The sequence below is a fragment of the Mytilus trossulus genome, chromosome 6, assembly GCF_036588685.1.
Source record: "Mytilus trossulus isolate FHL-02 chromosome 6, PNRI_Mtr1.1.1.hap1, whole genome shotgun sequence".
Taxonomy (NCBI): domain Eukaryota; kingdom Metazoa; phylum Mollusca; class Bivalvia; order Mytilida; family Mytilidae; genus Mytilus; species Mytilus trossulus.
In genome coordinates, this window is record NC_086378.1 from 60863850 (window position 1) to 61008028 (window position 144179).

General features: G+C 31.9%; 5 protein-coding genes and 1 long non-coding RNA gene across 16 annotated transcripts; 3 read left to right on the forward strand and 3 right to left on the reverse strand.

Moving 5' to 3' along the window:
- The first annotated feature begins 10377 nt into the window (after nucleotides 1–10377).
- On the forward strand, nucleotides 10378–16455 carry LOC134722870 (thrombospondin-1-like). The gene is made up of 6 exons (XM_063586502.1): nucleotides 10378–10426; nucleotides 12225–12377; nucleotides 13245–13418; nucleotides 13912–14082; nucleotides 14682–14950; nucleotides 16378–16455. The coding sequence occupies exons 1-6, from the start codon at nucleotides 10378–10380 to the stop codon at nucleotides 16453–16455; spliced, it is 894 nt and encodes a 297-aa protein (XP_063442572.1).
- A 2643-nt stretch (nucleotides 16456–19098) lies between these two features.
- On the forward strand, nucleotides 19099–21570 carry LOC134723612 (uncharacterized). Its single transcript, XR_010108132.1, has 2 exons — nucleotides 19099–19563; nucleotides 20919–21570. It is a non-coding gene; the product is annotated as an uncharacterized LOC134723612 (long non-coding RNA).
- Nucleotides 21571–23965: 2395 nt separating this feature from the next.
- Nucleotides 23966–33427, reverse strand: LOC134722871 (uncharacterized; the record flags this gene model as incomplete). Its single annotated transcript, XM_063586503.1, has 8 exons — nucleotides 23966–25429; nucleotides 26518–26614; nucleotides 27370–27613; nucleotides 28276–28445; nucleotides 29522–29701; nucleotides 30790–30894; nucleotides 31578–31716; nucleotides 33278–33427. Coding segments are annotated over 8 exons (1785 nt in total), but the record flags the coding sequence as incomplete, so codon positions are not given.
- A 10561-nt stretch (nucleotides 33428–43988) lies between these two features.
- On the reverse strand, nucleotides 43989–87284 carry LOC134721626 (trafficking protein particle complex subunit 8-like). Of its 9 annotated transcripts, none has more exons than XM_063584736.1 (30): nucleotides 87020–87284; nucleotides 83406–83606; nucleotides 82922–83011; nucleotides 82215–82389; nucleotides 79950–80118; nucleotides 74903–74938; nucleotides 73619–73754; nucleotides 72479–72777; nucleotides 67380–67489; nucleotides 66354–66504; nucleotides 65580–65677; nucleotides 63872–63977; nucleotides 58311–58442; nucleotides 57573–57644; nucleotides 57008–57160; nucleotides 56564–56690; nucleotides 55979–56170; nucleotides 55002–55150; nucleotides 54108–54182; nucleotides 52844–53484; nucleotides 52083–52230; nucleotides 51665–51770; nucleotides 51437–51505; nucleotides 51044–51102; nucleotides 50030–50179; nucleotides 49476–49577; nucleotides 48591–48638; nucleotides 47066–47214; nucleotides 46516–46605; nucleotides 43989–46323 (listed from the first exon to the last, which is right to left on the reverse strand). In XM_063584736.1, exons 1-30 carry the CDS (start codon nucleotides 87174–87176, stop codon nucleotides 46056–46058), a joined length of 4458 nt encoding a protein of 1485 aa, XP_063440806.1. In that variant the 5' UTR covers nucleotides 87177–87284; the 3' UTR covers nucleotides 43989–46055. The 9 variants fall into 9 exon arrangements, with proteins under 9 accessions (XP_063440806.1, XP_063440805.1, XP_063440804.1 ...); XM_063584735.1 differs by having other exon boundaries at nucleotides 72479–72774; nucleotides 82179–82389; XM_063584734.1 differs by having other exon boundaries at nucleotides 82179–82389.
- A 6162-nt stretch (nucleotides 87285–93446) lies between these two features.
- Nucleotides 93447–132309, reverse strand: LOC134721627 (membrane-bound transcription factor site-1 protease-like). 3 transcript variants are annotated; one of them, XM_063584743.1, is made up of 28 exons: nucleotides 132147–132309; nucleotides 129086–129308; nucleotides 128311–128462; nucleotides 127193–127298; nucleotides 126549–126667; nucleotides 125986–126054; nucleotides 125438–125603; nucleotides 123971–124080; nucleotides 122662–122778; nucleotides 122173–122240; nucleotides 120948–121050; nucleotides 120601–120677; nucleotides 108312–108386; nucleotides 107904–108068; nucleotides 107196–107292; nucleotides 106684–106731; nucleotides 102521–102703; nucleotides 101986–102062; nucleotides 101514–101609; nucleotides 101098–101177; nucleotides 100261–100453; nucleotides 99427–99507; nucleotides 99108–99151; nucleotides 98640–98717; nucleotides 97916–98062; nucleotides 97444–97563; nucleotides 96851–96977; nucleotides 93447–96227 (listed from the first exon to the last, which is right to left on the reverse strand). In XM_063584743.1, exons 2-28 carry the CDS (start codon nucleotides 129246–129248, stop codon nucleotides 95900–95902), a joined length of 3189 nt encoding a protein of 1062 aa, XP_063440813.1. In that variant the 5' UTR covers nucleotides 129249–129308; nucleotides 132147–132309; the 3' UTR covers nucleotides 93447–95899. The 3 variants fall into 3 exon arrangements, with proteins under 3 accessions (XP_063440813.1, XP_063440814.1, XP_063440815.1); XM_063584744.1 differs by having other exon boundaries at nucleotides 132050–132290; XM_063584745.1 differs by having other exon boundaries at nucleotides 132240–132263.
- Nucleotides 132310–132380: 71 nt separating this feature from the next.
- LOC134721629 (uncharacterized) lies at nucleotides 132381–143655 on the forward strand. The gene is made up of 9 exons (XM_063584746.1): nucleotides 132381–132496; nucleotides 135271–137456; nucleotides 138987–139116; nucleotides 139517–139669; nucleotides 140011–140122; nucleotides 140888–141019; nucleotides 141671–141775; nucleotides 142248–142427; nucleotides 142926–143655. The coding sequence occupies exons 2-9, from the start codon at nucleotides 135292–135294 to the stop codon at nucleotides 143138–143140; spliced, it is 3192 nt and encodes a 1063-aa protein (XP_063440816.1). The 5' UTR covers nucleotides 132381–132496; nucleotides 135271–135291; the 3' UTR covers nucleotides 143141–143655.
- The last annotated feature ends 524 nt before the right edge of the window (nucleotides 143656–144179 follow it).

Consider the following 144179-nt stretch of genomic DNA (forward strand, 5'->3'; position numbering starts at 1 on the left):
TTTTTAGAAATTAATAAGCTTCTTCATATTGTTGTCTGCATACGCATGGAGACTTTCCGTTTTGAATTTTCCTTGGAGTTCAGTATTTTTGCTATGTATGTTTCTTTTAACTCAATGATACTTTATGAATTTTGGTCATTAAATATAAAAAGAAGATAATACTTTTATGAACTTAATATTACTTCAGATGTTTTGATACGGTCATTGAATGCATACTTCACATGAAACAGGAGACCATTAACCACCGCCGCAACAATAAAAGCTTGTTACTAATTTGATTTACTTTGCATTCAATTTCATTTTCATCACTTGCAATTGGTTATGTTCTTTATGTTTATGATTCTCATAGTAGCCTTTCATAGTTTTGAATTTTATACCAGAACACAACCAGTCTAGATCTTGATGAAATATGACAAGTATTCAGCCATATGTTAATTTGCATGTCGGAAGTCAACATCTCTTAGAAAGATGTATTTAGTAATATGCTGAAGCTCTTTTTTCCTTTATAGAGTTTTAACAACAAAACTACATCTATTAGTTGAAATAACTACTTGTATCACCACATAGATATAGGAAGATGTGGTATGAGCGCCAATGAGACAACTCTCCATCCAAATAACAATTTATAAAAGTAAACCATTATAGGTCAATATAAGGCCTTCAACACGGAGCCTTGGCTCACAACGAACAGCAAGATATGAAGGACCCCAAATTGCATACATTATTAGGCCGGTTGTTAAGACAGGCAATAGAAGAGTAGAGAACTCTTTAAACGTCAAATTTAGGATTTAGATTAACTTAGCCGTTTTTGGCACAACTTCTGGAATTTTGGATCCTCAATGCTCTTCAACTTTGTACTTGTTTTGGCTTTATAAATATTTTTGATATGAGCGTCACTGATGAGTCTTATGTAGACGAAACGTGCGTCTGGCGTACTAAATTGTTATCCTGGTACCTTTGATAAATAATTAGTCTACAATTAGAAATAAACACGCACAAAGAAGTCACAATAATTGTTTTCGCTATTTATAATGAAGTATTCAAAATAATAATCTTAATCAATTAAAATACATAGTACATGAAATAGAAAGGATTAAGAAATCAGCAAACATGGCTTTTATTTAGCTGTGTCATAGCGGACAAAGATATATCATATACGGTCATCATAATGTAAGTCTGGCATGTTCTGAAATAGTCATTATGGAAGAAATGAAAATTTAGGATACTGAGAAATGATTAATTTGAAAATTAAAAATTGAATAAATATGGTAAAAATTTTAAGTGTTTTTGCACAATTAAATGCTAAGGTTTTATAAATGATCGCCATTGATTGAATCGTTTAGTTTTTATTATATATTTTTGTACTTTCTGATTGTTCAATGGACGGTAAAACCCAAAAGCAATGTATTGATATCAAATTGTACTAGAAAATCTAAAATTGAAGATAGAAGTTCTTGCCTTAAATCAATATACATATAAATGTATAAACCGTTAAGACAAACTACTGCATTCCAAAGACATAGATGAAAGCTCGAGTTCAGACTTTACTATTTAAGTAAAAATTTGTGTCTAATTGAAAGATATTCACATTTTTTATGTAGTTTAATTTATAAATTTGTTGTTGCTGGGGAAAACTACTCTTAGTATAAAAGGTCTGTGTATTATATTGGATAGCATTATACCAATGTATTGTATAGTGGTATGAAAACTTCCTACTGATCGGGCATAGCGTGTGTAAGATAATCTGGTGTTTAAGTATTCAAAATATTATGAAAAAAAGGACTTATTAATGATTGCATCTTCTTTCGGATATTTTTCCCAGTTCAGTTTTTTCCTAGTTCAGTTTCAGTATACAATTTATTAATGCCAGTTAGTTCCCTGCTCTGTAGCAATCAGCGCTGCAAAGAGCTGGATATTCTCAAGTTAATTAATGAAATATTTGTTATTGTGTTTTGAAGAATTTTCCAAGAAGAACAAAACTTATCGCGGGACTCATTTTTGCTCGTTTACATATGCATATACATGATTTATGCAGCTTAATACACCAATCCTAACATCTGTTAATTACAAGAACGTGTACTTTACATCACATTCGAGCGTGATGGTGAATAATCAAAAAACATATTCACAATACATATTTTCCTTGGAATACATTGAACAGGCTATATACATGTATATTGTATAATTTGCCTTTAACAAAAAAATCTATTTTCATAACAAATTATAATTTTAAAAAGGCACTAGTAAAGAATTGAATCGCTAAAAGTTGCAAAATCATTTTGTTTTCGAGTTGTTGTTTAAGTAATAACATTTCTGAGACATTTAGTAAAAGGTATTCTAATGTTTCAATTTTCGATTAAAATGAGGTTGCATTTAGCCTTGAGAACCTCCAAAACACAAAGTACCTTAATATATCCTGGGAGCATTTAAGATAATACAAAGAGAGTCTGACTTAAAGGAAATACAAAAATGATAGAGTAGGCAAATCTCTTTTTTTTTCAATTCAAAAGACCAAATTGCGTAACACTCCTTCGAATAATCATGTTAATTTGTATTTAAGTTTTAATAAAGTAGTATTCCAATGTCAAATGACTTGCAAATACTATGTTCTTTGTCCTGTCGAATTGTTTTATATTGATATTATTGTTTATACATTGTATACACATGTACGATGTGTGCAGCTTTCAATAAATTTACTCGTATTCAACAATCCGAAACCAATAGTATCAAATAGGGACATGCTCAATACATGTACATGTAAAGACGTTCTGAAAACATAACAAACAATAGATAAAAGTGTTCAGTCATGCAGTATTTTGCACCAAATTAACTACAAAAACAACAATATCAAAAAGTAAAATAACAAAAAGACCAAAAACAAGAGTTACTGAAAACAGTAAGTTCTTTGGGATGGAAAAACCAAAAAGTAAAATACCTCACGCATATGGAACACAACGGTAATATTCCTGTGTTAGGAAAGATATTTCAATATACAAATATATACAAAAAAAATACGGTGTGTTAAACCTTGTTTTCTAGCTAGCTCAAATTTTTACTTGTGTGTTGTCGCAGGAAATTCCGCTGCACAGAACTGGATATTCTCAAGTTAATTGATGAATTGATTTTTGTTGTTTTGAAATATTTTCCCAGACTAACCGTGTCTCATTTCTGTGACGATTTACAAATGCATTTACATGATTTATGCAGCTTAATACACCAATCCTTACATCTGTTCTTTACAATACATGATATTTTCTTTGGAAAACATTTAAAAGTCTATATACATGTATATCATGTATATTGTATAATTTACCTTCAACAAAAAATTTCTATTTTCATTACAAACATATAATTTTAAAAAGCACTAATAAAGAATGAGGTCGTATTTAACCTTAAGAACCTTTAAACACAAAGTACCGCAATATGTCCTATACGAGTATTTTAGATAAGAATAAAAAAGAGAGTATGACTAAAAGAAAATTAAAAAAAAGATGAAGTAGGTAAATCTTATTTTGTGGTTTCTTCATTAGTTATTTTTTTCAATTAAAAAGACCAAATTGTATAACAATCTTTTTAGTTTTCCAGTGATCAGTGACTTGCAAGTATAAAATACGTATTGTGTTCTTTGTTCTGTCGAATTAGTTTTTATTGATATCATTGTTTATATGTATGTATGTATATGTATGTGTACAATGTGTGCAGCATTCAATAAATTTTCTCGTATTCAACCATCCGAAACCAAGAAGATGAAATAACGTAGGTTTCCGTGACGTGCTTAATACGTGTTAAGACGTTCTGAAAACATAGCAAGGAAACAGATAGAAGTGTTCAGCCATGCAGTATTTTGCACACAAAAACTTCAAAAACAAAAAGTAAAATAACATAAATACCAAATACAAGGGTTACTGAAAACAGTAAGTCCTTTTTAAAATGAAAAAACAAAACAAAAGATAAAACACATCACGCCCATGGAACACAACTCAAATATTCTTGTTTTAGGACAGGCATTTCAATGTATAGAGAACGAAGGGTTAAACCTTAATTTCCAGCTAGCTTCACTTTTCACTTGTTTTCGCATGTAATTCCACTACAATGTTTGGACAAAACAAGCATACATAATAGGTAAAATTGTCAAAAATCGGGGTACAGCAGTCAACATTGTAATATGATCATAATCACAATAAAAATAAATAACTGTTTCAATAATATCACCCTGGTCCGAGTCAACTGGAGCAAAAAAGGGGGAGGCGATCAGAAACAAAAATTCTTTAAAAAAGAAACATTAATATTTATAAAATTGAGAATGGAAATGGGGATTGTGTCAAAGAGACAACAACCCGACCATACAACATACAACAGCAGAAGTTCTTCAAAGCAGCGAGAAATTCCAACACCCGGAGGTGTATCTCATCTGGCCCCCAAACAAATATATATCAGTCCAGTGATAATGAACGCCATACTAAACCACAAATTGTACACAAGAAATTTAAATTAAGCTGGTTTTCTATTTGAAATTGAAGTCACGTTAGATGCATTCACTAGTAACGGGTTTAACTACTGCAACAGTTATCTTAAACTGATCAACGCTGAAATGCCTGAATTGACCGCGCAGGAAACGATCAAGATTGTTTTCAGTTATTCAGTACTTGTTCAGTACACCAACCTTCAAACTTTACTTAGAATCAGTACTGGTTCAGATAGTTTAGAAAAAACGCCGAGTGTTCAATCTGGGATTGATAGGTACATTAAGATACACGTTTGATTCATCAATAAGATAATTGTTTGGATATTTTCAGAAGTGTCAGTACCGAGTAAATAAGTATATGACCAGGTTTTATCCACCATTTTCTACATTTGAAAATGCCTATGCCAAGTCAGGAAGATGACAGTTGCTGTCCATTCGTTTGATCTGTTTTATCATTTGATTTTGCTTTTTGATTAGGAACTTGCCGTTTTAATTTTCTCTCGGAGTTAGTTTATTATAGGTTTGTGTTGAGAATATATCTTTTTACTTGAAAATTTTATAAAAGAAAAAATATAAAAAAAAAAAATAGCCGTAAAGTAATTTAAATTGTATACTAAATATTTTTTAATTATTTGCCGTGGGTGGATATTTTTATGATTCTTTAAGCTATTATAGTAGTTCACTTTGATTTCTTTGTGAAAACGATAATTAAAGTACTAAAAGCACTCGTAGAAAGCTCTATTTTACAAATGAAACAAAGATTTATTGCTGTGTCTTACAAGAGCTTCATGAAATCTCTTTCTTAATTGATATCATCAATTGTATCAGCAATCCGCTTTAACGTTACGTACTGTGAAACTTTATGTTGTAGAGGTGACGTGAAAAGGATGTGGATACTAAATAATTCCAAAGACCATATAAAGTACATACAATCTAAAACTCATAATATATTAGAATTCCTCATTCCAAACTTAAATACAAATTGAAACAATTGGTATATCTTCGATTCATAAAGAGGAATTGCCAACGTAGATAAAAGTATATTGTCTTAGGTAGGGATAAATCCTACCTTGTAGAGAATCACTCAGATTAAAACACAAAATAGTCTGAGACTAACATTTTCAATACGCTTGAATTCTTAATTGACAACATATTTGTAACGTTTGGAGGACGTGTTTTTCAACAAAATAAAGTCATTCACATGGGAACCAATGTGCCCTCTTCTTGCCAACTTGTTAATGAATTCTTTTGAGGCTGACTTCATACATGAACTTCTTAGGAAGAATGAAACGACAAAAGTATGTTCTCAGAGACATAGAATTCCCTATGGACAAAGCTTACTAAAATATCCGTTTTTAAACTATTGCATTGCCACTGAATCGTATTCAAATTCAAATTCAAACTGGTTAATACTTTTAATCAATTATTGTGTCTAACACTTATTCTATCTTATCCTCAATTTACTGAGGACGATCAGAAAAATTGATTTTTGCTCTAGTAAAACATGACTAAAAGACTTGAAAACATATCGTTTAGTTGTGTCAAGTGCGAACAAAAATTAATTCCCATTAGTCTACGTGTCATAAAAAAAAAGTATTTTTTAGAAAGCCATTTCATTACCATAATGAAGCATTCCGGTTGTAGCTATCTAAGATATCACTATTTAACATTTATTCATGTTGATCGCTTTGTCATAAATAAATGTTTGGAGCATCAATTTATAAATCTTTATAAGTCATTTCAAGAATCATACATAGAAACAAGGAAGAACGTGTACGTATACTTGTTTAATTATGTATGCATCAGTGTAATCATAGTTCAACAAATACGTTTGAAAACAGCTAATATAATTGATAAAGTAAAATTTTAAAAAGGTAAAGCGGTGCTTATTTATAAATTCGATTATAACTGAATGAACGTAAGAACGTTGATTCTTATACCCTTATATTTTTTTGACACATTATCAAGGATAATTTTTAAATAAATGTTTTTTAATCTTTATTCAATTATATAAATGTATATCGCAAGGCAATGTGTGTGCTTAATTGGCATATGTATAAACTATCTGATACAATAAAAGCATAAGTATTTTCTTTACTGTGAATAAACTCATCATAGATACCAGGACTAAAATATGTATATAATCGCCAGACGCGCGTTTCGTCTACAAAAGACTCATCAGTGACGCTCGAATCCGAAAAAAAGTTACAAAGGCCAAATAAAGTTCGAAGATGAACAGCATTGAGGACCAAAATTCCTAAAAGTTATGCCAAATACAGCTAAAGTAATATATGCCGAAGGTAGAAAAGCCTTAGTATTTAAAAAAAAAATCTACATTTTGTAAACAGTTAATTTATAAATATAACCATATCAATGATAATTCATGTCAGCACATAAAGTGCTGACTACTGGGCTTGTGATACCCTCGGGGAAATAAATATCCACCATCAGTGGCATCGACCCAGTTGTTGTAAATAAACTCATCATAGATACCAGGACTAAATTTTGTATATACGGCAGACGCGCGTTTCGTCTACAAAAGACTCGTCAGTGACGCTCGAATCCAAAACAAGTTACAAAGGCCAAATAAAGTTCGAAATTGAACAGCAGTGAGGACCAAAATTCATAAAAGTTATGCCAAAGACAGCTAAGGTAAGCTATGCCTGAGGTAGAAAAGCCTTGGTATTACAAAAATCATCATTTTGTAAACAGTTAATTTATAAATATAACCATATCAATGATAATTCATGTCAACACATAAAGTGCTGACTACTGGGCTTGTGATACCCTCGGGGAATATATCTTCTTAGAATATAATTGTATTTATCATATGTAGATTTACGCTGTTCTGAATCTCTCTTATTCGTAAATTTATTGTAAACAAATGATTATGTTTTATCAATTGAAATTTGGTATAGATGTGCTATACACTAGTTACTACATATTCTTTAAACAGGTATGTGGTAAAAATATTTTAAAAGGCAGAACAAGATATGTGGATTAGGTGGGTTCTAATGATAACACAAAGTTCAATTTGTTTGTATCCGTCCTTATGTGTGGTCTAAAGCGAGCACATATCATACAAAGTATCATGTGCACTTTTGAAAGATTTTAAATATTTTAACTTAAATAAATGAAAAGATGTGATTTGATTGCCATTGACGCAACTACCACGTAAAAAGCAGATATTTAGGATTTGAACTTTTTAAAGTTTGCACAACTCGTATCTAATAGTACATGTAGTAGACTATAAAAATACCTTTTAATTGTCAATGAATTAATCTGAGTTTTTTTTCACAGAAAAAACATAGAAAAATATACAGTTGGGATTGTTAAGTTAATAATATGTTCTGTAAATCAATTATGAGTAATAACGTTCATCAATAATTTTGTTTGTCTGCAATCTTTGTTGGAAAGTCCAAATTGACTAGTGTTGGGTTTTTACTCTCTTTATGAAAAATGTATGTGTTACGGTTATGAAAAGGGACATATTACTTTTATAGATTTTGCTATTAGAATGTTTCTCAATGCATATACTTGTTATGACGACTTATATACGTTATAGAATTTATCATATTTTGTTTGTGTTGACTGAATTCTTCACTTTAGCTTCACTATAACCATCACGAACAAGTAGAGAGCGCAAGTGTCTTGGATTAATTTTGCATATCATCACATCTTCTAGAGATTTTTTTTTTGAAATCAATAAGCTTCTTCATATTGTTATGTGCATACGCATAAAGACATACCGTTTTGAATTTTCCTTCGAGTTCGGTATTTTTATTATTTTTCATTTTGCTATGAACAATACGTCACGGACAAAGAGTTACAGAATAAAAACATATAGTCATTACTCGTTTCTGTCGTTTTTCAGAAAAAGAAATCACTAATATTTCAAAACAAAAACAAAAACAAAAAACACATAGTTTTGTAGTTTGTTTTAACTTTTGTTAATAAAACATCTCTGTAGACATTATCTTCATTAAAAATCAATTTAAGAATTAATTCTGTTTACTGAGCTTGTTTTAAAAAAAACCACCTAAATAAGGTTTCATTAACCTCAGTACAGATGACTGTATACGACTCAAACTTTAAAATCAGATAATATGACTATTTCTATTTGAGAAATCTGAAAGTTTTTTTAAGGATGTTAAAATGTGTTCATATACATCCTTACTGTGTTGCGACTGTTGCCATTTCAGCTTTTTAGTTATCTATGTTTCAGGCTGATCTGCTGATCATCAATATATTTTCCTGTACCATGATAAAATATAAGAGAAGAACATAACCCGTATCATGCCAATAGCTTATTTTAGAATAAATGTGTACAAACCAAGTGTTATTACATATTTTTTTGAATTGGTACTTGTTTTTTGAAAATTAAGCTATAAGCGTATAGAATGAGCAATACTCTTTCCATGTGTAAGGTAATTAAACTGTGTTGTGAGTTATCTAATTGTCCAATGATTGGAACAAAGGAAGGATTCATATCAAAGCTTGTTCAACCAGAAACATTAATTTTATTTTATACTTTAGCTCATACCTTTTTGTGTAAAAAGTTGTGGATTAAACTTGGTTGTATAGCTAGCTACAGCTCTCACTTATATGACAATTGCATCAAATTCAAATATATATTGACAAAGATGAGCCAACAGAACAAACAGGCATCATAAGTACATATATCAAAAATAGGGGTACAAGAGCCAACATTATGTAACACATATGTAACAAAAAAAAACACAAAAAGGCATAAAAACAAAGCGCATGAGCAAAATGAAAGTCAAGAATACCAAAATTTCCAATAGCAGGTAATACAGTGACGGGATGTTTCAATAAGTACAAATCCACTACATATTTATCAAAGAACACACAAAAAGGCATATAGAAAAAGCATATTTGCACAAAGGAAAAAAAACAAAAGAGCTCAATAATACTTTGACAGGATGCAGAAACAAAGTCACGTCAAAACGAAATACAAGAATATAAAAGTTACAATAGCACAATAACACTATATATATGACGGGATGCATAGGACACAGAATCACGTCATATGTATCAGAAAACCATAAAATGCATATATCATCAAACAAAAACGCAATGAGGGGATTTATAAGTACAGAGTCACGTTCAATGGATATCACAAACTGAACAGTAACATTGATATTCATAAAAAAAAATGAAAGAATACTATAACACACTATTAAGATGATAAGCAATACCAGTGCCTAGAAGCTATTCTTCAAGACTCTAGTGTTTTATTTGTGAAGTTTTCGATGAACTTTTTATGAAAAGGACGAGACCTCAACATTACTGTAGGTCCTATATATCTAAAATAAAGTATCATTGCAGTTAAGATTCTGCTTTTGATGAAAAATGAATTAATTTCAATTGTTGAACAATCGGACACAAATGTTTACAAACTATCGGTCTCCGCTAGGCCTTCAACAATTAGCGAAAATCAATTCGCATAGCAAGCTATCAAATACCCGTCCATCAAGTCAACAAATCAAGAGATAACAAATTTACTGAAGGTCATATGAAACTTCAAATTAAAACAAAATGAATATATTGATCAATATGCTTGAGATACATATTTGTTTAATTTAGAGGTAGATTTTTTTTAAACAATTTATCAACATGCGTATGGGAACAAATTGTACGCCGATATATGATATATAGAAATATATCGATAACATTATTAAAATCATGTGTCGGTAAACATGTACTAAAACATGTATCATACATCTGTTAGAATATTGTATTGATAAAATACCTACGCACAAAGGTAACTTTTTTTTTTAAACTTACAAATGCCTGTTACAGTGGATAAAAAAGACGACTCGACTATATAAGCAACTCTGAATATCACCATCTTTCATTATTCGTTTAAATCATTGAACATAACAGGCAACATGCACAAGCTCACTCTGATGTGTTTGCTGTCCTTGATTGTTCAACCAGGTAAGATATTACATTATTTTTGATAATCACACATCGTTGTCAAAATAAAGAATTTGTAAGCGACTGTCAAACAGGTCAAAGGTTTTGCTAGCTATAATATCAGGTATAATTGTCCATTTTTTACATAAGAAATTTTATAAACCAAGTTATTGAATTGAGTGTTTGTTTTTGACATTTGATAAGGAACTTTCCGTTTGAATTTTCCGTAGATATTTTTGTTAAGACTGCCAAAGGATGTTTTATGAAAGTGGACATGACCTAGAGCATGTATTGCCTTTCCGATGTACAAAAGTAGTTCTAAATACCATTTCGATTTCATTTGTTTATTCCAATTATAAGTATCTTGGCTCATAACTGCACAAAATTGTTTTAGGATATTCAAAGATTTGTATAGTAAGACTTTTATACATATTATAGTTGTTATTCCTTTTTCAATCTGTGTGCTTTTGTGGTGGTTTTTTTTCCAACACGTTGTTGATTGTTTGTACTTTTTAAAACTATATCTTATATTTTTATTTTTATTAAGAATGCAACCGTATGAAAGCAGTGTAAATTCAGATATAAATTCGTAGGACTTCCACGACTGATTAGTATAAAAACAAAATATTAACAAACATCGGTTTGTTCACGTCATTGTTATTATGGTTTTTTTTCATCGGAAATTGAAACGATCGCCTGGATCAATTTTACACTGTCATTATTTCAAATTCGTAGAGGTACTAATCGATGTTGTCTCTATAAGATGCAATCGCTTCAAAACTGTTCTGGCATAATAACAAAATTCAATGAAAATGTCGGCCATTTAAATTTTTATTTCGTTCTAAGGGAAATAACTCGAAATAGTATTGCTATAAGATGAATTAAAGAACCGATAATAAAATTACGACAGGACGTTCTAAAATATTTATAAATTATTGAGTATGTACCATGCTTGATTATCTTTTTCTATTGAAATTGTCTTTGAAGCATACCTCAGCACCGCACAGTAGTAAAATAAAAAGTCAATGTAAATACCATTGGTAAATGTGTTAAGTGAATTCACATAAATATGTGTCCTTTTAAGTACACATTATGTATAATGGTCATTTTGTTTATTTTCTTTTGTTACTTCTTATAACATCAGACTCGGACTTTTCTTGAAATGAATTTTAATGTGCGTATTGTTATGCGTTTACTTTTTTACATTGGCTAGAGGTATAGGGGAGGGTTGAGATCTCACAAACATGTTTAACCCCGTCGCATTTTTGCGCCTGTTCCAAGTCAGGAGCCTCTGGCCTTTGTTAGTTTTGTATTATTTCAATTTCAGTTTCTTGTGTACAATTTTGAAATTAGTATGGCGTTCATTATCACTGAACTAGTATATATTTGTTTAGGGGCCAGCTGAAGGACGCTTCCGGGTGCGGGAATTTCTCGCTACATTAAGACCTGTTGGTGACCTTCTGCTGTTGTTTTTTTTCTACGGTCGGGTTGTTGTCTCTTTGACACATTCCCCATTTCCATTCTCAATTTTATTAGTTACTGGATAAAGTTTGCAGTTTAATATATTAGCAGTATTTTGTTATGTAAATTTTACCAATTACATATGGAAACAATTTTACCTGAACAATACCTGACTTGAAACGTAACGAGTGCTAAGGTTTAGCCCTGAAATTAAACATTTCTGATGTTTTTCCCGACATTATACTCGAAATAATACACTTAATGCAATCTGCTAAAAAAAAACGGTTGGAAATTTTGAGAAACTAGCAAATCGAAATTCTTTAATATCTGAAAAATTATAAGTTATTTCTATCCACAGTCATTGGAAATTGGTCACCATGGTCTTCTTGGACAGAATGCACTAAACCTTGTGGGCGTGGAAGGAAGTCAAGAGAACGACTATGTGATGGTGTCGGTAGTTGTTCAGGTCCTGGCTTTGAATCCGATAGTTGTAACAAGAATGCATGTCCAGGTATTTTGTCGTTTAAGTTTTGCTTTATTTATTCTGTGGCATGTTTGATTTTCTTCTTTCTAATATAATATACTACGAAGAACATCCCACATTCAAATAGTAGTAATTTGGTCAACACCTTTAGGAAGAAGCAAATATGAACCAAACTGTTTATACACCTTTAAACATCATATGTATCTGTTCCAAGTCAATGGAAACTGGGGACCATGGGATCATTATGGACTATGCTTAGCAACTTGTGATGGAAATGGAGTAATAATACAAGAACACGATTGTATAATGCACCTGCTCCTTTAGGGGACGGAGATCTATGTGAGGGTGCAAATTTTAGCACAATAAATTGCATTAACGAAAACACATGTCCAAGTAAGACAACGTTTGAGAATTGATTGGTTTATTTAATGCAATTCTTCATTTTCTTTGTTACTATACTTATTGTTGTTGAAGTACATCCCAACCTCAAATAGTATTAAATTAGGATAAATAATGTATATACCGGTTGCAAAAATGATTAAAGTGAAGTCAAACCAACATGATCAATGCATGTCTGTTAATGAATACATTGATTACAAAAGAAAGTTTGAAATTTAAATAATTCGTATTTTGTTGTGCTTATTTACAATATAATATAATGAAATGACATCGACCGAACAGTAACTGACTGAAAATGCAATAAATTGTATGGTTAAGCTCTAACATCAAATACAGCAAGATATTTCATTAATTTGTCAAAAACTTTCTCGGACATTAAGACACAGATTATTTATTGCAATATATAAGAAATATTTGGTCGGACAACTTTTGGAAGAAGCAAATATAAACCAAACTGTTTATACATATTAAAACATCATATTTATTTGTTACAAGTCAATGGAAACTGGGGACCATGGACTTTTAATGGACCATGCTCAGTAACTTGTGGACAAGGAGTGCAGGAAAGACTACGAATTTGTAATGATCCTGCTCCTGTAGGGGACGGAAAGCCATGTGATGGTGTAGATATTGACTCACAAAATTGTGTTAACGTAGAACAATGTGCAGGTAAGACTTCGTTTAAGGATTAATTTATTTATGTCTTTCAATTCTTCATTTCTTTTTTTTTTTCTATACTGATTGACGTTGAAGTATATCCCAACCTCAAATAGTGGTAGATTATGATAATTAATGTATATAAAAATGATTAAAGTGAAGACAAACCAACCTAATCAATGCATGTCTGTTTGCGAATACCTTGATTACAAAAAAGAGTTAGCAATTTAAATAATTCGTATTTTGTTGTGCTTATTTTCTATATAATATATTGAAACGACATCGACCGAACAGTACCTGACTTAAAATGCAACAAGTCGTAAGGTTAAGCTCTAACATCAAATACAGCAAGATATTTCACATATTTGTCAAAATCGTTCTCGAGCATGTCGAGAGAAATACTTATTGAAATATGTAAGAAATATTTGGTCAGACAACTTCAGATAGAAGCAGATATACACCAAATTATTTATACACCTTCAAAATTATATTTATTTATCCAAAGTCAATGGAAACTGGGGACCATGGACTCTTTATGGACAATGCTCAGTAATGTGTGGAGAGGGAGTGCAAACAAGAACACGATTGTGTAATGATCCTGCTCCTGTAGGGGACGGAGCGCCATGTAATGGTGAAATGACTAGCTCAAAAAGTTGTAACATAGAAGCATGTGCAGGTTAGACTTCGTTTAAGTAATTATTTATTTATTTCGTGTAATGTGACCTTTGTTTTCAAATGGTATAGACTATAAATAGAGGAACATCTAATTCCTACTTTCACTGACCGTTGAAATGAAAATAATCCATCTGTTATATACAGTATGCTTAATAAGTTTAAACTCAATTTTACAGTAATAATCGTCTCCAGGAATAAACCTCTTATTTTTTCTTTCAAAATCTTGTATGCGTTGTGTAATTTGAATAATGATGCTGTCAATTTTAAGTTAGATTCGCGTGTATAGCTTGTTACATATTTATCAAATGATATATGACATTTGATTGCTCCAATATGAATTGGATACATTTGACAGAATCAGGTGATTTGTCGGGCAGCCATTACAAACAGGCATATGTTCGACCAGAATACATAATGTAAATATTCTGAGATTTTTACAGTAACCATTAACAAATACAACATGTACCATAGACAGCTAACTGCAGGTTAAATAAACCTGAGATTGGGTAATGCATGTGTATTCTGAAGAACAGTATGTTTGCTTATGTTTATGTGGATATTATACATTACATTTTAGAATGTTTGCGAATCTGTTTACAGCATTCACAGCGACATTACCCGGAGGTGTTTATCCATATCAGAACGGTGGTCTTATCGGATATCCGATTAAGCTTTTAGACACTCGTGGTTACAGTAATGGTATTTTTACTGTTCTTCCTGGAATGGGCGGTGTTTACTCGGTATCTGTTACTATGATGTCAGGCTCTGTTACAGGTCACACTACTTTGAGGAAAAATGGAGATATTTTGGTGTGGCTATTCACTAACAAAGAATATGATATGGCATCCCAAACTATCAACATTCATCTGGTAGATGGGGACAGGATTTGGATACAAATGAACAATCAGGCATCGAGTCTTTTTGATGTTTATAACACTTTTAGCGCAGTTAGGATACGTTAACTGTCTATATGATATAATAAAGGCTTCGAAGACGTTACTTTTCGTCCCACAAAACTAAGCATTGAATGCTTTCAAATAAAGTTTATCATTTTGTTATGGTTAGACTTATTTTTAAAAAGAGTTGTACCTTAAGACTGAATAAATGATAATATTAGACGTATGTTTATTTATATTATATCATAAATCTTACTATGAGAATTATAGCATGGGGTTAAGTTTATATCTAAGTCAGATTGGTATGAAGATATGAGGAATGTGTCAATAACAAACCGACACAAACATATTATAAGAGAAATAACACATTTCAAAATTGATTGGTTAATTGATAGTTGCTTTTCACAAAGACAATGAAAGATAGATCAACTCATCATAGATACCAGGATTAAAATTTTATATATACGCCAGACGCGCGTTTCGTCTACAAAAGACTCATCAGTGACGCTCGAATAAAAAAATGTGTAAAAGGCCAAATAAAGTACGAAGTTGGAGAGCATTGAGGACCAAAAATATCTAGAAGTTTTGCCAAATACAGCTAAGGTAATCTATTCCTGAGATGGAAAAGCCTCAGTATTTCACAAAATTGAAGTTCTGTGAACAGTTAATAATAACATGCTAGTGTGATATGAAAATGTCCTGCTGATTGTTTAATCTAGTCATTTTTTACGTGTTCAAGGACATTTTTTGCAACCAAACCATTCAAGTAATCTTTCCCCTTGCTTTGCGGAAATTCAGTTTATGTGTCTATTGCTAGATATTGGTTAAGATCAAACCAACATGTTAAAAGAATCGTTATATATATATATATATGTACGTTAAAATATCTGTAAAATAGTATATGTTCCAACACACGTTTCCAAATACCAAAAAAAAAAAAATCTTTTTGTGTAGAAGAAGAGGCGAAAGGTATGAAATGGAATTTCAAACTAATTATTCGAAGATAAACCCACAACATCATGTTTAAATAAACACAAATAGATCATGCAAGGTCCTCGTATATCACTTATAAAGTTTGTCGAATAGTTGAATTCGCCATAAACGTGAACCTGTAACTCTTGTTGTGTATAGAGATAATGGCAGTTTAGCTTTTTAAAAGCTTTTGATTACCATCTTTAAAAAGAAACACAATCACTCACACCTTTGCTACTGTTTTGTTTTAAATCAACTTTGGTACAACCATAATGCAATCGCCGGTTCGTATTAGACTTAATAAAGTCATATATTAGAGGACAACTACAGTTTAAAAAAATCTAAGATAGCGAAAACAGACCGCTGATAAGTTGAGACACCTACAAATTGTATCTGTATGTTGTATTTTTACATTGTTCCTATTTCAGTGGTTCTTCCTCATGACTTATTTCAGGCTGATGTTGAGTAAAGAGCATGCCCCTGTTTTTGAAGTTCATGTTATGTGAACATGCATCGTAAATCATACGTTATTCGACTTCTGAATAATTCTCTTTAATGATAAATTAAAAACAACGTTCTAATCCTGTATCAACAATAAAACTTAAGAGGATTTATTTGTAAAGTTGTGATAAACTACAACCTCTAATAGTAGTAATAACATTAACGGTACCAATTTTCCTGCACCAGATGCGCATTTCGACAATACATGTCTCTTCAGTGATGCTTGTGGCAAAAATATTTGAAATCCAAAGCTTATATAAAAGATGAGCAATAATCAAGAAGGTCCTATCAGTATAGCCAAATCCATGAAAGGAATCATAGCTTTGCATGAGGGAGATACATTCCTTAATTTATAATAATTTCTAACATTTTGTAACAGCAAATTTTAATAACACAAAAACCCGTATGTTCATGCCACAACCGAAGTACTAACTACTGGGCTGGTGATACCTTCGGGGACTAACAGTCCAAGAGCAGAGGCATCGATCCAGTGGTAGTAATAACATTAACAGTACCAATTTTCCTGCACCAGATGCGCATTTTGACAATTCATGTAATTATGATAAGTAATGTATATACCGGTTGTAAAAATGATTAGAGTGAAGTCAAACCAACATGATAAATTCATGTCTGTTAATGAATACATTGATTACAAAAGAGAGTTTGCAATTTAAATCATTCGTATTTTGTTGTGCTTATTTACTATATAACATAATGAAATGACATCGATCGAACAGTACCTTATCAAATACAGCAAGATATTTTACTTATTTGTCAAAAACGTTCTCGGACATGTCGACACAGATAATAAGATTAACGGTACCAATTTTCTTGCACCAGATGCGCATTTCGACAGTACATGTCTCTTCAGTGATGCTCGTTGCCAAAATATTTGAAATCCAAAGCTTATATAGCTTTGCACGAGGGAGATACATTCCTTAATTTAACAGCAAATTTTAATAACACAAAAAATCCGTATTTTCATGCTAGTACCGAAGTACTGGCTACTGGGCTGGTGATACCCTCGGGGACTAATAATCCATCAGCAGAGGCATCGCCACGGTGGTAGTAATAAGATTAACGGTACCAATTTTCTTGCACCAGATGCGCATTTCGACAATACATGTCTCTTCAGTGATGCTCGTTGCCAAAATATTTGAAATCCAAAGCTTATATAAAAGATAACTTATTGCAATATATAAGAAATATTTGGTCGGACAACTTTTAGAAGAAGCAAATATAATCCAAACTGTTTATACACCACCTTAAAACATCATATTTATTTGTTCAAGTCAATGGAATCTGGGGACCATGGGGTCCTTTTAGACTATGCTCAGCAACTTGTGATGGACAAGGAGTAATGACAAGAACACGATTGTGTAATGCTCCGTCTCCCGTAGGGGACGGAGATATATGTGAGGATGAAGATTTTAGCACAAACTTTACGACAAAAGAGATACTTTCAGCTTTCCAATTGTGAACTTTCCATTTCTAAGTAGCAACATTCCAGCAGCACCTGCATACGGGGTATATATCTCCCAATTGATACGATATTCCCGTGCTTGCATTTCCTATCATGATTTTCTTGATAGAGGGTTACTGCTCACAAGGAAGCTATTAACCAAGAGTTCCAAATGGTGAACTTGAAATCATCCCTTCGTAAATTTTAAGGACGCCATCACGAGTTGGTTGACCGTTATGGAATAACCGTTTCACAAATGATATCGGATATGTTGCTAACGTCGTAACTACAATCTCCTTCCCTTTCATGAATGTGACCTACCGAATTAGACTAATTACCGGATTTGTTATCACATAAGCAACACGAGGGGTGCCACATGTGGAGCAGAATCTGCTTACCCTTCCGGAGCACCTGAGATCACCCTAGTTATTTTGGTGATGGCGTCCGTAAAACCGACCCTCATTGTTAATTTCTAGATTTAAGTCAAGATATGTAGCCGACCTAACTGTATCTGTAGTATCCTTTATTGATTGATTTATTTATTGCAATTCTTCATATTCTTTGTTACTACACTGATTGTTGTTGAAGTGCATACCAACTTCAAAAAGTAGTAAATTAGGATAAACAAGAATGTGTCCATAGTACACGGATGCCCCTCTCGCACTATCATTTTCTGTGTTTAGTGGACCGTGAAAATTGGGGTCAGAACTTTAATTTGGAAATAAAATTAGAAATATCATGTCATAGGGAACATGTGTACTAAGATTCAAGTTGATGTAACTTTAACTTCATCAAAACTACCTTGACCAAAAACTTTAACCTGAACTTTGCACTATCATGTTCTATGTTCAGTGGACCATGTAATTGGGGTCAAAACTATAATTTGGCATTAAAATTAGAAAGATCATATCATGGGGAACATGTGTACTAAGTTTCAAATTGATTGGACTTCAACTTCATCAAAAACTACCTCGACCAAAAAATTTAACCTGAAGCGGGACGAACGGACGTACAGACGGACGCACAGACAAACGAACGAACAAACGAACGGAGGCACAGACCAGAAAACATAATGCCCCTCTACTATCGTAGGTGGGGCATAAAAAATGTATATACCTGTTACAAAAATGATAAAAGGGAAAACAAACCAACATGGTCAATGCATGTCTGTTCACAAATACATTGATTACAAAAAAAGTTCGCAATTTACATAATTCTTATTTTGTTATGTTTATTGTCTATTTAATATATTGAAACGACATCGATAGTACCTGACTTAAAATGCAACAAGTTGTAACATCTGACATCAAATACAACAAGATATTTTACATGTTTGTCAAAATCTTTCCTGGGCATGTCGGGAGAGAACTTTAATTGAAATTTGTAAAAAAACAAATTGGTTGAAAAACTTCAGGAAGAAGCAGATATACATCAAATTGTTTATACATTTTCAAAATTGATATTAATTTATTCCAAGTCGTCAATGGAAACTGGGGACCATGGAGTCTGTATGGGCCATGCTCAGTAACGTGTGGAGAAGGAGTGCAGGAAAGAACACGATTGTGTAATGATCCTGCTCCTGTAGGGGACGGAAAGCCATGTGATGGTGAAGATACTAGCTCAAAAAGTTGTTACACAGACACATGTGCAGGTAAGACTTCGTATCCAAGATTGATTGATTTATTTCATGTCAAGCTTGATTTCGTTTTTCTATAATGATTGCCACTTTAGTTTATCCCAACATCAAATAGTAGTACATTATGATACTTAATGTATTTACCGCTTAAACATGATCAATGAATTTCTGTTAAAAAATACATAAAATACAAAATTTAGTTCGCAGTTTGAATAATACGTATATTTTTAAACTTTATTTTCATAGAACTGAATAATGTTTATGGAAAAAGAAAAGCCATTATATTTCAACTACAAACCGAACATCACTGACTTATTATAAGTGGATCGCCTTTAATTGATATACATATAATATTATAATCACACACTTTAAAATGTAAACTATGCTAAAGTCACAAGGTCAATAGACCATAACTTATAGAACAGGAACAAAAATTCTGTTTTTCAATATCTTACTTATAAATTGACTTAGTTTTTCTGCCAGATAACATTCTGTTATGGTTAAATTATAAAACAAATAATAACTTTCTTAAAGTACCCTGGATTTTTACCAATCTTGAACGGAATCTTCTTTAAGATCAAAAGATAGTGTCGTGAAGGAAATAGGGTAAAAAAATCAGTATTTTACTTTTAAATTGATCTAGTTTGTTTTGCCAGTTAACATTACATTCACTCTGTGGTTATTGTTTTAAATTTTTATTTACTTTTAACGTTTACCAAACTTGGAAAGAAGCTTATTTTATGAGCAGAAGCTAGTGGCTAGAAGTAAAGTTTGTAAAATTAATTTCCTCTTTTTCTATATGTCACTTTTAAATTGACTAACATTTTCGTCCCATCAACATAACATGGAGTCTGCAGTTAAAGTTTTTAAAATATTTGTTAGATCAATAAAGTATGCGAAACACTGGGTTCCACGGAAATTATGTTGAACGATATTCTGACAAAATAATTTAAAATATCTATATTAGGCCCTTTCCGCATAGGTTTAATACCACTAAATCTTAGTATGTCACATCCGGTTCATACGGAAAAGGGTTGTTAAAAAATATCACTTAAATTAGCCAGTTGTAGGTAATTTACATTTTTGTACCCTACATTTCATTGCAGTAAAACAAATCTGGGTCATTAGAATATATCTTTGGTATTTCAAATACAAAATAGGCATTTGTACGAATAGAATACATAATGTTAGTATTCTCAGATTTTTACAGTGACCATTGACAAGTACAGTATTTACAACAAACAACTAACTGCAGTATAAATATAATAAAGATAGAGTAATGCATATATATTCTGCAAATCTGTGTGTCTGCTTGTATTTATGTGTATATTATACATTAATTTTTTGAATCTTTGAAAATCTGTTTACAGCATTCACAGCGACATTACCCGGAGGTGTGCATTCATATCAGAACGATAATGCTATCGAATATCTGATTAAGCTTTTAGACAATCGTGGTTACAGAGATGGTAGTTTTACTGTTCTTCCTGGAATGGACGGTGTTTACTCGGTATCGGTTACCATGATGTCAGGCTCTGTAACCGCTCACACTACTTTACGGAAGAATGGAGCTATTTTAGTGTGGTTATACACTAATAAAGAATATGATATGGCTTCCCAAACAATCATCGTTCAACTGGTAGTAGGTGACAGGCTTTGGGTACAAATGACCCATCAAGCATCGAGTCTTTTCGATGTTTATAACACTTTTAGTGCATTTCGGATACGTTAAATCTATCAATAGGATCGCATAAAGGCACAAAGGCTTCACAGATGTAACGTTACGGCCCACAAAAATAAGCAGTGAATTATGTCAAATAAAACTTTTGTCAACGTGTGACCTTTTTTCAAGTTACAAACGCATTTGATTTGTTATTTTAATTTTGCATGTAATTTATAACTGAAACAAAGATTATATTCGACGTACATGTACGTTTATATATAAACAATCATTATGACTTCAACAAAGAGCTAAGTATTATCTTAGATGGATATGAATCAATAAATAAGGAATGAGTAACATGTGTATTTTGCGTTTTTGCTAGTTGTGTTTGTGTTTTATATCGATCTGATGCGTCCAGGTCACTCTTTCGACTGGTTTTCATAGTTTGTTCTGAAGCTGTTCTGTTGCACCACTTTCCAAGGTTAGAAGAATGGATCCATGTCAGAAACCATGTTTAGCCCGCCGTGCAAATTCTTGAAGTGTATGTCCAAAGTCAGGATATGTTAATCAACTCAGATGTCGCTTGTTGCTGTATATCATATTACTTTTCCTTTTTTTTTCTTTGTATATAAATCAGGTCGTTAGTTTCCTCGTTTGAATTATCTTACATTTCTCATTTCGAATAGCCAGGCACGGATCCAGAGGGGGGGTTCCGGGGGTTGGAACCCCCCTTTCTTTTTGGACGATCATTGTATTTGAATGGGGACATGTAGTTGGAACCCCCCCCCCCCCCCCCTTGTCCTGGGTTAGGAACCCCCCCCCCCTTTTTTTTAAATGGCTGGATCCGCCCCTGCTAGCTTACTATGCTGTATCGGTTTTGCTTTTTGTTGAAGGTAGTACGGTGACATAAAGTTGATACATCATTCGATCTGTGGTGAAGAGATGTCTCATTTGTAATCATACCACATGTTTGTACTTTTATATAGTTGCTATTTTTCAATAAAGTAGAATGTAGAACAAGAAATTCAAAAATGTGTGGTTAATCCAGCAAATGACATTTCTCTTTAACTTTGGTTCAGTTTTACATTTATAATCATCCTATTTTCGAAAATCATTCGACTTGAAGAATAAGGAAAATATTTATAAATTTGACAAATAAGAATCAAAGATTGCTCTGTAGGTCATATTTTTCTTTCCTTCAAAACTAAATGAGGATTGTTTGTCATTTACTTTTAATAACAAGTTCTGGAAAGCCTGAATAAATAGACCATTTTCGAGTCCTTCGCCAAATGAGTTCGTCAATTATGCGAGCTTATGACGTTATTTACCAGATAGAGGGGATCGCCTATATTCTTGCACTATTAAAGTTTATCCAGCGTCTTCGTGATCGTCATTTTACAGGATAAACTAGAAATAAAGTGCGTTCTTAACATGATACGGGTTATGTTCTTCGCATACATTTGATGATGGTATGATACTGAACCTCTAACGGGAGGGATTGTGCTTGATTTTCATATGATGGTTTAATTAAGGCCTGGAGCTGGCATTTCAGTAACTGCTAGTAGTCCTTTGTTAACTTATGTAGACTATCATTGTCATTTTGTTTAGTTTCTTTTGTTACTTATTCTGACAGTGGACTCAGACTTCTTTTAAACAGAGTTTTATTGTGCGTATTGCCATGTGGTTCTTTATTCTACATTGACTAGAGGTATAGATAAAGGCAACCGCAGTATACCGCTGTTAAAAACTCATAAATCCATGGACAAAAAACAAAATCGGGGTAACAAACTAAAACCGAGGGAAACGCATTAAATATAAGAGGAGAACAACGACACAACATAGGGGAGGGTTGAGATCTCACAGAACATGTTTAACGCCGCCGCATTTTTGCGCCTGTCCCCAGTCAGGAGCCTCTGGCCTTTGTTAGTCTTGTATATATTTTAATTTTAGTTCATTTATATGTTTTAGAGTAAGATATGACGTCCATTTTTACTACACATTTTTTTATTTTAGAGCTGAGGCTACCCTCCGGTTGCTGCGTTAAAGACACATTGATGGCCTTCGGCTGTTATCTGCTCTTTGGTCAGGTTGTTGTCTCGTTGACATATTCCCATTTCCATTCTCAATTTTATCTGTTGGTAATTAATCACAATTCCCCAATGACAGCAGTGCTAATCATCAGTTATAAAATATCAATTTTCCGAATAATTCGTACAATATATAGCATTATATTTTTTCAACCGCTCGATAAACATTGGAGGGAAATGATGATGCCCCTAAACGCATGAATGATGTTCAATAAAACAAAAGTTTTTGACGGAAATGCAACGAACTCAAAAGTAGTCTATTGGTAAGGGAATTGCAGAGAAGACGATGAGAATTGAATGAAGGGAAAAACGTCAACATTACAGCCAAGTCTTATATTTCAAAACATTTCTCAATGTAGTTTAAGCAGGGGCAAATTTTCAAAACTTGCTCATCAGAATCAAAGATTGCCTTGTATTTGTCGGTCATGGTTTTCATTCGATCAAAAAGAAATGAAAAACGTTTATACTAGATTCTTCATATCTTAGTTTTTGTGAAAATACGCTAGATGATTTAAGAGACAATAAAGTGTCTAACGACGGAGAAAACAAACGGCCTGGTGTATGCTAAAACAATCAAGTTTTCATAAAAAAAAATAATATAGCATTCAAAAAATATACCCGTTTTCAGCAAACAAATTATGCAATCAAGAAAACAAAACAATCAAGAAACATTTGATGATAATTTCTTTATTTATATTGCAATGAAGCATGGACATAATACAGATCTATATGCAAGAAAAATAAAAAAAAAATAGGAAAGCTTGTTTAAATGATTTAGTATATTATTTGGCTAATCATTTTTGTCCATATTAAAATCTTAATGATTTAGTTCGTTCGTCAGCTGAATTGGACGGATTTCTTTAGTTTCTTCCCTGAACCATGTGTTCTTGTGGTTAATTGTGGCATCTGTGACGCATGCGAATTATTCCCTGTTCTGGTTGTAATATTTCCAATCATCACAAGTATGCTTCTTCTTTATCATGGCATTGCTACTTTTTCATTTCATTCAGACTTTCGCAAAAAATGTATTCTACTCTAACATAAATTCAAGATTTTAAAGATTTTGTTATTAAGCTACTCAGACAATAAAACTCGTATGTATAACACGATATACCAATACAAAATGATAAAAAAAGCCTTTAAGGAATATGAAAAATAATTCGAAATCATGTATAACATAACAATTTATTTGAATATTTAATGACGATGACATCTGTCTATCTAAGTTTCAGTTTTGTTCATGATCTTCTATGAATTTCACCAGGATAATTGACAAAGAGTATGATTTTGAAGTTTCTTTGAATATGTCTTTCCCTCAGAAATATGTACATAAAGTCTCTCTATATATTAATCAAAAGTATCTTAATTGTGAAAATGAGTGAAAAGAAGACATTTTTTTTTTTAAAAGTTGAAAAAGGGATTTGTCTCATTCTATATGTTTCTACAAGATGCAACGGATGCAAAAAATCTAATCCACTGGATATTCTGGTTGATAACCGCGAAAGATCGAAAATGTTCATATGTCCCCGGGCGCATGCATGCTTGATTCATTTGAGCATCAATAGCTGTGCCACACTGCTCCAAACAACTACCCCATGGTTCACAATTGTCTACGATTGAATTATAAAACTGCTGGTTTTGATCTACTGATAAATCGTAAAACATGAAGCAGCGATTGTGTGTCAACATCGCAGAGTGAAAGGCATCTGCAGTGTACCAACCATTACTTTTATTAATTATCAAATCATATACGTCCGATGCCATGCAGGGATCGTTTCTTATGGACATCTGCGCAGCCATGCAATCGTATGTACCGGCACCAAATATTGGACAATTGTTGATAATTGTGTCGTACCTATTCTGACTTGCTTGATTACCAAAATTAAAGAAATCAAATGTATTACAACCATCGACGTTTCCTGAATTAATATCGCATTGGGAAATTCCTTTGAACGAAATACATGTCCACGCGCCGGCAATATTTGCCACTGGGTAGTAATATAATAAACCAAAGCACATTTCATCAAATGTTGATTGACCATATAACGTTGTTCCGGAACGAGATGTTGATTTATATGTACATTTAGTGGTGATACTGTCGCCAGGCATAACTTCAATAGCTGGAGAAAGCCTAGAAATACACAATTTCAGTCTTTGATATAATGATTATTATAGTGATTTGTGAAAAACAATAAATGTTGGTTCACTATGTGTAAATTACTTATTTGCATTAAATGAAATATAAATATGATGAAATACCTGCAATACCCAATTAAAAACTTCTTTAAACCATAAAATCAGCTTGTTTAATCAACCGGGGCACCTGTGTTGTATAGGTCTATTTGGTATTTCCGGTTACCAGGAATGTTGAACATAATTTAGACAGATGTATGTCATTTGCGGGACCGTATGCCTTCTTTTATGTTTTTCGAGGGCGAACAGTTTGTGTTGTCTGTCTTAGACATCTAATCATGGTCAATGCAAGTAGGAGTAGTCCACGACACCGAATTATCACCGTTGTTTAGGGTCAACTTGACTGCTATCATCTGACAGTAAAACCTATACTAACGAGCATCGGAAGATGTGACGGAGAAGTATATATAGATATGTAAAAATTTTCTGTCGAACATTTGACGTTGAAGGGAAAATCCTGATTCAAACCTTCTTTTATTGTACCCTTCTTATATTAAAGAAATCAAATTGGAACGATGTGAATTGATGTAGCTGTAAAGGGCTCCGACATGACAAGGGAGAGGCAAAAGAAATCAGAGGGACATTCAAACTCATAAGTCGAAAATAAACAGATAAGTCGAAAAAAAGACAGACAAAAGTACACAAAACACAACATAGAAAACTTTAATCTGATCTTTACGAACCACACAAAAAACTAGGGTTGATATTTGGTACTCCAGAAGGGTAAGCAGATTCTGCTCAACATGTGGCACAATGTTCATGTCTTTCAGGGTATTAACCCTGAGTCTCTTCTTTTTAATCTCGATTCAATGGCGGCTTATACGTGCAAGAGAATATACAAACATACACATATTGTGTACACGCAATGTACTTAATAACTCAACGTAAATCGACATAACTTAGCATAAACTCAAAGAAAAGGAATATCAATAGAGGACCAAAGTGCTTGATCTTCAATTTGATTATTGGTAATAAAATTACCCAGTAAAACAAGCTAGAGAAAATGACTAAATGTTAAATACCTACTCGTGAAGTTGAGGAGAATCATAAACATATAAGGGATCATCTGTTAGATCTGCAATCTTTGTCCCGTTCCTATGTAATTTTACTTTCATCTCACTGCCTATGAATAAGATACAAAAATTATTCAAACAACATATGACTGAAGGAGTAGTTGGGTATACGTCCATTAGACGGCAATCTAAAATACCCAAATGGTAACTAAATGGTGAAATGCAGCCAACAGGCATTTGCCTATGCAACTTGTCTAGATCACTCGTAACTATTTGCTGTTTTATACGAATATCTAACCAGGTTAGACATATATGATCAGTCAATGAATAGTGAAATTATTTTTAAATAACGTACAGGAACCTGAAATTTTGTCGATCAATTTTACATATTTTTTCAATAAACTCTATTATTTCATATTTATTTAATGATATATCCACAGAATCACTACAGCTGTCCAAATTTAACTAAACCAGATGTGCATGTGTCTTTTCAAGCCAAAAATGTTTGAAAAATCCAAAACAAAATACAGACGTCGATTAGCTGATGAAACAAAAATAATAAATAAACTAATCATAGATACCAGGACTAAATTGATAAAATGATTGACACTTTTTTTAAACAAAACATAAACTATTGTATAATATTGTTATAGCTGTGATGTTCATCTCCTCGTAGTTAATTATTTCTGAGTATATATCGATTGCTGAATTATTTGTTATTGAGTGTCATTTGATCAAACGTGTCTATGTTTGGGAAATCTTTTTGACAGTTTAAATATACTTAAGTGTTTGTTCTGGATTATAACCTCTTTGGTTATATTCAGTCAACATAAAAAAAAATATTGAATAATTTGATTTAGTTTACCTAAATAATGCATATGATTCAAAGCTGAAAACACATGAATAGTTCCTGTGAAGAGCTGATTTGTACATTCGGATGGACATTCGCCTTCCTCTTGGTGGCTCTCAAGACCCGATGGTATGTTAAGATAATTCTGACCGGTGATGAAAATTCCAGCGTCATTTGGACGGAGGTTAGGTGTAAAGTAAAGTTTCATCCCTGATCCATCAACAAGGCTGTTCGAAAGAAGCGGGTTTGTCCAGTGTAACTGTAACAGTATACAAATGGTATCATATTGAAAGCAAACCGCTATTTTTAAAGATTGGTAAACCTTTATCGGACGTTGAATTGTTGATGAAATGAAGAAATATTCCGATACAACTTAAAAGTATTACTCATTGGATGTCATCTGAATTGGCGTAGAAATAAAAACCAATTGATATGCATGGGAAGGGGAATGAATATGCATGTACATCTGTTGGTATGCATGCTACTTTTTAACTTTTTTACACGATTGATTTCGGCATATACTGTTGTAGAATATTCAGTGTCATCTGGTCTTGTGCATGATTATCTATTTCAGCTTTAATTAGGCCTGGATATTCATTTAAAAATTCCACTTTCTATTGAATTTTCTCCACGCTAATATTGTATTCAGCCCTTCGTGGCATTCAGCTTGGAATTGGCAGACTTTCTCACATTGATATACTAACACAGTACAGTAATTAAAATTAAAAAAAATCGTTGCGAAAAAAAAATTATCTCATCATTATCATTAATCATATTTTTACAGTTTAAATAATACGACAGCTATTATCCATTCTGGTTTTGAGCTTTTAATTTTGCCTTTCGATTACCTTTGATAACTTTTTCCGTTTTGAATTTTCCTCGCAGTTCGGGTTTTTTTTTGTAATTCTACTATATACATACTTGTATAGCACCTTGTGTATACTTGTTTGGTCCAATTCTGATACCAGCTTCATCAGGCAGACAATGCCCAGAAAATCCCAAAGACCATACTCCTAATACAATCTGACACGAACTTGATGCTCCCATTCCACATTCATGGGGAACGCCAACCTCATTAGGAGGTACTGTCTCTAAAACATGAAATAACACACAATGGTCAACGCTAGTACGAAGTGATATTTACGCTACGTGTTGCATACTCACAATTATTTTATGAAACGCAGCCATGTTTAGTGTAAATTATGTTGAGTAAGTGTCGTGCTCAGTGCATGTAAACGTACCTTGCCAACAACTATTTTAGTGGTCTGGATGCGACCAACTGCAATGCCTTATCTAAATCTTTTAAGTTGCAGTCTAAATGTATCAGATTTGTTTATCTACTTACCAGAACATGAACTACTGATTTATCGTTCCTGCATGTCCATGAAATACTTGCCGCTACTGTGTGATAAGACCATGACAACATCAACAACAACAAAACAACACGGAAACACAAACAACTCCATAAAAGACAACAGGGAAAACTGTCCGAAAAACAAGCCCTATACTAATGAATATGAAGAAGTCAATTGTTCCAAAGAGGCTATATTCCTGCTCTATATGAAACATGCGTCTTTTTAATCTTGCCATGTGTTTGCCATGTGTTACCCTTGTCTTCTTCCCGGGTTTTTTACTGAGAATAATCTACAATTATATATATAGGATACAAATATTTAGAATTATAACTTGCGGACGACGCTTTCTTTTAAAACAAAAAGCTGAAACTTCAAATACAAAACTTAAAAAAAGAGACGTGAACATTAAACAATAAACAATAAACAATAAAAAAAGCAAAAAATTCAAGTTAAATCGGTACTTTGGATTCTTCCCGAATATATGAACTATCATTGGTAACTTTTTGGAGTATTTTCATGTGAAAACAAGAACATGTCCAACTAGCACTACCATTTTCTATGTTCTGTGGCCCGTCAAATTTTTATAAAAACTCTAATTTAAATGAGAAGGAACATGTCATAAGGGACATGTGGACTTAGTTTAAGTTCACCAAAAACTACATAGACCAAAACCTGAAGCGGGACAAACGCACGAACGGTTAACAGACCGAAAAGCATAATGTCACTAAATTTGAAATAAAAAACACACTCAACCACAAGATAATGACTGGTACTAGGTCTCATATCTTTACATATAAGAATGAACTACATACGCCCAGGCATACACCCCATGATCGTCATATGGTGCATCACATTTGCGTTATCTATAACTGGTTCATAGGCAATCTGGTGAATGTCTTGCCCTTGTGGGAAATCAAATACCATGCACATATATGTTGTTTCCTTAACCGGTACTGGTGTCGGAGGGAGAGAGTAAGTGTAACTGATAACACCTGCAAAAATAGATTAAATAGGATTTCAAAAGTATTTATACCTATCGTCAAACATATAAAAAAAAACGTATATAAAAAAATATACCACCGCTTTTCGCAACTGATAAATAAATAAAAATGCAATTTTTTCCGTATGGTTACAATGTTAAACGACAGAAGTCATCTCATGTGACCTTATACCTCAATTTCCTGGGCAACTATTATATTGTTTTCTTTATTTAAACACTAACTGTATAAAACCTTGTTTTCAAAATTGACAATGTATTTCCGTAGAGTTTTATTCAAGACATCGTTGGACAATGGTTAGCAAAATTGTTTAATTGACCGTTCAAAATTCAAAACTGTTTATTTCGATCTAAAAATTTTGTTTGAAACAGTTACAAGAAATACAGCATACGTTGTCTCAAAACTTTAATTTCATTAGCACAAAAACCAAAAAATTTACCTGTTTCAACAAGCTTCGTTCAAATGTCATATGTTTTAAGACAATGTTTGACCATCCTAGATTTTATGTGTCATGTCATTGACTTCGGTACTGGGATGAATACATTGATTTTGTTCAATTTAAATATTTTCTGTTCTTTCTGTCGTACAAAGCTCTGATTCTTTGCCCGAGTTCGATTACGGTTTAGCTTTACTTTTTGTCCCTATTGATATAATCAGATTTTTAACGTTTGAAGTAGGGTTTGGCCACGCGCAGCACTGAAAAGACATTGTTATTGTCGAAATGCACATCTAATCAAGTAAAATTAGTATTGTTTATTTTATGTTTTTTTGGTTTTGTCTGAATATACACCTATATCAGCATTTGTGTGAATTGTTATGAGTTTTTAGTTTGTCATTATGTGTATTTTCTAATTTATTAGAAATTAGAATTAAAAAAAAAAACATATGATTAAAAATCAGATGCTACAATAACGAAACTATAGTTTCAAACAAGTTTATTTAGTTGACCTAATAATATACCGCAATTTTGAGTCTAAAGGTCCAAGCAGACAGCCATTTTATTTTTCCATGGTGAGTTGACATTATCATAAATTAGTTTAAATGATTTAACAAATTGTATCTGTTGAAAGATATTTACTCACCAGAATCTTGAGTTGCAGGACAGTTAAATTGAGTTGGTGTACATGATATTGTGAAGTTATTGTTCGCTTGATAGCATTGTGGAGCATTAAAAGGATCACAGATTCCTAAAACAAATAAAACCCAAATGATTACTACAGCTGTAAACAAAAGAAACGACGCATTTCAAAATTCTGCAACAGCCATAGTTTGATACATACAGGACTTCAAATGTAAATAAATTGTGTTACTATACCAATAAGCTGGATCATGATTATAAATGATCCTGTCAATACTGCCGACTCCGCGGCAATCCACTTTATATGTAACTATTCTGATATTAATCTAATTCAATATAAAGATATATATGACAAGACTCTGACTTGAAAACCGTTCCTTGGCTTTGGTTAACTTTTACTCATAACACATCTTCCTATATCTATTTAAAGTTTTAAAACGATCTGATAAATTTTGATAACCCCACCTTTGCTTGAATTGACATAGCTTAATTTCCATCCATAACCATTTGCAACATTACAATCGGCATTTTCCATTAAAGAAGTAAGGAAACTAACACAACTCAGTTGGGATTCTACTTCGTCAAAAGTAGTTACCGACATAACCGTGTTTGCAATATTTCTTTCTTCTCGATAATTAAAAACAACAATTCCGTAAGATATCAAAACATATTTTATGGTGTTCCATAATCGACAGTGAGAACAATTTTAAACTAAACCCCGATCAAGAAGTTATTTATTTCACTGTACTAAAAGTAATGTTTCGTTACAGATGATATTTATTCAATATTTACCGGGGTGAGTGATGTCTATGGCCCTCTCCGGTGTAATTCCTTGTCCTGCTACCCAAACACAATTTGGGTCTCCTAATTCATAGCCATTCGTCATTCCATCCCCATCTGAATCCATTTGACACAGAGTTGTGTCCCATACCTAAATTGATTAAATCACTTCATATTTTATTTTTACAGAGACCTTTTTCAAATAAGATATCAAATTCAAAAGAAAATGCATCAGGTTATTATTTTTTGCCTGGTCATGGAAATCCTATTTTTTTATTTTTTTTATGAAAGTATCTAAGAATTATGTATGTCAAAATTATTATCTTTGTGCATTGATATTAATAAAAAGTATAACAACAAAAATGCCGAAATTCCAATGATAATTCAAAACGGAACGTTCAATTTAATGGCAAAAACAAAGGCTCAGACACATCAAACAAAGGGGAAACAACTGTCTTATTTCTGACTTGTACATGCAATTCCTTAGATAATACCTGGATTTTGCATAGCTAGCTTAACCTCTCACGTTTATTTTATTCGCATAAGATTCCATATTGTTTGTTCTAGATAAATTGGTCATAGATACTAGAGTTGTTATTTTGTATTTAGACCGGAGGCGCCGTTCGTCAACAAAAGGATTACCAGTGACGGTCGAATCAAAAGAAGTGGAAAGACCCAAATAAAGAACGTAGTTGAAGAGAAATGCTGAAGTTAATATTTCGTTATTATTTTCAAATATAACATATAAAGCGTTTTTTAGACTTATAATTGTGAACTTTTTAAAAACAAATTTTCTGACGTTATAGTCCTATCAAACTAAATGAGACCCTTGTTATCATTATGCATATCCTAAACGACCTCTCTGATTTTGTCACAACACGTTTACCGCAAATTTTAATACAACAAATAAAGTACGTCAGGAAATGATGATGTAATTTATAAATTTTAAATGAAACTTTTACAGACAAACTAGTTAATTTTAATGATGGCATTTTTCCAAACTGTCCTATGTCATGTGCAACGTTATAAGTGTCACTTATGCAGCAGAAACGGCACGGTGTCCCGATCTCACAAATTCTTTCTGGTTTACGGTAAGGTTTACATTGATCAATCCTTAGTTTTTCCTTGAAGTGTACAATTGCATTTTTTTTTAACATTTAATATGTTTCCGTTTTTGTAAGTAGCGGAACCGCAATTTGTCAAAAATATCAAAACTACGGTTTCATGAGAGCCGTGGTGTAGTGGTTAGTGCATCGGACTACTAACACAAAGGTTCCTGGTTCGATTCCCGTTTGGGATAAAAATTTCAGGAACTCAATTTTCGGCTCTCCCTTGACACCATTTGCGAGTATGGTCTTGAGGAAACGATGATAGTCCGTCAGACGGGGACGATAAATGGCTGGCCCGTGTTAAGAGAGAGCCATATCTCTTGCACGTTAAAGACACCCTTGTAGATTTCGAAAAAGAGTAGGATAATGCCGCTACAAGGCAGCACTCGCTGCGACGCACCCGCAAAGTGGAAAGGGATTAATATAAGTTGTAAAACTTGTTTCCCAGTCCACTATAAATAAATATGTTTAAATAAAAAATAAATACAGTTTCGTAGCTTTGTATTCGTAACGGTTTTGAAATCTAAATAATTCTATAATTTAAGTTTTATGATTCTGTGTGACAAATGACGCCCTTTTTCTATTCTGTAAAAAATATATTACCATATTGTTAGCAGCAAAATCTAAACCAAATGGATTTCTTGGACCACCACCTTCTTTTTCCAAATGTCCAACACCTTGCCATTTCACATTCGGTTGACATGGATGGTCAACATTGTTGCCATTTGGAATATTGTTTTGAAACGATGGATATCATGCTACTTCTGCAATGCACAGGCTTATCACTGCAGAAAGAATCCTTTAATAAACATCCAATATTATTTTATCATAAAATTAAACCGAAAAGACCACATAATAGTGAAACAAACTAAATTTTCTGAAATTGTAAATCTGCTTTCCTAAAATATAAGACTCTTAAAATGGCAAAAACGTTAGATAAGTGAATCGGACCTGACTTTTTTCCTCCAATTTCAATGTTTTCACGTGAAATTCCTGTAAACGTTTGTATTGATACTCGAATGCCTCTTTTGAGATAGCCAGCTTAGTTGTCAAGGTAATTATTTAGAAATTATGTGTTAAGATAGTTGGAGTAGAGTTTCGTTATTTGCTTCGAAGTTCACTAATAAAACATTCATTCATAGAAATTTCAAGTCATAAGCAGGTGTTGTTATGAATCTGTTTAACAAGCACTAAGAACGTTGTATCTATGTTAATATACAACCAAAAAATGAAAATAAATATATCATCAAAAAAAGTATTAGGAAGATAGGCATCCTCTTTTCCTAAATACTGCGGGGCAGTTGTTTTTTGTATTTGTATATTCAATCAATTCGTAGAAATTTCATGAACAACCAAATTGCAAGCACCTAGAGGAAACTAAACCGTCGAATCTTCTTAAAATCAAAAACTTATTTGTTTGAGCTAAACATATGATGAACGGATTTATAACATACGAGAGATTATTGAACATCCCCATATTCATGTGCATGCCACACTCTCCTGTTTATAAATTGCTTTAGTCAATTGATAATGCAACATAAAATTTGAAAAGAGAGTATACTGTGGATTAATTTATTTTCGTGTGTATCAATTTTCGTGGATTGAGGAAAACTTGCATTTTCGTGGGTATTTGATTTCGTAATTTTAGTAATCGCTGCATACATATCCTTAAGAAAATGTGTAATTCGTTGAACATTTTAATTCGTGGTCCAACTGTACCCACGAAAATTTGTATCCAACGAATAATAACGAATCCACAGTATAAGCCTGCAAACATAAGATTATTTCAATTGTTTAGATCAAAGGTATGAGCATCGTGAAATCTCATTGAAACCTGTATACAGGTGGGAAAATGTTATCTTCGTTGAAAGCCTGCGTATAATACTTTAAATTAAATGTTTCCTATACTTTAATGGCTTAGATTTATTATAAACATGTTTTACCAAACGGTTTTTAAAACACAATCATTAATTTTATCCAAATCTTCCAAAATGTACTTCTATTGAATTATTTACTTGCAAGTAGATCATTCATCATCAATGTTTTAGCCTTATTTCACAAACTAACGCATACTGCCTACTAAAAGCGAATTATAATTTCACAATTTCACCTTCATTAATGTTTGAACAATATAATTGTTCTTAATATAAACAAAAGCATGTCTCGTACCTAGTGCCCCTTTAAATGAAACGAGTCAATAAATTAAATGACAATAAAACCGTACGTGCTTAAAAATACAAATAGATACTGTGAAAGTACTTTTATTCGTGTGGTACCAATTTTCGTGGTTTTCGTGGATGACTTTATCCACGAATTTAAGTGTCCAACGAAATGAAACAACCTTTGAGCGAATCAAGACATGGGAAGATCCCCATCGGTAGGTTTGATTACTGATATGATCTAGAGAATATATTGAATAACGCCAAATCTAAGAATTCTTTAAAAGCAGTCATAGAACTACAACCGCATGCATAATTATACCCATTTAATCTTTAATACCTAAACTGTACAACTTTTGATTTTTTACTTCTCTCAAAAATATTTTTGATCGAATGGATGAAGGTCAGATGTCCAGTATTAATATGCTAGTATGATAAAGTGTTCATTTTATATCCTCGTAGTTCTCGTACATATGGGAAATTATAATTTCATGCTGGGTTTGATTTTGATAAGAATTATTTGACAATTCAAGATACGTTTATAGCATTTGTTTATGTTACTGTTTTCTTTAGGTGACATGTTTATGGCCTAATTAACACCTTCAATGGTCTGTAATCACTTTATCATGGGTTAATTAGTGTTATCACTACGATTTACACGGATCAATGTTAACTTTGCAATTTCCTCAATCCAGTTTATTTGTAACCTGGCTTTAATTTTTTTTTTTAGAAAACTAAAATCCACGAATTTAAAAACCCACGAACATGTAAATTTTCATCAAACCACGAAAATTGATACCCACGAATTAAAGTACTTTCACAGTAACTCAAAAGGATCAGATTTAGAAAACAAGAATCATTAGAAAACTTACCAATGCATCGTAATGAAATAAACTGAACTATTCAACAAGAGCACACAAGCACATGTTGTATTCAAACAAAACAGAACACTTTAAATACTTCAACTGACCATCGGTGACGGACCAATCAGAAAGGTATAAACAACTGTTTTATATGTTTTCACGAAAAGCCCTACATTTTACAGTAAACGTCAACGTTATATTTAGATTTAAATCTATTTGGATATACATTTATGCCTTTCAAAACAAATATTTTGATAAGCATGCTGTGATGTGCAACGGAGAATAAATTAAATGGTTCCTGCTTAAGTTCAAATACATAGATCTAACGACGCAGTTTATAACATTCCTTTTAAATACTTTTATAATAATCGTCACTATCATTTACTGATGTGATGAAACTGTTTCGTCAATGATTTACTGTGGAAATCAGGTGATCCCATTGCTAATATTTAAAGATGTTTTAGTTACCACTATGTGTGTACTCTTTTTTTTTTAAATAATCAACATGTTGTAATACATTAATAGAACGAGATATGAAATATAACTAACAATCAAACGACACAAAACATGATTTACAACAAGTAACTAACCTACAGTCCTCAACAATAGTCAATACAAAATAACAAACTCAATTTAATATGTGTCTAGCTAGACTATAGATAAATTTATCCATCAAGACCAGGCCCATATTGCGGAAAGAACACTGATGTAAGACCAAGTTCATATTGCAGAAAGAACACTGATGTAAGACCAAGCTCATATTGCAGAAAAAATACTGATGTAACGTGACATCCTATCATTGTCGATATTCATGGCATATGAAATAGTTATCATAGGTACTAGGATTATAATTTAATCTGCCAGACGCGCGTTTCGTCTTCATAAGACTCATCAGTGACGGCCATATCATAACAGTTAAAAAGTCAAACAAGTACAAAGTTGAAGAGCATTGAGGATCCGAAATTCCAAAAAGTTGTGCCAAATACGGCTAAGGTTATCTACTCCTGCATAAGGAACATTAATGAAACCTGACTTAGATGCAAAATATCATTGTCGATATTCATGGCATATAAAACACACATGAAAAATACAGCGGGATAATTTTTCGGAGTAAGCTTTTATGGTCGATAAAAGCCCAATGTAGGTGCATAATTTAAGTAATGATTTTGCATCTAATTTACTTGATTTATACTCCAATCATAACATTATGATTCGAGACATTTTTTTAACTTTTTGAATTAAGAGACATTTCATAAAAACTGTCGATAATGGTAGGTGCAAAGACATGGGATCTTTTTGTGATTTATCATAAATTCCTCAGAAAGATAAGAGATTGATCATTTTAAATCATTAACTTGCATAGCTACCAACGGCAACAGCTTCTTTTTTGGGAGAGGGGAACAATTCTAAAAATGGGTACTAATCTTATCGAAAAGAGGAAGCCTGGAAAATCTTTTTAAGTATTTCAGCTGACTAACGTATCAAACAAATATATTTGATACATTACATTGCTTCAGATTTAATTGTTTTAATATTTCAATGGGTTATTTTGTTGTTGATACAATAACATAAAATTCACATTACCAAAATGAAATAATATAATTTATGGGTCAAGTGAAACAACTTTCAAATAAGTCATAAAAGCCGAGAAGGTGTATTTGAGTAACAAACAAAATAGATTTGTGCTACTAAAATTATTAAAACTTTAGTGTATTCCTAACTTGATTTTTTTCAAATCATTGTTCACTAATTTTTTCAATTAAAATCTAGACATCATTTTATTAATAAAAATGTACTTAAAAAAAAGAAAACCACACACACCGTTCACAAACACCCCCTAAAAAAATGGCTAAAAGCACTTGACGACAAACTTAACTTGTAGATTTTTCTTGTGTGTGTGTGTGTGTGTGTTGTCTAGCGTATTCTCCAACCACTGACTTATCTTAGTCTGACCTACCACGAAATAACAACATTGAAGGGTGTGTTTTTTAGATATTTTAACCATTTGAAAATTCCCCATGACGACCAATCAGACAATTCCGTACAGTTGGCAATAGGTCTGAAAGAATATTAATTTCTTTTTACCGTTATACCGAACAACAGAGAAATACATTAAACCACAATTCAAATTCGTAACACGCTTAGATAACCCGTGATTCTGTTGTATCCTCAACATCTATCAGATAGTAACAATATAAATATATGTAAAGTTCATATTCAGAGTTATAATTGTAAAATATAGTGAATTAATGTATTTAAGATAAATAATGTACTAATGATAAACAATGTATAAATGACAAATGATATAAAAACTAACAAAATTATAAATATACTACCTGATGATACCCTGGTCTTAGGCCCCGTTCACACTAGCATTAATATCGATCTAATTTGAATCGATCTAAAAAAAAAACATTTAGCGTTCACATTATATTTAATCATAACGATCTCTATCGGTCTAATCTGAACCATTGCGTTCACACGACAATTAAACACGCAATCGATGTAACCTTTTTACCCGTAAAACTGTGAACATTGTGTATAAATAGAACTGATTTATCAAACTCATGTGTTGATACACTGATACACCCACTTGAAAAACAAATTAAATCACAAGTTAAAATTTTGATACTGGTGTTATTGCAATTTTTCTTTAATTTTGAAAAAAAATCTGGAGCAACGAAGTTACAACACGACGCCGGTATTAAAAATAAGCTGTTTTTCGACATCGAATATTTCCATAAAACGCCTCTGCAAAAGTGTTTATATCCATTTCTAATGATTTTATGAAAATTTCAGAGTATAACGGGACATAGATTAAGCGGTAAAACGCCGGGAACATAGATTAGGCAGTAAAACCCCGGGAACATAGATTAGGTAGTAAAACGCCGGGAACATAGATTAGGTAGTAAAACGCCGGGAACATAGATTAGGTAGTAAAACGCCGGGAACATAGATTAGGTAGTAAAACGCCAGGAACATAGATTAGGTAGTAAAAAGCCAGGAGCATAGATTAGGCAGTAAAACACAGGAAATAAACTCATCATAGATATCACGACTAAATTGAGTATATACGCCAGACGCGCGTTTCGTCTGCTAAAGACTCATCAGTGACGCTCAAATCCAAAAAAGTTTAAAATGCCAAATAAAGTACGAAGTTGAAGAGCATTCAGAACCAAAATTCCTAAAAGTTTTGCCAAATACAGCTAAGTTAATCTATGCCTGAGGTAGATAAGACTTAGTATTTCAAACAATTCAAAAATTTGTGAACAGTAAATTTATAAATATAACCATATCAATGACAATTCATGTCAGGACAAAAAGTGTTGACTACTGGGCTTGTGATACCATCGGGGAAATAAATCTCCACCAGCAGTTGCATCGACCTAGTGGTTGTAAATAAACTCATCATAGATATCAGGACTACATTTAGTATATACGCCAAACGGGCGTTTCGTCTGCTAAAGACTCATCAGTGACGCTCGAATCCAAAAAAGTTTAAAATGCCAAATAAAGTACGAAGTTGAAGAGCATTCAGAATCAAAATTCCTTAAAGTTTTGCCAAAAACATAGCTTATGCAGTAAAACTTCAGAGACATAGATTAGGCAGTTAAACACAGCCAACTTAGATTATGCAGTTAAACTTCAGGAACATAGATTAGACAGTAAAATACAGGCAACATGTTTATCAACGAATGCCTTAAAAACTAATTTAATGCAAAAAGGTTATAGGAGCATGTAAATAAGATAACAACCATGCAACAGAAAAAATATAGATGAAAATCTCAATGACACATAAAGAATGTCTACAATAAAATGCATATACTACATGTCAAATACTGACATCCCCCTCTCCCGAGTATGTTTTATCTAAATCTGAGAATAAATAAAAGAAAACTATCCCAGCTCTGCCATGATCAATAATTTCTTTGTAAGGGAGTCCCGAATGAACTTTCTGAGAAAAAAATGTACAATTTGTTTTTTAAATGTTTCATAGAAGTAACTGAACGTTGGAAATACCAACAGAAAAGAGGAAATACCAAATAAAAGACAAATTCACTCAAAATATATTTCTCATGCACAGATTTAATTTTTATGTCAAACGTCAACATTATATTTAGTATTTAAAACTATTTTGGTATAAATTTAGAATTTTAAATGGTTTTAAAAATAATGATTTTGTGGGTGTTCAGTGATGTGCAATGGAGAATAAATTTGACAGTTCCTGCATCAAAGTAGTGCCAATGTTTATATTTAAACAAGCGGTGAAATACTTTTTATAATATTTTAATTTCTTAATAATCCTTGTCATAATTATTTATTGATCCCATGGTATTTTGCTGGTCATTCGATTTAGTTAGAAATCGGCTGATAGAACTATTGCTAATATCTTTAAAAATAGTAGTCGTCGACGGATTTTTTGTTCTTTCAAAAATTCAATCACGATTTTTTAACAGAGAAACGATAAAAATGTATTTTTGTATACAAAATCTGTGTGCTTTTTTTCAAATAAGACATGAATAAAAGGAGACACTCAATAGACAACTTTCGAGTTCATCCGTCACCGGAAAAAACTCGTCAATTATACGCGCCTTTATCGCAGTCATCTGTGCGTTTAGGGGCGTCGTCACTTCCTTACAAGGTTGAGCGAGTGGTTGGAAAATTATAATTCTATATTGTACGAATTATTCGGCAAATTGAATTCTAAAAATAGACAATCAACACTGCTGTCATTAGGGAATTGTCAGTAAGTACCTACAGAGCAACCATTATTTCTAGTTTATCCTGCACAAAAACGATCACTAAGACGCTTGATGAACGTAAATAGTGCAGGGATACAGGCGAGCCCCTCTATCTGGTAAATGACGTCATAAAGGCGTGCATAATTGACGAGTTTTTGCCGGTGACGGATGAACTCGAAAGTGGTCTATTAGAAAGCAACTAAATTGAACAAATATGCATCTTACTGAACCTGACGGTCTGCATATTCATCTCAGGTATTGAGTCATAAATTTAACACAAACCTTTAATGACCATCCTGAACATGAAATTTCTCAAATGAAGAAAAATAAAAAGATATCGAAACAACAACTGAGTTTAGAGAGGCATATGAAAATCTGTAGGAGTAATAAGTGTTTTTTTAAATCTTATGCTCTAAAACTCGACCTCGATATTTCATAAGTATGTGTACTAACATTATTAGTTCGTTCAGGGTTTATTTTTATATCACATACTTTTAGATCTTACTTATACGGTATTTCCGCATCTCGTTATTTTACTATTTATACTTAGACATATCAAAAACTGTCCTAATTAAAGAATCCACCAAATGTCATCGTTTGTTATAAACACTTCATGTCAAGAGTAGGCATTTACTGAAACACTGTTCAACATATTCAAACTCCAGACCAAGTATACAAGAAGTTCTTTATATCCAACGACACATAATTCGTCTGGCGTATTAAATCATTAGCAGGTACTTTTAATAAATAATTATACCGGTATTTGTCAAGATGAGTGCTTGGATCGTATATATCCAATTGAACATGAAATAAAAGATTCCATTATGCAAGATTAGCATAATATTTTATGTACATCCTAATGTATTGTTCTAAATCTGTGTAAATATTCATCAAAATCACTATGGCCGTTTTGAAGAAGGTATGCATGTGAAAGACTATTACAACATATGCAATATCAAAGAAAACAAGTCATTCTTACATTCTTTTATAATGTGGTAGCAGGAATAAATTCTTTAGTCACAGCCTTAAGTTGATCCCTACAACTGCATGAGAAAACAATCTGAACATGGATAACAGAATAGTGAATGTGACTGTATGCCAGATGCATGGTTTGTCTACACAAGACTCATCAGTGACCAGTAGTTTAAAAAGGCAACAAAAAAACTACAAAGGTGAGTACTGAAGACTCAAATTCTCTAAGATTTTGTCAAATACAGCTTACATAATATATTTCTGTGTTAGAAAATTCTTTGTATTTCGAAAAATTCGAAGTTTTTAAACAGTTAATTAATAACTATGACTATATCACTGATAATTCGTCATTCATTCACATCTGTGATCCATTTAGAGAAGTTGTGCTTACAAGTTATTACCAAATACTTCAATGATTTAAATTAGTTTCAACATGTAGGATAGGTTCAAAGTTCATTGTAGGCACATCCTGCGGTGTTCTATTACTATTTGAAGTTCTAGCAATACCTGTCAAACTGTTTAGGAGTTGCCCTTATGAGAGTATTACCACTTACTGCAATGGTGAAGTAAGTCAATTGGAGTATCTCCAAATTAAAATAATTGACCAAGATTATAAATGCACAGCCTCAGTGAGAGTACTACAAACGTGGCTTACAAGGCACATGGTCAGACAAATGAATCAACTGAAAGACAGACAGGTTTACCTCCATAAACCCCCTCCAACGAAAATTAACAAACAATCAAAAATAAGAAATGAATCTTAGTTTTCAATGTGTATACTGACATGAATGAACTAAAAACAGATAAGAAGCTAAGATACATATTTGTTTTATTTGAAATTTGTTGATTAAATCACAGACACTGACATAATAAATACATGATTCTACATTAATGATCATGTTCTATATTAATGATCACAATTTACATCTAATGATTATATACAGAAATGTTATATTAATGATTATATATACAATTTTCAACCTTTAATCTGCTTATTGCAGTATACATCAACAAAACATGATACCCTGGAATGCAAAACAAACAATATTAACAACATCTCAATGAAAAACTGTTTCTGTGTTACTTATGTTATCTATGGAAAGTGTTTTTTTTCTGATTTTTTTCTACAAAGAAGCAAACTATTCAATTCCTCAAACAACCCATTAAACTTATAAAGTGTTGTTGACAAGTTTTTAATGTTCAACAAAATATTCTTATCTCTATTATATTTTTATGAGATGAATATTGCTGTTTCTTAAATAAATGAAATCAGTACAAAGATGATATCACCACACACGTGATGAATGTTTGTGCTTCTTTTGAAAAATTAACATGATTTTCAAACAATAACTGAAAACCATCAGATGTGCAATAACAAAAACCACAGTCCAAGTTGAATGGGTCGCATAATACATTATACTTTAAAATAGGAGGAGCTAACAAATAACAGCCCTTCAAAATGGGAGGAGCTTAAAGCTTATAGAAATTGCAATATCAATATGATAAAAAATATTTAAAAATCTTATGTTTAAAAGTATAATTCCTATAGATGAAATGACAAAGTTAAATCTGATATTCCACTAAATGTCGGTCAATGGAAAACACAAGTTATTTTAAGTTTTTAAACCCTCACCAATCTGTCATTGATTATTGTCAAACAACAGTTACTATAATTATCTAATATACTATTAAACACGTTAATAAAATCAAATAAGTAAGAAATAGGGTAAAAGTGAACAGGGAAAGTGTCACATTTGTACCCATCTTAATCTCATTTTGAACCATTATTTGAACTAATTGAAAAAAGGGAAAAATTTTCATTGTTCTTTCATGGTATGCAATCTATGTCACTTGTCAAATCCGAAAACAGATTTTGACAGGAAGTAGATCCTTTTCCACAGGTTTCAATCTATATCTTATAGCAATTACAAATGTGGGCAAAGTATGTTTTTATTACCTGCATCCTAATCTTATTCAACTGTTTTTAAACATGGGAAAAAAGATGCATTTTTAATCTCCCTAAAAACTTTTGTTTTAACTTCTCAATTAAAATCTAATGTTTCAGACAGATCAAATCGGTAGTCATGTACGTAGAAATTAAAACAACACAACATTTATCATGTACATATACATCAGTAGCTATATATTTAAGCACATATCACTTTAAAAAAGCCCTGAAGTGTGCTGATTAAATACCAAGTCCGGAATATGGATTGTTTTCATTTGTTTATTTTAGCTTTAGATTTTACCAATTGATAAGGGATTTTCCTTTTTGAACTTTCCTTTATTCTTCTTTTTTCCTTTATTTATATTACCAATGTTAATTCAACTGATCGGGCGGAGCTTACGTTTTAATTTGCATAAGGACAGTCTATTTCAAGATGTGTGTGATAAGGATGATTACCGTTATAATTATAACTGATTTCTAATCACCTATCAGTGTCATCAAAGGAATTTACAAAACAATGACTGGACACTTCATTGGTGAGTTTATCCTAAAACACCCATATATTGATGGACTGGTTTATTGTGAGCGAATCGGTTAAACTCCGCCCAGTCAAGTGAAATAAATCGAGTAATACACACAGAGAATATTGTGACTGCTGAAAGATTTACTATGATGGTTGATGAAAGATGTTGTTACACAAACAAAAGTGATTTTGTTAATACAACTTTGAATAATGTGTAGTGTGTGTGTTGAGTTTTGTATACTCTGACTTGTGGTTAAAAAAACTTGGGATATTTTTAGATATTTTTATTTTGAGGATTTATAAGTTTATTCGAGCTAAGTTTTACATTGTTCATGTTAATGTTTGAATTATAACCAATGCAATTTTTACAAATGTTTACCTTTCTTCAAAACAGAATGTTAAATCATATTTATTTAGTATATATAATTCATAATTTTTATCTGCACTTTATTTAAGAAACCAAAATTACACCAATCCAAATGTATTCTCGTTCATTACAGAGGTTTTTCAAAAAGCACCTCAACTGTATATTTTATGTATCAGTACAGGCCACCTTCACGTTTTCGGATTTTCTCGCTCACATACACAAATTGGAATTTTTATGGATATTTGAACTTTTTTTCAACATTCTTTTTTTATTTGAATTGGTCTTTCTCTGACCAGAAACATGCATAATATTAATTTATATATGTAAATATGCTTTCTGAGAAACCTCTGTGTTACTGATTGATAAAATAACTAAAACTAGACTTCCTTCACATACAACATCAAACACTGATAAACTTATACCACCATCAAAGGATCATGAACACATTCAATAAAATGCAAAATAACAAAGTATCACAGATTTTTAAATATTAAAATGACTCATATTAACAATTTTCTTACACTATTCAAGCATAATAGTTTTCTCTCCTAAATTTCACTATAAAACAGTTGATCTTGACATAATCTGAACATAAAAATTATATTTTCTTTTGAAATTTTGAAAGGTTTACTTTATCTACGAAAGACAAAACTGAAGTAAAATATATTTCTTCATTGCACTAGCTGTAGGATATACCAGCATAAGAACTACCAATAAGCATATCTGATGAAAGTTATTACAGCTCCATAATATTGTAGCTACGATATCCTGTAAAAACTACCAATAAGCATATCTGATGAAAGTTATTACAGCTCCATAATATTGTAGCTACGATATCCTGTAAAAACTACCAATAAGCATATCTGATGAAAGATATTACAGCTCCATAATATTGTAGCTACGATATCCTGTAAAAACTACCAATAAGCATATCTGATAAAAGATATTACAGCTCCATAATATTGTAGCTACGATATCCTGTAAAAACTACCAATAAGCATATCTGATGAAAGTTATTACAGCTCCATAATATTGTAGCTACGATATCCTGTAAAAAATACCAATAAGCATATCTGATAAAAGATATTACAGCTCCATAATATTGTAGCTACGATATCCTGTAAAAACTACCAATAAGCATATCTGATGAAAGTTATTACAGCTCCATAATATTGTAGCTACGATATCCTGTAAAAACTACCAATAAGCATATCTGATAAAAGATTTTAGAGCTCCATAACATTGTAGCTACGATATCCTCAGCTAAAACAGACAGCTCTGCAGTACAATAATTGTCTTTAATCAAATGTAGGCAGGCTTTTGTAAATGCAGTCTTTATATATTTGACTCTGTTTATACTATGCAAATAATAGCTTTGAAATGGTAGGCATACAAAATGCATATATGCTATAGCTTTTCATTAACAAATGAAAAAGATATTATCCAATAGGGGGAAAAAAGCCTTTAAAGGTTACATCTTAAGATATTGTATATATTCCTTCAAAAGAAGTGTGAATGAAATTCACTCTAAGTGTATTTACTTATAAGGCTAACATTGGTAGGAACAAACCACAGAAGCCAAAAACCTGACCTTTTGCATTTTTTTTACTCAAGCTGGTATAAAATTATTCTGTGCTATAATTCTTTATGAAAACCTCCCCCTTTCTACAATCTAATATGTAAAAAGCCTTCCCAATATCAATACTTTTTTTACTTTTGAAGCAGGACAACTTTATCTAACAATGTTTATCACTAATAAAAGCATACAACTGATACACAAATAACAAGGTTTACATATAGAACAATATCATGATACATCATTGACGACAATGACACTCGGAGAGTTATGTTTCTGCAGCACCATCTGACTAGAGTCTGACGTGTAGGTTACAAACACTGATAGTCTATTGAGGTTAAATATCCCTGGTTTACTGAAGCCTGCTGACAATCTGACAGGTTTCTGTTGATTAGATTCTATTTTCAGTTGTGTCATAGTCTGGCTCACCCAATTAAAACAGCTACTGTGGCTAGGGTAGGCTTGGTTTGTCAAAAGATTTTCTGGTCGAGAATTCAATCTATAAAATAAGAAAATTTTGATAATTAATACAAAACTCAAAAGTTGCAAGTAACCACATTTTGCCAAAATTGAGGTATTTATATTGAATATTGAGGATCCTTGCAAATAAGTCAAGTTTTATTCACATACATTAAATTAAGAGTACTAAATATTTGGTCAATTTAGACAGGAGTTCAGATCAAACATTTACCTGTCAGGTGATTTACTGGTGTCTATTAATACCTCTACAGGTATTTTGGAACAGTTGTGTAGCATCACAACCACAGGTACAATACACACCCTGCAAAATAGAAGAAAAGTTTTCTCATGTAAATAATAACAATGTTGATGGGTCCTCTCCCAATTAAAGTAAATGACATTTGTTTGATATGTTTGAGCTTTTGATTTTGTCATTTGATAAGGGCATTCAGTTTTTTTTTTTCCTTTGAGTTCAGTATTTTTGTAACTTAACTTTTCATTGAAATAGTATGATACAATAGTTTGTGAGAAACAAAATTTAGAGGATTTTTCATATCTTTATGAAACAACCCACAGCCTGGAGCATGTCAATTTAAATTCTAGGATTGGGCATTAAACTAAAACCAATTAAAAAAATTTATCCACATTAAATAAATATGACTCTGTTAGGATGCACAAAATTGTATAAATACAATCTGCAAGTCTAATTTTGTAATCAGAAACAACACTTATAATTTTGAAATGAATTAGGGAAAAAGTTTAAAACTTATGGTATTAATTACCTTGATGTACGAAAATTGTGTGTTATATTACTTTTATGGCTAAAACTAATGTCCACTAGTTGTGTAGTGACTTCTGAATCTAATTTTTTGTTTTCATCTTCATCTTCTTCAGTTTTTATAAACTTTAAAGGTGGTGGATCAGGTTTTATCTACAATTAAAGTCAAAGTATACAACATTTACATAATATTGATCACACAAGAAAACTAAAGCCAATGGCTTCAATGCAAAAACTATGAAATGATTTGATCAAGGGTATTATAACATCCACCAGACAATATTTCAACCATATTCAGGGGGAAAACATGTGATATGAATATAAACTTTAACCAAGACAGACAACCTGATCCAATTTTCCCCCATATCTAGCTTATAAGTCACCAGTAAGACACGTCATTGCATCTTGAAATATTGTTCTGAATACAAAAAAACAACCAACTTATCTCAATCTTTGGTTTGACTAAGCCTCTGTCCTTAGTTGGAATCATGACTTCATAGTAAAAATGCTATCACAGGACATACTGCATATTTTTTTGTGACAAACATTGTAATTTTTTATTCAAGAAAACAATCCTTTATCTGAAAAAGTTAATTAAAACAAAATCAATCAATTGTTTTATTTAGGATTCAGTTATTAATGATATTCGTTTTGTGCCTTGCCCAGTCTATTCCTATTTGATCTATTGTTAAAATTAGTGGTTTTCCTCTACCCACAAAAAAAGAAAATAAATCCACAAAAGATCAGCTCTTGAAAAACATGCTATTAAGCATCATATCAAAGGAGAAAGATGGCCACATGATGCAAAAAAAAAAGTCATTAATCTAGAAGAAGATAAAAATACATTCTTATAAATATATGATAATGCAAAATGACTACCAACAGCAAATTCTAGGAAAATATCTGTTTTTTACATTGCAGACATTCTCAATTATATAGTGATATTTTTATAAGCATTCACTAAAGTCAAGGGAATGAGCTGTCTTAGCCCTTACATAGTATAATATAAGATTGCCCATATCTAAGAAATTGTACTTTAATACCGATTATTAACCTGTAAAAATTGCAAGAAACTGTTAAATTCTTTCAAAATAGTTTATTATGCAAAATGAATTTTTGTCCAGTTTATTTAGTACAGAAAGGTCACTATGACATAATAAAAGATAATTTGCATTTTTTTATGTTAATCTTCAAAGGATAGAACTATGAAGGCCTAGTAAACTTGATTTTTCCCCCAATTTTATCATTAATGATATCTGACAATAAATTCTAGTAAATATCTGTCCCTACTTTTGAAACAATAATTTTAATTTTGTTAAATTACCATTTTCTTTGTTGGAGGTTAAAATAAAGAAAAAGTATGTCCAATTCCGCACTAAGTTGATGTCAATACATGAAAAAATGAAACAAGCAGAGTATATACAAAAGAACACATTTGTCCATAGAGAAAATCTGGCAAAATGTCATTCCATATTAGAGATGCTATATAAATGAGATATGTTTTATCACAGAACAAATGCAATACCTACCACATTTAATCCCTGAGTTAATCCTTGACAAGACATGTCTGAATCATCCTAATCAGAGGTAAATTGATTAAAATATGCTAAACACTTGAATATTTGATGCAACTTGTAACAGAAACCTTATTAATTTCAAATCTGTGGTTTCATAGCAGTAAAATGCTCATTAAGGCAAAGGTAAATTTTAGGTGTTATTCTGCCGTACAAAATCATCAAAATAAAAAATTAAGTGATACATTAATTTAATCTCAGAATAAAATCTCAACAAGATTGTGTTCATAGTATAAGGATGCTCCACTCACAATAACATTTTCTATGTTCAGTGGACCGTAAAATTGGGGTAAAAACTTTAAATTGGCATTTAACTTAGAAAGATCATATCATACGGAACATGTGTACTAAGTTTAAAGTTAATTTGACTTCAACTTCCTCAAATACTACCTTCAGGAAAAACTTTTACCTCACAACAGGCAGACAAAAACGGATAAACAGACGAATGAACGGACACACAGTCTGAAAAACATTATGCCCCTAGGTGGAGCATTAAAATCCATATCACTAGAGTGGATGTAATGACAAAGTTAAATCAAGGGCAAATTTTTCAAAAATAGCAATGGCTTCAATTTATCATTTAACCGGTATAAATAATTTTGTTACACAAAATCTATTGAATGTGTACCTATGGAAATGCAGCAATTCTTATTTCAACATATTTTACCCATCCCTATTTATAGAAACAGGTAACAAAAGAATATCATATGACCTGTCCAACAAGTAAGTGTTTATTTATACATTAGCTAATGAAGAATCCAGAGTTCCTGTTATTCACAAAGAAAGTAATGTCCAAAAAAGGTAAGATATAAAACCAATATCAGAATGTTTAACACTTACTTTTATAGGATAAGATGTAAATATAGTGTCAATCTTTTCTATATGTACATGGTGCTGACCCACTCTAATCTGTACCTCACCAGTATCATTGATCACAAATGCCTGCAAGTAAATACATAGTTTTTAAACTAAACTACAAACACATCTGAATACTAGCTTCCATTTTATTTTCAGTCTTAGCTAAAGTATGAAAAAGTGATAAATAAAACATTTGAATGTTATGTAGTTGAGAATCTGACTGTTTATTTTTGGTTGATGTTGAATAGACAGGATGCTTCCTCTGTACCCCCACTAGCCAAATTGTTTTGATGGAGTATAATGATACTGTCCATATGAACAAGGGTAAATCAGGTATGGTTGATACTAGTCTCCTACAGACCACTCTGAAGAGTCATTTGTGAGAAAATCTACATATAACATATAATCTAGAAGGAAGCATGCTTTCAACAGGTGCCAAGGATAAAACAACTTTGTAAAAAACAAAACATGAGTGTGTGTTCATACATTTAAAACATCTTAAAAAGCTTACCCATATGTGGTAAATTATATCTTACCTTCCATATTATTACAAGTGTTAATCCTATCTGTATTGCACATTTCAGATCACTAAATTCCCCAGCAGTTTTACTTAGAGTATCATCAGAGGATAATTTGGCCTTGGAGCAGAAGTAGAAGTCAGCACAAGGTGTTAATGAGCTACAAATCTGTAAAATAGTCATGGAAATTATGCATTAAAGCATCAAAGCATAATCTAAATAGTTCATTAATAGGTCAATTTTTACAAACACACAACAAAGAAATCAGCTTTTCCTTTATGTGATACTTCAAATAGAGGCAAGCAATTTTTGTTGTAATAGCAAATTTTTTGGCAGCCTCCGTTGTTTTATGAATTTTCTAAAAAGGAGAGCATAATTAATATCATTCCTGAAAAGATTTTATCTTATTTCATAGCTAAACATTGAACAAAATTTCTTTTATTAAGAACTGGTTTCCTGTTGGAAGTGCTTTACACTTGTCATTTTGGGCCCTTTCTAGCATGCTATTTGGTGTGACCCAATGCTCTGTGTCCAAGGCCATACCTTGACCTACAATTGTTTACTTTTAACACACAAGGCCATACTCTGATCTATAAATGTTTACTTTAAACACATTGTGATTTGGATGGAGATTTGTTTCATTGGCACTCATACAACATCTTCTTATTTATAGAAGATAAATTGTATTCTGTAAGATCTAACTTATATTTTAATGAGACAAAAGTAAGCTGGCTTAAATATTTAGAGTAATTACAACCAATACATTTTTTCTACAGATTCTACAAGCAAATATTTTTAAAGTTTAAAGTATCTCAATTTGTCTTTAAACAGTTGACAACAATAAAATCAGATTTTTTTTTCATTTCTCAATATAAGTTTGAATGAATTCTATGCAATAAGCTATACTTGTTGCTATGGTATACTTGTTATATAGTTTGAATCAGTTAACAAATGGTGCAGTTCTAGCAACAGGAAGTAAGTTCTATGGAAATGAAATGCTCTTCTTCAACAAACAGATTAATTACTTCTTACCTGTTGATTGTCAAAGGAAACATCACTAAATAATACACAGTCTTTCCCTTTTATCGATTCTGAAAATACAAATATTTATATAATTTCAGCTGGCTAATGTATGTAAATGATTGATTTATCTAAATAGAGATCATACTATAGTTGAATGATATCACATGGATGTGAAAACGGTATCCAGTGTGCTCCCTTTAAGTTGGCAAACAGTGTATACAACCTGGTGTTATTTAAAGGCTAGAAAATTTACCTACAATTACCACTCTGTGATGTATATATGTATTAGTTTCTAACCATCTTTCATGATAATTTTTACTGAGCAAGTTTGTATCTTCATAAATAAAAATAATGAATTTGTGTAAACATAAGATTTATTTTTTTATTCTAAATAACACTCACCTATATTGGTAGGACTTCTTATTGCTTTTAAACATATTTGCATAGTTTCTCTACTGCCCACTTGTATTTCTACAAAAATGTACAATAATGTATTTTGTATAATATAACTGTTATACCACCAGTAAGCTTGTGATATTTTAACGAAATGAAAAATTTGTTAACATCTTCACATATTAATTTTCTTACAACTAAACACTGAAGGTCTAAATTTTGTCTAAGGTAATTTACCTGATTTTTTTTGTTGAGAACTGAGGTGTTGTATTGTCCATCTATCACTGGCACAAGATACTTGGTTAATCTGTACTTCTTTAACATGGGCTCTTTGTGCTTGGACCTGTTGTTAAATTGTAAAAATGTTATTAAAAACAGACTTTTCTTTTTCAAATAATTTTAATAAAGTATTACAACTAAAATTGACCTTTACCAAAATTCGAAAAACAATTACCTTTTACCTAAATCAAAATTGCTACTTTGAGTATGTAAATTCCATTGACACTGGGATTTGGAAAATAAACAGACAGGATTATTTGCCCTGCGTCTTCACCTAAATGGGCTGTAACATTATATTCATAACAATTGTGCTCTCTGTTCATGCTGTTGGCCTCAAGAAAAAAAAAACATTTAAAAAATGTACTGTACAACTTACCTGGCTCAAGTTTTCTAATTCACAGAAAACAACACAAGAACCAGTTGTGCCCCCTGTTTGTGATGAGTTATTTCCCCTTCTGGCTACAGCTCTCACACTGAGGGATTCTAAAGTGTTTATCACAGCAGTATGTCTTAACAGTCTATATCTGAAACATTAACAATTAATAGTTAACAGTACCTTGAAATGATATGAAATCTTATTAACTTTTTCTCAACTCATGTAAAATACATTAATTCTCACAATGCACATAATGATTTGGTTCAAACAGCTCTTGGATCTTTACACAGTGAGTGTAAGCAATGTTGGTGATTCAACCTCAGAAATGTCGTCTCTGAGTATTCAATTAGATACAGAGATCGATATATGTATTAGAAATAACATTGAGTTTGCTTACCATTTTTTGATTTTGCCAAAGGGACCATATTAGAAAAGGCAAAACTGCTTGATAATGCCATATATATTGGCTTATCAATGAAAACAGCATCAGTTTTTAACTATAATCACATAACTATAAACTTGTATTACTACTCTGTACCACATAGAATATGACAGTTCTCAACTTCCCTGTGTTATATATTCAGATAATCCAAACAACATGAACAAAATCATTTAGCCAAACTATAAAATATTTTCATATTGAACTATCTGAAAAGTAATAAATATTCTTAATTTAAATATAAAGCATATCATAGCAATAACAAGTAACTATTTAGGAATGCCTTCACTTCTTCTAGTGTTACTAACATTATAAAGCATACCTTGGTTTTGGTGTTGAATGAATTGGTTCATAATAAAACATAAAATGTGTTTCGTGTACTCCTCCAATATCATTCCCCCTTATCCAGGCTGGCACAGATAATGTATTTTTTGGTTGTAACACACCATTTGGAAGAGCAATGTCTACGACACATGACTTAATGTTTGTCATTTTGGAATTAAATTCACAAGATGAGCTTTTATTTGGCACTTCAGACGACTCCTGATACACAGTTGGAAATTTGGGTATTTCACCGTGAGATCCTAACGTAAAAAATTCAGGACTGGATGATCCTACTTTGAGTTTGTGTAATGGACTAGAACCAATGTTCGTAAACTGTAACATGATGGCATGCACCTCACCGCACAATAACGTCTGAGGGAAATTACAAAACGACACTTGTAACTGTGGCATTTCTTGTTGAATAACTAAATCTAATCTACGATCAGGTCCATACATTTTACTGGCCTTTTCCTCTTTTGAATTATTTAATCGAGGTCCTTGAACTTCAAGTTTTTGTTTACCACGAACATATAATGTATTGGAAGACTTGGGTCCTTCAGTCTGTGCTGTTCCTAAATGGAATGCAAGTCCAACTATCCTAAGTTCTCCAGTTTGGTGAGGAACAAGCACTAACTGCACCTAAAATATCATAGTGGAAAAATAATCCTTATGGTCAAATCATAAAAATGTCATTCTACATGTATATAAATTGATGCTTTGTGATCTGACAAGTAATCATATATAAACACATTTGAGGATTTACTGAGAAATGTCGAAAAGAATATCATTATTTCTAATGATACTAATTTTTTTGGATTTTCACGAAAAACCGAGCATGATTTACCATTTATTTCAAAGATCACGTCAACCTTTAATTTGCCCTTCACTCATCAATTTTTTCATTGTATTTTAGATGTACAATGCTTTAATCCCATTATAATAGTCCTTCAGTCTACAGCAATTTAAAAGACAATAACAGCTTTGTTTAATGTAGGAGTAACTTAAACTTGTGCCCATTCTCTTGCTTTGGTATTTTCATTGTGAGGTACTTAAAGATAAATAAATATTCTACATTGCCAAGGTTTGTGTGTGATATGATTTTTATTCCTTATCTATTTAGCACAAACAGCAACAATCAGTCCTGATTTTTATTAGCATGTGAAAAACTGAATTGGGTATCAAAGTGCTAAAATACATATCAATTGAGTTGAAACTACAATAAACTTGAGTAGTAATGTTTGAATCTCTATAAAATAACTTACAGGTAACTGTTCATTAGCCTGAAGAGTAACACTATCTATTACTTGAGTGTAGATGATTTCATTAGCTAAGGTATTCTGGAGAAAAAAAAACACAATGCATAACCAATCATATCATGCATATGACAAGATGTTTCCGTTTTTGGAGAGTGAACAACAAACTTGCATAATAATAAATATAATATTCCTTTGATTTTTAACAAGTCATTACTATTTTCACAAATCAATCAAACTGCAATATTTTTTTTGTTCTCATTATACCATTTTTTCATACAAATATTCAATAATTTTTATGATGATTCAGTTTTATCTGATTTTTTCCACAGGCCATTGGATTAAATATTGCTCAGGTTGAAAATCTTGCTTTTGGTAAATTCATCATCTGCCTAATACAAGTTTTAATATAGATGTTTATATAATTTAAGATAGAATTGATCATTTTCAGGACTTCTATGATTTTGGTGGTAATACTGTGGTTTCGATAAACACTTTTAAGTCCATTAAAATTTAAACTCTTAGGAGTCCTTCAGTCTGTGCTGTTTTGCAAAAATTTAAAAAAAACTCAACTAATTTACTATATATGCTGTGATTCAGTTCTACCAATAGCATCTGTTGAGGTCATTTTCGATCAAACTCGTATCTTTGACATCTAACACAAATTAAGGCTATTCCATTAAAATGTATGTGGGAGGGTAGGAAGGGACTTTTATAATATCCTTACAACCAAGAACAATTTTTAAGATAATTTTGTATAATGGTAAAAGACGCATACATTTTTTAATAGAATATACCTTACTTTTTTCTTATATTGATTAATGAAATAATAAGATTCATTAAAGAAAAATCTCTTATTTGAGTTCTACTATTTGAGTGATTGAAACAGCACGTTATTATTACCTTAACATTAGAGAGAACTTCATTGGTAATCAGCTGTGGTTTTTCTGTTCCTGGTAATGCAGGTAAGAATGTCCATAATAGGGACACCTCCGTCAACATTAACATCACTTTCAATGGGTTAACTAGCTGTGCTTCAACAACAATTGATTCTGAAAATAAACATCTTCATTATATCAAGCATATGATGAGGGTTTTGTGTGGGGATGTTTGCACATAGATGGAATATGACCTATTTTGCCCTAAAACATAAAACTTCAAAATCTAATTGGCCATTTTATATCTATTTTCATTAATATATCAACATTGTATTACACACTCAGCATCCATTTAAAAATACTGAAGAAAAAAGTTTCTGCTGTGATGTATCTTCAAACCATACTGGACTTGTTTCCTCAATGATACCAGAGATATTTCCATAAACAATGCTCTATCTAGTCCATGTAAATCTAGTTGTCTAGCTGTGGTTAAATCTAAGAGAGTGCTGCCAGTTGTAAAGCAGTCTTGAACTTCATGTAGAGTATCTTTATTTCACAAAATGACGTCTCTAGATCCAATAATAGAAGATGATCCCTTCCATTGATTTTATTTTATGTAAATATTTATGTCAATATTCCAAAAGCACTAGTTTGTAATTATAAAAAAAATAAAGTAGTTTTCATGGACTTTAAAGACAAAATTTACCTCTAAATTATTATACTGTAAATTCAGAAATTATTGTGTGCCTTTATTATTTCGATTTTGACATTTTGGACTAAAATGCGATTTTAATTTTTGTGATATTGTGAAAATATCCTGTTCAATTCATATGAAAAATTTCAGAATGCAAGTTTAAATAATTGCAATTACAACCCTGTTGCATTTTTCACAATAATAAAAACATCACAATAATTTCTGAATTTACAGTATTCAATTCACAATCAAACACACTACATAATGTAATCATTCCTTTGTTATAATACAAGTACAAATCAACTCACCACCTACAAAACCAACAGGATTATATTTGTTGTTAGTTTTATTTGTGAAGACTTGCAATGTTGGTCGGAATGTTGGTGGAAGGAATCCATTATTGGCAGAGGACACTAGCCTCTCTTCCATCTGAGTCCACCGGGGATGATTGCATTCACTGTGATCAAACCATACACCTGACACAGCTACTTTGTCAGATACTGGAAAATCATTAATAAAAATAAATAATAAATGATAAATGATAGATACTATCTATGATTCTGAAGAAATATCAAAGAATTTAAACTGTGATTTTGAAAGTAAAATAGAATATTTCCTCCCGGTACAAATTGTTGGATTATATCTGGGAAGATACTGATATTTCATCTTGTAAGTACTGTTAAAACTTTCCTAGCAGAAGACTGTACTTTAAATTTTGCAAAACATCTTCATGCAAAGGATTTATTTGCCTTTTATCAAGGATATGTTTGTTGTGTTGATTCATGACACAAAATCCATACAGAAAATATCAATTTCCAGCACATATCATCTAGCTGATTCCCTTAAGCATAAAACAATGTACTAATAATTTAGACAATGTTGTTAAAATTTACCTTGACTAGGTTGAGGCCTACTGCCTAATAATACTTTAGTTTCGTTAGAGTCTACGATTGGCAGTGGTAATTCAGGTAAAGGTCCAGAATGGTCACCTAATTCTCCTGCTTCCTGGGTAAGTAATTGCTGAAATATATCGAAGTATTAAGTTTAAATAAAATTTACCATTCTTTGGGTTAAATTTATTATTTTCATTATTCTATATTCATAATTTTTAAAATAACTGTTCATACAGAGCTATTTCTCACTTGAGTGGACTAATCAAAAACCACTCGAAACCTTCGATTCAAGAAACTGCATGCAATGGCCTCGTTTCCGCAAGTTCTGCTCAAAATGAAAACAAAAACATAGTTGACAAAATAATTTTTAAGACAGACATCTGTCAACCTTGTGTAATAAGAAATTATTTTAATAACAAAAATATATAATATATAATAACAAACCTTGTATACAAAGAGGTACTCTCTGAAGAAGGCTCCTTGCTGACCAGCCGTCTGTTTACTGTTTTCTGTCAGTAAGTGCTTGAAAGCAGCAGTAGCATTCTCTAAATGTTTCAAGTTGAAAGACTGTCGACCAAGAGTAAAATTAATGTGATCCTGAAATATGGAAAAATTATAATGAACAAAATCATTAAAACCTAAAAATTTAGGATGTGATAGCATGTCTATAAAATATAAATAATTAGCAAGAGGTAAACTTAACTGATCTAACTTTATTTTTTTGGCACATCATTTAAAACTAGAGAGGTTTCACACTGATTTCCTTTTAAATTTCTGATACATTGATTCATTAGATTTTATGACTATTTTTCATGATAAAAAAGAAAAATTATTATGGATATTTGATTTTATGGCCTAAACAAATACTGTAGAAAATTCTATATTTCATTAAACATTTCATGTTCAAGTCTAAATAATTACATGTGAAATCTTTAGTACTCAAAACACAAAATAAGCACTTAGAATCATTTTAATTTCTGATTTGTTAAATGCAAGGTATTTTTCTCACCTCAGCTAATGCCCATCCTTTTCCCTTGTAAACTTGTAATGCTTGGGAATATGACCGTAAGGAATGTTTACGCTAAAAAGAAAGATAATTTAAATTCCTAGTTCATACCAAGAGTTCAATCTTCACATTTATAACTGTTTTTCAGCTTTTCGATTGAGTTTATATTCTGGTTTTTTCTTCAAACTGGCTACAACATATCAACTTGGTTATAACAAATCATTCTTCAATAAAATTAAACTGAAGTACAGATTGAAGCTTTTTAAAAAAGAATGAGCTTTTCATATTCACTTTGGTAATTTCCTCTAAATGATTCTTTTAAAGATAACTGACATATCATATTTGGTGTTCAAGAACTTTTAATATATTATACTGGAGTGAAGAATACCGGTTAACAATACAATTTGATTGGTTAAATTGACATAGCATATGAGACAAAAATATCCTGTAAACAAAATGAAGAGCAGAATAGTTATGAATGCTGAAATCCAGACACTCAAGTATAATATCATTGTTATTCAGGGTTTCGAAGGGATATTGGCTCATAATGTTACCCTTCAATTTGTATTATCCAATTCAAAATCAAAAAAGAAAAAGAGAGATTTCCATCATAATCTATCATTCAATTTGTTGATCACAAGTAATGACAAGTAGTGTTCCAGTATCATTTTCCTGCTAAAATTATCAATCTATTATCAACAATGCATGACATTTTGTGTAACAATTTTGAGTTTCTCTTACCTGTCCAGCTTTACTAAATCGGTGACCAGCTAATATCATGTGGAATGAATACTTTCTGACTTTAGGAACTTCCATGTTAATGTAACAATGAGCAGCTTGTTCTAGCAGTAAGGCACTTCTCAAGTCAGAATCCTGCAAAATTGATGTATTTTTGTTTAAGTCAGAAAGAAATATGATTGATTACTGACTGTTTAATGTTCAATCAGAATTAGAACACATGGCAAATTTAAACTAGAGGCTGTGTCTCTCACCTTGGTCTTTGTGCATATTAAACAAAGGACATACAGTTAACTCTCGTTGTCTCGAACTCGGTTGACTCGAAAGTTTGGATGAGTCGAAGTTTTCACGTGGTCCTGAACTTTATTCCATACAAAAGTATGTAATTCGACTCCTGATGAGTCGAAATTTGATGAGTAGAAATTTCGGATGAGTCGAACTAAAATTACGGTCCCAAGGTTAACAAAAGCATTCAAAATTCATATTTTATTTCGAACTAATACACATATGTCAAAACATGACCTCCGGGATTTAAATGCATTGAAGAGTTAATCTGACAATACACTTGTAATTAAATTTCCGGTCACTGACCACTGTATTGATTTATGACATGCTATTTCCATGAGTGTTTACCTAAGATTATCTTTAATAGAATTTTTATAAATAATTAGTGATATATTGTTAATGTTCCTGAAAAAAAGTATTTAAAATGTTTACAAAACAATGAATTTGTGATTTACACTAATGAGCTTGGGTGTGTATAAAGTGAGGATTATGGCTTCCGTTGACAATCACCTAAAAACTACTCAAACGGCGTCTTTAATCTTGTTATATTTTCTTTTGAAAAGAAAGAGTATGATTAAACAAAATGAATAGAAATCAAAATTTTCTTAAATCTCTGGTATCCGAGAATAAACAATTTTGTCAGCTATAACCAACCTGAATAACGAAACTATCGATTGGAAATAACTCTCTTGGAAAAGCCATATGAATTTTTTTCCATGCAACAATTGAATAAGTAAAAATAATGTCATTATAATGATAAAAGACTGTGACATACAAATACATCGATTTGATACTAGAATATCGATCCCCCTGTCATATTCACCCGGATTTATTTTAGCTTTACCAAGCTAAGCAAGAGTTGTGTCCCTTAGATTGTGGAACTTCCGGTGTTCGTTTGAGTCGAACTACGTGTATCTCGAAATATTTATCTGGTCCGGCTGACTTCGACATAACGAGAGTCGACTGTAGATGGATTCATGAAAAAATTGTGTTTTGGTGATGTTGATGTGTTTGTAGATCTTACTGTACTGAACATATTCGCTACTTACAATTTTCTCTATCTATAATAAACTTGGCTCTTTAGATACAGAAGGAAACATTTTGTTAAAATTTACAAAAATTTACCAATGAAAATTGTTAAAAATTTACTCTAAAGGGCAATAACTCCTTAAGGGGTCAACTGACCATTTTGGTCAAGTTGACTTATTTTTAGATCTTACTTTGCTGAACATTATTGCTGTTTACAGTTTATCTCTATCTATTATAGTATTCAAGATAAAAACAAAAAACAACAAATTCTTTAAAAATTATCAATTGGGGAGCAGCAACCCAACAACCAGTTGTCCAATTCATCTAAATATTTCATGGCAAATAGATATTGACTTGATAAACAATATAACCCCTTATCAGGTTTGCTCTAAATGCTTTGGTTTTTGAGTTATAAGCCCAAAACTGCATTTTACCCCTATGTTCTATTTTTAGCCATGGCGGCCATCTTGGTTGGTTGGCCGAGTCATCGGACACATTTTTTAAACTAGAAACCCCAATGATGATTGTGGCCAAATTTGGTTTACTTTGGCCCAGTAGTTTCAGCGGAGAAGATTTTTGTAAAAGTAAAACGACAACGGAGGCCAGATGCAAAGTGATGAAAAAAGCTCACTTGGCCCTCGGGCCAGGTGAGCTAAAAATGGCAAAATTACCTTAAAATTACCAATTCAGGGGCAGCAACCCAACATCCGGTTGTCCGATTCATCTGAAAATTCAGGGCGAATAGTCGGAATAGATCTTGAATTGATAAACAATTTTTCAACGGACACATTTTTTAACTAGATACCCCAATGATGATTGTGGCCAAGTTTGGGTAAATTTGGCCCAGTAGTTTCAGAGGAGAAGATTTTTGTAAAAGTTAATGAAGAAGACGACTACGGATGACAGACGACAGAGGCCAAGTGATGAGAAAAGCTCACCTGGCCCTTTGGGCCAGGTGAGCTAATAAAAAATTCTTAAGGGTTCCGCGGAACCCAGTGTCTCGCCTACTTTGGCTGTTTATTGCCATGATTGCAGGCTCAACGAAAAAGAGGAAAAATAATCAATGAAAATATTCCTCTTGATACTATCTTTTGATTATAAGAAACTTCCATCCAAGTTTGGTAAAGTCCAGGATAGTTTATGAATCTAATAAATTTAAATGTTTTGAAAACTTTAACTGCAGATTGTATGTAATGTTAACTGGGAAAAACTAAGTCTATTTATAAGTAAAATACAGATACACAGGTACAAAGTTTTAACAAGATTTCCTTCTAGGTACTAGCTTTTGATCATAAACAAGCTTCTGTCTAAGTTTGGTACAAATCCAAAATAGAATAAGAAAGTTCATAATATTTTAAAAACTTTAACCACAGTGTGAATGTGTAGTTTCCTGTTAGAAAATCTAAGTCCATTTAAAAGTAAAATACCGGTACAGAAAAAATGGATTTTTTTTTTTCAAGATTTACCTTTGGATACTATCTTATGATCATAAACAAGCTTCTGTCCAAGTTTGGTACAAACCCAGGATAGTTTAAGAAAGTAATTTAAATTTGAAAAACTTGAACCATAAAGTGAATGTAATCTTTCCCGGCAGAAAAACTAAGTCCATTTATAAGTAAAATACGGAAAAAATGGTATTTATTTTTACAAAATTTAATTCTAGATACTATCTAATGATCATAAACAAGCTTCTGTCCAAGTTTGGTAGAAATCCAGTATAGTTTAAGAAAGTTATTTAAATTTGAAAAACTTTAACCCTAGAGTGAATGTAATTTTTTCCTGGCAGAAAAACTAAGTCCATTTATAAGTAAAATACGGAAAAAATGGAATTTTATTTTTACAAAATTTAATTCTAGATACTATCTAATGATCATAAACGAGCTTCTGTCCAAGTTTGGTAGAAATCCAGTATAGTTTGAGAAAGTTATTAAAATTTCAAAAACTTTAACCACAGAGTGAATATTTGTGGACGCCGCCGACGACGACACCGACGCCGACGGAATGTAGGATCGCTATGTCTCGCTTTTTCGACAAAAGTCGAAGGCTCGACAAAAATGGTAGACTATTTAAAAGTTTATATAAAAAAAACTTTGCTTATCTGTACAACTTGTTTTCACATGTCACAATAAAAAATTTGTAAGGGTTCCACTTTCTGTTAATCGCAGGCTCAACAAAAATGAGGAAATAAATTAATGAAATATTCCAGTTGATACTATTTTTTTAATTATAAGAAGCGTCTGTCCAAGAATCTAATAAATGTTTAAAAACTTTAACTACAGACTGATTGTAATGTTAACTGGCAGAAAACAAAATTTCCTTCTAGATACTAGCTTTTGATCATAAACAAGCTTCTGTCCATGTTTGCTACAAATCCAAAATAGTATAAGAAAGTTATTAAAATTTTAAAAAGTTTAACCACAGAGTGAATGTGTTGTTTCCTGGCAGAAAATCTAAGTCCATGTAAAAGTAAAATACAGAAAAGAGATTTATTTTTTTACAAAATTTCCTTCTAGATACTAGCTTTCGATCATAAACAAGCTTCTGTCCAAGTTTGCTACAAATCCAAAATAGTATAAGAAAGTTATTAAAATTTCAAAAAGTTTAACCACACAGTAAATGTGTTGTATCCTGGCAGAAAAACAAAGTCCATTTATAAGTAAAATATGGAAAAAATGGAATTTTATTTTTACAAAATTTACTTCTGGATACTATCTTATGATTATAAACAAGCTTCTGACCAAGTTTGGTACCAACCCAGGATAGTTAAGAAAGTTATTAAAAATTTTAAAACTTTAACCACAGAGTGAATGTAATATTTCCTGGCAGAAAAACTAAGTCCATTTATAAGTAAAATATGGAAAAAATGGAATTTCATTTTTACAAAATTTACTTCTGGATACTATCTTATGATCATAATCAAGCTTCTGTCTAAGTTTGGTAGAAATCCAGGATAGTTCAAGAAAGTTATTAAAATTTCAAAAACTTTAACCACATAGTGAATATTTGTGGATGCTGCCACCGCCGCCTCAGACGGAATGTAGGATCGCTTAGTCTTGCTTTTTCGACTAAAGTCAAAGGCTCTACAAAAATCATTAACTGTGGAAACATTTTTTTTTAGTACAAATGTTTATTAAAGTGAGAAAAAAAAATGTATTTGTCAAATACTGAAAACAACTATAATAGCATAGACAATGTAAGTTTCATGAGTATCTTAATTGATGGTTCAACTATTAACAGGAATCAAGATTCAATCATTTTTCAAAGTCTCACCACATACATACAAGTATCAACACGATTAATACACAATATAAAATTTAGAATGCATGTGCCAATCTTAAAGGGGCACTAGCTGTCAAATTCATGGTCACCGATTTGACTCAAATTCTCATATTTGATTTATAACAATGTAAAACATTTATCCAAACTATCAAAAGTCTAAAATAAACAGTTTACAGAGCATGGGGTAGATAATATATAGGTTCGTTTCGTGTGTATTTTAGTCCAGACGCCATCTAATTAACTATCGATTTGACCTCAGATGACCATATAAGCGATGTAAACAAAAATAAAGATATGAATAGATTAAACCAACACGTGCAATTGGATTTTTATAGGTCTGTTTGATTTTATTTTATAGATTAAAAATAGATGTTTCTCATTGTTTTTAACCGTATAAGAATGATTTTATGTGCATCGCATTAGTAATCAAATGATTTACCCTAGTTTCACTTTCATTGTTGACATTCTTTTTCTTTAAATAACCAGTACACGTACAATGCATGCGTTGTCAATCTCTAGCTAGGGGTTAAATTGAAGTTCACATGAATACGGATTTAAAGAGGTCGACTCATTTACTTGCAAGTGAATAACTAATTATCAATGTTTCTTAGCGTTATTTGACAAAATTGAACCTTTTGGCTGCAAAAAGCGAATTGTTATTTCACTATTTCACTTTCATTATTGATTGAACAGAAAAAAATCAAACTTTAGATTTTTTTATATATCTCGTAGCTAGTAAAAAGAACTATGAGAGACTGAACATCAAACAAAATAAGTACTCCACCAATGAAAGTGAATTCAAAATGGTCAACAGTGACTTCGGCATGTTTAAATACAAATAGCTCTAACATTAGATTTATTTTCAAACAGATACAAGAAAACGGGTTAAAATGTCTATTGTTTCAAATGTAAAGACAAAGACCCTTTCAAAGTAAAAAGTTCAGTATTGAGGACATGACAGTTTAACTTACCTCACTAGTTAATTTGATGAACTGTAAAGCAGCTTCATGGTACATCCGTCGACTCTTTAAAGCTTCTGTACTAACAACTGTGGCCCGAGCAGCATACACCGGATTTCTGGGAATATGCAAAATATGTTTGTACTAATTTTTAGCACCAGTAGAAAAACAAGGTTTTTGGGGACTTACTTTTTTATAGGTAGTAAACAAATATTTTCAGCTTTGTTATAAATTGCACAAAACACCAAAAATATAAGCAGTTATTTGTCTACTACCATCATCAAAACAAACAATACATTAATTCAAATTGTCAAGTATACGCATATTTAGTTATAGGACACTGGAACACATTCATTTAAAAATAAAACCAGAATCCTCAACTAAAACTAGAGGCTCCAAAGAGCCAGTGTCGCTCACCTTGGTCTATGTGAATATTAAACAAAGGAAGCAGATGGATTCATGACAAAATTGTGTTTTGGTGATGGTGATGTGTTTGTAAATCTTACTTTACTAAACAGTCTTGCTGCGTACATTTATCTCTATCTATAATGAAATTGGCCCAGTAGTTTCAGTGGAAAATGTTAATAAAAATTTACAAATTTTATGAAAATTGTTAAAAATTGACTATAAAGGACAATAACTCCTTAGGGGGGTCAATTGACCATTTCGGTTATGTTGACTTATTTGTAAATCTTACTTTGCTGAACATAATGGCTGTTTACAGTTTATCTCTATCTATAATAATATTCAAGATAATAACCAAAAACAGCAAAATTTCCTTAAAATTACCAATTCAGGGGCAGCAACCCAACAATGGGTTGTCAGATTCATCTGAAAATTACAGGGCAGATAGATCTTGATCTGATAAACAATTTTACCACCTGTCAGATTTGCTCTAAATGCTTTGGTTTTTGAGGTATAAGCCAAAAACTGCCTTTTACCCCTATGTTCTATTTTAGCTGTGGCGGCCATCTTGATTTGATGGTCGGGTCAACGGACACATTTCTAAAACTAGATACCCCAAAGATGATTGTTGCCAAGTTTGGATTAATTTGGCCCAGTAGTTTCAGAGGAGAAGATTTTTGTACAAGATAACTAAGATTTACGAAAAATGGTTAAAAATTGACTATAAAGGGCAATAACTTCTAAAGGGGTCAACTGACCATTTCGGTCATGTCGACTTATTTGTAAATCCTACTTTGCTAAACATTATTGCTGTTTACAGTTTATCTCTATCTATAATAATATTCAAGATAATAACCAAAAACAGCAAAATTTCCACAAAATTACCAATTCAGGGGCAGCAACCCAACAACGGGTTGACTGATTCATCTGAAAATTTCAGGGTAGATAGATCTTGACCTGATAAACATTTTTACCCCATGTCAGATTTCCTCTAAATGCTTTGGTTTTTGAGTTATAAGCCAAAAACTGCATTTTACCCCTATGTTCTATTTTTAGCCATGGCGGCCATCTTGGTTGGTTGACCGGGTCACGCCACACATTTTTTAAACTAGATACCCCAATGATGATTGTGGCCAAGTTTGGTTCAATTTGGCCCAGTAGTTTCAGAGGAGAAGATTTTTGTAAAAGTTAACAACGACGACGGACGCCGGACGCAAAGTGATGGGAAAAGCTCACTTGGCCCTTCGGGCCAGGTGAGCTAAAAAAGTATTGAACATAAGAAAGTTTCTATTAACATAAATTTTCCATGACATACTTGCAGGTCTGTAGGTAAGTCTGTATAGCACTCTCCATATAATGGAAAGGATACTTTTGTTCCTGTGGATCCATAAACATAGCTATACAAGCCATTTCCTGAAAAGAAAATATTTTTGCATTAAAGAATAACACTTGAAACTGTGAGCTACTGCTCACTGATGATATCCTCCCCCAAATATTTCGGTAAACAGGAAGTTGTTGAGTGAGAATCTGGAAAGGCATAACATGAGATAGCGGACTTATATGAACCATGAAACCAAATTTCAAAAGTCCTTGTATTGTAGTTCCAGAGAAAAGTGTGATGAAAAATTTTATACTATCTTATGGAAATTGATACAAGTTTTCGGTGAACAGGAAGTTGTTGAGGGAAGAATACGAAAATGCATCACACATTAAAGCTGCCTTTATATGTAAATCCTGAAACCAAATTTCAGAAAACCTTGTATTATAGTTCTTAAGGAAAATGTGACGAAAAATATTCATGGGACAGATTGACGGACAGACGGTTGGATGGATGGACAGACAGAGTAAAAAAAAGTATAACCCCACTTTTTTTAAAGCAGGGGCATACTTATCAAAGATACACATAAAACAACTTGTATGCAAAAATAAGTAATTTATACTAATGTCAATTAAAGATCCTATCTTAATGACTCTTACAGTTGTCTTTTTTGTCAAGTTTGATTTCACGATTAACTGACTGCTTGCTACCTGTTGATAATTTAAAATACATCAATTATTGAAAATTCTAAGAAATGTTTTTTAAACCTACCAAAGCTCCAGCATAATGAAGCCATGCATGGTCATTATTGAAATCTCTCTTGGCCGTATGGTATGTTCTGTAGGCAAAGTCATACATCTGGAAAAGGAAGGCTAAATCTGCTAGTCTTCTCATCTGTAGCTCAGGTGCCTCTGTTGTGTATCTAAAGTTCATCAAATAAAACACATATTTTAAGCTTCTGTTCTTTAAGTGGTCAATTAAACTCAATACTTTTATACTAGGTCCAATATACTTTATAAATTTGATTCCCAGTCCAAATGATTCAAGTTTAAATGTGTACCCTGTACTTTCCTTTCACCTTTATATAAATAGAACCTTAATATTTTTAGAAAGTAGTATAGGCAGATAAAAATTGCTGTTGTATTCAAGCAAGTTCCAAATTTGACACATTCCCAATAATTTGTATATATATATACCATGTATACATAGTCCCATTATTTTTCATTGTACTTCCAATTCCTCAAATTTGTTAGTTTATGGTATCTTATACAGTGTAACCGGCCTTATCCAACACCTGAGTATTCCAACATCTGTTTTAACTGACTCATATTCATGGTCCCAAAATATACCTTTCCTTGCAGAAAAAATAACTGAGTATTCCGACACCCTACTAATCCAACATCTTTTATCTGATCCCCAGTGTGTCTGATTACACAGGTTACACTGTAATAATAACCCTGAAACTTCTACACTAACCAAGAGTCATAAAAAATATATTGACATATTGAATATCTTCCCTTGTTGGCATGTTGAAAGTCAGGTGGTTCATGCTTAGGTCTAATAAAAAGCAGGGTTCATAACATCTTTTTATCCTGAAATGTTTGAAAACTGTCTGCTTAACACTAACCATTCATTCACAGATATAAGAAGATGTGGTATGAGTGCCAATGAGACAACTGTCCATCCAAGTCACAATTTAAAAAAGTGGAACACATCCTTTTGTATTGAAGAAACTAACCTATAAAATAACCAGAAGTATTAATGCTGTTGTTAAGATTTTGTTTTTATAAAACTTACACAACAGTGGTGTTCTGATTTGTGGCTGCTTGGTTGACAGGTTTGTTTCCACCAAACCATTTCTTTGTAGCACTAAATAATGACCTGTGGATACCCTTTCTTGAGGTAAGCTGGAATGACATATGAAGAATTATGAATCACTCAATTTCTAAAATACTACCATAGTTTAATAAACAAATAAAGACTATAGGACATTTACTTTTTTATTTCCCAAATCTGTCTTAAATGTTTGACATATACAACATTTCATTTATTAAATATATAAATGGGGAATATGTCCATGGGACAAGATGATGCCCCCACTTGCATATAATGTTATAAAGAGACATAAATCTAGAACAGTAAAAGTGCCGCTATAAAAATTTGTACTTGATCTGTGTCTTGTGGTAATTAGCATTGTGCATAAGTTTCATAACATTTGGTGTGAGGAAAACAAAAGAATGGAAATGAAAAATACAGCATTTTTTCATTTGTAATGGAGTATAACACTAGAAAGGTAAAAGTGACACCACAAAAATTCACACTTGGTGTGTTTTAAGGTAAGCATTGTCATAACATTTGGTTGAGGCATACTTAAGTTGGAGAACAGAAACCAATTTTGGGACGTACAGATGGATGGACAGACGGACAAGGGTCAAATTCAATGCCCCCCCCCCATTACAGCTGGAGCATAAAAATATAAAGTAAAAAAATAATTAAACACCTGAACTGATTTCCGTATATTGAACCATTACTTCTTATCAGTTATTATAATATAAATATAATATTAAGTGTTTTATTTAACATACTGGTAGCCCAGTCAAAATTATTTCAATACAAGAAAAATAAGCATTCTGTTAGTATTGCTTGGCAATATATAGTCCCCTACTGGTTAAAAATTCATTGTTTTGGAACAAAATGCTAACTTGATTTATAACTTGTCATGGTGTAAGCTTATTAACAAATATCAGGTCTATTTCTTAAAGCATGATGCAAAATAATGTGGAAAATTTGTTATATAAGTGAATTTTATAACTCTGACGGATAGACAGAGAGCACGATAAATGCTTTTTTGATGGATTTTATTGATTCTATTAAAAACATGTCACATTAATGTCCTACTATTTGACATTTTAACATGCATAAATACAGTTCTGTACAAATGTTTCTGTGTTAACAGTAATTTTGAGAATCTCATAGATGCCAACCCCTTGGTGTAATAAAAAAAAATATATTAAGGAGGTGCATTTAGCTTCCTATAAAAAAAACAATATATTTATTAAGGAGGTGCATTTAGCTTCCTAAAATTTTAAAATATTTTTAAGGAGGTGCATTTAGCTTCCTAGAAAGAAAGAAAAAATATTATTTTAAAAGGAGGTGCATTTAGCTTTCAAATAATTATTTAGTAGGAAAATAGAGGTGCAGTTAGCTTCTATTGCCATATTATTGTTTGTTTTAAACATGGATCTTAGGAATAGAAAAATCCCAGCTCCAAATTTTGGAAGGGGGGAAAGTATGAAGAATATGATTATTTCACAGAGCGGAACTGTTGAGCCTTGTAATTTGATAGATTTGGGTATAGAAGATGGTGTGAATTTATCTACCTCCAGCCCCACAGTAAGTCCTATGAACTCGCCTGTGCAGAAGATTAGGACGATTGAGGAAAGTAAGACGAAGTTGAATGATAACAATATTATTGCAATTCTAATGGACATTCAGAGACGATTAAAGAATCAAAATGATAGATTTTCTGAGCTCAAGATGAAAATTTCTGAGATAAGCACGCAAGTTAAGCTAAATCAGGAAAATATAGCTCAGTTAGTAATTATAAGGGATATCCATGTGGCTGAAAATATCACCAATACGCAGAATTGCAGTCAAAATAGCATAGGCTTTACCAGGACCACAACTGAACAAAATAACCAGGTATCAGTGACCCAACAATTAGCAGCTAATACAAGTACTAATAATCCTCAATATACACTAGTTAGCACAAATCCTATAAGAGTAAGTAGTCAGGTTCAGCAACTGCAAAGGGAAGAACCAAAACCTAGAAGCCCATTATTTAACGGAAAGCAGGATTTAAATGAGATAAAAGATCTATTTAAAATCGGGAAGCAAGAAAGAGAAAATTTTGGTCCATAAAATAGACATAATGTTGAGAAGAAAGACCAATTTAATACCAACAACAGTAACAGAGTAAATACATGTTACTCATGCCACCAAGAGGGACATTACAGTAGAGATTGTCCTTTCTCAAGAGGAAAAAGAGGGAAGACAGAAAATATGAATACTTTCGAAGGGAACCCCCAGTTTGGATTTACAAGTCAGGATTACCAGAAAAAGTTAGGACTATATAGCAGATAAGCCTACACTGGCCAAATATCAGAGCTTGTTTGTGTAGATTCTGATTTTTTTTATAATGTAGATACGAAACTTGTGTGATTTTTTGTTTATTGATAAAATGTGTGCGTGATTCATTGGTTTATTGAGAAGACTTGTATTAATATTAGTTTATACACTAAGTACATTAAGCACAAATATGTAGAGTATACAGTATTATAGATTTTTGAAAGTATATTGTGGTATTGAAATTGTTTTTGAGATTTTCAGTAAACAGGTGATTTTTTATCAGAATCTGGAATTTGATGATCCTATTAAATTGTTGCTGTTGTTGCAGTAAAAAAAGATTGTTTAATACTATTTTGGTGGGAAGCTGCTTTCGGTGGGTGTATATTGGCAGTTGGGATACTTTAGGTGCCATTTTTTTGTTATGGTGCGAGAATAAGTTAAGGCTAATGATTAGTCTATATTGCATTATACATTTAGGTTACACCATGGGTATGCTGAGCTATAGTCTACACCATTTTAGATATTTCTCGGGGAATACTGATGACTATTTTTTTTATTCTTTTGTACTAATTTTTATACTTATGTTTTTATGGTTCATCAGTATCGAAGATGGCGTATATATGTATACGCAGGGTACCCTTGTGGTATAGAACCTGATAGGACATTTGTTGGCTTATGGTAAGCCTGATGTTAAGAAGAAGTTTAGCTTCATGATGTTTATAGTTCCAGCGTCTGATAGAATGAAGAATCTTGGATTGAATTTTTAATGGAGTAACTGTATATTAGTGCTGTAACTGTATAAAAAAAAATAGAACTAGGTGTTTTCGTGACACTTTACTGTTATATAAGTATAAGAGAAGATATTTATATGTGGAAGAAAAAATAGTTAACTTGTTTTGCCTTTTAAGTATTAACAGGCGCATTAGTTTTTTATCGCAGATATTGTTTTTGTTAGAACATTAACAGGCGCAGTAGTTTGTTGATGTATGTTTAAGTTTAAAGATAGCTTAAATATTTGTTTGTTTTTTGACAAATTGGAGATGAGTAAAAAATGTTTTATTTGTATGATAGAGTAATATGTACATAGAAATATTGTGAAAAGAATTTTTAGACGTATTGTCAGAATTGCCAAGCCCATATTTCGAGGACGAAATGTATTCTGGTGGAGGGGCAGTGTTGTAAATGTGTGTTTTGGTTCTTTCCAAGTAAAAGAATATTGTTATTTATTGTAATAAGAGAGTTTATATAAGTTGACAGAAGTTATTTCTGGTTTTTAGTATATCGAATGAGTAATTAACGTACGTTTTACTTTATGTTATTAGCTGTATCGATTACGTCGTATATGGCGCAACTTTGTCATGTATTGTTCAGAACGTTACCGTTGGGTCAATATTTTAACGTGAACCCAAAAGTGTACATTTATGGGTTCTTAACTGGAAGAATTAATATGTCTAGATATGTTTATTCATAAGAGTGTATTATTATAAGCATTTTGAGTCGAGGACTCCTATATTTTATGTAAGCATTTTACGTTATGTTTTTCTTCCTGCTTAGAATATTTACTTCCAGTAATTTGAAATAAATAGCAGTGCAACGTCACATTCGTCAGTCTTTGCTGTGTTTCCGTTTGGCTTGCAGCAAGGCTTATCCCGGGGGGTCCTAGAGGTAAGAAGCAGCGCATTAGCTGTATGCCTTGCATTTATTTACCGTATTTATCATTGTAATATTAATATGATTAAAGATAATCCCAGTTGACCCGTACGAAAATACATGAGAAAGATTATTATTTTAGTAGTTTCGTCCCGTATGTTTATTATATATTATTGTTGGAATATTGTACTTGTATGGAAAGATATCGGCTGTTTAATAAAAGTATCATTTTTACTATTGATCATTCATTCACGCTACCAATGACGAGAGAGAACAGACGACAGATTTAATTTGACGTCCGTATTTATTTATTACTCCGTATATTTACTAGTTTTATGAGTATTCGTATTTGCTGGCTTTATAACTATATCAAAACATAGCAAGAAGCAGAAATTACGACACCCCTTTTGACACAATCAGTAACAAACTATGAAATTTTCTGTATTTTTGAAAAGTTTTCAGTAATCATTCATAAACGTGCACTTACCAATAAAAATTACTGACGAGTGGTTGCAAGGTGATGTGCACTAAAATTTGTTGTTTAACATGTTGTCAGTAGTATGTATTTCATTAATTAATTGTTCAGATGTTCTCGACTCGTACATTTTCGTTTTGTCAAGGAGAAGTAGAGAAAGGGGGAAAGCTACTTCATAAAATGCAAGTTTGCATCTTCGGAAGTCAGTTAGTTACTCAACAATAGGTTGATAACTCCTGAGAAACCGGAAGCATTACATTGGCGTTTTCTAAATACCGGACCAGGACGGAAAAGTAATGATAAAAATCTGTGTTTTACAAAATTGAACGGCGATGATTGGTAATCCGTAACTATTCGACTTTGACCGTAATAGCGTAGTTTTAATAGCAAAATCGGAAAAACTACGCAAAAATCGTAATGGTTGGCATCTATGGAATCGGCGGTTCCAAAAATTATTGTAGGAGGCACTTTTAATATAATTTGAAGGGTGGTGGATAAATTAGAAAGATATCATGGAAATTATTCGAAAGAATCAATTAGATTTCTATGTATGGCTTGGTAAATAAACCTTCCAATCCCCCCTAGTCCCACCCATACATTTAGTTTTGGCACATCCAACAGTGTTTTCATCACAATCACCAACCTGATCATTTAGAATCCTCATATGCTTTTCTGCCCATGGGATCAATGCTCGAACACAAAATTCATGTATAAATATTTTAAGTCTATCCTGATCACTGGTTGTCAAGCACATTCCATGTCCTGAAGATGGTTTGTTCTTATCTGAAGATTTGTTTTTTGAATAAGAGTAATTGTGACTTGATTCAGGAGATGAGGTACCATCTGGTGACAGCTGATCATCTATATGATTGATGGAGTTTGAAGAATGGTCCATCAATGACAGTGGATGGTCAAATAAATCACTGGAGCCTGAAGAAGCTGCTGAATATAAAGAGAAATAGAATAATTTAACAGTTACCAAGAATTTAAATACAATTTCAAAAATATACCACAAAATTCTTTGAATATTAGAAAGTAAATGGGTTATTTGATAAAGCCTTTAAAAGTCAAGACTGGCGTATAAAACTTAAAATCATAAGGCCTTGAATATATTATACTATTAAAACTACCAGCAATCTAAAAACTGATATTTTGAATCAGACTTTAAATGCAAATATAAAGGAGTAGGTCCAGTAAGACCCCTTTTTGCCCCAAAATATAGCAGTTTTACAAAATTGTTAAAATGTAAACTTTAAAGTTATTTATTGGAAGGAAGAATGCTTCTGCTACATAAATATGGGCGGTTTTTGACAATACAATGCACATGTATCGTGTACCAGCATCATTCAGTCATGCTAAATTACTGAAATCTTCACAATTTTAGTATTTTAGTCAAATTTTAGACAGTTTCCGCCTTAAATGAAAGTGGCCACATTTGTGTTCATTTTCAATATTGAAATGTAAGTTGTATTTGATGATTATACATAATATATATAAATGTTGAGGATGAACACTGATGCGGCCACTTTCATTTTTGACAAAAAACATCTGAAAGTGACATTTTTGGCATATTTGATAGAATTTTCATATTTCAGATTCAGAGCGTTTTTAATGACTACAATAGTTAAAATCTTGTACAGACACTGAAGTGTTTAAAAAGTGTCCAAAATCTTTCGTTAGATGAACCTGAAATTTGAGGCCAAAATCGGCCCTTACCAGACCTACTCCTTTCTATGGATTCAATAATGTAAATGAATGGCTGAGACAATTCTAAAATACGCACCATCACCAGTATCTGACAGGTCTGCCATCATACTGTCTGTGACACTAGTCTGATCGATATTTCCTTCCGTCACTTTACTAGGAAAGCCAGCATCATCAGCACCACTTCCATTGGCTATATCATAATCTGCTCCTTCCTACAAATATGTAAAGTAAGGCTTACACTGTCAGGAATTGTTCAATTATTAGACTACTGCCAAATTAAAAGGGATGAACATTTCATATGTATTTTGAGTTTTTGGCAGACAGGAAATGGAACACTGAAAGAGCATACATACTTGTCACACTACATGTCAAAACCAGATGAAGCTTTTTGCCATAAATCAAGAACTGATGATGTGTTGTTGCTGAAAAAAATGTGATAGGGATGTGCTAGAGTCAGATGTTAACACGCCGACACAAATAGATTTCCTGCATCATGTCCATCTATACACTTATATAGCGGAATATATTGTATACAAAAGGTCATTATCTAATTTACAACTTTTGTTTTTATTTTAGATATTTGCAAAGTATGACATACAGTATCCCTTGCCTACCAATTCCTAAATAGGAAGTACAGTTTATAATTGGACAATGAACTATATCCTCATACCAAATGTCAGAATGACAACAAGTAAAGAAATAAAAGAGGCTTCCAATAAACCTCTGAAATGCCTGCACATGATTGCATTGTGGGTTTTTTGGTGTATTTCCTTTTAAAAAAAGAATTAGCTCATGCACAAAAAGGTAACTAAGGATATTTTGAAATATGCATTATCTCAATAGAAAGCACATCCATGCAATAAATTCTACAGTAGACATGAAGGCCAAAAGAACCAAATTACAGAAAAACTGCAAATACATCAAAAACAAATGTGTATGCATGTTAAACAAAATTAATTCTTAATGCAAAAAAGAAATAATGAACAAAACATATGAACAAAGGTTATTTAAATACACTTTGATAAAATATGTTATTCCCTTTAAAAAATGATAAAAATTCTTACAGATTTTCAAATTACTCTCTTAATCTGTTTTGTTTACAAAAATCTATATCATGCAGCTAAACTAGCAAACTATTTGGACAAAAACACAAGCTGTCAATAAATAATACTTTTATCAGCTAAAATCTATTTTTAAATGCTTTATTTCCAGTTTTTGACAGAAAATACAAACTGATTGATTGTGGCCTATAAAGTGAAGAAGTTACAAAATTAAAAAAAAAAGTCATTACAATATGAACAAAATACATAGACAGCATTGATCCAGATAAAAAGAATGACCCCACATACAATGGACTTACCCATGCTATGAAATATCTAGTTTTTTGTTGTTTTTTCTGGAATTAAAATTAACTAAACTATCTAGTTACAGCTATAGAAACTAATTAACTCTAGTAACATATTCTAGAAGTTAAATTTTCATTTAAAAAAATATATACATAAATCAATACCAAAGGCAACCAGATGCTCCGCAGGGCGTAGCTTTATACGACCGCAGAGGTTGAACCCTGAACGGTTGGGGCAAGTATGGACACAACATTCAAGCTGGATTCAGCTCTAAATTTAGATTGTGATTAAATAGTTGACACAGCATAGGTTTCTGACACAGAATGAATGTGTTCTAATGAACTTAAAATTTTTGTTTTCTCTTAGAGCAATTCACTATGCTGTTGAATATTAATCCTCTCAAAAAAATGTTTGAAGAAATTTTCTTTTTATTTATGAAATTTCAAATGAGAACCAGATGCTTCGCAGGGCGTAGCTTTATACGACCGCAGAGGTTGAACCCTGAACGGTTGGGGCAAGTATGGACACAACATTCAAGCTGGATTCAGCTCTAAATTTGGATTGTGATTAAATAGTTGACACAGCATAGGTTTCTGACACAGAATGAATGTGTTCTAATGAACTTAAAATTTTTGTTTTCTCTTAGAGCAATTCACTATGCTGTTCAATATTAATCCTCTCAAAAAATGTTTGAAGAAATTTTCTTTTTATTTATGATATTTCAAATGAGAAAAATTGAACCCAATTTTTTAATCACATCCCCCTTTCCCTTATTCCAAAACTAATCTCAATTAAAATATTCTAATGGAGTTTGCAACAATAACTACTCATTTAAATACATCATAAAATATTAAGATGTAAAAAAACTGCTTGTTATCACTGAATGGTAAAGATTATTTAAATTTATCTGTTGGTAGTAAAAAGTGAATATACATTGTATATTGTATATAACAAAGATTTAAGTTGATTCTGGACAAAGAAAGATAACTCCAATTAAAAAAAAATCTTGCAATAAGATATTTCTTGCTTACTATTTTGGACAAAGAAAGATAACTCTAATTAAAAAAAAAATTGCTATTTCACAATATTGTGAAATTAGGTATTTCTTGCCATTGCACAATACTGTGCAATTGAAAAGACTTGCTATTCCACAATACTTAATATAATAATTTTAGATCCTGATTTGGACCAACTTGAAAACTGGGCCCATAATCAAAAATCTAAGTACATGTTTAGATTCAGCAAATCAAAGAGGCCCAAGAATTTAATTTTTGTTAAAATCAAGCTTAGTTTAATTTTGGACTCTTTGGACCTTAATGTAGGCCAATTTGAAAACGGGACCAAAAATGAAGAATCTACATACACAGTTAGATTTGGCATATCAAAGAACCCCATTTTTTCAATTTTTGATGAAATCAAAAAAGTTTAATTTTGGACCCCGATTTGGGCCAACTTGAAAACTGGGCTCGTAATAAAAAATCTAAGTTCATTTTTAGATTCAGCATATCAAAGAACCCCAAGGATTCAATTTTTGTTAAAATCAAACTAAGTTTAATTTTGGACCCTTTGGACCTTAATGTAGACCAATTTGAAAACGGGACCAAAAGTTAAGAATCTACATACACAGATAGATTCGGCATATCAAAGAACCCGAATTATTCAATTTTGATGATATCAAACAAAGTTTAATTTTGGACCCTTTGGGCCCCTTTTTCCTAAACTGTTGGGACCAAAACTCCCAAAATCAATACCAACTTTTCTTTTATGGTCATTAACCTTGTGTTTAAATTTCATAGATTTCTATTTACTTATACTAACGTTATGGTGCGAAAACCAAGAAAAATGCTTATTTGGGTCCCTTTTTGGCCCCTAATTCCTAAACTGTTGGGACCTAAACTCCCAAAATCAATACCAATCTTCCTTTTGTGGTCATAAACATTATGTTTAAATTTCATTGATTTCTATTAACTTAAACTAAAGTTATTGTGCGAAACCCCAGAATAATGCTTATTTGGGCCCTTTTTTGGCCCCTAATTCCTAAACTGTTGAAACCAACACTCCCAAAATCAATCCCAACCTTTCTTTTGTGATCATCAACCTTGTGTCAAAATTTCATAGATTTCTATTAACTTAAACTAAAGTTATAGTGCGAAAACCAAGAAAATGCTTATTTGGGCCCTTTTTGGCCCCTAATTCCTAAAATGTTGGGACCAAAACTCCCAAAATCAATACCAACCTTCCTTTTATGGTCATAAACCTTGTGTTAAAATTTCATAGATTTCTATTCACTTTTACTAAAGTTAGAGTGCGAAAACTAAAAGTATTCGGACGACGACGACGACGACGACGACGCCAACGTGATAGCAATATACGACGAAAATTTTTTCAAAATTTGCGGTCGTATAAAAATTGAACCCAATTTTTTAATCACATCCCCCTTTCCCTTATTCCAAAACTAATCTCAATTAAAATATTCTAATGGAGTTTGCAACAATAACTACTCATTTAAATACATCATAAAATATTAAGATGTAAAAAAACTGCTTGTTAGCACTGAATGGTAAAGATCATTTAAATTTATCAGTTGGTAGTAAAAAGTGAATATACATTGTATATTGTATATAACAAAGATTTAAGTTGATTCTGGACAAAGAAAGATAACTCCAATTAAAAAAAATTCTTGCAATAAGATATTTCTTGCTTACTATTCTGGACAAAGAAAGATAACTCTAATTAAAAAAAAAATTTGCTATTTCACAACATTGTGAAATTAGATATTTCTTGCCATTGCACAATACTGTGCAATTGAAAAGACTTGCTATTGCACAATACTTAATATAATAATTTTAGATCCTGATTTGGACCAACTTGAAAACTGGGCCCATAATCAAAAATCTAAGTACATGTTTAGATTCAGCATATCAAAGAGGCCCAAGAATTTATTTTTTGTTAAAATCAAACTTAATTTAATTATGGACCCTTTGGACCTTAAAGTCATAAGAAACCTCAAATAAAAAAAAAATAATGCATATGTTTTTTATAACTCAATGGATAGTTTTCATTGTAAAACTTATGTACATATACTTTTTTCTGACGAAAATTCTTTAATTTATTCATATTTAGAAGAAGTTTACTTAATTTGAATTGCTTCCTTCCAGCAAGCAATTCCCCCGATATATTTTCCGTATGCAAGGTGACCTCAGTGTGACCCATCTCGTAAAAATCCGGTGACCACAATACGCATGGATGTCCGTAAAATAAACTATTATCTGAATTTACATGTTAAACACATGCTCAATTTCCATGCTTTTTTGTTTATTTTTCGTCAATTGTTGACAAACAGGTGACAATCGTTAAACTTCGGCTTCAAAACACGAACTTTAATTACCTGCCATATTTTCACAAGAACACTGACCGATTGAAAAAAAAATTGACGATTATACGAAATTTACACGAAAAAAATGATAAATTCGAGCACAGAAGACTAAGTTTATGATGTTTACATGCATTGGTTTAAGAATTGGAAGAACATTATTTTTCACCGGCCACTCGTTTCTTATGACTTTAATGTAGGCCAATTTGAAAACGGGACCAAAAATGAAGAATCTACATACACAGTTAGATTTGGCATATCAAAGAACCCCATTTATTCAATTTTTGATGAAATCAAAAAAGTTTAATTTTGGACCCCGATTTGGGCCAACTTAAAAACTGGGCCAATAATAAAAAATCTAAGTTCATTTTTAGATTCAGCATATCAAAGAACCCCAAGGATTCAATTTTTGTTAAAATCAAACTAAGTTTAATTTTGGACCCTTTTGACCTTAATGTAGACCAATTTGAAAACGGGACCAAAAGTTAAGAATCTACATACACAGTTAGATTCGGCATATCAAAGAACCCCAATTATTCAATTTTGATGAAATCAAACAAAGTTTAATTTTGGACCCTTTGGGCCCCTTTTTCCTAAACTGTTGGGACCAAAACTCCCAAAATCAATACCAACTTTCCTTTTATCTTCATTAACCTTGTGTTTAAATTTCATAGATTTCTATTTACTTATACTAAAGTTATGGTGCGAAAACCAAGAAAAATGCTTATTTGGGTCCCTTTTTGGCCCCTAATTCCTAAACTGTTGGGACCTAAACTCCCAAAATCAATACCAATCTTCCTTTTGTGGTCATAAACATTATGTTTAAATTTCATTGATTTCTATTAACTTAAACTAAAGTTATTGTGCGAAACCCCAGAATAATGCTTATTTGGGCCCTTTTTTGGCCCCTAATTCCTAAACTGTTAAAACCAAAACTCCCAAAATCAATCCCAACCTTTCTTTTGTGGTCATCAACCTTGTGTCAAAATTTCATAGATTTCTATTAACTTAAACTAAAGTTATAGTGTGAAAACCAAGAAAATGCTTATTTGGGCCCTTTTTGGCCCCTAATTCCTAAAATGTTGGGACCAAAACTCCCAAAATCAATACCAACCTTCCTTTTATAGTCATAAACCTTGTGTTAAAATTTCATAGATTTCTATTCACTTTTACTAAAGTTAGAGTGTGAAAACTAAAAGTATTTGGACGACGACGACGACGACGACGCCAACGTGATAGCAATATATGACGAAATTTTTTTCAAAATTTGCGGTTGTATAAAAACCATAAACAAAACATTCTTAAAACAGAAATGTCTTTGCAAAAAATTTGCAGATTCATATCAATTTAATAAACCTTTTATACGTCACATGTGAATATGAATAGCCATAAAGTAAGAAAATAATATAAACATTACAATTTTTCTACTACCCTTGAACCAAAATTAAATAATTGTACTAAAACACACAAAAAGACTATGTTCTATTAGAATTTTTTTTTCTAGAACTTTGTTAAAAAGTCTAACTACAAGTAATGGAAAATCAATTTTAGTATCAGCAAAATCATTTTCACAAGAAAATTGCACAAATGGTAATAAGTTACAAATCAGTCTAGCAGCTAATGAATACCAGTCTCACAAAAACTTTAAATGTACTAAGCAGTATGACAGTATCTAGTCTTAAACCTACCACAGGTTGTTCAGTATTATTTTTGTTAAGGAACTGACTCCACGGATCAGGAAGGTTATTGTCTGTCTTTAGACTCTCAGCTGTATGGATACTTCTGGAATTGATGTTTAAAAGATGGCACACATTTGCTCCGTAAGTAGACTTCATACTTTGGTAAATAGCATCAGCTCTGAAATAAAAACCAAATAACTTAATTACCTGTCAGAATGAACAGTGTTTTCAGTTATATGTAAACCAATTTTAAGTTTAAATAATGCCTTGGTGGGACATGAATACAATTTTGAGTTTGCGGATAAAAATTCCAAGTATCATCTGATAAGATTTTTTTTATTGTTTCTAAAACTTCTGAAAATGTACTAGATGATCAAATTGGTATAAAAAATATTCATTTAAATCTAAAAAATCAACTGATAATTAGTCTGAACATGTATTTACCCAATACTATGGTAACAGATGCTTGACATAAAAGTTACATATACAACTGGCATGTGGAAAAAGAATAAATGTTTGCATGATGATTTACAATCTAGATTTAACAAAGCACTTAGCTTTTCCATTTTAACAGTTTTAAGTCAATAAGAAAACAGGTGGTCATGTACTTGTTTCATTCAATTATTGGCTAGTTTAATTGCATAGGCGGAAATTTGGTTGATTATATAGCAGTGATCGGGAAGGACGTGCGCCCTGCGCCTATAGCGCATATTCACCAGAAATGGCGCATAGAGTGACAAATGTAAGCGCCCACGTGGCGCATGGTATTTTTCACATCGTTTCGAAACGTTTAGATATCGTCAAATAGATTTCCGATCGTGTTCCGTGCCGCCATGTGTGTTTACACAACTGTATATTGTTCCTCCAAACATAGGAGCACCTATATATTTTTAGGACGTCTTGGGCTTCCTATGGTAATAGAACCATGCGGTTTAACGTCTTGGTGTTTTCCTATGGTAATAATAAAACCATGCGGTTTAACTGATAACCCAAAAAACGTAATTAACCATCATTCATGACATAATTTTTTATAAACAACTTTACATTTGTGAAATGGCTATTACAGACGAGATTTAACTTTAATAATAATCTTTTAATTTAGTTTAGCTTGCTATTATTACGATTGAAAACCCCTGAAGCCTTTTTATAAATATAGTTTTTGTCTCCATAAAAGGCGCTTAACTGTCCTTGTCTTTTTTTGGTCTTTGGCTCGTTTTGACATTTTGTAAACATGACTTCAGCGAATTATTGTTTTGTTCTATCAATTAATGGTACACTCTACTGTTATTCATGTCATCTTGATGAAGTAATAATAATAATACAAGAAGTACAGAGGACGTTCCTGAAATGTCCTCTAATACGGAACGTCTGGAATGAGTATGGTATCGACGAAGACCCAAATTTAATGTTAAAAAAACATGAACATGAACAAGCCAAGGCAACAGTAACAGTTTAAACATTGAAAATAAAGGTTTATCTTTAATATTGTCCGTTTTGGAAGAAGTTATTTTATATTCATTGAAATTACAGAATCACAGGAACAATATTATTTAAAATCATGAAGGTAAACTTGTACCAACACCTCTTTTCCAAAACATGAGAAAATAATGATTCTTTTTATTTTTTTACAGAAGTCAATTTGAATGGCCCACTCATTTGACAACATGGCTCATTATTTTTTAAAATGGCCCATTGAATTTATTTTTGAGGGGCCCTGGGCCCATAGTGAAAAAAACCTTCAAGATCACTGTATAGGGAATCACTGAAGTATGACCGGAGCGGGTCCCCCATAGGTCCTTCAGTGGGCTCCCCCTTATGAAAAGTTCTGGATCTGCCACTGAATTGTGCAGTGTTTTAAGTAATCTTTATATTTTAGTTTAAGTCTAGTGCCTTAAATTTTACCAAACTGTTTACCAATATTTCACATAAAGCTAGACAACATCTTTTGAAGATAAGACATGCAAAATACTAAGGTTTCATATTTTTCTTGGGAGTAAACATTTTTTCGTTTAGCACTTAAATTCAACCACAATAATCCTCAAAAATTATTACCTAGCATACACTAAATAAATGCAAAGTTATCAAAAGAAAACAAACTTTTACAACACATTAGAACAGAACATTCAGATTGGTACAATAAAACAGTGTGTAAAACAACCAAATAAAATGGTGGTATAAAATCAACTAAGTGACAACACTCATAGCAAATGACCAATCAACATAAAGTTTGGTAAACACCTGACGCCTAGACTTTGATACTGATTTATGTCATACTTTGCATCCTCTCCTTCAATGACATCATGAAGTAAAACATAGTATCTTAGGGTACCAGGACAAAACCAACGAGGGATTTTACTGGGATTCTGGGTCTGTTGTGTCGTCTGCTGGTTTACTAGACTGTTGAACATGCTCAGTGGATCTGTATGTCCTGATGAAACAACAAATACACCTTCAAACTGTTAAGGAATTTTGGCAGTCTAAATTTAATCTATAATCTACATGTACATGACATGAGTATTTGTCTGACACATTTTACATTAATTACCAGTACTCTATGGAAATTTACTTTTTTTTTATGTAAAAATGCATGAATATATTTCATTATTCTTGTCTGTTGAACTATGCGATCTGTCAGCTCAAACAAAAGATTAATATACTTGTAAATGGATGTCCATCATCACTTTCAGAATTTATCATAATGTTGTTTATTTTGTTGTCAGGCATATTCTTTTAAAAAAAATAATCTATAATAATTTCCTTTGTAGTAAAGTGTCCAATGCATTCCTTCATAAATCAGATTTTAGCTTTGAACAATCTTTTATTTTTCATATTTGGTCTTTTGAGATTAATTGCTTAGAGTAAAAATACTTGGCTTGAATAACACATACTATATCAAACACAAAGTCGAATAACCATTAATTACAAACAAATAGTTAAACTTGTGACCTTTAGATGTTACTTAAGGTTATCTTAAAGGATACATCCTAAACAATGGTTAAGAAAGTCGTGGTCACTTGGTGGTAACATCTGCAGAAACTTTTCTCTGTATGCCTCAAACCATGGGGTTGTAGCTACAAACATTGAAATATATGCGTTAGTCAGAAATATCTTTTGGTCCTGATATTAAGAATGATATGTAACAAGACTATTATTTAACTGGACTAAATTAAACACAACTGGTATTTATCTAAAATCATACAATGTATTTTTCTTCCCAGAAAACACCAAATCACCTTATTTTTTTGGCGATTTTACAATATAAAGACCCACAAAACAAATATATTTAATATGGAGGGGGGATTAGAAAACTGACATTTAGATGTAGAAATTTTAATCAAGCACACAAAACTCTTTCTTTTTCAATCTGGACAGCAAACCTGTTAAACATGACCCCCTGCTAGGTTTATTAAAAAAAAGACCAAATATGGATGGAATACACAAGACTACACACTTTAGAAAACATACATGTTAACTGTAAATCATAGTTGCCAATGGATACCACATTCCCTCTGTTTCCCTCTACCAGCTGTGGTTGCGCTCCAGCTACAATATCATTGAGGATTTTCTTGGCCACAGACTGCTGCGGCAAAGTTGCTGACATGTCCCTCATGGTGATTTTCAAATGTCTTATTGTGTGAGGAACATTGTTTGGATCTCGTATGTGAACTACAAATACAAAAAATACTTTCTAAAACTATGAGTATATATATTTTGAATACATAAAATCTTCTCTATTTATAAACTCTTCATCTGACAAAAAAAATACCTTAGTTTCCCTGTAACCCCAAACTCAACCCTTTTTAATAATATCAGAAAAATAAACCAATGTGTTGTTCTCAGTTTTGGTATGGTATGGTTTTATATAACATAGTTTATTTAACCATCCTAAGTCATGTTAGTCCTTCATATTTGGCCGCCCCAAATTGATATCCAATGAAATCAACTGCTGCAAGCATAAAACACAATGATCTCTTTTCTAAGATGTATCATGTAGTAAATACAATTCTTTCATTTGTTTTCATCATGTAATTATTAATTTAGTTTAATTGAACAATTGATACAGTAATCTTAATTTACACAATAAAATGTAAAGAAATCCCACCCATCTCTGTTTGCATGCATTTACTTTTATCTAGTAACTAAAAGTGCAGATTTATTCCATCTTAAATTAATTTGTAAAGTGTGCATCACAGCATTTTCTGACTGTGGTCTGTGGACATTACCAAAATTTTCTACAGACTTGAATATAAATCAGGAAAAAGGCTAAGGATATGTTATTTTGTGATTTGCTAGGGACTTTTTCACCAGAATACAGTACAGACAGAGTAAAACCTTATTAAATTCACAATGAAAGCAATAATTACAGCATTCTGAAGTTCTAATGTGGAGTTTTTGCAACAGTTTATATCACCTTACTTTCCTTTGTTTTTGGAGTGTATTTCATGTACTTCAATGAGCCCCGCTTTTACTACACCATTTCCATGTTCAATAAACAGCAAACTATGGGTCAAACCCAATCAATCATAGGGAGATAATCTCATAACAGTGAACTATCAAAAGGTATAGATCTCTGTCTGAATTGTATGTGGTGACACTAGCATAATGTGCATCTTTTTATTACTTACCATTTATTGCTAATAACAAAAAAAAAAACATGCACTCTTGTTCAAGTATTCTACCATCGCTACTAGTAATTATGACAATTTATTTTATGACACCTGAATAAAACAAATCTAAGTTTTGTTCAAAATTCTAAATATATATAAATATATAAGAGCAGATTTTTTTGCTTTAAATAAATCATGCAAATATCACAGAATTTATTATGAATTATCATTCCTATAATGGTACTTTTTTTATGGAAATTTGCAGTGTGAAAAGTTACCTACAGTTTAAAGTGCTTATACAAAACCTGCAATATGTCCTTCTCAATATTAATCTACTCTAGTAAATACATGTACATGTAGAACTTCATTGTCAATTTGTCATACACATACTCCAAATCTTATCATTTTGAAATTATAGTAAACGTAAGGAATGCCTTAAAACACCCATTTAATGATTTTGTATACATACACTAGTTAATAGTTATACATTTTTGTATATACATTATGTACATTTCTCTCATTCGTGCATTTGTATGACTTGGTTGTTTGAGTCATTCCACTAATTTTTTCCCCCTTTTGTTACAAAAATTCACTATATTGAATAAAAGTTAGTAGATACATTTTGTATTTGAAGTGTACATAAATCATGTAAGCTCCTAATAATTGAATAAACATGAAATAGCATTCGTTATCAGTAGAAAATAAATTTAATGATAATTTTGACAATTAACAATTTGAAGGTTTTAAATGTAATCAAAATTTCCAGTTAAGATTCTACTATCAAAGTACTCAAGCCCAATAATGTCAGGAAGAATTGCCATAGGATGCACAACAAGTATTACACAAGGAGAGTGTTGTAATCTTTCAATCAGTTTAAATGAGGTCTGGAGCTGGCATGTCAGTAACTGCTAGTAGCCCTTTGTTTATATATACATCATTATCATTTTTTTATAGTTTCTTTCGAGTTTCGTTACCTATTCTGACATCAGACTTCTTTAAAAAAACTGAGTTTTACTGTGCATATTGCTGAGTGTTCTTTATTCTTCATTGGCTAGAGGTATAGGGGAAGGGTTGAGGTCTCACAAAACATGTATAACCCCACAACATTTTTGCACCTGTCCCAAGTCAGGAGCCTCTGGCCTTTGTTAGTCTTGTATGGGTTTTTTTAATTTAAGTCCATTTATATAATTTGAGTTTAGTGTCACTTCCATTTTTACTGAACTAGTACTCAATTTTATTAAGGGGCCAGATGAAGACTACCTCCGGGTGCAGGATTTTCACGCTGCATAGCAGACCCATTGGTGGCCTTCTGCTGTTGTCTGCTCTTTGGTCCGGTTGTTGTTCTCTTTGACATATTCCCCATTTCCTTTCTCAATTTTACTTAATTCCTTCATTATTAGCATTATGCTGCATATGAAATCAAAACCCATTTAAATTCAGAAATAATTCCTTCATGTCATGCTCTATGCTCATTTTAACATGGGTAGGAATTATATTTGTCGATATTTTACACTGAGCGTTAGCGAGGTGTAAAATGTGGTCAAATATAATGCCTACCCATGTTAAAATGAGCATAGAGCATGACATGAAGGAATTATTTCGATTCTAACATGGCAAATACAATATATTTGTAGGTCGAAGCGTACGAAAATACCGTAAGAATGTTTGGCTGTTCCCGTTTCCTCTCCGAGGAGTCTGTATATTACATTTCATATTTGATAAGTTTAAAAACTACGAGCAGGGTAAAATATATGTTGTTTGATAAAAATATATAATACAAGTTTATGTTAGCTGCTTAATTGTAAATATTTAAAAGGATAACGATGGAAATAACGTTAATATAAAAAGTCTGTGCGCATGTGTCAAACATATTTTTTGTGCTCATTAGAACACGGCTTTGTTAACAAAGCGTAATAAGGAAGTCATATTAGAATCAAAAATTAGAACAGGGCATATTCTGTTTCATAGACAATAAATTTCCAGCCAATTCTGTTCTTCTTCTACCACTAAGTAACAACAGACATTAGGTTCAATTTACTGTCGATACATTTATTCAAGTAGTTGCAACTTGACAAAGTATTGGGTTGAGTATCTAACAGATAAACTGTATACCCTTCCAACTACTTTTTATCTTTGGATTTAATAATTATAAGGGCAGTCAGATTGACAAGTGCTGTGTGTTACTGTCAGTTTTGAAAATTGATTTAAATATAACGGGTAAGAAACATAAGTAAAGCATGTAGTGTGATAATTCCTTTTGCAGCTGCAGTTGTCATTGACCAACTTTTAACAGAAAAGTAATGTCATGCTGTTTTGAAATTGCAAAATTATAAATATAGGGACTAAGTATGACATAAGGTCCGCCCCCTTTTACTGATTATGCTCAAGCACTTATCTAAATGAAACGGAACCATTCTTCAGAGTTAAGACAAAGCATATATAAGTGTGGTTAATATACTAAAGAAGATTCACCTTCTGACGTTAACCGGCAAAAAGGTTGAACAAGTTCCACAAATGTCAAATTATTTTTCTGACATAGGACTTCCGCATCACGGCTGCATAACACAGCAACATGTGGATTAAACGTGTTCTGCACAAACTCTTGTGCATTCTGTTTGCACTGTGCCATTATTTCTATATATTTAAGAAGTTACAAGGCTGTTATTGATCGATGAGTCGTCGTTTTTTGCTCATGACGATCTGGATTTCATCTGCCATATTTACGATCATGCGCATAGTAATCTTGAATAGGGGAGGTAATTACATTACCTAATACCGAGCTTGCAATGCAATCAATTCATAAAATCCGTCTGTATTGCTTTGATCATTGAAATTTATTAACATGCAGACACTTTGTTCAAGCTTAGTCTGACTATTATTAAAATGCAGACACTTTGTTCAAGCTTAGTCTGACTATTCTTCTACACTTTCTGCTGTTTAAAAACATTTTGACTCCTTTGATCTTGTCGTAATGAAACACATCTTCAATAATTTTAAGCCTGGTATTTAATAAGCTGATGTTTTACTTTATAATATTCAGAACAGAGTACAGAAGTGAGTGTTGTCAGATCATTGTATTTTAAAAAGCATGATCATGGGATCTTTTTAAATATATCAGATTGTGATCACTGTAATATTTGTGTGCATTGATCATTGTAATATTTGTGTGCATTGATCATTGTAATATTTGTCTGCATTGATCATTGTAATATTTGTCTGCATTGATCATTGTAATATTTGTCTGCATTGATCATTGTAATATGTGTCTGCATTGATCATTGTAATATTTGTCTGCATTGATCATTGTTATATTGTCTGAATCGATCATTGTAATATTTGTCTGCATTGATTATTGTAATATTTGTCTGCATTGATCATTGTTATATTTGTCTGAATCGATCATTGTAATATTTGTCTGCATTGATCATTGTAATATTTGTCTGCATTGGTCATTGTAATATTTGTCTGCATTGATCATTGTAATATTTGTCTGCATTGATCATTGTAACATTTGTCTGCATTGATCATTGTATTTAAATATTTGTCTGCATTGATCATTGTATTTAAATATTTGTCTGCATTGATCATTGTATTTAAATATTTGTCTGCATTGATCATTGTATTTAAATATTTGTCTGCATTGATCATTTTAATATTTGTCTGCATTGATCATTGTAATATTTGTCTGCATTGATCATTGTAATATTTGTCTGCATTGATCATTGTAATATTTGTGTGCATTGATCATTGTAATATTTGTCTGCATTGATCATTGTATTTAAATATTTGTCTGCATTGATCATTGTAATATTTGTCTGCATTGATCATTGTAATATTTGTCTGCATTGATCATTGTAATATTTGTGTGCATTGATCATTGTAATATTTGTGTGCATTGATCATTGTTATATTTGTCTGAATCGATCATTGTAAATTATTAACTAGACTTGAATCTTGATGATTTTATAAAAAAAAAAACATATCTTTTTATGATTATGCTGGATATGGCTGTTAAATATAAAGCAAAAATAAAATGTCCTGTATCATATTATTCGTAGTAAAAAATGCCTAACTTCATCCCAGTTTGCACTTTGTATGCCTTAATTGATCCATGAAAGTTCTTTGAAATGATGATCACATTTAAGTTTAATTTAAGAAGATATATGGGGGGGGGGGGGCTACTTCAATACCTAACTGATAGCAGGTGCTGCTGTGGTTCTGTTACCGCACCCTTTTCATTACATTTAGATTTTTAAAATGTATACCATTGCATATATTGAATAGGTAACCAGATGCTCCGCAGAGTGCAGCTTTATATGACCGCAGAGGTTGAACCCTGAAAAGTTGGGACAAGTATGGACACACCATTTAAGCTTGATACAGCTCTGAATTTGGATTGTGATTAAATAGTTGACACAAAATAGGTTTCTGACACAGAATGAATGTGGTCTAAAAACTTAAACTTAAAAACTTAAAAATTTTAAATTGGACATTTACCTATTATGGTCCAATATCCAAAATCCCAATACATGGTTTGATTCAGCATATCATAGAACCCCAAGAATTCAATTTTTAATGAAATCAAATAATGTTCAATTTTAGACCCTTTAGACCTCAATGTGGACCATTTTGATAACCGGGCCCAAATATTAACCAGATGCTCCGCAGGGCGCAGCTTTATACGACCACAGAGGTTGAACACTGAACGGTTGGGGCAAATATGGACACAACATTCAAGCTGGATTCAGCTCTAAATTTGGATTGTGATTTAATAGTTGACACAGCATAGGTTTCTGACACAGAATTAATGTGGTCTAATGAACTTAAAATTTTTGTTTTGCCTTTGAGCAATTCACTATAATGCTGTTGAATATTAATCCTCCCAAAAAAATGTTTGAAGAAATTTTCTTTTTATTTATGAAATTCCAAATGAGAAAAATTGAACACCCCCCCCCCCCCCCCCCCCCCCAATTTTTTTTCACATCCCCCTATCCTTTATTCCAAAACCGATCTCAATTCAAATTTCTAATGGAGTTTTCAACAATAATTACTCATTTAAATACATCATAAAATATTAAAATGTAAAAAAAAGTGCTTGTTATCACTGAATGGTAAAGATTGTTTTAATTTATCAGTTGGTAATAAAAGTGAATATACATTGTATATTGTATAAAACAATGATTTAAGTTGATTCAACTACTATTCTGGACAAAGAAAGATAACTCCAATTGAAATTTCTTGCTATTGCACAATATTGTGCAATTAGATATTTCTTGCTATTGCACAATACTGTGCAATTGAAAATACTTGCTATTGCACAATACTGTACAATTGAAGATTTCTTGCTATTGCACAATATTGTGCAATTGAAAATTTCTTGCTATTGCACAATACTGTGCAATTGAAGATTTCTTGTTATTGCTGAGTACTGTGCAATTGAAAATTTCTTGCTATTGCACAATACTTAATATAATAATTTTAGATCCTGATTTGGACCAACTTGAAAACTGGGCCCATAATCAAAAATCTAAGTACATGTTTGGATTCAGCATATCAAAGAACCCCAAGAATTCAATTTTTGTTAAAATCAAACCAAGTTTAATTTTGGACCCTTTGGACTTTAATGTAGACCAATTTGAAAATGGGACCAAAAATTAAGAATCTACATACACAGTGAGATTTGGCATATCAAAGAACCCCATTTATTCAATTTTTGATGAAATCAAACAAAAATTGAATCGGTTGGGCTCTTTGATATGCTGAATCTAAAAATGTACTTAGATTTTTGATTTTTGGCCCAGTTTTCAAGTTGGTCCAAAATTTAATTTTGGACCCCGATTTGGACCAACTTGAAAACTGGGCCAATAATCAAAAATCTAAGTACATTTTTAGATTCAGCATATCAAAGAACCCAACCGATTCAATTTTTGTCAAAATCAAACTAAGTTTAATTTTGGACCCTTTGGACCTTAATGTAGACCAATTTGAAAAAGGGATCAAAAATTAAGAATCTACATACACAGTTAGATTTGGCATATCAAAGAACCCCAATTATTCAATTTTTGATGAAATCAAACAAAGTTTAATTTTGAACCCTTTGGGCCCCTTGTTCCTAAACTGTTGGGACCAAAACTCCCAAAATCAATACCAACCTTCCTTTTAAGGTCATAAACCTTGTGTTAAAATTTCATATATTTCTATTTACTTATACTAAAGTTATGGTGCGAAAACCAAGAAAAATGCTTATTTGGGCCTCTTTTTGGCCCCTAATTCCTAAACTGTTGGGACCTCAACTCCCAAAATCAATACCAACCTTCCTTTTGTGGTCATAAACCTTGTGTTTAAATTTCATTGATTTCTATTTACTTAAACTAAAGTTATTGTGCAAAAACCCAGAATAATGCTTATTTGGGCCCTTTTTTGGCCCCTAATTCCTAAACTGTTGGAACCAAAACTCCCAAAATCAATCCCAACCTTCCTTTTGTGGTCATAAACCTTGTGTCAAAATTTCATAGATTTCTATTTACTTAAACTAAAGTTACTGTGTGAAAACCAAGAAAATGCCTATTTGGGCCCTTTTTGGCCCCTAATTCCTAAAATGTTGGTATCAAAACTCCCAAAATCAATCCCAACCTTCCTTTTGTGGTTAAAATTTCATAGATTTCTATTCACTTTTACTAAAGTTAGAGTGCGAAAACTAAAATTATTCGGACGACGACGCAGACGACGATGCCAACGTGATAGCAATATACGACGAAATTTTTTTCAAATTTTGCGGTCGTATAAAAATCTAAATACAAGGTTAAATTCAGCATATTGAAGAACCCCATATATTCAATTTTTGTTGAAATCAAACAAAAAATAAGTTTAATTTTTTACCCTTTTGCACCAAAGGGAGATAATTTGGTGCTTTTTCAATGATATAAACATTTTAAAAGTCATCTGGGGCCAAATTGAATCGATTTCTTTGGTTGACTTTTGTTACATATAAAGTAATAACTAATAGTGTAATAAATAAAATTTGTAATGAAAAAACAAATGTTTAATTTTTTGTTGAAATTTTTATACCCGCGATCCTCCTTAACACCATTTTTACGTGCTACTTTTGGGCTATTTCCTGGCGGCCAGTTTTGATTAGTAGAGGGAGCCGGTGCCCAGAGCAATTGTCTCTATCCAGAAAAAGCTTCATAGAAAACAGTTGTAAGTATTAGAACAATGTAGTCTCTTTCACTATAAAGAGATAGGTCTCTTACTTCTAGAAAATAGACTTCGCCTTCGGCTGTTGTTTGCTCTTTGGTCTGTTGTTGTCTCTTTGACACATTCCCCATTTCTGTCACAGTCAGGAACTAACTACTTGTTGAATTGATTGATTTTTTGTTTAACACCTCTTTCAGCATTATAGAATATTTCATAGCTGCCAGTTGGTGAATGATATTTATGCGGTAATATTTTAGAAAATGCCTCAGCAATAGCATGATTTAGATTATTAATTTAGATTTTTACTTTTTAGGTTTAAAATTAAATTTAGATTTTTTCTTTTCAGGTTTTAAATTACATTATTGTTCTAAAAACACGGTTGCATCTCAATAAAGCAAAAAATAAAACCACTGAGATGAATGCCACCGTCTATATTTCTGTGGCATGTAATTTTATTGTAATAGACTAGGTAATTGACATAAACCAGTAACCTTTGGTGACTTGCTTACTAACTTAGTCACATTCTGTTAAATAAAGTGATCCTTTATCATTTTCTAATGACTGGATCTAAAAAGAACAACTCACATTTTATCAAGAAATCAAATTTTATTTATTTTTCAAATAAATATAAGAGATCATAATAAAACTATGACTACTGCTTATTAAAAACAAATGGTTGACATGCTTAATAAAATGGTTTAAATAAGACAAACTTTATTGCACTTTAATTAAAACTAAATGCCTAATGTGATATTTTCAACATCAAAGTTATCTGAAAACGCAAATAGTTACTGTATACATTTCAACTCATTTGTAAGGCATAAATTGAACAAAGCTTTTAAAAAGCATATCTTAGATGACAGTTTGACAGTCCTACTTAGTGTGAGTTGATGGGTTATATTGCTAATCAGCAATCCACCCATAAAATTTTATACATGTATCTGAAATTTTTTCCTAAAAATGAAAGTGAGAATAATTATAGTTTGCAACCAATTTTAATGATTTTAGTGAAGCAAAAACACACTTTGTAAAGTTTAATATCAACTTCCACTAATTGCTGTCATAAGTTAAATAATAAACTGGACACAAAATAGGTTTCAACTATTGTTTAAAGCATGAACTTTTCAAAAAGATGATCATAAAAAATCCTTTATCATAAGTATTCTTTCAGATAAATTAACTGCTCATACATATGTACAATAATTCCAGCTAGCATTTTAAGTCTTGTGAACAAACAAAAAAACAAATTGATATTAAAAACCAGGAAGCTATTTACAGCTAAAAATCAAGCTTAAAATATACTTCTATTGGAAATACTTATACTTCCCTTGACACTGAATATATAATCCCTAAACTAAAACTAGGAAATGATTATGTATAACACACTCATATCCTCATACAACTTATACATTTTGAGTTAATTTAATCTCACTGAATTCTTCCTCATTTTTTATTTTGATTGCTTTTTTCATTAAACCCTTTCTTTCACCAACCTTGAAAATTAAAAAGAATAAACTATTTGTACTCTTTGGTAATGTCGTTTTACAAGATTTAAGGGCATATAAAACTGTTCATTTAAATTTTGGTCGAATATAATAATTAGTATCTGACTCTTAGATATGCTAATACAAGCAATAATTCTGGAATAACATTATCATGCATTCAGAATTATGTAGTTTGTTCATTATGCTTAATAGTTCAACAGATTTTCAGAATCCTCTGGTTTAACCAATTGAATACCTTGAAAAAAAACTGCCCATAAACCCCAATTTTTCTTTTTATAAACCTTTTACATGTATAATGATAAGCCATCTGTACAAGTCTTATAAAATTTTCATTATTCTTAAATAGTTTTTGAAAACTTAAAACTTGTCAAAGATAAAGCTACAATGTATGAAAAGTCAAGAGAGAACATTTTCCAGCCAAAATTTCATGGGCTTATATCTCGAAAGCAAGCACATTGACATATATTTTTTTGGCTCTTTGGGTTCTTTTATTTATCACCTATCCAATATACTGTAGTGTTTTGAAAAGCTTATTATTTTGAAACTGAGAAGCAAAGTCTCTCAATTAACCCTAACTATAAAACTCTGTAACCTATGAAAACTTAATAATCATTGAAGAAACTGTTTATTACAAACACATTACTGACATTAAGAATTATCTCCCTTTTTCCAAGGATAGCACTACATATCATCACATATATCTTTTCACAAAATCGTTATAAAATTACATGGGTCAATGTTTATAAAATATGGATTTCATGTAAATTATCATTTATATAAAAATTTAACATCACACATTTACTCCTCACACAAAAAACATAACATCCCTCAAATACATCATAAAAACTTTTGCATTAAATATACATATGTATTAATTAATTTTACACATGACAAATTATGAATAAAAACATTAAAGTAAAATAATAATTTTGGCAATCAAAAACAATGACAAAGGGACAAACAATATTATTAATGTCCATGGATATTAAATGTGGATTATGCTTTTCATCAAGATGTTTTTTTTCAATTGGCAGTTTTTTTCTAAATTGCAGCTAATAAGGGAACACTTATCTTCTTAAACCATAAATTCTTCATTAAAATTTCATTAAAATTTCAGGAATTAGTTTTTAAAACTAAAAACATTCAAGTGTTTACCAATTTTCTTAAAATTAAATGAAATAACAATTTATGAATTTCAATTGTTTGAATGTTGAAAGTTGATAGTTGTTAATTCTCATAAAAGTTGTGTAAAATAATATCATCAGTTGGGACCAATCTATAAGATTGGAACATAGTTATACAGGTTTAAAGTTCCTGAAGGTCTCACCTGAGATTTCTTTTATTTCAGACCAAGACAATTGTTAGACAGCTCTAATAGAAATAGACAGCTGAAAGTATACAAGATAACACTTGTATGGTTTTAATGTAACTATAACCACTGATTGCACTCAAATTTGTGACCAATTATGTATGGTATTTGATATGGTAGTCGATAGTAGTGTGTTCTAAGGTTCTTTGATATGGAGTGATGAAAATATGTGTGAATCATGGTAAATGATTTATTGTGGTTCAAAAACTAATAATGTTTAAAAGGAGCATGGTTACCAATTATTTTATTTATTTCACCCACTTCTGCACATTAAATATCTAAATAAGATAATGTATATATGAACCTCAATTTCTTTTTTGAATGGATTGTTACAAATGGTTAAGGAAAAGACAACCTTATCTGGTTCAACTAATTGTAAATTGGTTTAACATGTAAAAATTGTAAAGCTTAAGAGGAACTTTCTTAAATATCTGTAACTAATTTTATGTTAAATTGAGGGTAAATGAGTGGTCAATAATCATAAATGTTGTTGCAATAAAAAGGAAGTGTGTCTATAAAAAGGTTATAGTGACAAAATAAAAAGCCACATTATAGCACAGATTATATCATTTATAAGTTAAGAATAGATTCTAGAGACTGGAGAAGTTGTCAGAATTTATGGCACATGCCTGGGTGGCGACAAGACAACTTTCGATTTATGACTTGTTTTTAAACTGGAGTACGACTACCTATAATAGATGTGACAGTATGAATTGTATTATATTTTAGAAATGTAGACCATTTACCCCTTACATAGATTGGTAAATTAGGTCTCATGAGATAAGGTGATGTTTCTAATTTTAATGTTCAAATGTTTAATGAAGTTTAAATATTGATTTATATAATGCCATTTTTATCAAATCATTACTACATAAGAGTATCACATTGTTCATGTAAATGATAAAAATAAAAACTCATTTACTGTGGATTTATTATTATTTCAGAGGATACTAATTTTGGTTGATTCCGTGGTTATATTAGTGAATGTAAAAAAAAAAGATGTGGTATGATTGCCAATCAGACAACTCTCCACACCAGACCAAAATTACACAGAAATTAACAACTATAGGTCACTGTACGGCCTTCAACAATCAGCAAAGCCCATTACCCCATTTTAAAGGTCCAAAGAATACATTTTTTTTATATGCTTGTATGCAGACTACGGCATAACCCTAAATTTGATTTTCTGCAAAAAATACCTGTTTTGTTGAATCCGAGAAAATTGGTAATCATGAAATTAAATGAATCCACAGTAACCAATAACCTAATATCACATGTTAATCAAACTCCCGGGGTTTTAGTCCCATACACTGAATGGTGTGACCTTTTAAACCTTGGTCTCTTTTTCTTTGTTTTTGCCTTGCCTTTATAATACTGATTAAGTAAAAACAACAACACTAATCCTGTGCCTACAAAGGCTAGCACAGGGTATACCCCTGCAGTGTCTACACTATGCACTGAATGTCTGTCTTTAAAATGAGGTTCATGTGGAAGCCCAATAGGTTCCTTTATTTCCTGTGCTCCAATGTCTAATGTTTTTCTTTCATTTCCTATGATAACTGCTTCATCTAAACCTACTGAAAGTAACTTCTGCTGTTGAAAGAGATTTCTAAAATAAAGAAAAACAAAATCAAAATCAAAAGTATTGAAACTAAAATTTCTCTAGCAGTACTCAACTAAATTAAAGAGATTTAACCTTGGAACTGTTTAGACTGAGCAATATTAATTACACACCAAAAAAAGTTGCAAGAAATGTGTTGGTTTTTTTGTGAAACTTTTCTGAGAGTTTGAGTGTATGTCAGGAGTCGTCATTAAGACTTCTCAAAGTTGAAAGTGAAAAAGTAAATGCAAAAGAAAAATAAAAGCCTGCTGTATTGTGGGCAAATATATTGTTTAGTCCAAAGTGGGACTTAAAATATCTTATATACACACTTGTTGAAGGCTAGTGGTTTAGAGTCAAGTATTAGCAAAATCCTTGCTCGCTGGTTTGTTTTGCTATTATGTGATTTAGTTATATATTTTTTTTTAAATTATGTCTGTTTTTCATGACTTAATTGAGCTTGCTCTATAATGTGTTCATACTTAACTATGATAAACCATGGGGGAACTTCAGTCGTTCATATTACTCCAATATCATCAGGATCACTTTAATATTTTTTTCAGTAGTGTTTATTGGATGGGATGTGCATACACTTTCATGAATGTCACTATATGTGCTATTTTGCCACTTACATGTTTGCTGTCTTGTTGATTGGATGTGGTTTAGCCCATACTTGATGGGGACAAGGTGGAAGTTTCTTTGACACTGTAGAACCAAGATGTCCTTCAATTACTTTAGAATATCTATGGAGGTGGTTACCTATAAATAGAACAAACAGTAGTTCAACCTTATTTACTTAAATCATTCAAGGAAATCCCATTCTACACAAGAAATTGTCACAAGCAACTATAGCTGTAACATATTTCAGTGAATCAATGAAATAACTATCTTTTTTTATATTTCTTTTATTTGTAGTTTTCAAAAGGTTGATTGTATGAAATCCTGTCAGACAAACCAAAAAGCATGATTAGTCGACTTCTTTTATCTCTTAGATTTATAGTGATATCTTTTTTCTTCTAGGTATCTTCTGTGATAATTACATCCATAATCCCAATATGAACAGTATATAGTTCATGACGCATAATAATTTTTTAATTAAATTAATTTCAAAAATAAGTGTACAAGTGTTAGATAGAAAGTTCTGTTTAACCCATCAGGCTAGTATTTCACTGATCTAAACCCCCTCCTTTAAAAAGCTTATTGTGTTATAGCATTATATACAAACCTTCCATTCTGGTGGGAAGTTCAGAAGATGTTAAGGACACATGATCCTGTCCAGTAAACAGAGGAACCATGTTGTTATAAGCTGTGTACTCCAATAGGGCACTTAGTAACCAATAACAGTCTACAAAAAACATTTTTTTATGAAGTATATGTGAGGAAAAAAATATCAATTTCAACTAATTGAAGTTACATCAATATTTAACTACATAATTACCCTACCATATTTGAAAATCAAAAGGTTAAAAGGTATTCAAAACTATAAACCTAGTGCTATAAAAGAAGCTGAGGAACTTTTCCGGAATTCAGGATTGACCTGTTTCTGGAGAATTTCAGAAAAAGCTAGTTAAATCATACAGATTTTGGGATTTGGGATTTATGGTATATGAATGGGGAAACAGTTCATGTTTAGGCATTTATTTTCTTTGGAATTGGTAATGTCTTTCTTTTACCCCATATTATAATCTGATCCTTACCTTTCTGCATATGACTGTTGTCAAGACAATTAGAATCCCCATATAAGGCAACCCTGCCACTATCTGGTCCCCCAGATGATGTCTGATGTATGCCTAGTATAGGCACTGTATCCACTGATTTTGATTCACCTTTTAGCACTTCATGTCCTTGAAATAAATTGTACAAAGTTATGAATTGCAAAGCACATCGCTATAAAATTGACAATGTTTGCCATTACGTTAAAATTTGTACAAAAAATTGATTTGGTTACTTGATCAATTCTTACTTTTCCAGTGTTCAACAAACTACTGTGGATTCATTTTTATTTGTGGTATACCAATTTTCGTGGGTTTCGTGGGTCACAGCGAACCACGAATTTAAGAATTCAACAAAGAATAATCCAGAGAAATGTGTATGGAGTCAGATGTTTATTTCCGGTTATGTTATGCAGTTCTATTATAGTGTTGACTAGTGATAAACTTCGTAACATAAAACATGTTTTTTTTATTGAAAAAAGATACAAGTATTTTGATTACTAGTAAATCAATAATAAATATATCGAATATCAGTGATAATTTACTTTTTAAAATTGATTAAAAGCGATCCACGAATTTACGTATACCACGAAACGTCTTTTTTCTCCATCCACGAAAAATTGATACCCACGAAAATAAATGAATCCACAGTAATATTCTTTTTCATCTCTTTCAGTTTCAAGGTCACAAAATCACAACTTCTTCTTACCTTGGTCTTTCAGATTCTGAGTAATAAGAACACCATCTGAGGGAAATTTTGCAATACTTGTACCAGAGGCATAATACACTGTAAATAAAAGTAAATGTTTTGATAATTTTGTCTTATTTTTTAATTTATTCTGTCTTACATGTATATTCCTGTTATAAATTCTACTAGATAATACAGCAAAAGTTGAAGGTTTTGAGAAATTATTTGTTCTTTTGTAAATGGGACATGCCCAGCTAGAATTCAAAATAATTTTGAAAGGTAAAGGATAAAAAAAAAGACACTTCAAATGAAATTCATAACTATACTGCTATGATTGTACAAGGCATTTATATAAGTGGAAAAACTCATGTTTTTCAAATAATGAAAAAAAGGAACAAAAAATGTATGGAGCAGTTTGACCTATGTAACTGTTATTAAGCTAAATATATTGAAATGATTTTTGATTTAATAACTTAACAATATACTTACTATCATGATCTCCCATCATAAAATCTCCTTCATAAACTTCATCACTGAAAATATACACCTTACATCATCAAAAATATTAAAAACATATGAAATAATTCAATTACAATATTATAATTAAAATGTAATAAAAATAATGTTAAAATTAACAAAAGCAATTGTATTGTATGAATCATGTCTGACATCCGATTAAGTATAGTTCAGTAAAATTTGGTTCCAATCAATGCAGGAATTACATGTACCATTGTATAACAATTTGAAAACAGACTGTATAAATCTTCTATCTTCATCAAGATAGTCATATGTGTCTACTAATACATACCTAAAGGCCATGCCAAGAGACATCATCAAATCATTTAAGGCTGGTATATTGGCTCCACCTGTATCTGGCATCCACCATTGTCTGAAATAATCATTCTCAATGTTAATGAACCAATAGAGTTAAGATTACACACATAACTTATTTTAGATACCAGTATTCTAAAGCACTAAAAATATCAAGTTGATCTATGACCTGGCAGTCAGCTGTAATTCACATTTTAAAACATTAAACAATATAACAAGTTTGAAGACATTCAAATTCAAATCTGAAAGTCATACGTCTAAAAGCTTTTTCCTCTATATCATTTTGACCCTTTTAACTATAAATATCTTGGATCTTGAAATTGAACTGGTTTATGGTCTCAGCAATGATTGGCTGGATGTAATTTTAAGCTCTTTTGTTTCAACAACCACCAAGGTAGGAATAAACAGAGGAGTATAGTCATGGTCGAACAAACACCAATACTTGACACTCTCTGCAACCTTTTTTATCACAGGGTTAAATCAAAATTCTTACTTAAATAAATGAATATTGTTGACATCAATTGGATATAGATGCCCCTGCTCGTAATTACATAGCAAATCCTGTAACTTTTCAATTTACAAAGGGACATAACTTCTGAAGAACGATGAAAGTGACACCACCCCAATTCAAAGTTATTCTGTGTTTTGTGATAATTAGCATTGTGTGCAAGTGTCATAACATAAGGTTGAGGCAAACTAAATTAAGATAACAGAAACTTATTTATGGACATACGTCAAACAAATAAGGGTAAAACTGAATGCCCATGCCCCCTCAACAGGAGCATAATTAATCTTGACAACCACAACGTACCTTGTGTTTTCATCATAGAATTTGACCTTCTTCATAACTGATACATTATACCAATCAGCAAATATTATCACAGATAAACCATTGTCTATATCTCTCTTTAGTTTTGTCACTTCTTCTGGGAAGTATTCTTCTTCAGCATCAACAATCAACAGAGTACCGTACTGACTAGCATCAAAACATGTGAAAGGTGAACCTGAAAAACAGTAAAATCAACTATATACCACACAATCAACAGAGTACCGTACTGACTAGCATCAAAACATGTGAAAGGTGAACCTGAAAAACAGTAAAATCAACTATGTATAATGCTAACAATCAACAGAGTACCATACTAAATATTGTCAAAACATGTGAAAGATAAACGTAAAAAACATTAAATCAACTCTTTTGTAAGCCAAGAGATGACTATGAAAATCCATAAAACCAGAAATATAATTGCTATAAATTGCTGTAAATCAACTTATTTTCATAGATACTTTATCTTATGGTTAATCTTTTCTAGAAGACTTCCAGACAATTTATTTCCAAAATGTTCTCAGTTTGTTGATCTATTATTACATCATGGAATGTCCTAGTTTGACATATTCATGAACAAATACAATTCCTTCTATTCTACTCTTTAAACAAACAAAGATAAATTGCTTTCAGTATTTAAAAAAATAAATTTAAACAACATTTGCATTCTCAATCATTAATAATAACAAGTAAGCTTCAACAGTTTTGCTTTGATTCACAAAAACTCCATGTGTAATTTGAAAGTAAATTCTAAACACTCTAAATTAAAGGCATAGTAATGCTAAAATTTCTTTTTATTGCATAGTCACATGACATACTTACCTAGAACCTCTATAAAGTAACCATTACTTCTTAGATGATGATACATATCTTTGAAATTTGTATGAATATGGTCTCCATTCCTGTAATTATAAAAAATAAATATATAAGGTTTTCTTAGTGTCTTTAGTAATAATGAAGAAAATTTGGACACCCTGGTATTCAAAATCTTATTTTTGATTGTTCAATTTGAAGAGAAAAGCTTATTATCAATTCTAAACTATTTGTCAATTGTTGTCCAAATGCTTTTAAAAACTTTTTTTTAGTCGGAGATGTATTAGTTTTAAAAAAGTATCTTATACTATTAATGACAAATAACTTGACAATAATAAAATGTTTTAACATTTCCAAATTAAAGATACTTGAGATAAATGCTAAAATAAAACTAATCAATGTTCCAAAAATAGCTTTGTACTCACCAATCTAAAGGATCATTCTTCATTCTCAGATTGTCTCTGGGAAAGTAGCCAGGTGGGTATCTCAAATTGTGAAACTGATCCCATAGAATTCTTTTGCTACAAATAATTCATATAAATCAATCACTCTTAATACTGTAAACTGGTTGAAAACTTCATAAAATGTTTTACATTCACTCATACTAATGACCAATGTATATCTACAGTCAAAATCTCTCATGCAGGAACAGCTCTTATGCAATAGAGATAAGTCTTGTAAAGTTGTTCACTTATAGAAAATGACACTGCTTTTAAATTGTCTTAAGTAATTGTCCATTTTCCTACAGGTTTTATTTACGTTCATATAAAAATACATCTAAAAAAAAGCATTTGAAATATTAAGTAATCTTCTTTAGCTAAATTACTTTTTATAATTATTTCCTATTATATTCACTCCTTCAAATCTTATATTATAATTCAAATTTAGACTAATTACCTTCTAGGTGGAGTAGGTATTATTTTGACTTTGACAGGTAATCTAAGTTCAGTTCTTCTTGGTTCTGCTTCATCATACTAAAAATAAATCATAAGTTGATAAAAATCAAATATTTAGCAAGTTCATTAGCTTATTAAAGTATATTACAGCTAATATGCTCTTTGAAAACACAGAAACAAAAGTTTTACCAATCTAATGGTTCATGTAACTAACAAGGAAACTTAATATCATTGTCTTTTGAACACACTGTAAAACAGATCACACTTTCACCAGACACTTTGATAAATGATGTGCTTGAAAATTTCATCGACAATTAAGTATTGGAAACATTGTCTGTACATAATTGTAATAACTGATGCGTTTATGTAAATTTCAGTACTATAAAAATTGTTTATACATGATTCAAAACTCTAAACATAAATGATAAATAATTATGAGGTTTTTTTTATGCTGATTGATTTTTCCCTTTAATGTATACCCCACACCTCCTTTTACTAACTCAAATTGTGAATACTATATCCTCTGTCATATATACCTCTGGAGGAGATTCTACTGTAAGAGTTATCTGTCCTTCAGCTATTCCTTCCCAGGTGGCAGCACTTTTACTAACTGTTATGGATACAGCCAGATACCCTGACCATGGCCAAAGTGACGATGAATAAGTGAAAGCAACCTCAATATGTGTACCATGCTGTGGAACATAGGGCTGCCATTCAGGCTGTAATACAAATAAAAATAAAATTATGAATTCATGTTGACATGAGCTGTCTAATTAAGGCATGCAGGCCTCCTAGAGAGGGGGATAATTTTGTTGGTGTCAAAACTTGTTTTCAAAGTAAAATATCAATAATAAATTCCTTTGATAACCTTCTGTGTAGCAAGTTTATTCAAATGGAACTGATCTGAAGAGAAAACTAGAGGCTCTAACGAGCCTGTGTCGCTCACCTTGGTCTATGTGAATATTAAACAAAGGACACAGATGAATTCATGACAAAATTGTGTTTTGGTGATAGTGATGTGTTTGTAGATCTTACTTTACTATACTTTTTGCTGCTTACAATTATCTGTATCTATATTGAACTTGGTCCAGTTAGTTTCAGTGGAAAATGATGGTGAAAATTTACAAATTTTATGAAAATTGTTAAAATTTGACTATAAAGGGCAATAACTCCTTAGGAGGTGAATTGACCATTTTGGTCATTTTGACTTATTTGTATATCTTACTCAGCTGAACAATATTTCTGTTTACAGTTTATCTCTATCTATAATAATATTCAAGATATTAACCAAAAACAGCAAAATTTCCTTAAAATTACCAATTCAAGGGCAGCAACCTAACAAAGGGTTGTCTGATTCATCTGGAAAATTTAGAGCAAATAGATCTTGACCTGAATAACAATATAACCCCTTGTCAGATTTGCTCTTAATGCTTTGGTTTTTGAGTTATAAGCCAAAACTGCACTTTACCCCTATGTTCTATTTTTAGCCATGGCGGCCATCTTGGATGGTTGGCCAAGTCATGACACATTTTTCAAACAAGATACCTCAATGATGATTGTGGCCAAGTTTGGTTAATTTGGCCCAGTAGTTTCAAAGGAGAAGATTTTTCTAAAAGATTAATAAGATCTATGAAAAATGGTTAAAAATTGACTATAAAGGGCAATAACTCCTAAAGGGGTTAACTGACCATTTGGGTCATGGTGAATTATTTGTAAATCTTTCTTTGCTGAACATTATTGCTGTTTACAGTTTATCTCTATCTATAGTAATATTCAAGATATTAACCAAAAACAGCAAAATTTCCTTAAAATTACCAATTCAGGGGCAGCAACCTAACAACCAGTTGTCCGATTCATCTGAAAATTTCAGGGCAGATAGATCTTGACCTGAATAACAACTACAGTTAACTCTCGTTGTCTCGAACTTGGTTGACTCGAACTTACGGATGAGTCGAAGTTTTCACGCGGTCCCGAACTTTGTTCTATATAAATGTATGTAATTCGACTCCTGATGAGTCGAAATTGGATGAGTCGAAATTTCGGTTGAGTCGAACTAAATTGACGATCCCAAGGTTAACAAAAGCATTAATCAAAGCCTGAAAGGCTGTAAAAGCAATTGCTGCCATGTTTATGTTTTGGGGACTTTTTTTTCATCCACATATATTTAAGAATTAAACATGACAGGAGTGACAGGAGTCTAGTGAGAATTAAGAAGGTTTTAACTTTATATCAATTAAAGACTTTAGCAGAAAGTCATTTTTAAATATGTTTTATATTTCACAAGGAGACAACACGTTTACCAGGCTAAAGTTGGGGTCAGATATACATGTGCTGAAACATATAACTCCAAGAGAAATTATTATGGATTATCCCCTAGTAGTGTTTGTAACTGGGCAATAATTTCCTTTATTGATTTAATTTTCATAATTAATTTAAATTTAACTCTTCAGTTAAAACATTTCAACTTTCCAGACGCAAATGTTGAAAAACGGGAAAGAAACAAAATATTTTACAAGACATAAACATGTAAAAAATATATATATATTTCAGCTGACTAAAAATATTTTCATAATGTTACTTTGTCATCATTTCTTAAAAACTAAGTCCCAAACATTATTGCTCAGTTGATATGTGTCATCCTCATGCGGTACGAGATAACTATAATTCTCATGCAATCCCGAAAAGAGGGGCCATCACAGACAAACATGACATTAAATCGTCATTATACGAACAAGAACAAACAGCTCTAAGTTGCTTTGATATTTATCCAATTTTCAGGAAACATTGTGAAAATGATCTTCAATATTTCGAAAACATGTGAAATAAAATTGCAAACACGGTGGACCGTCGAGGGTCAACAAACGTAGTAGTCCATTGGAAAGACGAGGATAATGGTTTCATCATTTGTCATGCATACCCAGTTTTGAATATGATATCCAAAAAGGATGTACTTTTTTTAATCTATGAAACTAGAAAATACCAAATTGTAAATATCTCTTCATCTGGACTTGGCATCTATCACGATTGGACGGGTCCATTTCATTAGTGAGGTGATCGATAAATCTTACGGAGTTATGACAAAAAAGGAAAACACACTTATTGTTATGTGTTTTTAACAAGGGTTTCGTTCCTCTAAATTATTTGCGCAAACAAATCAACAAAATAGGTCAGTTAACTTTGTCTAATTTCAGATTACAGGTAATCATTTGACACTACGTATAACCTGATAACCTGTGTAGTGATTTTGATTTTACGATAAATTTATGAATGAACGACAATTTTATGAATGAACAAGAGCACCTGACCTCTTTCTTAAAAAAACACCAATTAAACATATAAAACCGTATATTATAAAAGACAATTCAGTCAAATTTTCAATACTAAATCAACAACTGAAATGATTCCATATTTTGTTGAAACATCGTACGAACGGAAAACGGAATCGCAGGTATAAAAATGCATTTTTTTCACTCGGACGTCTATGTTTTTTGATAGTCAAACGGTTGTCCCCCTAAATACAAAAATACATCTACAAGAACGTATGCTGAAACTTCTTAAATCCACTAACGTTTTTCAAAAGTTTCAAGCTATGTATTGCATTAGAAAACATACATAGGTGTTTAAGAATGACAGACCAGGAGCCTGTTTAACAAAATACTATGGCTTGATCTGGGCGGAGTCTCTGATCTGGGTCACAAAGATGGCCATACGCGACGGCATGAAAGCAATTGCTTTAAAAATTCATTATTTATCTCGAACTAATACACATATGTCAAAACATGACCTCCGGCATTTAAATGGATTGAAGAGTTAATCACGTGTAATTAAATTTCCAGTCACTGACCACTGTATTAATTTATGACATGCTATTTCCACGAGTGTTTACCTAAGATTATCTTTTATAGAATTTTTATAAATAATTAGTGATGCATTGTTAATGTTCATGAAAAAGTATTTAAAATGTTTACAAAACAATTAATTGTGATTTACACTAATGAGCTTGGGTGTGTATAAAGTAAGGGTTATGACTTCAGTTGATGATCACATGAAAACTACTCAATCGGCGTCTTTATTCTTGTTGTATTTTCTTTTGAAAAGAAAGAGTGAGATAACACAAAATGAAGAGGAATCTAAATTTTCTAAAGTCTCTTGTATCCGAGAATAAACAATTTTGTCAACTATAATAAACGACCTGAACTATCGATTGGAAATTACTCTCTCGGATAAAAGCCATAGGAAAAGGTTGTAACTGACACAATTGAAAAAAGTAAAAATATAGTTATTATAATAATGAAAGACCTTGACATACAAGTACATCGATCTGATACCAGAATATCGATCCCCTTCCCATATTCACCCGGATTTATTTTAGCTTTACCAAGCTAGGCAAGAGTTGTGTCCCTTGTTTTGTCAAACTTCCGGTTTTCGTTTGAGTCGAACTACGTGTATCTCGAAATATTTCTCTGGTCCGGCTGACTTCGAGATAACGAGAGTCGACTGTATATATAGTGAATATCCTTCAGAAGCTTGATGTTTTCTAATTACTTAAGGAATCAAATTTTATACTACACTTTTTTTTATTTCTTCTGATTTATTTTTATTTTGCCACTACATACATGTATTCCAGCTATTTCAATTAAAATCATTACGACAGTTCAATAAGGATGAAGAAACTATCTAAACCTTTTATATTACAAACCTTATTTATTATCTTGCCTGATACACCCATTCCATTTAAAATGGTCACCTGTAAAGAAAAAACATATTTTTATAAACCTTAAATTTACGAATACATTAAAACTATGGAAAACATTCATTTGCAAATGACTATAATTATCGATCAATGTCTTGTTTAGATGGTGTATCTCATTTTAAAATCTTTATAAAAATACATCGTGTTTTCTAAATATGACATCCTGAAAATCTACTTACTTTGAAATAAAATTTTCTATTTTTTCTTACTTTTTAATATTATTTAGAAACAAGTTAAGCTTCATATAACAGAAGTACAATAGCTGTTTTCGTGCGTTCAACAAACAAAAAATAATTCATGATTGATTATTTCAGAAAGATTTCAATTGTAAAATTTCAAAGCTAGATTCTTTTATTCAACAATTTGCAGTGTCACATAATTTGATCCCATTCATCTGTGTATTGTTTTTAAAACAGACATGACCTTGGTAACTTTAAGTTCAAATTTTAATGACTTACATTAACAATAGTTGGCATTCCTCCATAATAAATTGGCTGTGTACAATATGGCCACATGTATGGACATTCTGTTAGGTCAATGTAACTTGGACTAAGGCTGCAAATATAATATTAAATTCACAGTTTACACCAGCAACTCTGTAAAAAAACAGGGTTTTTATTTTTTGTTTTTTTGGGTTTTTTTTATTTTGAAGATATGGGAAAGTGTATATCCCATTTAAACTATCTTCAACTTGAAGTTTAATTTTTGGGCAAACAAGCTAGAAAATCAGTCTTTGATAAAATTTCTTCAATTTATGGTTTGTGATGCCTCTTTTCTTACTGACCCAACAACATTTGTAATTGACTGGTCTTAGCAAAAAGGTTTGTGGTTGATTCTGAATAATTGAATATTAGATCCAAAATTCTAAATTCTAATCACATTACATTTTGTAATTGTTAAAAGTTTCTGATTTAGCATTAAAAACATGCATTAAATGAAATATATACTTATACATTTTAGTTGTAAATTTAGCTGGAGTTTCCTCTAAAAATGTAGAAATGTATACCTCCAGATTGAAGAATCTTGTATGTACTAAAAAAATACTTTCAAACTTTCACTAAATATTCCTTAGGGTATCTAGGTAATAAATTGTATCCAAAGTTTTGATCCATAGACAAACATGGCCGCCATGGCTAAAAAAAAACATTGATTATAAAGGACTATACCTGGCCTGAGGTTTATATGTCCTGAGTGTCTGGTAAGCTCTGATTAGATCCAGTTTCCCATGACCTTGTTCAAACATGTTGACCTCTGGGAGTCTTCTAGCTGATGCCATTAAAGCTTGTTTCATACTGGCAGGATTGATAACGTGTGATCTATCTAGTACAGCACTGTAAAACAAGTGAGTTTCTATGTAGTGTAATGTTTTATGGTCAAGGTTGATATACAGTGACCCCCATAGACTGCCATAGTAGCAGTTTAAAACCAGTAACATTTGTACAGAAAATGCATGATGTGTCTTTAAGCAATTACTAAATTCATAAACCACAAATTACAGTTACACATATTTTAGATTCTCAATGAATTTTAAATTTCTTTTCAAAATATGCTATAAATTGAGAATTATCTCTTACCTGTACAAGAGAGTTACTGCCCCTGCTACAACTGGGGATGCTACACTTGTTCCAGATAGTGATCTACATCCTCCCCTGGAATCATGAAGAAAATAATAATAAACAGGGTTTAATTATTATTTTAAATTAAATAGAGTATAAATTCAATATTTATCAACACTTTAATGCCTTAAATTCTAAATTTAAACATTTAACTAGACTTAGTGATGCCCACAAACTCCATTCTGAAGTAACTGTATTATAACGAAGTCAATGTATGACTTTCTTTGAGATAAAATGTGTCTGGGAGACACAATTGATGCCCCTGCAGATGCATGTGTTATTTTAAAATAACATTGAACAACTTATTACCCAAAAATGGACAAAGTTCAACTATCTTCCAAAAGAGCAAATATTAATAATAAACTTTTAACACAGAGATATGTACCTTTTTGTAAATTTGATAATGCATATGTTGAAATCATAATTTAAATACATCTGCTGCATACCAAATACCATATCATAATCATAAGTTGTTCCCTTTAAACAAACCTAACACAAACGTTAATTTGTAAACTATGTAAAAGTTTCAAAGTCAATGAAACAATGAACCATGATGAGGGGGTGGGGCTTTATAATCTCCATGGAAATAAGAACTTCAAATGTCAATAAATTCTAAACCAAATATTATTGACTTAACAGAAGCAGGTCATCTAATCACAAACTAATACATATAAACTAAGCAAATGTGTCAAAGTCAAAAGATCATGACTGAGAGGGTAGGGCCAAATATTCTCCATAGAAATGAGATGCGCTAATGCTTATATAAATACAACTGAATACTACTAACATTGGCCTGCCACTAATGGTTCCCCTTGTAAAATGTTGAACTGACCTCATCACATACTAATACATGTAAAGTAAGTAAAATTTTCAAAGTCAATGAACCAGGAATAAGGGGACGGAGCCAAATAATCTCCATGGAAATGAGATGCGCTAATGCTTATATAAATACAACTGAATACCACTAACATTGGCCTGCCACTAATGGTTCCCCTTGTAAAATGTTGAACTGACCTCATCACATACTTATACATGTAAAGTAAGTAAAATTTTCAAAGTCAATAAACCAGGAATAAGGGGGCGGAGCCAAATAATCTCCATGGAAATGAGCTAAGCCAATGCCTATACAACTGCATACCAAATACCTAACACTAGTGGTTCCCCATACATGTAAACTATATATATATATATACAATAGTTTCAAAGTAATTAGACCATGACTGAGGGGACAAGGGCAAATAATCTCCATGGAAATGAGATATGCCAATGCTTATACAACTGCATACCAAATACCTAACACGAGTGGTTCCCCATACATGTAAACTATATATACAATAGTTTCAAAGTAATTAGACCATGACTGAGGGGACAGGGGCAAATAATCTCCATGGAAATGAGATAGTTGCCAATGCTTATACAACTGCATACCAAATATCATTGTCCTAAAACTTGTGTACTTTGACCTATAATGGTATACTCTTTATCAATTGTGACTTGGATGGAGAGTTGTCTCATTAGCACCCATACCACATATTCTTATATCTATCTACCACAGGTTTGATCATGAGTGGATTAGTAATATAGATATCAGCTGTACACCGTAGAACACAGAAATTGGATAAAATGAACAAATCTGAATTTAATCAGAGCCTAATATATCACTTTTAACTGCTATTGATAGTGTGTTTTATTAGACTAATAAAAGTTATTGATTTTTTTATCAGTTGTACTTCATAACAAGTCTACAAAGTGAAGATAATCTCAAAATAGTTTTGTATGTAAATACAGGTACAACACCTTGCAAATTTTGTGTGTCATAATAAAAAGATAATGTCTTGTTTTTTATTAGCATATAAAATTATAACTGTCATTTTTAAGATTATTAAATAGTTTTTTACTGTTTAACTCGGAAATTGCTTTCTTTTGGAATAGATGGGTGTTGTTGGAAACAAATATTACTTTGAGACGGACCTTTCTACACAAATCTATACTACAAATATGGCCAATTCAAAAGAAGCGTATGGAGAAGTGCAAGCTCCTATGTTATGTCAAATCTGTGAGATTGCCAGAGGTATAGAGTGGAAGTGCTTGGATTGTGATTTACTTATGTGTCAAAAATGTAAGGAAAAAATTCATCCAAAGTTCAAGTTAGCCAAAGAACACAAAATTGTCCATATCAAAGATGTCGGAAATAAAGAAGTTCAAGTCAGCAGTTTTGAAGAAGAGATACATTTTGGTGATATAAAATGTAACGACCATTCCGATCAAACCTGCTGCATGTATTGCAAGTCATGTGATGAACTTGTCTGTGTGCAATGTGTAATAAAAACGCATAAATCTCATGTTTTTGAAGAGATAAGCAGTGGATATTCTTTAAAGAGAGAAAACTTGAGGAAACATAGTCTTACAATGAAAAAACAAGAAGAAATTTTAACAAATGAAATTGAAAAATTGGGAAAAATTCAACAAGATAATAAAATTCAATACGAAGAAGTAAATGAGAAAATTATAACTCATGAAAAGGCAGTAAAAGATGAAGTAGAAAAGTTTACAAAATCAGTTAAAGATGGACTGGATACAAAATGGGATTTAATACAAGTGGGCACTGAGAGGGAAATTGACAGAGTCAAAGAAAGAAGAATGACCATACAAGAAAGAATGAAGAAAGCAGAGGACCTAATAAGTCTTAAAGATGGAAAAAAGTTTTTCAAGAATATAAAAGATATGGAAATTTCTTTGAAAGAGGGTTTTCAATACACTACACAAGACAATGATGTCAAAGAAATCTTACCAAAATTTGTTCCAGGAAAGTTCATTCAAGACAATTTCGGACTACTGGAATTAAACAATGGCTCTTCAAATGATGAGGAAAATCCTTGTACAAAGATTGAACTAAAGATCAAAAAAGAATACCTAGCAACTGTTGACACTGTTTATAGAGTTGCACACTGTACTGATGGACACATTTGGATATGTTCAAATAATGGAACAACTGGAATCCTACGGAAAGTTAAACCAATAGAAAACGAGCTAAAAGAAATCTTAAGCTATGAAACAACTGTATATGATATGGCTGTTTCCCAGTGGAATGATATTCTATTATGCACAAATGACAATCGAATTCAAGGTATTGAGGAAAGGACCGGTCGATTTAGAAATTGTAAATTAGATGTAGGAGCAGGATACTTAATCCCTTCAGCCATTTGCAGTAAAGGATTTCTTACTGTGGTAGGAGCCATTAATAGTGACTACGCTAAACACGGAACAAGAGTTGTGATAAAGATGAATGAAAAGGGACAACATGAGCATGTATTTGAATATGATACATATGGTCAACCAATTTTCACATATCCTCTTTCTGTAGCCTGCACAAATGACATGCAAACTGTATTTGTCATTGATGGATTGTCTCATGATACCTTTAGTGCATTCAGACTAGTCATTCTATTAGGAACAGATCAAATTGCGCATTACCAAGGACACACAATCTTGAATAATTCTTTTGACAAGAAATTTTGCCCAATTGCTATCCAAGCTGCACCATCAAACAATATCATAGTAAATGACATCAGCATCAATGCATTACATATCCTCAGTCCAATTGGACAACTTTCAGCATATGTGAGCTTGATTGACCTGGGCATACAATGCAGCTTTTCTCTATGTTGCACTTCAACCAAACTTTTTATTGGGTGTCAAACATTTCAAGGAAATGGATGTGAGTTAGATAAAGGAAGTACAGACATGGCAAAGTTATATGAACTGAACATAGAAGAATGTTCATATTTAGTTTAAAGTTAAAAACAGAACCCTGTGCAAGCGAATTTTTACTTTTTACAGGCTGATTAGTACTATAACTGCACAGGAGTAAAATATTATGAACTTTCAAAATTACTCTTCATGAAATCAGCTTGATAGATTTTTACTGTATAATTATTATCTAAATTAAACTATCAAACAAATCTGTATCTAAAAACTTGATCAAATGCTTTATTATCTGTTTGTTGACTGGAAATTGCCTACTAGTGATTCAGATACCAACTAGAGACTCTCAAGAGCCTGTATCGCTCACCTGACTCTACTTTTTGAAGTCATATAAAAAAAGATAAAATTTGGCTACAAAGTTACAACACTTGGTCAGCACCTCATAAGGAACATTCATGCCAACTTTGGTTTCATTTGATTCAGTGGTTCTCTAAAAGAAGTCATGTGTATGCATTTCCCATAGGGTGCTATGTTAAGCTTAGTCCCCTGCTGGCAGCCATCTTGGATGATGGATCGGCTACAAACTAACAACTCTTGGTCAGCACATCATAAGGAACTTTCATGCCATGTTTGGTTTCATTCCATTCAATGGTTCTCTAAAAGAAGTCATGTGTATGCATTACCCATAGGGTCCTATGTTAAGCTAAGTCCCCTGCTGGCGGCCATCTTGGATGATGGATCGGCTACAAACTAACAACACTTGGTCAGCACATCATAAGGAACATTCATGCCATGTTTGGTTTCATTCCATTCAATGGTTCTCTAAAAGAAGTCATTTATATGGATTTCCTGTAGGGTCCTATGTTAAACTAAATCCCCCACTGTCAGCCATCTTGAATGATGGATTGGCTACAAAGTAACAACACTTGGTCAGCACCTCATAAGGAACATTCATGCCATGTTTGGTTTCATTCCATTCTGTGGTTCTCTAAAAGAAGTCATTTGTATGCATTTCCCATAGGGTCCTATGTTAAGGTCAAGTTACAGTAAATGGGCTATGTCACAGATTTCTTTAAAATTTGGCATACAACTCTGGCTCGATGAACTTCAACTGAAAATCAAAAAAATAAGGCATTTATCTCAATTATCATTTGAAATATTACTGATTGAATTCTTACAAAATGGGTTAACATTTGTATAGAAAACACATAAAATCGGCAAAAACCCTTCTAAAATTTGTCTTAAAATCGCCAAATCTCTAATTCTACTCCATAAATTTTTCTTAAAAAACTATATGTTGTTGGTACATAAATTTCCCTTATATTGATGCAAAATAAAGATAGGGTCACAGACTTCGTTTTTATGGTATACATCATTCAAAGTTCTTTGTGAAAAAAATCCAACAAAACGTCGGAATAATCGTAACATTATAGTGTTGCAGGCCATAAAACATTGATTTTTGACGTTTTTCACTACCAACAAGGTGACAAATTGATTATTAGACAAAAAACGAAGTCGGTGACCCTATGATTATTTAATATCATGAAAACAGAAATTTATGTGTCAACAATATATAGTTTTTTAAGAAAAATCTATGGAGTAGAAGTAGAGATTTGGCGATTTTAAGACAAATTTTAGAAGGTTTTTCGCCGATTTTATGTGCTTTCTATAAAAATATTCATTCACCCATATTAAAAGAAATCAATCTGCAATTTTTCAGATAATAAAAGAGATAGATGTACTATTTTTTCGATTTTCAGTTGTAGTTCAACGAGCCAAGGTGTATGCAATTTTTTAGCAAAATCTGCGACATAGCCCATTTACTGTTCCTTGACCTTAAACTAAGTTCCCCAGGGGCATCCATCTTGAACAATGGATTGGCTACAAAGTAACACCACTTATTCAGCACCTCAAAAGGAACATTCATGCTATGTTTGGTTTCATTCGATTCTTTGGTTCTCTAGAAGAAGTTCAAAATGTAAAATGATAACAACAACAACGACAGACGACAACGGATGATGACAGACGACGGATGACAGATGCCAAGTGATGAGAAAAGCTATCTTGGCCCTTTGGGCCAGGTGAGCTAATAAAAAGGAACTTGGCACCCTGCCATATATCTTAATATGCCTGTAAAGTAAGAACCTTCTCAGTGGTCAAAGTCTATAAAAATACCAAAACAAACTGTCAAAATCTCAATGGTGGAAAACTTTGGTTAGAAAAATATCATACGAAGGTAAAAAGTAGTATAACAAAAATACTGCACATCCAAAACGGAAAGTCCCTTATCAAATGGCAAAATTAATAGCGGACACATCAAACAAATAAAAAACAACTGCCATATTCCTGACTTGGTACAGGCTATTTCTTATGTTTACAAGAGTGCACACGCTGAAATGTCTCCCTTTCTTTTCTAATCATTGATATTATGTTGATAGTCCTAAATATAAAGCTTTATTACAACTAAACATTAATCAAGAAAACTAAAAATCGACAAATGAACCATGATAATGAGGTCAAGGTCAGATGAATCATGCCAGGCAGACATGAACAGCTTACAATTCTTCCATACAACAAATAAAGTTGACCTATTGCTTATAGTTTAAGAAACACAGACCACAACAAAAACTTAACACTGAGCAATGAACCGTGAAAATTGGGTCAAGGTCAAATAAAAACTGCACTTCTGACATATAGATCATAAAATATTTCAATAAACCAAATATATTTGACATATTGCATATAGTATTAGAAAATTAAAGAACCTTAGTGAGCACGCTCACATACCCCACGTCCCCACATTGTCATTGGAGAAATTAAATAAGTGTAAGGAAAAAAAATGTATAAGAAAAAAAATTGAATCGCAATTTCCTGTCGATATGCACATCTACATAGTATGTCCTTATTATCTGAAAAGGTTTTGTGAAATTCTGTTGTGTGGTTTGAGAGGAGTTGCGATGACAAACTGTTGCAGCAGAACATTAAAGTAAATAAGTTCAAAGGGGCGTAACACCTAGAAAAAAAATTGATTCGCAATTTCCCGTCGATATGCACAACTACATAGTATGTCCTTATTATCTGAAAAGGTTTCGTGAAATTCTGTTGTGTGGTTTGAGAGGAGTTGCGATGACAAACTGTTGCAGTAGTACATTAAAGTAAATAAGTTCAAAGGGGCATAACTCCTAGAAAAAAAATTGAATCGCAATTTCCCGTCGATATGCACAACTACATAGTATGTCCTTATTAACTGAAAAGGTTTTGTGAAATTCTGTTGAGTAGTTTCAGAGGAGTTGCAATGACAAACTGTTGCAGTTGTACATTAAAGTAAATAAGTTCAAAGGGGCGTAACTCCTAGAAAAAAAATTGAATCGCAATTTCCCGTCGATATGCACAACTACATAGTATGTCCTTATTAACTGAAAAGGTTTTGTGAAATTCTGTTGAGTAGTTTCAGAGGAGTTGCAATGACAAACTGTTGCAGTTGTACATTAAAGTAAATAAGTTCAAAGGGGCGTAACTCCTAGAAAAAAAATTGAATCGCAATTTCCCGTCGATATGCAAAACTACATAGTATGTCCTTATTATCTGAAAAGGTTTCGTGAAATTCTGTTGTGTGGTTTGAGAAAAGTTGTGATGACAAACTGTTGCAGTAGTACACTAAAGTAAATAAGTTCAAAGGGGTGTAACTCCTAGAAAAAAAATTGAATCGCAATTTCCCTTCGATATGCACAACTACATAGTATGTCCTTATTATCTGAAAAGGTTTCGTGAAATTCTGTTGAGTGGTTTGAGAGGAGTTGCGATGACAAGAAACAGGACTGACGGACGGACTGATGGACAGACTGATGGACGGACGGACTGACAGACGGACGGACTGACGGACGGACGGGTCAAAAACATTATACCCTCCCCAACTTGTTGCGTGGGGTATAAAAAGAACAAAACTCCTTTCTCATCATTGATATTGTATTGATAATCCTAAATATAAAGCTTTATCACAACTGTCACATAAACTTAACATTAACCAAGAAAACTGAACATTGACCAATGAATCATGAAAATATGGTCAAGGTCAGATGAACCATGCCAGGCAGGCATATGCAGCTAAGAAATCTTCCATACAACCTATTGCATATAGTTTAAGAAAAACAGACCAAAACACAAAAACTTAACATGGAGCAATGAACAGTTTCATGATGAACCGTGAAAATGAGGTCAAGGTCCAATAAAACCTATGCGACTGATGTTAAGATCATAAAATACTTCCATATACCAAATATTGTTGACCTATTGTATATAGTATTAGAAAAAAAAAACACATCTCAAAAAGTTAACTTTGATCACTGAACCATGAAAATGAGGTCGAGATCAGATGACACCTGCCAGTTAGACATGTACACCTTACAGTCCTTCCCGATTTCCAATTATACTAGATATATTGCTTATATAATCTGAGATATGAACTTGACCGCCTTAACTTAACCTTGTTCGCTGATTAATGATATGAGGTTGAGGTCAAGTGAAAACTGTCTGACAGGCATGAGGACCTTGCAAGGTACGCACATATTAAATATAGTTATCCTATTTCTTACAATAAGAGAGAATTCAACATTACAAAAAATCTTAACTCTATTTTCAAGAAGTCACTGAACCATGAATATGAGGACATTGAACATGTGACTGACAAAACTTCGTAACATGAGGCATATTTATACAAAGAATGAAGGATCCAGGTCTTCCACCTTCTAAAATATAAAGCTTTGAAGAAAATTGCTTACAACATCGTCGCCAGAACACTATGTCTATGTTGGGCTTTCTGCTACAAAAGTCTCAGGCTCAACAAATATCAAAACCCTGACTGTGTGCACACCTTTAATATATGTACAGTGAAATCTGGGTAAATCAAACCCTGATAAAACCGAATTTCAGTTTAACCGAACAATTTTCAAAGTCCGACAAAATTTCCCTATCAAATAACGTCAATCTAATCTGAAAACACCGAACCCTGTCAACAACGGATTCCGAAGGCTTTTTGAAGGCTCGTAAGTAAATATGTATTTCAAAATTACCTGTCAAAATTGATTGATGGCAGTCAAAACAAAAAGTATTTTTAATTTTTTGCATGATTTAATTAAACAAACACAGGATGACAGAGTATCCTGAGGGTATTTGAGGTTAAATTAGCTAGTGAGGTGTTATAATAAACTAAGTAGCATGTTTGTGTCCATGTATAAAGTGTTTTTTTTTGTAAAGAAACGTTAAACTGGTCGTCTGCCCCCATCACCTAAAATGACAAGTTAAGAACTTTCCCTTAGATCAATTAAATACATGTTACTCAAATAATTACGGCCACAAAATCGTAACTGCCATTCTGTAGCTTTAAAACTGTTTAATTAAATAATAGTTTTAAAGCCTTTCACTGGATTAAGAAATCGTGCAACACAACAAGGCCAATAGTTTTCGATTGTCGGATTTCCTTTAGAGGCCCTTTATATTTGCTTCAGATGCTCCTGAAGACCCCTGTTAGCTATTTAACAATGATAAAGTCAGAGAGTAAACTGGACCCCTGCTATTGTTTCACTCTAATTGTGTGGCCAAGTATCAAGCAGGTTTCACAACAATGAGTGTGATTGCCTAACGGAATCGTGTTTGATTTATAAACAAAAATGTAGCAATACGTCTATCTTCATCTACTTATATTTTTACATTTACTTCTAAATCAACACGAAAATAAACTATTGTCTGTTGTGTCACCTATTATCCCTTGTCAGTAAGTGCCAAAATTATTTTGATGTCGACTTCCGTTTACCTCTACAATCCGAACACCTGTGAAAACCGAACAAAACGCAAAGTCCTGTGGGTGTTTGGTTTGGACAGGTTTCACTACACAAAGAGACATCAAAGCGCTGACTTCCTAGGATTCAAACTGTAGGAGGAAATATGCAAATTAACTATTTACCTATAATTGGAAGGACGAATGGGCCGAAGGATGGAAAGGGGTAAAACAATATGCCTTCCAACTTTCAGTTGCGGGGAGTTGCTGGGGCATTAAAATGTATACATATATATTGAGTGAACTATAAAATATGAATTATCATGATTATGCTTGATTCTTTTACAAGCCAAAAAGTTTTAATAAAATGCTTCATTGAGCGCAAACTGATATGATTGCAGAGGATGAACCCTGCACAGTTGTGGCAAATTTGGACACAATTTACAAGCTTGATTCTGTCAGAAATTGAATTGTGATCAAATTTTTGAATTAGTATAGGTTCCTGACACAAAATAAATGTAAAGATCTCACTAATCTATTGCACAATACTGTGGAATTCAAAATTCTTCTTTAAAATTGAAAAAAAATTGAAAAAAAAAATTTGAACACCTTAATTTTTCTAATCCCCCTAAAAGCAATTTCTCCCCCACTCATACCCAGCCTTTCCTTTGTAATATGGAACCTTGTAGTATGGTTTTAGAGAGATCCATATTCTAAAACATGAGTTATTGTCTGGAAACTAGAAACATGCTTGTTTTTGGCCCCTAATTTTCACATGAAGTAGGCAATTATCCCCAAGCTCAATCCCAGCCTTCCTTTTGTGATATGGATCCTTGTGGTACAATTTAAGAGAGATCCACACACTAACACACAAGTTATTATCCAGAAACTACAAAAATGCTAGTTTTTGGCCCCTTTTTTGCCCTTATTACCTAAACTGTTGGCACCATAAAACCCCGAAAATGAATCCACACCTTCTACTTAAGGTATGAAACATTGTGGTACAATTTCAGAGCAATTGAAATACTTATACTCATAATGTCCTGAAAATTGAAAAACGCTTGTTTTGGGCCCCTTTTTGACCCCCAATTCTAAAACAGTAGGGACCATCATCCCCAAAATCAATCCCAACCTTTCTTTTGTGGTATTGAACCTTCTTGTCAAATTTCATAGAGATCCATTTACTTAGTTTAAGATTAAAAGCACAAGGCACAGGCTCTAGATGTTCTGTCACAAGTTGAATAAATATCTATCATTACTTCTTTCAATTACCTATTGATTTAATCAGTATTTTAGTCATTTCAGCACCTGGTCTGGTCAATACACCTTATCGCAAATCCAGGCTGACCCAGCCACTTGAACTTTTGATGCATACAACAATCACTTTTCCATTGTGAAACAGATCTACAGTATTTCTGACTTTCACAGACAAATTACACTTTTTTGTTAATTAATTTTTATTTTAATATAGTCATATAGTCAAAGACCTAGCATTGGGACCCATTGAAGAAAAATATTGCGCTGTTTAAATCTTCGGTAATATATTTGAAAGGAACACGGCATTGAGGAGCTGGCATAAATCAAAATATCAACTTACGAGTCCATAAGTAAGGCTATTTTTTTACCTGATTAAATCAAATCTGTTATAAAAAATATACCTTCATGTGCTACTTTTTTAGTAAAATGAGGTCGAAATTTTGTATATTTGCTCAAAATTTAGATTTGTGGCCCTATTTTCTTTTTCGAAAGAAAGACATAACTTTTTTGTTATGAAAGATAAACACAAACTGTTTTTTGTTAAATAATCGGTAATTTCTGTATTTTATAAGTATCCTAAAAAATTATGCAATTTTTATTCAGAAATACCTCATATTTATCAAATATTCATGTATTGAGGAAAAAACATCATTTTTTGCTGCATGTTTATCAAAATTAAAAAAAATCCTCTACTTACAGCTTTATAAAATTTGGGTCAAATAATCTCCTTACAAAATGAAACAAATTACCGTTTTGAAAAATCAGTTTGAATGATAAAAATCAGTCGAAAAATACATCTGCTCCCGATATGTCATAGTTTGACGTTGCGAAAATAACATTTTACGTTAGCAACTTTATTACCTCCCCTGTAACTGTATTGTATGCCCTTAATTGTTTTCCTTTTATCTAACTTCAGTGTGCCTCAAACAAATTGTAGAGAAACTTGTACACAATGCTTATCACCATAAAAAATAGATCACATTTGAATTTTGGTGGCATCGCTTTTACTGTTCTAGAGTTATGCCCCTTTACAAATGGAAAATTACTGAATTTGTCTTTTTTTTTTCTCTAGACTACTTTAATATTGCCTCAACCAAATGTTATGGAACTTGTACATAATGCTTAATCGCGCAGATCAAGTACAAATTTGGGTGGAGTCACTTTTGCTGTTCTTGAGTTATATCCCTTTGTTTTGAATGATTGATTGGTGTTTAATGTCACTTTCAACACTATTGTGCTATTTCATGGCGGTCAGTTTTTATTGTTGAGGACGCAGGAGTGCCCAAAGAGAACCACCAAACTTCTGTAAGAAAATTGACAATCCTAGTCGATTAATAAGATTGGAGTTGAATATGCCCCTTTTAAATGTTATACATCATGTACATGTATTCAAGCAGAAGCATCATGGACACATTCCACATTTATTTAAATTTTGAAGCAACATTTTGAAGGATGATTTTCCTTTTATAATTATGAAATTACATTAGAAAGAATTCATCTATTTTTACTTACTTAAGAGCAGAGCCTCTAACAGCGGAACCATAGGTAACAATATCTGGTTTTATTCTACCATACCCTCTAGGTAATTCCTGAAACAATGTAAATGTAAATAGTAGTTCTTAAAGTATTGAAAAGTATTAACAACTTAAAGAGAACAATTGAAATATTATAACAATATCTTTAAATTGTTTATTACACTTTTAAATATATATAAAAATAAGAAGATGTGGTATGATTGACAATGAGAAAACTATCCACCAGAGTCTGAATGACACAGAAATTAACAACCATAGGTCACAGCCTTCATTATTATCAGTTAACAATACTGAAATTCAACATCAACATGAATAAGAACCTACCCATGTTGTCATTCCTCGTGAAGAAAAGCGAGCTATTTGGTTTTCAAAGTTAATTCCCCCAACACCAATAACGTCCATCTGGTCTGCTGGATTGTTTAAGGTCCTGAAAATAAAAAAATTAGTCTTTAGATTTTTATGCTTATAATTTTGAAGACAAAATTATTTGTCATTGCCTAGGTGAATATCTGACTGGAAATATATAATTATAGAATAGCTAATCAAAGAATTCAAATAGAGAAAAATATTCACGAGTGACCGAACAACACATTTATTTACAAATGCGCGTAGTGCTGGAGTTATTTATCAGTGTTGTGCGGTCACCAGTTGGAATATTTTTCTATATTTGAATTCTATGATTAGTTATCCTTTTATTACATTGGCAAATGGCTTTTTTATGAGATTAAAGTAGACGCAGTGCTCCTCAGGGCACAGCTTTATACGACTACAGATATGGAACCCTGAACAATTGGGGCACAACATTCAAGCTTTATACAGCTCTGAATTTGGATTATGATCAAATTTTTCACATAATATGAGTTTCTGACTCAAGACAAATGTCAAGATCTTACAAATTTATTGCACAATATTGTGCAATTAAAGATTTCTTCTTCAAACTTTTCAAAACTTGTAGGAAAACAAATTTGAAAACTACTACCACCCCCTTTTTTGGCAATTAATCTAAAATCTGACATTCCTTTAGAGATAATTTACAAGAAGAGTAAGGGAGGTATATCTGAAAATATCCAACATTGTATGTTAAATGTTTTTGAATTATCTCCCTTACATTGCTTTTAAATTGTCTTAATTGTCTACTGACCAGAAAAACCTAGTTTTCCCCCTTTTTTGCCACTAATTCCTAAACATTTTGAGTCATAACCCCCCAAAGTCAATTCTTACCATCCGTTCATGGTATGGAAACTTGTAGAATAATTTCAGAGAGATACATACACTTAAACACAAGTTATTGTTTGAAAACTGCAAAAATTATAATTTTGGACCATCTTTTTGGCCCCTAATTACATAACCCCCAAAATCAATCCCAACCTTCCTTAAGTGGTTTTGAACCTTCTGGTGAAAATTTATAGAGATCCATTCACCAAAACTAAAGTTATTGTCTGGAAACTGATGCGTTTTTTTCACTATGAAATTATCTGTTTTTATTTCACTGGGAAATCAATGAAATTCATTGCAACCAATGTAATAAACATAGATATTTCAGACTTACCCATAAAGTGGTCCATCATTTCCAATGGCAGAAACCATTATCACTTTATTAGCAGTAAGTTCCCAAACCTTGAAAAAAGATAAAAACAAGGAAATAATTACTCTTGTCAAATGTCTTCTTCTATAAATGTTGTAAATTTTTAATTTATTCAATGTGTTTTTCTTCTGAAATTCGATTGTCTTTCTTTAGTTTTTGATCAAGATATTTAAGACATTTTTTCTGAAATCTGGTTGAAAGACAACAAAAATCCTGAACTTAAGACAGTATTATCAATGATGCTTCATATTTATAGGCTGGGGACAAGCAGAAGTATATCTATTGTTACTTAAAAATATTTTTATTTTTTTTAATGAAATGTATTATTCCTGACAGCTTGTTTTACATGATCTACAAACATTCAATACTGTATTTATTTAAATTTACTATTTTTATATTGTAATGATTCAATCCTGACAAATTGAAAAAAAATCCCCTCAAGGTTTAATATACCTTATCTACAAATGGATGGTCCATGAAATCAGGTCCACCAATACTCAGATTCAGGACATTGATCTTCTTCAATATAGCATAGTTAAAGGCATCTAAAAACCAGGAGGTGTAGGAAACCTGAAATAAAACATGTACAGTGGATTAATTATGCTATAACATTGGTGACTGTGGACGTGTTAAAATCTAGAAATATAGTAGATTCTTAACAAGAACTTGTCCCCAGTACATGGATGCCCCATCTGCATTATCATTTTCTATGTCCAGTGGACCGTGAAGATGGAGGTTAATCTCTAATTTGGCCTTGAAATTAGAAAAACCATATCATAGGGAACATGTGTACTAATTTCAAGTTGATTGGACTTCCACTTCATCAAAAATTACCTTGACCAAAAACTTTTACCTAAGCAGGACGAATGTACGAACCGACGGACAGGCAGGACAGATGGAAGGGCAGGACAGACGCACACACAGACCAGAAAACATAATGCCAATAAATGGGGCATAAAAATGTTCATGCATGCAAAACATATTACTGGATCCCTTAAAGTCATAAGAAACCTCAAATTAAAAAAAATTATGCATATGATTTTTTTAACTAAATAGATATGTTTCATTATACAACTTATGTACATTTACTTTTTTCTAAGATTTTTTTTTTAATTTGTCCATATTTAGAAAAAGTTTACTTATTTTTAATTGTTTCCTTCCAGAACATATTTTCTGTATGCATTGTGACCCGAGCGTAACCCTCCTCATAAAAATTTGGTGATTGCAATACGCATGGATTTGTCTTTAAAATAAACAATTATCTGATTGTACATGTTAAACATGTGCTCAATACCCATGCTTTTTGTTATTTGTTTACTATAAGGTGACAATCGGTAAACTTTGGCTTCATAACACAGCATTTAATGAGCAGCCATTTTGTTTAATCATAACAGACAGAGAGAGAAAAAATTGACGTTTAAACGATATATTTACGTAAAAAATGATAAATTCCTGCACAGAGGACTAAGTTTATGATATATACATGCATTGGTTCAAGAATTGGATAAACATTAATTTTTCACCACTCACTCGTTTCATATGACTTTAACAAATAGTGTGTATTTCTGAGACCTTATAATTTGGGTTTTGTTTATTTCTAAACTATTCTGCATAAATTGGGAAAACAAATACACACTTAATCAAGAAAGGAGTTGTAATAAAATTATTCATACTGAAAAACTTCTCACCAATCAAATGGAAGTCCTTAATTATAATAAATTGACTCAAATTTCATCATTCCTCATAAATTTCATACACTAACCTGATTGTTGGTAAAAACTCTGAAGACATAAATATCAGCATCTGGAGCAAAACCTAGACATTCTTTAGAACTTGTTATAACACCTGCTACAAATGTACCATGACCTAGTCCTGGAATAAACAAATGCATGAGAGTCATTCCATTATAAAGGGATGTCGTATATCAGCTTAAAATTATCATACTTTCTTTGAGTTATCTTGTAGGCATCAACAAATGAATTGCTGTGATATAGCCTTTTTGTGCTGATGCAGCATAAAGCAAACAACAATCAATAAATTCAACAGTTTCTTCTGAGATCAGTGTATGATGTGTTTAATACCAACACCATCAAATCTGCACAGGTGGAAACTATCAGAAACACCAGACTGTCCCTTGTGCGGAAATAGAGGAACACTTCAACATGTACTTTCAGGATGCAATATCGCTCTTACACAGGGGAGATATACATGGCGACACAACCAAGTATTCAGGGAACTCGCTGAAGTGATAGAAAAACAGAGAAAAGATGCAAAACAAACTAAGAACAAACCTTTGAAAATCCAGTTTGTGAAGGAGGGGGAACTAGGCCAGAAAAGTAAACAGAACACATCAGGAATTCTAAATCAGGCTAAAGACTGGCAGCTAGAAGTAGATCTAGGGGAAAAGCTGCAATTTCCAGACATTGTACATACCAACTTAGACCAGACAATCATGGTTCTCTGGTCTTCCGGCAGTAAAAAGGTTATGATAATTGAGCTTACTGTTCCCTGGGAGGAGAGATGTGGCGAAGCCATTGAAAGAAAGAGGGCAAAGTATGACGAACTGTTGGCAGAATGTAGAAGAGGGACGAAAGATACCAAAGGGACAGTCAACTCATAAATCTAAAACAAACTGACAACGCCAAGGCTAAAAATGAAAAAGAAAAACAGAAAAACAATAGTACACACGACACAACATAGAAAACTAAAGAATAAACAACACGAACCCCAGATAGAGATAGAGGATGGCAGACAGGGAACTTTCTTGTTGAGGTTGGCTGCAGAGGCTTCCCTGCACAGTCAGTGTGGCGGTTGTTTTCTGCAGTAGGAGTGACTGGCCGTCAAAGAAGAACAGCATTACAGAAACTAGGCCAAGCAGCAGAGAAAGAATCTTGTTGGATATGGATGAAGAGAGACAGTAGTAGCTGGAAACCCACCACCAATGCGCAGTGATTGATCACCATTGTGGACCCCCCACCCTGAGTGTGTACCGAGCTAGGGGTTGAAACACATGATGACGGATGGCCTTGGCTGAGGACATTGGCGGTGCTTGCAGTAATTCCACCAGTACTGTATGTAAGTAAAAAAATATTCTACAAAGTCTTTTTAATACCTTATCCAATAGAATATTCTTTAGTTATTTATCTTTGCAAGCAAACTTCAATCAGAAAAATTATAGTGTAAAACTGATAAAGTTAAATCTTAACTTAAAGTTTAATTACAACATTACCATCATCCAATGACTTTTCATTGGTCCAATTTGATCGATCTTTTATTTTGCCTCTTTTAAAATGTGGATGGTTTTCAGCTAGACCAGTATCAAACACTGCTACTTTAACACCAGCTCCTGTGTATCCCATGTTCCATAAAATTTCGGCTTGAAGTGCACTCACAATCTACAAAAATAAACATTTTTTTTTTTTAAGTTATGGAGACAATAGAAAAAAAATTAGTTGTCACTTGATCATGTTGGATTGTGAAATTTTCTGCATTTGATATTATGCAAAAATTCAAAAACATGAAACCATGTACAAAGATGTAAATAGAAGGTTTTCACTTAAATTCGAATGTGCAATGCATTAAATCTTTTATCTAAAAAAACTAATTTATCCTAAAAACCTAAATCACATTTTTCATACTTTGAAAACATTTTCACTTATCTTTCTAAAGATTTAAGCATTCTATAAAATTCAAACTTCTTTAGAGATAATGCCAGGATGGTTCTGCATATCATTTTTTTAAACCAAAAACCTGCATACATATATATTAAAGATATACCTGTTTGGGAACTGCTCTCAACAAGTTTCTGCTTCTGTGACGATTAGGTGAATGCCAGTAAGTTGCACTCTAAAAAAATGATATTCGATATAATGATATCTCTTATAGATCAACATCATTCATGCAAGTTAAACAAAAGTTCTGAGCTGGACACCATTTTTTTTCATTTTTGAATATGGAGATTTTAAATTTTAACCATCCTCAGTTTGTGGAGAACAATCATTCAATTAATGTTCCCAGGGCAAGAAAAACAACTTCATATCACCTTATCAAAGTGAGCAATAACTTTAAAGTAGTACAAAATTTTAGTTTATGTTATTGTCAAGAAATTTTAATTTTAAAAGACTTATGAATGATGAAAAACAGCAAAACCCTATATTTAGACATTAGTAAAAATAAGTTTCACATACGAAAATAAACACACCATAGATACTAGGATTATTTTGTATGTCATATGCAGGTTTCATCTACAAAAGAGTCATCTTTGGCACTTGAAATAAAAAAAGTTTAAAAGACCAAATTGCCAAGAGAGCTTATAAATACAACACAAATCAAAATCTTACAAGTGAAAGACTCCTTCTACTCTGTGTTCTGGATGAAGTGAATGTCTGTTGCCAGTCTGTCTTATTACAACTATTCAAATCTTTTGGTGTTTTTGTATCTTCACTTGGATAGTCAGGATCTAAGTCAAAAGAAATCAATTTTACTTTTGATCCAAAATATTATTTATAAGGAAAAGTTGTAAATATTATTACAATAAATAGATCACTACCCCTTCCAATCATTAACAAATGTTTTGTAGGTACTATTAGTATCATATTTTCAGATAGTATTCCTAACTGTTTACATTAAATTGGACAAATTATGAAGGAGGAACATAAGTGTAAACAAATAATTAAGTGTGTATTTAAAATAGCATTTCCCCCTCTATATTCTCCTATTATTCCTAATGTTTAAAATTGATGGTTTTCATGTTTATCGTGTTTATTGTGCAAGATTTTTTAAGACAGTTTGATTTTAGACAATTTTTTATTGATTACATGTTCATAGAAATACATGTACCAAGTAGCTAAAAAAGTACATTTAATAGTTGTTTTTCCTGTCGAACTGTCTTCCCTGGTTACCTTCAGTTGTATTTCCAAATAAAACAACCCTAACATTATAGTTTAATACTGGTTTTTACTTCATATTGGTCTATTAAACATACCTTTAACATATTTGAGTGACCTTGTAACCTTTTTATGAGGAGTTATTCTCTTCACAACTGGGTGGTTTTCCAATGCATCAAGTGCTTCCTTCTTTCCATCATTCAACTAAGAAAGAGATAAAAACAAATTGTAAAACTGTAACATCAATTTTTGAAGTTTTAGTTTTAAGACATGAATAATAAATACATGTAATTGTGTATGAATATTAATGATTTCCACTAAATAATAAAATAAAACTTCAAATACTTAAAAAAATTCTGTCTAGTAAACTATGATTTCTTGATTTATTGAAAAAGTTAAAGAGCAAAATGTTACATTTTCGCGACAATTTACATTCACTTTATATTTCTACTTGTGAAAGTCTTGCAAACAAAATGTGTTTGCAAAAATCAATTAGTTAACAATATTGCATGCCTTCAAGCAAATAAACAAGAGGCTGTCACAACGACAGCAAACCGGATTTATTAACATTTATTTGTGTCCTGGCAATATCAGATGAACTATTTAACTGATGAACGGTGAAAGTGAAAATCGTCAATAACAAATTTGACCCCCATTTTGTCATCAGTATCAACACATTAAAATTTAAAAAGCTTAGGTTGAATGGTTCATGAGTAAATGCACGAACACGACAGGAGAAGCCATTTTTCAATCTTTCAAGAATGCAACAACATGAATGGAAACGTCCTTTTTCGATCTTTCAAGATAAACAGTAAAAGTCAAAATCAACATTATTGAACTTGACCTCCATTTTGTCATCAGTAACAACATATTAAAATTTGAAAAGCTTTAGTTGAATAGTTCATGAGTAAATGCACGGACACGACTGCAGACTCCATTTTTCAATCTTTCAAGAACCAATACTCCTGAACAGTAAAAGTCAAAATCGTCATTATTAAACTTGACCTTCATTTTGTTGTCAGTAACAACATATTAAAATTTTTAAATCTTTGGTTGAACGGTTCATGAGTAAATGCACAGACAACATTTGGTTGTCGCCCGGCCGCCCAACCACCGTACAACCCCAAATCAATAACTGACATTTTTATCTCAAAAATCCGGTTAAAATACAAGGTTAAATTATCATCGCAACATTAAAATCAAGATTATTAGTTACCTTAACAACATCAAAATCACTGGGATAATCATAGGCTGGGTTATCTCTAGGAAGAATCTTCCATGACGGAACACCTGATTCATGTAAGGCAGCTGTTAGGTAACGTTTCCTGGTCTGTGTTTTATAGTACCCATTAAAAGATACAATGTATTCTAAAAACAAACAAAATTATAAAATAGTGGTTATATTGAGGCGAAGATGACCTGTTTTAGAGTCATTGCGACTACATGATAAACTACACAAGATCATTGAAGATGTAAAATAGAGGCTTTACATTTTTTATGTGTGGTGAAGAAAAGTAGTATTGTATAATAATACATGTAAACCAAATCTTGATCATTCTTGAACAATTTTCACCATTTACTCTTGTGTTTCCTGTTGGTACATCCATATTGACACAAAAAATTTGAATACAAAAATATGTTTATCTGAGAGACCAAATTAGGATTGATTGATTTATATTTGGTTGCTTAACATCAAGTGGCATATATTTCTTGCTTGTTTAGAACCATCAAATTATGAGGTAGTGTATAATAACCATGATAATTGTGTTTTAGGCTAGAAAAAATAAATGTATGTTTACATGTTACAAAATTAGGCTAGGTAGATAAGTAAATTTATTTTTCACTGATAATTTATAGAAAAGTTAAGGGGAGAAGCCTCTACTTTTAACTCATGTTAATGGTACATTGTACTTTATGCCATAATTCTAATAAAAAGGACTAGTGCCTAAAAGATAGACAGAACAGGTGAATAATTTTCTTACGAGACTTACCATGGTCAATTATAGATGAACTATATTCCATTTTCACTTCTTTAGCACTACCAGATGTAAAGTTACAGTCACCATGAACAGGACTATAACAGTATAGGGCCAGTAAGAGAATTGATCCTACATGACTTGACCATTTGTATCTCTCTGTATTCAGTAAAACCATTTTTCAGTGATCTCCTCTATTAGCGTCTAGTTGTTTTTCAAGGTTATCCATTTCTTTAGTCTGGAAGAAATTTAATACATTGATATTGACAAAAAAAATTAAATCATTATCTAGCATGTATTTTGATAACAATTAAGTCCAAAAACTAAATTGACTTATTTATTTATAGTGGCAAATTTTTCATGCATATTCAGGACAGTGACAAATAAACAAATACAAAAAGGTTTTGCAAGGTGAGGGAAGGTTAATCATCCTTCATAATTTTGCTTCTAATTTAAATAAATGTGGAATGTCTCCATAATGCTTTCGCTTGCATACATGTATAATATTTAAAAGGGACATGTTCAACTCTAATCTTAATCGACTAGGATTGTCAATTGGTTCTCTTGGGGCACTCCATGGCATTTGCATGGCCAGCTTCCTTACCAATAAAAACTTAATGCCATGAAATAGCACAAAAGTGTTGAAAGTGACATTAAACACCAATAAATCATTCAAACAAAGGGACACACAGGGATCTCCATGGATGAAAATTAAACGATGGTGGAACTTTAACCATCATAAACCGTATCTACATGTACGTCGTACAGTGTAGCGCATAAGGATAGGTGAACATGCTAATTCATTTCTTATTTAAATTACATTTATTTCAAATTGTCATTATAAAAACTATATAGAGGATACATATTTTCAATAATTGCCGTTTGTAACCCTTCAAAGGCCAAGCCCTTATGCCCCTCCCTTTACCTTAGTCGAGAATGACCAATAGCTATCACAAAGTTCCCCATGTATTTTTCTTGCTTTTTTTAGTAATTGTTATGGGGGTTAAAAATAATGTGGAGCTTATTTTTCACAGAGACACTGTCAAATTCATTACCGGTATTGCTGGTTTGCAGCAACGACAAAACGAGTCGTACGGGTTATGTAAAAGGTTAAAAAGATTTGCTAAGCAAACGTTGTCAAATGAAAAGGTTTTTCATGACTTTATCTAGCAAATCTATGCTATGCAACATGCATCTTTTAAGTCTGAAAAGAAACCAGAAACGCGGATGTATCAATTTGATTGTAAACTACGAAATGAATTCCGAATTAAGATACGATATTTCTTAACTGGAAATATTAAAAGTTTTTACTTTTTAACTTTTAAAGTAATTCTATATTATCGTTACAATACAGCATTACTCGAGTTATTTGCGATGAAATAATAATTACTGTTTAAGTCTTATTTTGTACTTCTTAAAAAGAGGGATGCAGCTGGTTGCGTAAGTCAAAATAAAAGCATGTGTTTGACTTTTTAAACTTTGTAACTGGATTATTAATTTATTTATTTAATCTGAATTATTATAAGCATTTGCAGAATTTTTGTTAAATAATTCGATAAATGAATTGTCTATCTTCAGATAATATTCTCCTGTCTGGTTTGTAGATCTACCTGTACAAGCTCAGGTACAAGTGATTAGCGATCTTAATCGGGATATCCCTAAGGCGTTAGAACTGTATTGGACTATACTATAAAAAATCCTGAGGGTTATGCAATTACATGCATTTGATTATAATTGCTAAATAAATGGCGTCAGATTATAAAAACGATTAGTTTTGAACAATGGCGGAAGACAATTGAGTCATTTGACGATGGCACAAGACATTTGAACGATGGTGGGGTGCCATCGTTAAACAGGCCATGGAGATCCCTGGACATAACTCATGAACGGTAAAAGTGACTCAACCCAAATTTTTACTTCATCTAAGATTTGTGGGATTAAGCATTGTGTACAAGTTCCAAAACATTTGGTTGAGGCAATATTACAGTAGTCTAGTGAACAAAAAGACAAAATCAATAATTTTCCATTTGCAAAGGGGCATAACTCATTCTAGAACAGTAAAAGTGATACCACCAAATTTCAAATGTGATCTATTTTTTGTGGTGATAAGCATTTTGTATAAGTTTCCCAACAGTTTGTTTCAGGCACACTAAAGTTAGATGAAAGGAAAACAATTTCAGGACTTACCGAGATACAGACTAACATGGATAAAAATAAATGCCCCCTCAGCTGATCTATGGTAGATGTATACAAAATTTTACATCATAATTGAAAAGCAAAATCTTTTGTAATAAATGATGTCAGAAGATTATTCTTAAACAGATCTAGAGTTCTGACATTCACAGACAAATTACACTTTTTTTGTTAATTAATCTTTTATTTTAATATAGTTACAAACTTTGCATTGGGACGGTCACCAATTGAAAAAAAATATTGCACTTTTAATCTTCGGTAATATATTTGAAAGGAACACTGCATTGAGAAATATCAACAAATGAGTCCCTTTAACAGCAATAGGGTTAATAAGTTTGCTCTTCGTTAGTTTTGACATATTGGATAGGGGCTGAAGGTAAAAAATGGTGTGAAAAATACGGGAAAACCTCGTTTAAACAGAGCAGTTAGTTGGAAACATGCATAGGATTTCACATACTGTCATACTATTTCCAACTCTATACAAAATTCTTCCCCTATCCAGTATGGCCCAACTAACTGTGAAGGGGCCTATTAATATAAGCATAAATTATTATTGCTGTGTTGACCAGTCACCATGTGCCTTTTAAGTATTTTACTATATGCTGTATTGACCAGACCAGGTGTTGAAGACCGAATGCACTAAAAAACTGATTAAATTATAATGGAAAAAGAAGACTTGATATTCTATAACTTGTGACAGAACATCTAATGACTGTGCCTTGTGCATCTATCACTGAGTATCAGTATCAGTTTTATAAATTTATTTTTTGAATACGGTTTACTTACTGGGTTTATCACTTTAATTTCGTTTCAACGTTATGATATTAAGTTTATGATTATCATTTCATCCTTTTAAATTAAATTAATTCTATTTCAAGAGAACCTTGATATCATGTTTTATGTTTTTATGTTTTCTTTCTCAACCAAACTCCATTTTGTTCTGTTTAAATGTATTATTTCCCTGTAACAACTTTACATTTTAAGACCGATAGTTATTCTGACGGCTGAAAAGACAGTCATAATTTGACTAGTACCGAGCTTTACAAAAAGATAAATCCTTTACTCATCCATAAACTTGTAACTGGTTCCTTGTAAATGTATTTCTTTTGCTCTCTGAAAAGGACCTTACAACACGGTGAAAACTCAGAAGAAGTCCGAAGGAATGCAAATCGTAATGGCGGAAGGAGGATGAGCAATTTTGAAGTTCCCCCACAAAAACACTACGTTATATGGGTAACTTATGTTATGTCTGAATCAAATTTGATAAGTGGAATGGTTAAATGAACATTATTCAAAATGAACAAACCATTTCCTCTCATCTAGTTCCTCTCCTATGTAGGTCATGATAAATAATGTATATTTTCCAGAAAAATGCTATTTGGGGTATATTTTGTCCAGTTCTAGGCAGTTGACAGTTCAGACCATGTATTGACAACATATAAAAAGTGTTATTATGTCCTGCTTCAAAATGTTAATATACTATTGAAGGGTGTGTGTCCAAATGGGTTATGTATTTTTTTACATGATGTAAATTTTGGTTAACCCTTGAGTCGTGATGTCCCTATTGGCAGACTGCACTAGGGACAAATATATATCATGCTCAACAATGACAATGATTATTTCCAAAACAAACATTTACAAACTATTACTTCATCTTATTTTTATCATGACAATAGTCATAATACACAATAGTCACAATACATACTTCATGTACTTACATATACATTTGTATTAATATATAAAAATTGAAAAATTGACAACTAATAGTGTTTGGCGAAAGGTACTCTATTATAGTAATGCATATATAGTTATACCAAGCATGGTATCAATAAGATACAATGATCAAAATGTCAATATGAAGCACCTGACCCCAAAACGAAGTCGCCAAACACAGGGGTTAATCATGTTAATAATATATACATAAAAAAAACAAAAAAAACAAAAAAACAACAACAACATCAAATCAAGAATATAATAATACACCGACGAAAATACCCTAATAAACTAATTACCAATCAAATAATTCATAGCTGACGTAACCCAATACATATCAACACTAGCTTGTTTAATGTAAGTCTGAAAACAATCAGATCTCCAGTCTCCGTGATGTTTCAATAAAATCTCAGGAATGCCAGCCTTGGTGGCTAATGTAGCCCCTCCATGTCTCAGCCAATGAAAAGAATAAACTGAAGGGTCTAAACCAACAAGAACAATTAACTCTCTAAAACAGTTCAACAAAACGGATCTAGATTTAAGGCAATAATTTACCATGAACAGGTAAAGCAAAAACGGTAGCATTCTAATCACCAGGTATTAAAGACACAAGATGCTTATAAGCTTGAGCAGGACATATTGATGACTCAACTGAGCAACACAGAGAAACCTGATGGGTGTAATCATGATTTTGACCATTTCAAAAAAAGGAGGATACCCTTTTCACTAACAACAACATTATCTCTGATCAATTGTTCACAATACACAATAGTCACAATACATACTTACATATACATTTGTATTATATAAAATTGAAAAATTATCACGAAATCAAAAATATATTTTTTTAATTGTTAACAACATTGTTAAACCAGGCATGCACCGGAAAGTAACCATCAACCAGTCAATGTTTTTCTATATATAAAGAAGAAGACATTGTACATTGTATATTTTTGGATCAATCCATTTTGAGATATTTCGCACTCTGGAATCAGAGTCTTTCCTTTAAAAAGAAGATGAATGACAAATAAGAAATCAGAAAATGTTACTTATAAACATTGCCTGACATTTGTGCAATAAAAGTAAAGATAAATACTGCCAGAAGTCTATTACAAGACGAGGTGTGCAAGCTTTACCACATGTCAGTCATTACATTCACCAACATTAGATGTACATTGTATATATATGTGAGTCAGAGTTGCAACGTGTAATAGTCCTTTTTGTTGTTTTATACTCACAAGACTGAAGACATCTGTAGATCATGCAGATTAACAATTTGATTTATTGTGTGTTGCTACATGTAGTTGAACATTCAGTGGCAAATATATCATGCACAATTGCATATATCCCATCAAAACGTTGACACAAGTGTTATTAGAGATCCTAACATTCATCCTGAATGCATGAGATAGTGGATTTAAAGTCCCTCTGACGATCGGCTACGGCTGCTATTTATGTATTCATCACACACTTGTATAAATGGGGTTTATTTTTAGACATTCTAGAGACTGTTTTATTTCTTTATGGCCCAACATAAACCTTGAGATTTATTTAGCATTTGACATGCTTGAAGAAATTAGATTTAATTGATCTACATCTAGGTTTTTGAAGGAAGACTCTGTTATATAAATATAGTATGAAGGTCGTACATTGACCGATAATGGTTTACTTTTTTAAATTGTTATTTGGATGGAGTGTTGTCTCATTGGCAATCACACCACATCTTCCTTTATCTATGAAATATACATTGTGTTCTTTAAAACATAAAGAATATATATATATATTACTCATTTGTTTACGAAGATCAAAGAAGGTTTCCTACAATTTCTACCCTTAAGATTATATGTAAAATGCATGTTTTGTGAACTGCATTTTTCACATTCATTTACATTTTGTAAACATATAAATGTAACAATATCTGACTGAAATGACAACCTATGTTGTCAACTGAAATAGTTTTACCATCAAGATCTCAGTTCAGCATCAAAGATATTTGAAATTGATGAATTAAAATTAATTTATATTATTATTTATGACATCAAATGTATTTCAAAGAAAGGTTAGTGTTAACATGGTTAATTGATATATATGTATACAGAAAATGTAAGGCCAAAAGTACAGTTTTATACTGTCTAAAACTCACTAGACCTGACCTGATCTAAAATTATGTCTTGTCCTATCCTACTTTAAAATTTAGTGATGATTAACAATAATTCCATGCAAAGGTCAGCAATTATTTAAAACAATGCAAAAGTGACTGTGTGATAAATAGTATTCCATCATTTCTTTTTCAGGTGAAATGAAAAATTGTATAGATGGATAAAAACAGAAAGGAGAAACATAAGCAACTCAAAGCTGTGGAGAAGAAGATAAATTTTGTTGAACGAGATGAAGATGAGATGCCTGTTTTTAGTGGTGCTGTTTTACACGTCCTGTCCTCAAATGGTCTGACAAACTGTAATAAAAGTGGAATAATACAGAAAGGAAAAATTATAAAAAACAATGATATGGGGAAGAAAGACATTAATTCATTTGTTTTATCGCAGGCAAATATCGATAATCCCCAAAATAGGGACAGTTGTTATTGTAACAAAATGAATGGGTTGGATGCCATGGGAAATGGGGCTGAACAGAATAGGAATGATCAAGAATCTGGTACTCCTTCAAAGAGGCAAACAAGAAAAATTCAAAATGGTGGATCTGATGTCACTTTAAATGGATTTAACAGTTCTCCAGATTCAAGCCCAGTCAAGCCTGAAGCATGTGCATGTAGCAAGACTGTTAACGGAGATGTTCAGCACTTTTCAAATGAGACAAAGACAAGCCCAAAAAGTCCAGCAGTTCGTCCAAAGTCTATGTCCTGGAGTAGGATGGTAAAACAAAGAAAGGAAAATAAAATGAAGGAAAGAAATGGAAAAGGGAATAAGAAATCACACAAAAGATACATTTATCCTGAATTGTGTTCTAGTTCAGAGGAAAGTTCTGATGATAATGTTAAATCATCTGATAAAATCTCAACACTTGAAGGGCACTGTGATAATAATTACCATAAAATAAAATCAATGAATAACCAAAGCTTGAAACTGTATGGAAATAACTTGGTTAGTAAAGATGGTACCGAAAAGTTATCATTGGCTCAATATATGAAACCTGTAACGGTACCGATAAATGGAGAAAACTGTCATGCACAGAATTTACCGACCTCTCAACCCGATTTAACATTATCGAGGGTAGCACCCTTAGCTGTTCCTGAGGACAGTGATACTGGACATTCATCAGTCTCAAGCTCAGAGGGAAAAATGAATGGATCAGTCATAGAAAATAATATTACCAGAAGTATGTCACAGGAAAATATAGACCATGAACAAGTAAACACTGTTGAAGAGGGTGCAGTAGCGGGTCCTAGTAGTGCTGTCGATCACAGAGAGATGGAAAGAAATATTCTACCTCTCTATAGAAATCCTAGTATTGATAGTTTAGAGGAAGTAGGGGATTATATAGAAACAGATTTCCCATCTAAAGCCAGTCGACTTTTATTTCAGTCTAGTTCTCGTAGTTCTTCTCCATCAACTGATGAAGAAGATGAAGGATATGGAGTTAATAAAGCAAAAGATAAGGTGCTTTTAAACTGTGATGAAGTCGAACAGTCTTTTGATCCTTCTTGTCCTCAGAATCCTCCTAGTCATAATGTAAATCCTGATCACTTGAAGCTGAAAATCCTTGAGCATGTTGAGCAAAATAGTCCTTCAGTGCAAAGGCCAAACTTTGATAATGTTAATCATGCTGCCCATAGAATTGCTAGGTTGAGTAGCGGTGCTGGAAGTGAAAGTGAAAAAGGTGGTGTCATGGGTTCAGACTCGTCATATGTGTATACACCTGAAACTGACTATCAGGAATTTATAGACTCTGATCTTCCATCTTCAGAGGCAAACAATCATTATGCCGGAAACAGTGATAGAGATTATGCAATGCCACCACTTGGCAGTTATGCAGAAGAATATCTTGATACTGATTCCAATTTAGGAGCAAGTAATCACCTTGTTGGCGCAGAAGGCGGGGCTACTAATAATCTAAACCTTGAAGGTCGTTGTTATCCTTTTGATTATATTGACAGCAATATGGAGGTATATGATCCTCATTGTGATCAGCGGGACGATGACAATTATTTGCTTCGGGTTATTTATAAACATGAAAAAGTACCCATTGCTAATTTTCAGGATTCAGATAGTAATAAACAGGAAAAGATATTCTGTAAACTTTCTCTGGATCGTGACAATCGATCGTTATCTGGATCTTCTGAGGAGGAAGAGAATGCACTCCATCATTTCTGTCGTGATACACCTGGTCTTGCCTCATCTGCTCAGCAGACGAATAATGATTGCTCAGATTGTATGGGTGTAGAAGATTTAGAGAATTTAACTCATGCTCTGCAGAATGCTGTGATTATGCACCTTCCCTCTAGGCTTGAAGAATCATCAGAGTGAGTTGAATGTTTTTTAAGGCAATACATTGTATATGTATATACATGTATATATATGTTCCGGACCATATGAGTATTTGGACCATACGCGTATGGTCATGACCATATGCGTATACTCATATGGTCCGACCATACGCGTATGGTCGGACCGTACGCGTATGGTCGGACCATATGAGTATAATACTCGTTTGGTTATTGACGGGCCGGACCATATGAGTATTTGGACCATATAGGTATATATATTTTTTCAAATTACATTATAAAAGTTTCAATAATACATAAACTTTATCTAAAAAAACAGTGATGGTTTAAAACATGACATTTTTTTAAATTTTATAATCCAAAACACTACGTAAAAATTTAATATTGATGCCATAGTTAGTTTTCATCGCTAGTTACATTCGTGCATTTTAATAGGTTTGGATGACACTCACTTCCACACGGTATCATAGCTTTTTGCATTTGCAAGAAATTTTTGCACGATCTTTTTCATTAACACATTTTGTTTGCGAGAGAAAAACAAGCCTTTTTTACAGCTGTGTTCAGTGATACTGAGGTCTTTGGCAATTCTGAAGTCTACGGTGTTTTTAAGAAGCTCTACATCTCAAATATCGTAAAATGACTGCAATACACCATCTTCACAACACAACTTAAATAAACCAAAAGTATGCTACTTTCCAGTGACGTCTTATGTAACAGTTCATTAAGAAATGTTTGGAATTTAATTTTTTAGTCGACATATTGCCATTTACTCGTAATAACAAATCGGTAATGACCATAAAATGTGTTTACTTTAAATTTGACAATTAAGTAAAATTAAGTAACTATGTGAAACTTCTTATTTTTATTTAGCTTATCTTTTTATTATAATATAATGATAAAATTACCTATATGATAGCGTATTTTGAATGAACGGTCATACCATATGAAGAGTTTAGAAGTATTAAAAGTAAACTGTAACAGAGTGTTAATTACCCCGACCATACGCGTATGGTCCGACCATACGCGTATGGTCGGACCATATGAGTATATACCCATATGGTCATGACCATACGCGTATGGTCCAAATACTCATATGGTCCGGAACATATATACATGTACTATTAATTTATTTTAAACATTTATTAATTTTGAACTGACAACTTACTAGATTTATAACCTTGTAAATGACAGATTATCTGACTTGAGCTATTTCAAAAGTTTTCTAGTTTCTATCCCAGTTTTTTTTTTTTGCTCAAACAACTTGAACAAAACCTTAGTCTTATAAGTTTTTGAAAGGTCACATTATTTTTCTACACCAAAGTTCACCAATACATTGCATGTTTGCATTGGTTCATGTTTATAATTAAATTAAAAAGAAATCAATGTATTCCATTAAATCACTACACACACAAATAAAAAAAGCTAAGCAACAGCCATCAACTCCTGTCTGAAAACTCTTTTAATAAAAAATATTATGCATCTTTTTATGAACATTTTTTTACTTGTTTTTACTTGTTTTATGAATATATTTCTATCACATGATTGCAGGGAAAGTTGTGAAGACCCAATATATGAAGAAATAGACAACTTAGATTCTTTTTTATCTACTAGTGATAACAGTCTGCATGTTGTGGAAGAAGAACCTTGTCATGGTTCTATACCCAGAACTAAAGTTAATGTAAGTTTAGTGTTATAGTATCATCAATACCATGACCACCGCTGAGCAGTGGTATTGGTGCATTCATTACTGTATTATAAATGGTTTTTTTTTCACTAGATAGGTTGTATATCACAGATTCATGTTACACAGATTTCTATAGAGAGGTAGAGAATTTCTTTTCATCTCTGTGATCATCAACATTACTAAGACCTGCTACTGGGTTCTCTTCAACAGTGTTAACAACAACTCCAGGGAGGAAAGAATTTAAAATTAAAACAAAACCTTGTAAAGCAAATTCAAAAAATACACAGAACAAATATTTATGTACATATTGCCAGTAATATTTCAAAACTTTTTAGACCAACATGACCAATTTTAATTACATTTCTGTTTATCCCAATTCTTTGCTTTTTTCCAGACTCTTCCTAAGTATGAGCGTAGAAGACGTAAAGGCCATAGAGGATCTGATGTAGATAAAGTGATGATCTGGAATGAATATGAGGCATATGTTTTACAAGTCAAACAGATTGGAACGTCTGCTTGTGGTCCTACAGCTGTTCTTAATATATTGGTAGGCTATACTTTTTATAATGTATAAATACAAGTGAGAGGTTGAGCTATCTATAGTATAACACCATGTTTAACACACTATTTTATTTTTGTACCAGGTCTAACAGAAATATAACAGACTATCTATACCTTCCTAAACCAACTTCTCAATTTACACGTGCATGAAATATTTTGCTTTTGATTGTAAAGCACGATTTTTGTGCATGGAAACAAATCATTGAAAGTTCTCCCTTATGATTTTCTCTTATTGGAGATTTTTTTATCACTGCAAAAGCTGTATAAACTGGTCTATGGAAGAAAAGAAAGTTTAATAACATATTTGATTTTCTATTTGTTTATCAGAAAGCTTTTGATTATCAAGTTGACAAAGAAGAAGTATGTAAAAAAGTGACTACAAACCTGAGAATGGAAGCTGCACCAGTCCCATACTATCTTTTCTCTAGATACAATGCAGGTATGGTTTAGAATTGGAGTGAAACAATATATTGTACACTCATTACTGGTATTATTTGTGGGATACCAATTAGTACTTGGGTTTTGTAGGCACAGGTGAACAACCACAAATTTAAAAGATCAAAATATTAAAGCTGGTATACAGACATATATCCACAAAAATGAGAGTTTTTCTACAATCCACGAAAATTAATACCCTAAAAAAAATGATTGCACAGTACTACAGTTTTTGATGGGTAATCCTTTCATAATAGTTGTCAGATACAAATACTTTTTGTTTCAACTAAATCATGGACTATATAGGTTTAACATCTTTTTGTGGTAACCATCTAGCCAGTCTTATGATAATTCAAATTAATGTTCTCTGTTACTTCTTCACTAAGCACGCTCAGTTACGAGTATGAGCAAAGAAAAGAGCAAAGACTAGTTGGCTATGATTTAAAATTATGTGTTCTCTAGGAAGACTTATATAATGTTTACCAGGTTATATCAATGACAGATTGTGTTTGAGGTTGGCCTGTTTCTCAGACTTATATTATACAATTCATTTAATAAACAGTGTAATGTTTGAAATGGATAAACATTTTGGGAAAAAGTTTGTGTTCATAGCCAAGATTAAAAATGTGTGTATGTACAGGTTTATGTTAAAGTTTGTTTCATCAAAAATGAAAGGAAACATGAAATGTAAATTATTTTGGAAATTAAGCTGATGTGATCAGTGTAAAACACAAGAAATTTAACACTTATTATGTCTATTTATTTAAAGGGACAACTGCAGCTAATTTAATAGATGGGATAACAAAGCTGACTAAAGGTACAATAAAGGGTCGTTTCTTCCACTTCTATCCTGCTAGAAAAGTACAACTATTGAAATGGTTGGGATATTGGATGAGAAAAGGTAGGTTCAAATAAGTGAAAATTAACTTAATGAAATTGATTGACTTGCAATCATAAAAATAGAAAACTAAATTAGTGCATATAATTTTCAAAGGCAAAAGCCAATACCAAATGTCTTGACAAACCAACAATTACAACATAAACACTTTTACAGAAAGCAAAATTTTAGGAAAACACTGCAGGGAATATTTCCTTGGAAAGATAAAATTGAGAATGGAAATGGCAAATGTGTCAAAGAGACAACAACCCGACCAAATAAAAAAACAACAGCAGAAGTTCACCAACAGGTCTTAAATGTAGAAATTCCCGCACCCGGAGGCGTCCTTCAGCTGGCCCCTAAACAAATATATACTAGTTCAGTGATAATGAACGCCATACTAATTTCCAAATTGTACACAAGAAACTAAACATGTTTGTGAGATCTCAACCCTCCCCCTATACCTCTAACCAATGTAGAAAAGTAAACGCATAACAATACGCACATTAAAATTCAGTTCAAGAGAATTCAGAGTCTGATGTTTGCAAACATAATCATTTATTTGTCTTAAATTGCTTCTAACAAATTTAAATACTAACACAATTAATAAATATTTCAGCATGAATATAATTGTGTTTTTTTTATTGTACTGAACTAATTTATTATATCTTTCAGGAGCTGTGCCATTAGCAACACTTAATCTACAAAGGGGAGTTAAGCCAGGATGGACAATCCCTGATGCTTGGCATCATCAAATGGTTTATGGTGTTAGTTCTAAAGGTTTGTACCTTATGGTTATTTTAAGGGGACCTTAATGTCCAAGTAGTCTGTCTAGTTTAACTAGCCTGACAACACTGAGGTTGTGAGTTTGAACATGGGTTTTGTCAAAAGTACATTCAACTCAACTTAATGAACTGATTCCAATTTTCTTGCAAAAGGTTGATTGTTCTCTCTGGATAATGGGTTTCGTCCATCAATAAAAATTGGCCTTACAAAATAGCCAATGTACTGTTTTGTCAAACAACATTTAAAAAAAGCAAACAAATTAATGTTTAATTCTTTTGAACTTTTGGAGAAATAGATAAGGAAATCAACCAACTTTTAGTATGAAAAATACAGATATGAATATAATTTTCTCAATGAGGGAATTTTCTTGACGAAATATAAATGCCACATTATTTTAAAGCCCTAAATTCTTTAGAATTTATTTTATGGATAATTAAGTTTGCTTTAACCTGGGTTTTAATTCCAGGTGTCCACTTAACAAATCCACTGGAGATTGTTCCAGAGGAGATAATAATGGAACAGTTGACAAGTGATTCAGTGTTATTGATACGGAGACAAGATGTTGTAAACAGATTCCGGGACTGGGCTCCACTCAATGAATTCCTGAAGAAAAATGATGACCGATGGCAGACAATGAATGTTTTAGGTTTGTTAGAGATTATACTGGTTGATAAAAATTCAAATACTTGGGTATATTTTTAGGCTTTTAAAAGGTTGAAGAAGATTTCAGTAAAAAAAAAGGAGGGGGAATCAAAAACCATCAATGAAAGAATGACAGGATACTGAAATGAATGAAAGAAAATAAAAAACACAATTTTTGCCAAATCACTTCACAAAAACTAAATATTAAAAATGAACTCCCACATTGAACTTGAATTTAAATCAGGTGTTCTGGAAAGGTAATCAGTGCCTGTTTAAGTGTTGGGTACTTGCCACTACAAGGAATATACAATAAATTGACCTAAAGCATTTAAAAAACAGCTGTATAAAAAGCTGTTTACACAATTAAAAATAAAATTCTTTTTATAATTACAAACTAAATTTGTTCAATTGATTCTTTTGTATAGAGGAATTATGTTTAATGGTTGTTAAATGCTCAAGCTTTTAATAACCAATAATTATTGAACTGTTTATAATTTTACAGGTCAGGTTGTAAATGTATTGAGAGAGGCTTGTACGGCCCTGTCACACCAAGGACCCCGGTATAGAGCACAGCTTACATCGCATATAACGATACCTGCTGCATATAAAGCTGGAATAACATTATTTGTCCGACAGAATACAGAAGTTTGCCAGGAATTGTTCAATGCACCTGATTTAGAGCTGATGAATCCAGAAGAAACGGAAGAAGGATATTAATAATACAAATTGTTATTTATAATTTAATTTATGCAGTTTTTGGCCAGTTTATGAGTTACTTTATTCAACTATTCCAATCCCTGTGTCCATTGGACTGATAGTTTTTGTTAGGTTATTCCTGGAAAATTTATGCCTTTATTCAAAATAGAACTATTTTTTTCATATTCCATTGATACACAATGGCTTTCTTTGTCTACTATCTTTCACTTTGTTTATAGTCACTGAAAATAATCTTACTTATTAGGTACAAGTGGGATCACTCCATGACTATCTTTATTTTTGGTGCATGCATTTCTCAATGCGTAAGAAAACATGACAAAATAGTTGCCTCTGAATATTTATATTATTTGTTTTTTATTTCTCATTATTAGGAGCTGTTTAAATGAAAACTTGTGAATATACATTTACATTTCAAAAAAGTTATAAAATGTTACTTGTATAATGAAATCATAACTTTTTATAATTTGTGCATAATATATTTTATAAATTTCTTAAATTAAAATATTGGTAGTGAACAGCATTTTTTATGTCTTCATGTTTTTCATCAGAAATACAAATCTCATCGATCCAATCTTATTTTCAATTCTGATATTGCTTTAAAAAAAATGTCAGATAGACTTTTTTAATTATTTGTATACTTTGTACGAATATCGTTAACCAAGAAATCCAGAAATAATAGATATTGTTTCCACAAACAGATAATATAAGGTTTCAATTAGTATTGATACGAGAAACAAATTGAACTTTCCCAGATAAATTTTATCTATAACAGAATATCAATTCTATATAGTATATACCCATCACCTTAAATTTATTATGAAAGAAGTTATTTGTTTAAAACTTATGATGTGGTATCTGTTATTTACCTTCCAAAAATAAAATTCTAGGTCAAAGCAGTGATGAAGCCATATATTCGTTGTATAACAGTTTGGTAAGAAGCACTTTGTTATAGTAATGACAAAATTTACATGAACATATTTTATATGATAAGGAACAAAGAAAATTTCCTACCCATTTTGGTAAACCTGAAAAAATAATT

Excerpts from the sequence above, each read along its gene's own strand:
- LOC134722870 (XM_063586502.1), top strand. The coding sequence starts at position 10,378 with ATGCACAAGCTCACTCTGATGTGTTTGCTGTCCTTGATTGTTCAACCA. Across the intron at positions 10,427-12,224 it reads GTCCTTGATTGTTCAACCAG|TCATTGGAAATTGGTCACCA; the intron begins GTAAGATATTAC and ends TTCTATCCACAG. Across the intron at positions 12,378-13,244 it reads TAACAAGAATGCATGTCCAG|TCAATGGAAACTGGGGACCA; the intron begins GTATTTTGTCGT and ends ATTTGTTACAAG.
- LOC134721626 (XM_063584734.1), bottom strand. The coding sequence starts at position 87,176 with ATGGCACAGTGCAAACAGAATGCACAAGAGTTTGTGCAGAACACGTTT. Across the intron at positions 67,490-72,478 it reads TGAGGATTCTAAATGATCAG|CTTACCTCAAGAAAGGGTAT; the intron begins GTTGGTGATTGT and ends ATGTCATTCCAG. Across the intron at positions 58,443-63,871 it reads TCATCAAATTAACTAGTGAG|GATTCTGACTTGAGAAGTGC; the intron begins GTAAGTTAAACT and ends TCAATTTTGCAG.
- LOC134721627 (XM_063584743.1), bottom strand. The coding sequence starts at position 129,248 with ATGGTTTTACTGAATACAGAGAGATACAAATGGTCAAGTCATGTAGGA. Across the intron at positions 107,293-107,903 it reads ACATATAAACCTCAGGCCAG|CCTTAGTCCAAGTTACATTG; the intron begins GTATAGTCCTTT and ends TTATATTTGCAG. Across the intron at positions 100,454-101,097 it reads TTACTTTATAGAGGTTCTAG|GTTCACCTTTCACATGTTTT; the intron begins GTAAGTATGTCA and ends ACTGTTTTTCAG.
- LOC134721629 (XM_063584746.1), top strand. The coding sequence starts at position 135,292 with ATGGATAAAAACAGAAAGGAGAAACATAAGCAACTCAAAGCTGTGGAG. Across the intron at positions 140,123-140,887 it reads TTTCTCTAGATACAATGCAG|GGACAACTGCAGCTAATTTA; the intron begins GTATGGTTTAGA and ends ATTTATTTAAAG. Across the intron at positions 141,020-141,670 it reads GGGATATTGGATGAGAAAAG|GAGCTGTGCCATTAGCAACA; the intron begins GTAGGTTCAAAT and ends TATATCTTTCAG.